At 48.2% G+C, this 139,346-nt stretch overlaps 7 protein-coding genes and 1 long non-coding RNA gene across 10 annotated transcripts in view; 5 read left to right on the forward strand and 3 right to left on the reverse strand.

The window, feature by feature from the left end:
* The first annotated feature begins 32 nt into the window (after positions 1–32).
* On the forward strand, positions 33–5,889 carry LOC309394817 (C-type lectin lectoxin-Lei1-like). Its single transcript, XM_081958438.1, has 5 exons — positions 33–164; positions 1,623–1,720; positions 3,247–3,384; positions 4,552–4,666; positions 5,712–5,889. Exons 1-5 carry the CDS (start codon positions 107–109, stop codon positions 5,771–5,773), a joined length of 471 nt encoding a protein of 156 aa, XP_081814564.1. The 5' UTR covers positions 33–106; the 3' UTR covers positions 5,774–5,889.
* Positions 5,890–57,580: 51,691 nt separating this feature from the next.
* Positions 57,581–61,904, reverse strand: LOC309394038 (lithostathine-2-like). The gene is made up of 6 exons (XM_081956719.1): positions 61,885–61,904; positions 61,309–61,416; positions 60,793–60,893; positions 59,757–59,900; positions 58,868–58,997; positions 57,581–58,052 (listed from the first exon to the last, which is right to left on the reverse strand). The coding sequence occupies exons 2-6, from the start codon at positions 61,373–61,375 to the stop codon at positions 57,979–57,981; spliced, it is 516 nt and encodes a 171-aa protein (XP_081812845.1). The 5' UTR covers positions 61,376–61,416; positions 61,885–61,904; the 3' UTR covers positions 57,581–57,978.
* Positions 61,905–66,723: 4,819 nt separating this feature from the next.
* Positions 66,724–72,091, forward strand: CIMAP1B (ciliary microtubule associated protein 1B). The gene is made up of 7 exons (XM_081957725.1): positions 66,724–66,817; positions 68,099–68,239; positions 69,440–69,643; positions 70,177–70,278; positions 70,526–70,647; positions 71,121–71,261; positions 71,953–72,091. Exons 2-7 carry the CDS (start codon positions 68,131–68,133, stop codon positions 72,031–72,033), a joined length of 759 nt encoding a protein of 252 aa, XP_081813851.1. The 5' UTR covers positions 66,724–66,817; positions 68,099–68,130; the 3' UTR covers positions 72,034–72,091.
* Positions 72,092–77,817: 5,726 nt separating this feature from the next.
* TYMP (thymidine phosphorylase) lies at positions 77,818–92,296 on the forward strand. Its single transcript, XM_081956778.1, has 12 exons — positions 77,818–78,024; positions 80,518–80,584; positions 81,897–81,930; positions 82,257–82,406; positions 83,400–83,602; positions 85,769–85,867; positions 86,716–86,845; positions 88,591–88,709; positions 89,740–89,902; positions 90,266–90,496; positions 90,975–91,115; positions 91,756–92,296. The coding sequence occupies exons 3-12, from the start codon at positions 81,900–81,902 to the stop codon at positions 91,950–91,952; spliced, it is 1,464 nt and encodes a 487-aa protein (XP_081812904.1). The 5' UTR covers positions 77,818–78,024; positions 80,518–80,584; positions 81,897–81,899; the 3' UTR covers positions 91,953–92,296.
* A 119-nt stretch (positions 92,297–92,415) lies between these two features.
* Positions 92,416–97,381, reverse strand: LOC309394069 (C-type lectin domain family 1 member A-like). Of its 2 annotated transcripts, XM_081956781.1 has the most exons (5): positions 97,309–97,381; positions 96,185–96,283; positions 94,961–95,115; positions 94,048–94,190; positions 92,416–92,695 (listed from the first exon to the last, which is right to left on the reverse strand). In XM_081956781.1, the coding sequence occupies exons 1-5, from the start codon at positions 97,325–97,327 to the stop codon at positions 92,569–92,571; spliced, it is 543 nt and encodes a 180-aa protein (XP_081812907.1). In that variant the 5' UTR covers positions 97,328–97,381; the 3' UTR covers positions 92,416–92,568. The 2 variants fall into 2 exon arrangements, with proteins under 2 accessions (XP_081812907.1, XP_081812908.1); XM_081956782.1 differs by lacking the exons at positions 96,185–96,283; positions 97,309–97,381 and adding an exon at positions 95,589–95,849.
* Positions 97,382–99,552: 2,171 nt separating this feature from the next.
* LOC309394070 (oxidized low-density lipoprotein receptor 1-like) lies at positions 99,553–111,535 on the forward strand. Its single transcript, XM_081956783.1, has 6 exons — positions 99,553–99,614; positions 102,929–103,024; positions 104,501–104,599; positions 105,623–105,774; positions 109,469–109,611; positions 111,218–111,535. The coding sequence occupies exons 2-6, from the start codon at positions 103,012–103,014 to the stop codon at positions 111,339–111,341; spliced, it is 531 nt and encodes a 176-aa protein (XP_081812909.1). The 5' UTR covers positions 99,553–99,614; positions 102,929–103,011; the 3' UTR covers positions 111,342–111,535.
* Positions 111,536–122,373: 10,838 nt separating this feature from the next.
* The window catches only part of LOC309394072, a 23,781-nt gene continuing 6,808 nt past the window's right edge, over positions 122,374–139,346 (forward strand). Inside the window, exons 1-2 of the long non-coding RNA XR_014175692.1 lie at positions 122,374–122,483; positions 129,896–130,595. This is a non-coding gene — a long non-coding RNA (uncharacterized lncRNA). The remainder of the gene's footprint in view (positions 122,484–129,895; positions 130,596–139,346) is intronic.
* On the reverse strand, positions 124,638–129,907 carry LOC309394068 (dromaiocalcin-2-like). 2 transcript variants are annotated; one of them, XM_081956779.1, is made up of 6 exons: positions 129,532–129,907; positions 128,145–128,197; positions 127,008–127,105; positions 126,452–126,592; positions 125,666–125,777; positions 124,638–124,853 (listed from the first exon to the last, which is right to left on the reverse strand). In XM_081956779.1, the coding sequence occupies exons 1-6, from the start codon at positions 129,837–129,839 to the stop codon at positions 124,786–124,788; spliced, it is 780 nt and encodes a 259-aa protein (XP_081812905.1). In that variant the 5' UTR covers positions 129,840–129,907; the 3' UTR covers positions 124,638–124,785. The 2 variants fall into 2 exon arrangements, with proteins under 2 accessions (XP_081812905.1, XP_081812906.1); XM_081956780.1 differs by lacking the exon at positions 125,666–125,777.

The following is a 139,346-nucleotide window of genomic DNA, read 5'->3' on the forward strand; positions in this document are numbered from 1 at the left end:
AATGTGGGGGTCCCTCTTCCTTGGGGGGGAGGGGCTTCCCAATGGTCCATCTCCCCCTTTAATTTCTCCCCTTTTTTATTGCCTCTGCAGGGAAGGAAGGGAGACAATGGGGCGATTCATTTTTCTGAGCCTGGGCTTGCTGGTGGTGGCCCTCTTCTTAAGTGGTGAGTTTGAACAGGGTCTCACCTGTCCTAAGAAGGCAACTTCCTTGCCTTTGAACCCCTTCCTGATTTGACCCCCTAGAAGTTTTGTTTTCTTCCTGTTTGGCTTATTCTATCATTTAATCACACCTTGTATGTCAGCTGAAATCCGTTTGCAAGGCCAAGCTATATTAATGCAATTGAAATGTAGAATTAATTGAAAGTTAAAACCTTGGCATAAATGCATGCATTTATTATGAAGAGTGGCCCCCAGTTCTTGCCATGGATTGCACTCCATTGGACCCACACAAGAGTTTACACCTAAGAGGTCTTCTTGGCCACTTTAAGACTTGTGGACTTCAACTCCCAGAATTCTCCAGCCAGTTTGGGGACCCCTGGTTTACACCTAAGATGCGGCAGGGCTCTCCTGCGTAGTAGGCAGAAGGGGGACGATCCCCCAACAAATGACCCCGGAAGCCCCTCGAGTAGATGTGGGCCATCTATAGAAGGAGGCCAGCACAAATCATTCAGGACTGACCCACCTACTGTGGGTTGCATTGGACAACAGCCTTGGCGCTGCCTTTCTCAGCAGTTGAAATTTCGAGAGCGTTTCAAGGGTAGCCCCCCATGAAGCCCGTTGCTGAAGTCTAGATGGCTTGTGAGACTTTCGCAGGGAGGTTTGCATTTTGCCTTCTAAAGCCACGTGTCCAAAGATTAAAGAGGCTTAATGTCAGGCGTGCCTCATCTTGAACCTGGGTCCTTGTTTTACTGACCTTGGAAGGGTGGAAGGCAATAAGTCAACCTTGAGCCAGTCAGGATTGAACTGCTGGCAGTTGAGCCCGCAATACTGCATTCTAACCGCTGGAATGGTTAAGCAGTCGCATGTGGAGTTATATACCGCTTGTGCTTTACAGCCCTCTCTAAGCAGTTTACAGAGTCAGCCTCTTGCCCCCCAACCATCTGGGCCCTCATTTGACTCACTTTGGAAGGAGGGAAGGCTGAGTCAACCTTGAGCCAGTCAGGATCGAACTTCCAAACTGCAGGCAGCAGAAGCAGCCTGCAGTACTGCACTCTAACCACTGTGCCACCAGGGCTCAAACAATCCTTAACTCCGTGTGTTGAGAAGGGCATAGTTTACTAGAAGTCAAGCGAATTGCAATAATGCAAAGCCTGAACTGAAAGTCGCGCACCGAAATCCCCAAGTCGAGGTGCTCCTTCCCTTCGGTGCCTCCCCTTCCTGGCCCTGAATGGCCAAGCAACTGAAGTGGACAAAGTCACACCAGGCATGGAAATTAACCAGGGCTGACCCTAACCAAGGTATGGACAATGGAGCTGCAAGTCAGTTGATGTTTACTGTCATCAAAGATGTTTGCAACTCAGAGGGTCAAGAATGTTCTACAGACCCTCCTCTCTCTTCCTCCTCCTCCTCCTCCTCCTCCTGGCCACCTTCTCATTGCTCTCTCTCTCCCCCCCCCCCCACAGGAGCTGGAGCTGATCACCACTGCCCCCCCGATTGGTCCTCCTTTAATGAGTTTTGCTACAAGGTCTTCAAACAACTGAAGACTTGGAACGATGCAGAGGTCAGATGTGCTTGTGTGTCAGGGAATCTCTCAGCCCAGGCAGAGGAGAAGTCTCGGCAGAGCGTGGAAGAGCCCTCTGGCTGGGCTGAAGTGGAGGGACATTCAGCTGGGGGGATGGAAAAGGAGCAAAAATGCAATTATTCTACTCCACTCTTCTTCCTCTTCTCCACTCTTTCAGCCCCTCCCTTGCCACTGGGCACAAGCCTTACGGGTAGCTTTCTTTCTTTCTTTCTTTCTTTCTTTCTTTCTTTCTTTCTTTCTTTCTTTCTTTCTTTCTTTCTTTCTTTCTTTCTTTCTTTCTCCCTCCCATCTTTATTTATTTATTTATTTATTATGAATAACTCAAGTTGGTGAACATGGCCATCACTCCTTTTCCTCCTACGTTCCTCACAACAACAACCCTGTGAGGTAGCTTGGCTCGAGACAGAGTGGCTGCATTGGAAAGAAGTTCCTCTCGTAACCCCCTAAGTCAGGGAACTTTAAGACTTGTGGACTTCAACTCCCAGAATTCCCCTGGCCCAGAATTCCACAAGTCATAAAGTTCCCAAGTTTGGACACCCCTGCCCTAAGTAGCCCCCTTACCACCCCTCCCCCCCAGCGTTTATGACAAACTGTCACTGCTTGGCAGTGAAAGGCAACCGAGCGTTTGAAAAAGCCGGTCAGGAAGCTGGCATGGAGGCCTCCCCAAAATGCTGAAGACTGAGATGCGTTTGGTCACCTCCAAAATTTTGCACTCTTCCTTCTGCTCCCCCCGGAAACTTTGCGCAGGAGGCACCTTGGTTGGGCCAGAGGGGGCTTCACTGGCAGGACCCATATGGTGAGTGGGGCACGTAGAGCCCACTACCCTGCTCCTGGGTTCAATCTAGGGCCTCTCTGTGTGTGTGAGAGAGAAAGAGAGACAGGCAGGCATTCTAACTTCTGAATTGGGAATTGTTCAACAGTTGTGTACCCCAGTGAGGTTCCACAAAATCAAAATGGCAGCTTCAATCCTGCAATCAGATCTTTGCACTTTTCTCACATGCCCAACAGCACTAGCAATAGTACTTACACTTATGTACCGCTTCACAGTGCTTTTATAGTGCTTTTACTCTAAGCGGTTTTACAGAGTCAGCCTCTTGGCCCCAACCATCTGGGTCCTCATTTTACCCACCTTGGAAGGACGGAAGGCTGAGTCAACCTTCAGCCGGTCAGGGTCGAACTCCTGGCAGTGGGTTGAGTTAGCAGTAGCCCTTAGACTTATATACCACTTCACAGTGCTTTTATAGCCCTCTCTAAGCGGTTGACAGAGTCAGCCTCTTGGTCCCCAACCATCTGGGTCCTCATTTGACTCACCTTGGAAGGACGGAAGGCTGAGTCAACCTTGAGCCTGGTGGGATTCGATCTGCCGAATTGCAGGCAGCAGAAGGAGCCGGCAGTACTGCACTCTAACCACTGCGCCACCATTGCTCTTTACAAATGCACAAGCAGAGACAACAGGGTCCTCCTGTGTTGAACGAGGGTCTTTCTCTGTTGTCGTTCTCTCCCAGATGTCCTGCCAGCAACAGCAGAATGGCAGCCACCTGGCCTCCATCCACAGCGCAGCAGAGTCAAATAACGTGGCCAATCTGATCTCCAATGATGTGCTTTTCTTAGGTGTCTGGATCGGACTGAGTGATCCACAGAAAGTAAGTTCTTTCCCATTTTCATCTTCGTGGATTTTTCTTTACTGTTTCTGATGGGTTTTTTAAAGGATCCTCCGTTGGGAGGCAGAGATTCTCTCTAAATGAATGTTCTTGCCTTGGGCAACACAATAGAAAATAGGAGATCTTTACTCCCATCCTGTCTCTTCTCCCCCTCACCAAACCTTTCCTGCCCCACTGGAGAACTGATGCTGTCTGCAAAGCCCCAAAGGGAGGGATCCTGCCCTGGCCCCCATCTCAGCACCAGGGCCTCCCTTCCTCTTCACGGCCTCTTGGGTGGCCTCTAGACCGGGTTGAACCTCTGGTGGGCCAGGAGCGGAGGGACTCTTTTGCCTGGCCTGCTCTTTCCTTCCCACCCCACTTTTTTTAAAAAAATTATTTTATACAGAAATTGTCTATTTTTGTTACCGGGAGGTTTTCCTCTTCTGCTCTGTAGCATTTTCCGTTCTTGAAAAAATCTGGATCCTACACACGAAGAAGGGGAGTTTCCCTGGAGTTGAGCTCAGCTCCTGCTGACTCTGAGAATAGAAATATTCATTTCTGGCCACAACAGAGTCATAAGTGCCATCAAAATAAAGAAAGAAACCCAGGACCCTTTTCTATTCCAAATTCTCCCCTATAGAGGTGGGCGTGTCAGGGGTCCAAGTACCAAACTGAAAGCCAGGGGATTCTGCTTCTGCCCCCCCCATCCCCCCCAGTCAAGGAGTTGTTCCCTTTGACCCCATTTCTCTTCCTGAAATCAACTTGCACGGTTGAGAGCTGTCACCACATTGGGCATCAAGCCAAGTGGCTCTCAGGCTCGGCTGCTGACTTCATGGAGACCTCCAGGAAGTTTTCTTCTGTTTCTTTCCCTGGATCTCCTGATTGCCCCCTATCCAAGCCTCCATGGACTCAGCTTAGATGTTCCATGTCAACAGACATTAATTAGATGAGAGAGGGAGGAAGGGGGGGAGGAAGAGGGAGAGAGGGGGAGAGAGGGAAGGAGGGGGAGGGAGAGAGAGAGAGAAAGGGAGGAAGAGAAGGAGGGAGAGGGAAGGAGGGAGAGAAAGAGAGAGAGAGAGAGAGACTCTTAGTCTATCTGGTCTGCCCCAGGCCCACGCGTAGCCAGAGCCCCCTCCTCAGTTGGCTAACGTGGCTTCTCTGCCATTCCAGAATCTCAACTGGGAGTGGAGTGATGGCTCTATGCTCAATTATACCCTCTGGAAACAAGGAGAACCTGACAACTTTGGCAATAAGAAGTACTGTGTTAAGCTCTTCAGGTGGTCAGGTAAGCCGAGGTGGAGGGGAGGGAGCCGAAGGTGTGATTCTCACAATGGAGACCCAAGGGACCCTTCTGGACCCCCTGACCCCTTGGCCACCGATGACCCTTGTTGACCTCCTGGAGCTCAGAGCCACCACAGTCCTACGCTCCGTGCAGACGAGGGAAGAGAAAACGTCCATGGGATGCGCCATTAAACATGGAGGCCAGGGTTTCTTCAAACGCTCAGACTGCAGATCCAAATTATGACAGGGCCGTCAGCTCATAATTAAACCATCTCCGTCTTCCCCGGCTTCCTCGGGTCACCGTTGTCCCAGGGCACCTGGCTTGGCGTGGGCTCTTTCCTAGCTTTAATACATTACCAAATGCCTCTTCCCATTTAATTTAATATTTAATATTTAATGCATTACCAAATGCCTCTTCCCATTGCAGTGAGTTGAATTGTGTATAGATGAGAAATATTAACACATGTCCAGTCAGTTATAAACCAATCACACAAACAGCCTCAAAACCAGTTTGGTCTAATGGTTAAGGCACCAGAGTAGAAAGGCAGAGGCCATGAATTCAAGTCCTGCCTTAGCTGTGAAAGGCAGCTGGGTGAATTTGGGCCAATCCCCAGGAGGCTGGGAGTTCCAGTCCCAGCTTAACCATAAAAGCAAGTTAGATGACTTTGAGCCAATCACCAGGAAACAGCGAGTTCTACTCCCGCCTTAGTCCTGAAAGCCGGTTGGGTGACCTTGGGCCAATCACTTTCTCTCAGCCCAACCCACCTCATAGGTTTGTTGTTGTAGGGGGGGGGAAAGAGGAGGAGGGGGAAGGTGTGTTTGCTGCCTTGAGTGATGCAAACAAGTAAATAAAAATAAAATTAAAAAAGACAAAATAAAGCAAACCTGATGGCTAGGTAAGTTATCTTAGTTACAACACCCTGTTGAATCCTCTTCCCATTTTTTGGTACCCTCATGTCCTTCTGGCCCAGTGGGGGGGTGGGGGGAGGCATTGTGGGGGGGGGGTCTTCTGGGTCAATCACTGCAAAACTTTCTCTTTTGCTGCCCAGGGTATAGTCAGTGGAAAGCTGCAAACTGTGAATTCAGGCGTTTTTTCATCTGCAAGTTATAGCCAGAGTCTGTATGAGGCGCCTGATGAAACCTGCAGAATTAAGGAAGCCCCCCACCCACCTGCCGAAATCTCCTCTCTGCACCCCTCCGCTTCGTGGATGCTTTCTGTAGCTTGGGTCTGGGTTTGCTCCTCCTGATGGGCCAGAAGGTCCAATAAACTCTCTCTAAGCACAACTGGCCTGGTTTATTCTGCGGAAGCCTGTTGGGGTCCCAAAGTCAAGATTTCTACATGCCCAAGCTTGGCCTTGGGGGTGGGGGCTTATCTCAACAGAAGGACCATCCGCTGATGCCTTGAGGCTTTCTTGCATGCCAAACTTCATTTCAATTGGAGGCTCGGGCATCTTGCATAGCTTACGAAATAACAGAGTTGGAAGGGGCCTTGTAGGTCATCTAGTCCAACCCCCCCCGCCCAAGCAGGAGACCCTACACCATCTCTGACAGATGGCTGTCCGGTCTTTTCTTGAAGTTTACAGTGATGAAGCTCCCACAACTTCCGAAGGCAACTTCTGTTCTGTTGGTGGATTGCTCTCCCTTTCAGAAAATTTCACCTTATTTCCAGGTTGAATCTCTCCTTGTTTGGTTTCCTTCCATTATTCCTTGTCTGGCCTTCAGGGGCTTTGGAAAATAGCTTGACCCCCTCCTCTCTGTGGCAGCCCCTCAAATATTGGAAGATTCTACCCTGTCTCCCCTGGTCCTTCTCTTCACTAGACTAGCCAGGCCCAGTTCCTGCAATCGTCCATCGTATGTTTTAGCCTCCAGTCCCCTCATTATCCTGGTTGCTCTTCTCTGCACTTTTTCCAGAGCCTCAGCATCTTTTTTATAGTGTGGCGACCAAAACTGGATGCAGGACTCTAGGTGTGGCCTTACTAAGGCTTTAGAGAGTGCGACTAGTCCCTCCCTTAATCTTAATTGTATCCCTCTGTTGATGCAATTTAGGATTGCATTGGCTTTTTTTGGCTGCTGCTGCACACGGCTGGCTCCTATTTAATTGGTTGTCCACTAAGACTCCAAGATCCCCCTCACAGTCACTGCTGACAGGCCAAGATGCACAGAAAAGAGAGCACAACATAACATGACTGTAGGGTCCTTGGTTGCTCTCTGAGCTTGGTGGTTTTCTTGCAGACGTTTCATGATCCAACTAGGGAACACCATCAGTGCTAGAAGAGAGTGGGGTTTACCGAGGAGGAGGAGGAGGAGGAGGAGGAGGAGGAGGAGGAGGAGGAGGAGGAGGAGGAAGGGAGGGAGGGAGGGAGGAAGGAAGGAAGGAAAGGAGGAGGAGGAGAAGAAGAAGAAGAAGAAGAAGAAGAAGAAGAAGAAGAAGAAGAAGAAGAAGAAGAAGAAGAAGAAGAAGAAGAAGAAGAAGAGGAGGACTGTGGGGGTCTCTGAGCTTGGTGGTTTCTTTGCAATGTTTCATAACCCAACTAGGGAACATCATGCAGTGCTTACAAAGGAATGGGTTTGCATTCTGTTCATATACAAGCCCCTTCTATCACTGATAATGTTAAATAGTTGGGTCATGAAACATCTGCAAAGAAACCCCCAAGCTCAGAGAGCACCTAGGACCCCACAATTCAACCTGAACCTAAAAAGGTTCTCCTCTATTGTCACAATATGGGTTGAGGGACAAGCACCCCAAAATGATGTTATACCGTTCCCTAATTATTGCAAGCTAATGAAAACAGGTATGTCCCCAAAAAACAGGACCCAGGGGCTATGTGGATCCCTCAGGATTCCCCAGCCAGAGAGTGGACCAGGGTCTCCATGAAAATGCCTGGGGGAGCCAATCCCACACCAGTCCCATTCATGACAAAAGACAAATGCTCAGATGTGTTCAAAAGGAATCGTATCCCCTTTATTGTCATTGTACATCATGTATAGAACGAAACTGGTTTTAGCCTCACTGACAAAACAATACAAACAATATAAATAGTCTAAAGAATAATTCCTATGCAAGTCATATGTTTTCCATTAAAAAGTTTATTGTCACCCAGAAAGCGACTGAGACTGTCTGAGAGACCTTTGAGGGCATCAGCAGAAGGGAAGACTCTTCGATCAATGTTTTCAGTCACTGGAAGCTTCTTTGATTAATGTTCCTAGTAGATTACAATGTCTTCCAAGCTCTCCGGGAGGAACGCAGAGTCGGATAAGAACTGGTTCAAAGGGCAAATATTCTCCTGTATCGTACATTGACCCGAACTTTTATAACACGTTAGCAAACTCATTAGAATGTGGGAAACACAACTCCTGAATAGGAGCACGAAGAAGAGTACACTAAGAACATGATGGGATGCTTTGAAATGGTACATGCTACATGCTAAAGTTCAGGGGTGGGTTGCTGTCAGTTTTACTACCCGTTTGCAACCTTGCGCACATGCAGCCACTAAAATCCAAAATGGCGGCTGCCTAGCGTCACCAAGGCATCCACTTTAAGGACACACCCAGCCTGGGTTACTGCCGGTTCTGCGACCCAGGCCTGAATTCTACTACGGGTTCAGTCGAACCAGGCCGAACCAGGAGTAACCCACCTCTGCTAAAGTTATTGACCATGCATGCCACCCCACAGAGGCCTAAAATGATATTAGCCAATGAAAAGAACTGATTTCAAACCCAAGATGTTTGAACTGTATATAAAGCAACTTTTCACCTTTTTAAAGGGGTCTCTCTTCTCCTCTTTGTGTGCGGAGCCCGTCCTTCCTCAATGTACATAGACAAAGATATTTTAATCTGCTTTTGCACCTGGGGTTCTGTTGGAGGAAAGGCACACAGGCATGCTTTAGGACTAAGAGCTGCAGTTGAACAAAAGTCAGAGGTCCACAGTGGTTTCCTTTGCCAAACGTTTTAAGAATAAGCAATTTTTCCCCATTTTCAGGACTGGGTCCGGTCAGCCACTATGACCCCACCACCACCACCGCTACTGAACCCTTTCAACCGTCGTGCCAGGACAAAGTTGGACAAATCAACTTTGAGCCGATTGCTTTGGAACGCTTTGCAAACCAAGTTCTGGGTTTCACACTCACCCACAAAAACAATTGTGTAGGTGTGTTGGCATCCGCTCTCTTGGTGGTGGAATAAGGGCCAAACAAATCTACCCTGGCCAAAAGTAAAAGGTCATTTTTTATGTTAACATTCACAAGGAAAAAATCAAAAGGAGACTTAACCCTCTGACCGCTCCTACTGTTGTGGCTTGCCAGCAGCTAGGGGAGCTGGTGGAGATTTGGACAGTGAGGAGGTTGGGGAGGAACCTGGGCCAGTCCTGGAATCTGGAGAAAGGCTCTGGTGAGGGCTCTGTGTCGGAGGCAGAGAGGGGGCCAAGGCCGTATGCCAGTTATCATCTGCCTTCGGAGTCTGACATCAGTGAGGCAGAAGAACAGCTGGAACCTGTTCCCAGTGTGCACATATGCAGAGTTGCCAGACGAAGGGAACGGCTAAAGAACAGGGGTCCACTTGGGAGTAAGGCCACAGGGGAACGGTGAATGGCCCCTTCCAGGGGAAATAAAAGAGGAGCGAAAGGGGAGTGGAGCTTGCAGGAGACAATTAATTTGCTTCATTGGCTCATGACTCTCCGAGACTCCTGGCCACGGTTTGCAGAGATCGGCCTGGCAGCTCTCCAAGCCAGAGAAGGTCTGTGACCGTAAATCCTCCTTTGAAAGACTTTGCTGGATGTGAATGAGCAGAATTCACAGCCAATTAATAAAAGGGATTTTTGTCAAGAGAAAGAGTTTGCTTCAGGCTCTCGGGAAGCCTCGGTCAGAACACCTACTGAAAATTTGCAACTTTTAAAATTCCTCTTCCCATGTAGATCTGTGAACATCTTAGGGTCATTTTGGTTCATTTCTGGTTGCTCCTATTTGAATCTGAGGAGCGAGCCACCAAAGAGCCAGCTTTGGCAGCAAAATTAGCCATTTGTCGGCAGGAGAGAAAAATTCCCCTGCTGCTCATTGAAACATCCTTGGAAGTCTCCAGGACCTTTTCTCTTTTAGTTTAATAAAGCCAAGAACCAGTTTGCAACTTGTTTATTTGTTAAATGTATATGCCTCCCATCCCGCTGTCCTAAGTGCCTCCAATTTCCCCAGCCTGGTGCCCTCCGGATGTCTGGAAGCATCAAATGCCAAGAGATTTTTTTGGGAGGGTACCAGGAGAAGAAATGAGTTTTGCCAGTCAAAGCCAATTGGTCAAGAGAATATTGTGTAGGCACTGTTTTCCCTTCCCCATGGTTTCATACACATTTCAATTGTGTGGGCTTCATACAACAAGTGAGAGAAGACCATCTCTTCAAGGGAGGTGAACTATCTTTGAGAGCAAGTTTGGTCCAATGGTTAAGGTATGAGGGTAGAAAGCAGGAGCTGGGGAGTTCCAGTCCTGCCTCAGGTATGTAAGCCAACTGGGTGACTGGGCCAATCCCCAGGAGACTGGGAGTTCTAGTTCTGCCTTAGGCATGAAAGCCAACTGGCTGACTTTGGGCCAATCCAAAGGTGGTATTCAGCAGTTCTGACCGGTTCTCGAGAACTGGTAGCAGAAATTTTGAGTAGTTGGGAGAACCGGTAAATACCACCTCTGGATGGCCCCGCCCCATCTATTCTCTGCCTCCCAAGTCCCAGCTGATTGGGAGGAAATGGGGATTTTGCAGTATCCTTCCCCTGCCACGCCCACCAAGCCACACCCACCAAGCCACGCCCATAGAACCGGTACTAAAAAGTTTTGAATCCCACCACTGGGCCAATTCCCAGGAGACTGGGGGTTCTAGGCCCACATTAGATATGAAAGCCAACTGGAGGCTTTGGGCCAGTCCCTCTTTCTCAGCCCAACCACCTCACACGGCTGTTGTTGTTGTAGGGAAAAGAGGTGGAGGAGGAAGGTGTGTCAAATATGTTCTGCACCTTGAGTTTATTTGTAAAAATAAGAAATGAATGCCAACTGTGTGACCTTGGGACAATCACAAGGACTCTATGAGTTCTAATCCCACATTGGGATAGGAGCGTGTGTGTGTGTGTGTGTGTGTGTACATGCATAGTTGTGTGCATAAATATAATGTGGGTTTAAATAAAACATTTTGCAATAATGCTTTATGAGCAGACTTTCGACATTTTCCCGCAAATGCCACTTGATGACCCAACCAGTCCGGCCTGGGATTGCTTAAAGATTGCGCTTCCTTCTTCCTCCTCCTCCTCCTCCTCCTTTTCTCCTTCTTTGTTTTCAAAGGGAAGAAGTCAACGTTCGTCTCGTGGCATTGTGTCATCATGCTTTGTGGGGCTCCCTTGTTCAATCCTTAACACTCAGCTTGCTGACCATTCGCTGAAAACAAAACCCCTTGATGCTCTGGGAGTCTGGGGCAGAGATGAGTTGCTACCGGTCCTGTCCAGTTCGGGCTGAATAGGTAGTAACTCCGGGGGACACCTGATCCTACCGGTTGTATCCTCAGCGGCGCCATCTTGATTTTCTGTTCTGCACACGGGGAGAACAATCCTCATGGAAAAAATGTAATTTCCCCCCCTTTTTTTAATATTGTGCACATGCGCAAAAATGTTTGGGCACTGAACCGGTAGTAATGGTGGCAGGAACACACCCCTGGTCTGGGGGGTGCTTGTTAGGTAGCCCCAAAGTTTGAAGAAAGAAAACTGTGTCTCTATCCATGCCCTGGAGTTTAGTTGGGCCCCAGGAGAGCCACGTCAGGAAGGTTTTCCGAGTGCTATTTTATCAATGGTTAGAGAATAAATATGAAAGTAATGTATTATAAAGTTAAGAAGAGAAATGTTAGAACAATAGATATGTTAAATTTTAAGTACCAGTGTTAAAATAAGAATAAATATAAGCTTTAAATCTTATGACTCAAAAAATTTGTACCCAGAGGACACACTGTTTGATGAAGGATGAAATGTTTCTATTAAAAGAAAATTCAAAACAATTCAAAAAAAAAAAAAGGAAGGTTTTCCTAGGCATTTTTTTCTTCTTGCAACTAAGTCCAGAAATCATGGGTGCAGCTATGAAGGTGTAATTATTGGGAAATATAGATTTTAACATATGGGGAAACTCCCTGGGGGCCAGATCTGTCCCAGAGTAGAAGAATCTCCCTCTGAAGGTGGTGGAATTTCCACCTTGGAGGTTTGACGGAAAGGCTTTCAAGGGTGGCCGGATTGATTTGTCTCACCCTGCAGAGGACGGACCAGCTTCAAACATGGGAGACTAGCTGGATCCCCGTGCTTCCCGACGAAACTATGTGATGGGGCAATGCAGGAGAAATCCGGTTCAATCCGTTGGTAGACAGTGATTGAAACACAAAAGGGAATATTGCTCCCACCACCTTGAGTCCAGAACAGTGATGGGTTCCGGATCCTGGTGCAACCGGTACCATGCAACGGGGCCGGGCGTCCACCACATACACGTGTGCAGCGCAATCATGCATACTTACCACCCGCGATGCTCCAGCTGCTCGGCAGAGCATTGCTCAGGCGCCATACGCTCTGTGGGCATACATGGAAGCCCCGGTCGGCTCAAATACAGTTAAGGAGGGCAGGCGGACGGGCCCTCCAGAGCACTGTACCAGAACGGTACCTGGTGCTCTCAGCAGGCACCGGCACACCCGTACCAGGGCAAACCAGTCGTATCCCACCACTGGTCCAGAAGCAGTTCCATAGGTGGAAAGCGTAGACATTTGGTTATGTTTAGTACTGTAAGGAGCCCCAGACCGCTCCTGAATGAAAGAGTGGAACGTCTGCCAGTTTGAATTGAGGTAACGGAATGTTAGGCAACTGGCAGTTGGAGCAGAATTCTTTTCAGGTGGGGAGGGGGAGTAGAATATCTAACCCCTTAGATCAGAGCATGTTAATATAAGCCAACTGGAAGTTGGAACGGAGTTCTTTTCAGGTGGGAAGGGGGAGTAGAACTCCTTTGCATCACAGCGTGTTAATTACTGTATAAGAATTATTAATAATTTGATGGTCATTTCAAAAAATCCTTTCTTAGCGAGCACCTAGAAGCCAAGGGGAACATATGTGCCATATTTCAAGTTTGTAGGCTTTATAGTTCTGGAGACTTTGTGATGATGCGTGAGTGGTATTTCACTTTTATATATATATATATATATATATGTATGTATGTATGTATGTATGTATGTATGTATGTATGTATGTATGTCTTTGGTTGTTCGGGTTTTCTCCCGCGTAGAATTGGAAGTATCTTCACGACGTTTCGATGAAGTCTCATTCATCATCTTCAGGCTGGTACTTCCGGCTTGGTGCTTCCGGCTTGGTGCTTCCAGGAGCAATGTGAGATCTTTCTTCTTTCTTCTTAGATTTTTAGACCGCCCCTCTCCCAAAAAGGGAATCTCAGCCGGTTCCTCCTTTTAACTGCCAGTGGGGGTTTGCGCTGATTGGGTGGGAGCTTGGCTGCATTCTGATTGGGTGGAGGTGTATTCTGATTGGTAGGGGGTTTGGCTGTGATCTGATTGGATGGGAGTTTGGCTGTGCTCTGATTGGATGGGGGCGTGTTCTGTTTGGGTGGGGGCCTGGTTGTGCTTGTGTTAGTCTGAGTTGCAGAGGGATTTGAGCTGGTGAGCTGCTTTACTGTTGTTTGGCTTCGCGTTTGTGGTCGTACCACATCTCCGTGGTGGGCATCAGTTTGCTTAATGTATGGATCGGAGGGGTTTAAAGTGGCTAATAATGCAGCTGTGGTCTGGCTTCTGGTTTTTGGTCCGGCTTCTAGTTTGTGGTCATTATCGGTGTGGGTTTGGGCTTGCTTTTTGCGTGGATGTGTGATAGTGACATCCTGTGTGGTTTTCATGAGTGTGGGTCTGGTATCATTCTTTGTGTTAGGGACTCGTTTGTCAGTGAGGGCGGGTTTCCAAATGGTTGGTAGACGGGAGGTATCATCTCGTTTATTCATGCTGTGTGGTCGTTTTTCTATCTCAATAGCTTCTCTGATTATTCTGTTGTTGAAGTGTTTAATTTTGGCAATAGTTCTGGTATTTTTAAAGTCTATATCATGTCCTGTGGCTTTGAGGTGTTGGACCAGGGAAGAAGTTGGTTCCTCCTTTCTGACTGAGTTTTTGTGTTCTTCAATGCGTGCCTTTATTCTTCTGTTGGTTTGTCCGATGTATGTGGTGGGGCAGGTGGGGCATGGGATTTCATATACTCCTTGATTTTCTAACTCTATTTTGTCTTTGGGGTTTCTTAGGATGGTGGATATTTTTCGGTTTGTGTAGAATGCTGTCTTGATGTTGTGTTTGTGGAGGATCTTGCTGATTCTGTCTGTGGTGCCTTTTATGTATGGGAGGAGGGCTTTGCCGTTTTCTTGTTCACTGTCTTGGATTTTAGTGGGGTTTTCTTTTTGGATTAGGTTAGTGATATTGTTTCTTTGGAATCCGTTGGATGTTAGTACGTTGGTGAGAGTGTGTAGTTCGGTTTTGAGGTGTTGTTCATCAGCTAAGCGTTTTGTTCTGGAGATGAGTGTCTTGGCTACAGAGTTGATCTGTGCTGGGTGGTGGTGTGAGAGTGCGTGCAAATAGCGGTTTGTGTGTGTTTTCTTCTGGTAGATGGTGTGTCCTAGGTATCCATTGGATTTCTTATAGACTAAGACATCCAGGAAGGGGAGTTGGTTATTGGCTTCTGTTTCCATGGTGAACTGTATTTTGGGGTGTAGGCTGTTGAGGTGTGTGAGGAAGTTGTCCAGTTTATCTTTCCCGTGTGGCCAGATTATGAAGGTGTCGTCTACGTATCTGAGCCAGAGTTTGGGTTTGTGATCGGATTTTTCTAGAGCTTGGGTTTCAAAGTGTTCCATGTAGAGGTTAGCAATGACAGGTGAGAGGGGTGATCCCATGGGTGCTCCTTCTATTTGTTTGTATTTTTGTCCGTTATAGATGAAGTATGTGTTGGATAGGCAGTGGTAGGTCAGATCTAGGATATGTTTGGGGGGGGGGGGTGTATTTGTTTTGGATAGCTGTCAAGGCTTCTTTGATTGGTACTTGGGTGAAGAGGGATATGACATCGAAGCTCACGAGTAGGTCGCTGGACTGTAAGTTTTGTTTCTTTATGATCTCTATGAACTGGAATGAGTTTTTTACGTGTGAGGTGATGGATTCTGCATAGGGCTGTAGTTGTTTGGTGAGAAATTTGGCTAGGTTTTGTAGAGGTGAGCCTATGGAGCTGACTATGGGTCTGAGTGGGGTTCCTTCTATGTGTATCTTGGGGAGACCATAGAGCTTAGGGCATCTGGATGATTTTTCTCTGGGAATGATTCTTTGCTGGATCTCTTCGCTGATGGGGGAGGCTTTTATTTTGGATCTGGTGGTTTTTTCTAAGTAGGTGGTGGGATCCGTGCTTAGGGGTTTGTAAGTGGAGTCTTGGAGTAGGTTGGTTAATTTGGTTTGGTAGTCAGATGTGTTCATGACCACCGTGGCGTTCCCCTTGTCTGCTGGAAGGATTATTATGCTAGTGTCTTCTTTTAGGTTAAGTAGTGCTGTCTGTTCTTCTTTGGGTAAGTTGCTTTTGGGGGGCTTGCTGGTGCAGAGGATGTTGGTGATTTCGAGTCTGATTCTGTTAACGTCATCGGGGTTGATTTTGGTCAGGCTGGTTTCAACTCCGCATATAATGGTTTCAGTGGGGATGTGTTTGGGAGCGACTGCAAAGTTGAATCCTCTGGCAAGGACATTGGTTTCAGCTTTGGTGAGGATCTTATCTGAGATGTTATGCACTGTTTGTTTCATGTGTGGCTGTGAGGGGGGAGGGGTTTGTTTCTGGCGTTCTTTTAGTCTTCGGAGTTTATTGGTATGTGTGTCTATCTTGAGGGTGGTCTGTGTTTCGGCTCTCCAGGTGGCGAGTTGTTTGGATTTGTCCCAAAGTGTGGGGTGGATCTTGTTGCTGAGTTTGAGGTGAAGTGTAAGGAGATTTTTGTTGATTCGGTCTAGGTGGAATCTTTTTGTGTGAAGTTCATTTCTGATTAGGGCCATTTCTGTTCTTTTCAGGATGCGTTTGGTGGCTGCAGAGTTGAAGTGGAATTTTAATTGAAAGCATGTGGGGGTTAAATTTTGATCTCGGCAGTTGCGTAGGAATGTGAGGTCACATAAAATGGAAGCTCTTTGGACTTCGAGTTTTTCGTAGGTCCTGGTCAGATGGTGGGTTTCCTCCCCGTAGAGGTACGATATTTGTTTTCTGAGGTTTTCGCGGGTGTTTGTATGTATGTCTTTGGTTGTTCGGGTTTTCTCCCGCGTAGAATTGGAAGTATCTTCACGACGTTTCGATGAAGTCTCATTCATCATCTTCAGGCTGGTACTTCCGGCTTGGTGCTTCCGGCTTGGTGCTTCCAGGAGCAATGTGAGATCTCAGCCGGTTCCTCCTTTTAACTGCCAGTGGGGGTTTGTGCTGATTGGGTGGGAGCTTGGCTGCATTCTGATTGGGTGGAGGTGTATTCTGATTGGTAGGGGGCTTGGCTGTGCTCTGATTGGATGGGAGTTTGGCTGTGCTCTGATTGGATGGGGGCGTGTTCTGTTTGGGTGGGGGCCTGGTTGTGCTTGTGTTACTACCAGATGTGTCACATGCTGGCCACGCCCACTCCTGGTTTAGCAAAGGGGGAGTCCCAATACATCAGGTGATGCCGCTGTGACAACATGAGATTGACACCCCCGATCTCCAATGAAGCTGAACCTCCTGTTCATATCACAGTCCTTGCAGAAGTTCGAAAGAGTTCCCACAGCCACTTGCGTTATTCAGGGCCCCAGGTAAACCTCCAGGTGACCGGAATGACTCTCAGAAAGGTCTTCAAGGATAAACAAAGAAAGTCCTTTTGGAAAAAGTCTTTTTTTGGGGGAAAAAGAACTTTGGGACAACCATGAATGACCTGGATGGCTGACAATGACAAGGAGTCTTGATTGATTCACCCTTGGGCTATGTCAAAGTGCCAAGTTCCAGAAACAAATTATTACTAAAATTTGATAAAATAGGATTTAAAATGGAATTGGAATAAAATGCAATCATTTAAGATAAAATTATATTTCAGTGTCACCCCTGCAATCTACCCCAATCCGTCCCACATATACCTGGATGACGGAGAATCTCCATAGACACGGGAGGCTGCTGGGAGCTGTTCACTCCCGCAGGTCCTGAAGGAAAGTTAGGGGGGGAAAACCCTCGCTCACAAGGAGAGCAAATCAGCCTCTCCACAGAAGACCTCAGACCCAGAGGAGCTGGGTGGGCTCCCCTGCCCTGGATGCCTTCAAGGGCAAGGGGGCTTAGCAGCCGTGGGTCTGGGTGCCTTCCTTTTGGATTGCAGCCCTGAGCAAGGGCTGGGCTGGATCACGTCATGAACCATTTCGAATTGCAGGATTTTTTCCCATGATGTCTGTCCTGCCGGAAGGCAAATCCTGTTGGATTAAATTTCTTTTGTGATTATGAGCTGCTTCCTGATGCTTAGGCCAAAAAAAAATCCCTTCTCAAGCCATTTCCCTCTCCCTCTCTCCCCCACCCACCCCCAAAAATAATTCCACCCCTTTCTTTACCCATAAATGCCCCCCATTCCCTTTGCTGGAGGGAAGCCTGGAGTTGCCACTGAGTAGACTTGCTACCCAAAGACACAAAAGGACAGGTGAGTTTATCTCTCCCACCTTTGGACACCTGACAGGTGAGGCCCCTGCAGGAGATTGCGCCCCCTCTCCATCTGAAGGGACCCCTTGCAGGGTCTGCAGGGGCTCTGCAGGAGGGTCCCCCAGGCAGGGAGGAAGGGATCTATAGGGGGATCTCTGCATTAGATAAAGAGAAGGACCCAGTAGATCACAACCTATTTCTTGGTAAGTTAGAAAAATGTGGGATAGATAGCATTATCATCAGGTGGATTTTTAACTGGTTGACAAACTGCACTCAACATGTAGTCCTTAATGGGACTACATCTACATGGACGGAGGGAAGGAACCAATTGTAGCCAATTTCGTTGCATTTATTTTCTACAATGACAATAAAGGCAATACTATAATAAGCAGTGGGGTCCCACAGCCTTCCCTCTTAGGCCCAGGACTCTTCAATATCTTCATAAATGACTTAGATGAGAGAATAGAAGGGGAACTCATCAAGTCTGCAGATGACACTAAGATGGTAAGAATAACCAACACCCCAGAAGACACACTCAGGATCCAAAAAGATCTTGACAGACTTGAACAATGGACCCTACCCAATACAAGGCAATTTAATGTGGAGAAAAGCAAGCTTCTACATTTAGGTAAGAAAAACCAAATGCACAGGTATAGTATAGGTGGTACATGGCTCAATTATAGTAACTGTGAGAGGGATCTTGGAGTCCTAGTGGAGAACCATTTAAATAGGAGCCAGCCGTGTGCAGCAGCTGCCAAAAAAGCCAACACAGTCCTAGGCTGCATCAACAGAGGGAGAGAATCAAGATCAAGTGAAGTATTGGTTCCACATTATAAGGCCTTGGGAAGGCCACACTTGGAATATTTGCATCCAGTTTTGGTCTCCACGATGTAAAAAAGATGTGGAGACTCTGGAAAGAGTGCAGAGAACAAAGATGATTAAGGGACTGGAGGCTAAAATATATGGCGAATGAGTATGTCTAGATTAATGAAAAGAAGGACTAGGGGTGACAAGATAGCAGTCTTCCAATATTGAGTAGCTAGTACAAAGAAGAAAGGGGCAACCTATTCTCCAGAGCACCTGAAGGGCAGGACAAGAAGCAACGGATGGAAACTCATCAAGGAGAGGAGCAACCTGGAACTAAGGAGGAATCCCTCTTCCTTGGTGGGGTGGGGGCTTCCAAATGGCATCACTGCCACCTTCAGCTTCTCCCCTCTTTGCTTCTCTCTGCAGCGAAGGAAGGAAGACCATGGGGCGATACATCTTTGCGAGTCTCAGCTTGCTGGTTCTGGCTTTTTCCCTGAGTGGTAAGTTGACTGGGTCTCTCATGTCCGAAGAAGCCATTTCTCTTGCCTCTGAACCCCTCCCTGATTTGACCCTGCCTCCTCCCACCCCCAAAACCTCTCGCTGAAGTTGCTGTTTGGCTTATTGTGCAATTTCGACCCCCCACCTTGTCTCTCTGCCCCGAGGCTCAGGGCTCCTTGAAGCCATGCGATAACAAAGCAAACTCAACGCGATTGGAATGCAGAATGAATTAAAAGTTAAAAGGTTGGCAAATATGCATGCACCGATCATTGAAGAAAGGTGTGCCCTCCACCTCTTGCTAGAGATTCCTCTGCGTGGGACCCCCACAAGAGCTTAGATCCTTCCCCAGGAAACTAAGAACTCACAGGGCATCTTCAGAAGGGGCTGCCCTGGGCAGCAAGTAGAAGGGGGTCAGACCCACAAATGATCACCCCTGAATGCCCTATGAGCAGCTATGGGGCATCCTGGGGGACAGTGCAGTTCCTAAAGCAAAGACCTACCATATTTTTTGGAGTATAAGATGCACCTTCCCCCCGCCCCCTAAAAGAGTGTGGATATGTTGGCGCATCATATACCAAATACAGCCATTTTTGGCCTCCCAAAGACCCACCGCACCCCACTTTTGCAAAAAGTGGGTTAAAAACAGCCCGTTTTTCACAAAACCCGAGGCGTTTTTGCCTTCCCCCAGCCCCCAGGAGCACTCTGCAGGCTTCAGCAGGGCTGAGGGAAGACAAAAATGGTCCGGTTTTTCCGAAAAACGGGCTGTTTTTTGCACACATGGAGGCGTTTTTGCTTTCCCTCCGCCCTGCTGAAGCCTGCAGAGTGCTCCTGGGGAGGACAAAAACTTTTTTTTCTTACTTAACGCTTCGAAATCTTGGTGCGTCTCATAGTCTGAAAAATACAGTATGCGGTTCCTGTCGTTTGGACTGGTCAGCAGCCAGGCTGCCACCCTCTTCAGCAGTCCCAGTTTCAGGAGAGTGTTGAAGGGAGGCCCACACGAAGCCCATCGGAGGAGCTGCTGTGGAAGGTTCACGCCTCACACCCCCAAGCCAAGAGTGCCAAGGTTAAACAGGCTTCATCTGACCCTTGAAGGAACCCGTTTCCTGGCTTGGCACAGTTCACTGAATGGCTTCACACACCACACGCAGCTTCAAGTAAATGAACTCCGGTTAACCCAAACCAGGGGTGAAACGCTACCGTTTCGGGCCGGCTCAACCACACCGGTAGTAAAAAATGCTACCGTCCACCTGAACCAGTAGCTAAAAAACGCTTAACGAAGTAAAAAAAATTCCGACAATCAGCTGTGCTGTGTGACGGTAGGAACTTTTTAAATCTTTTTGTTTTTAGCATTTGGGGTCTGTTTTTGTTCCCAGGAGGCTTCCCTGAGACCTACTAGGCCCAAAATGAGGGGTGGGGGTGCTGCAAAAGGAAGGAAGGAAGGGAAAGAGAGAAAGAAAAAGAGAAAGAGGAAGGAAGGAAGGAAGGAAGGAAGGAAGGAAGGAAGGAAGGAAGGAAGGAAGGGAAAGAAAGAAAGAAAGAAAGAAAGAAAGAAAGAAAGAAAGAAAGAAAGAAAGAAAGAAAGAAAGAAAGAAAGAAGAGGGAGGGAGGGAGGGAGGGGAAAAGGAGAGGGAGGGAGGACCACAAACCTGGCACTAGACTCGGGATGGCAAACCTATGGCAAGTATTCCACAGGTGGCACGCAGAGCCATTTGTCAGGGCACCCGAGATGTTGCCCTGTCAGCTGGCCAGCGCGTATGTGTGCGCTGGCCAGCTGAGTTCAGCCTTTTTTTAAAGCCATTTTTCGCCCTCCCCAGACTCCAGAGGTTTTATAGGAGCCTGGGGAGCCTCCCCCGTCGTCCCCCCGGAGGCCCTCTGGAGGCTTCAGGAGTCTTCCCTGAAGCCTCCGGAGCACAAAAAACTGGCCCTATGGGCAAACAGGAAGTTTGGGAATGGACTTCCGGTTTGCTCGTAGGGTCGTTTTTAGTCCTCCGGAGCCTTCGGGGAAGCCTCCTGAAGGTCCCTGAAGGCTCCGGAGGGCCTCCGGAGGAAGCTGTTTTCAGCCTCCCAAGGCTCCTATAAAGCTTCAGAAGCCTGCGGTGGGCGAAAAAAACATGCAAAAAAGGGGGGGAGTGCCTCTCATGCGCACATGCGCACTGGGGGGGTCGCACATTGCATAATGGCAGCTTCAGAGGATCCTTTGAAATAGCACAGCAATCCAGGGCTGGAAGGGACCTGGGGGCATCTAGTCCAACCCCTGACTCCAGTAGGTCATCGTTAAAGTGTTTTTCTGTCTTTTGACTCCCCCATCACATGACTATATAGCCACGCCCAGTCACATGCCATCCCCACCACCATCACCAAGCCACGCCCACAGAACCGGTAGGGAAAAAAATTAGATCTTTTGGACATTCTCCAAATGCAACTTCGGTGTCTGTAACCAAAGTCAAATGCAATTTATTGCCATCAAAGATATTTGTTACTCAGCAGGTCAAGAATGTTCTGCAGATCCAGCTGTCTTCTCCTGCTCCTCCTTCTCTCCTGGCCATCTTCTCATTGGGTTTCCTCTCTTCCCACCCAGGAACTGGAGCGGATCTCCATTGTCCCTTTGATTGGTTCTCCCACAATGAGGCTTGCTACAAACTCTTCAAATTTCCAAAGTCCTGGGACACTGCGAAGGTTAGATATGCCCCATGCTTTTGAATATGCCAGAGGGATTTCTCGAGATGGGCGGCTATAGAAATTGAAACTCAAATAGGCAATAATTAAATCTCCTAGCCCAGGCCGAGGAGAAGTCTAGGCATAGCCCCCAAGTCCTTTCTGGCTGGGCCAAAGACCCATAAAGGGGGACCTGGAGGTCAACCAGTCTGTGCACATGAAAAGGCAGCACAGATCACCATTTTAGGACAAGTATTCTGTGGACTTTATACTGCTGTAGACCTTCATGGCCAGTATCTTGTGTTGATCTTCAGGGTTGAATGACCATTGGATAGAGAACAGATTTCCTGGTGTGGCCCACCAGCGGCCAGCGGATCTGGAAGCAGATTCGGACAGTGAGGAGGTTGGGGAGGAACCTGGGCCAGTCCTGGAGTCTGGGGAATGCTCGGATGAGGGCTCTGTGTCGGAGGGAGAGAGGGGGCCAGAGCTGTCTGACAGTTATCAGCTGCCTTCAGAGTCAGACATCAGTGAGGCAGAAGAACAGCTGGAGCCTGTTCCCAGTGTGCGCATGCGCAGAGTTGCCAGACGAAGGGAACGGCTAAAGAACAGGGGTCCACTTGGGAGTGAGGCCACAGGTGGACGATGAAATAAAAGAGGAGTGAAAGGGGAGGGGGGGTTGCAGGAGACAATTAGTTCGCTTAATTAGTGTGAAGATCTGTTCCTGAAGACCCTCCCAAGTATTATCTGCTACAGAGGGCCATTTGGAAGATATCGGCCTGGCAACTCTCCAAGCCTGATAAAACCCTGCAGTTGTGAAATCTCGTGAAAGTCTGTTGGACGGGACTTTTCTGGAGAGGAATACACTTTAAACTAAATAAAAGGGGTTTTATCGGCATGAGGAGCCGGCTTTGTTCTTTTGGGAAGCCTCCATCAGAACGTTCCCTGATGTTTCGCTGGCAACTCTGGCCGGCATCTTGAAGGCCTCTTGACCACCTGGCTTCTGAAGGGATGGGGGGATCTGAGATCCTAATGCCTGGATTTAAGTGGGGGCTGGTCAAGACTTTGGCACAAATGCCCACTGATGGAGAAGACGTTCCTCCTCTGCTGAGCGAGTGATTTTCTCTGTTGTCGCTTTCTCTCAGAGGACCTGCGAAGAGGAGCAGGAAAATGGCCAACTGGCCTCCATCAAAGACGTGGAAGAGTCAGTGAAGATGTCCAACTACCTCAGTGAAATATGGCCACGCGTGGATGTCTGGATCGGATTGAGGCTTTCAAAGAGAGTAGGCCCTTCCTCTTGTTTTAGCTTTAGCAGTGCTTTTAAAAAAAAACATTTCTAGGGGGCTGTTTGAAGGGTGGTAGGGAATCTCTCTGCTAAAAGCTTGTTGAGGGATCGCGCGGCAGAATAACCTAAAGCCCTGGGGGTTTGTTAGCGGTCTCCCACCCAAGAGACAGAGACAGAGAGAGACAGAGAGAGAGAGACAGAGAGAGACAGAAACAGAGACAGAGAGAAACAGTAAGAGAGACAGACAGAGAGAGAGAGCAACAGAGAGAAACAGACAGACAGATAGACAAACAGAGAGAGACAGAGAGAAACACACACACACACACACAGAGAGAGAGAGAGAGAGAGAGAAACACACACAGAGAGACAGAGACAGAGAGAAACAGAGAGAGACAGACAGAGAGAGACAGAAACAGAGACAGAGAGAAACAGAGAGACAGAGAGAGAGACAGAGAGAAACAGAGAGACAGACAGCCAGACAGATAGACACACAGAGACAGAGACAGAGAGAGAGAGAGAGACAGAAAGAGAGAGAGAGACAGACACACACAGACACAGAGAGAAAAACAGAGAGACAGAGATATAGAGAAACAGAGAGACACAGAGAGAGACAGAGAAAAAGAGAGAGACAGAGAGACTGAGAGGTGGTCTATTTGGTTTGTAAAGAATAAGAGAGTTGTAAGGGACCTCGGAGCCCTTCTAGTCTGCCCCTTGAAACGGGCCAACTTTTCTCTCTCTGTCCCTGGGCCCTGCACAGCCAGAGCCCCTTCCTCAGTTGGCTAACATGGTTTCCCTTTCATTCCAGAAGGGCAAATGGGAGTGGAGTGATGGCTCCAACATCACCCACGTATCCTGGGAAAAAGGACAACCCGACAACTTTTTCAACAAGGAGTTCTGTGCTGTGCTGTCAGCCGGATCATGTAAGTCAACCGCTTGGGGGCAACTGAGGGCGCACTGCCAATAATAAAAACCCATCTGATCCCATCCTGGGATTGACCCCTTGACCACTGATGACCTCTGTTGACCTCTTGGATCTCTGGGCTTTCACAGTCCCTACACTCTGTACAGACAAGAGAACACAAAACATCTGTAGGAGAAACAACACTGACAGCGTTGTTCCTTCAAAAACTGGGACTGGAAGTAGACATTGTTGCAGGAATATCATCCCATAATTGAACAAGCCAGGACTGTCCTAGCCTCCTTCTGAAATGCTGTCACTGTCACAAGCCATATTATTTTGGGTAGTTTCTTTTCTTGCTTACAGGTGTATTCATGTAGTCCTCTATTTGCCACCATAAGACTACTGATGATAGTTGCCGGTTGCAACAGTCGTAAAATGGGTTGGCCACATTACTGACCCAATTTCATGATGTTGGGGTGTTTTTTTTTTGTTTTTTTTTGTGGTGGCTGTTAAACAAACAACATGGTTGTTAAGCAAATGCATAGTGTCAGATTCGGGTTAATGTCAGCATTCCAAGTAGCATCCAAAAGTAAATCAGAGTCCGAGGCAAAGGATTCCTCAAAGTTCCAATTGATGAAGAGAGCCATGTTGGCACATCTGGGGAAACTCGAATCTGAAAGCTTCCCTGTTTTCCCCACCCAGTTGAAAGTTCATGGTCTTGCCCCCACACCCACAAGCCCATCCCATGGTCCAACCTGCCACTGCCATGCTGGCATTTCCACCCATCTAGTTCCGGTCAGGTGCAGAGATGTAGAGAACAAAAGATGACCTTGGCTTTCTAGAAGGAATTTTTTGTTTTGACAACAGCACATTCTACTTCCCTTCCCAATTCCCCACTAATGAAACAGCACAGCACAATACTAGAGAGTGTGGCAGGCCAAAGATCCTAAAAGGAAGTGGCTGCAGGCCTGAGACATAGATTGCTTCGGTGCAGTTTTGCCAAAAACTGGAACTTCTGGTTTTCGGCAAAAGGGACATAAAACACGATCACATGACCGTGGGAAGCTGCAGACAGCCATCAAGGCATCCATGTTTCTGAGCTTTCAAAGTATGGTCACGGGACCATTGGGTGGGTGGGTGGGAAGAAGGCCACTGTCAGAACTTCTGTTCTGGGCCATGAGTCCTTTTTGTGCAGGTAGGTCATAATTTTGAACTAAGTCTCTAAGAAACTGTCGTGCACCAACAACCAGACAGACAATGTAGAGTTTCAACTGGCTACTTTATTGCTTTCTGCCTATAATCCAGGAATCTCCCCAGACGGTCAAAGGCCAGATAAGGCTGGAAGGCAGTCAGTGGAATCACACCTTGGCCTCTTGTGTTCCCATAGGGAGCCCAGCCTGATTCTCTGTGCGAGTCCTTCTCCCGAGGGAGACAGTTGCTCTCCAACAGCAGTCAGTTCTAAGTTGCCGACTACAACTTCTACCAAACACAGTCAGAAGAACCTCAGCCTCTTACAACGGATGTAGAAGAGAAACATTGGCCCGCCCCTGATCCAAATATAACGCTATCATGAGAACAGCGTAAATCAAAACAAAAAAGTAAACAAAAGATTATTATAAAAAGAAAGGTCAGAAATAAAACTACAGAGAAGGGCACCATAGATACATGCGCTGATCACTTTTACTTTACTTTACTTTACTTTTATTTAGACTTTTATACCGCCCCCTCTCCCCAAAGGGACTCGGGGATCAGTTGTGAGGACCTGACTTTTCTCAGCACTGTTTAAGTTTGAATAGAATAGAATAGAATAGCAGAGCTGGAAGGGACCTTGGAGGTCTTCTATTCCACCCCCTGCTTAGGCAGGAAACCCTAGACCACATCAGACAAATGGTTCTCCAACATCTTCTTAAAGACTTCCAGTGTTGGGGCATTTACAACTTCTGGAGGCAACTTCTGTTCCACTGATTGATTGTTCTCACTGTCAGGAAAGTTCTCCTTAGTTGCTTCTCTCCTTGATTAGTTTCCACCCATTGCTTCTTGTTCTACCCTCAGGTGCCTTGGAGAATAGTTTGACTCCCTCTTCTTTGTGGCAACCCCTGAGATATTGGAAGACTGCTATCCTGTCTCCCCTGGTCCTTCTTTTCATTAAACTAGACATACCCAGTTCCTGCAACCGTTCTTCGTATGTTTTAGCCTCCAGTCCCCTAATCATCTTTGTTTGAGTGGACGCTAAACCAATAGTCATAAGTGGAGGACTCCCTGTAGAATAGTCATAGGACAAAAAGGAAACTTTGCTGCCCTCCTGTGGCTGAAAGCTTGATAGGCAAGTTCTGATAGCCATGACCTCACTTGGTAGCTAAGTCTCTGTCTCTGTCTCTCTGCTAGCCTGCCTGCCTATCTAGCTATCTATCTCTATTATTAAATCATCTCACTATCCAGCTGAGTTACAATAACCTGCTGAACCCAAAGCCGGTTATAGCAGGTGAGGTTCTCCTCTTGCGATTGAGGGAGGCGCCACTGAAATGCTCCTCTGGGACTCCGAGGGAGTCACTGCAAAACGTTCTCTTTGGCTGCCCAGGGTATCTGCAATGGAACGATAAGGCATGCTGGATCCCGCATCGTTTTCTCTGCAAGTTCCAGCCCCGGAGTGAGGCAAGCAGCGGATGAAGGTCGGAGAAGCAGTGAGCCCCTCCCCTTCCCAGCCTGCCGAAATCTCTGCTCCGCACCCTTGCTTCACATGCCTGGCAGAGCTTGGATCTGATTTTGCTCATTCCGATGGGCCAGAAGTTTGAATAAATTCTGTCTAGCATAACTGGTGTTCTTTATTTTCAAACTCAGACACTCACGACCCCTGAGTCTTCTTGTATAGCAAGGGTGGGTATTAAGGGGAGGGGAGGGGGTGTTTCTCTAAGATGACCATCCATTGATGCTACATTGCTTTCGTGCATGTCCATCTCGTTTTAACTGGAGGGCTGAGAATCTGCTGGGCTTTGGTACCATCTTGCTGTCCCCCAAAGATGATCCCCACTCAGAGCATTAATGCAGCTTCCTGCTAGAAAGAGCATAGGGGTGAGAAGGTGAGGTGGGTCCCTGCGCTAAGCTGCACCATCAGAGCTGCAAAGATCTAAACCTCCTCTGGGGGGCACCAAAGAGCCTGTGACGCCTCTAGCCCTGTGCGCCTTCCAGCAGTCCAAGGCCATAGTGGGAACTCCTTCTGCCACATCTGGGGAGAAGGACCCCATTGCTGGGGGATTCTTTTCATCCAGGCTTTGAAAGAGTTGGGGGCCTTCAGTCAAGACCCGGAGGAGATAACAGAGGGGATGTCATGGAGGGCAGGGTCACTTCTTCTTCTGAAGTGGAGGCTCTATTTTGGAAATGGCAGGAAGAAGCCAAGGTAATGCTGGGGAATGATATGGTAGGCAAGAAGACGACCAAGATGCTTTCTCAAGGAATTGCACAGTTGGTCTCCAATGAAGTCACAGATGCTAACATGAACTTGCAGTTGTATACAAATCAATATATTCCACATCTGCGTTTGCAGCAGACAAGATAGTCAGGCAAACAGGAGAATCCTAAAGTAAATCATCACAACAACATCCTGATGAGGTAAATCAGGGGTGTCAAATTCTCAGCCTATGGCCAGATGCATCATGCGCTGGCCATGCCCACCTCCATTTTAGCGAAGGGGAAAAAAGTGATGACAACATGTCATCACGGGTTTGATACCCTGAGGTAAATCATCACAGGAACATCATCATGAGGTAAATCATCACAAGAACATCATCATGAGGTAAATCATCACAGGAGCATCATCATGAGGTAAATCGCAGGGCACACAGAAGGAAAAAAAAGGGAAACTCCCTTTCCACACCCACAAAACCAATCACAGTGCAGATCGCCTCACGCAGGAGCTGACACTTTCCAACCAATCAACCTCAAAATGCAAATGTTTCTTTCAACTAAGACGGCTCTTCATGGATAACAGAAGGATAGGAAGTAATCTGAGATGTATTAGATTATTACTTATAAATATGCGCGTATCCATCATTCTCCTCTCCTTTTTGAAATGTACAAATATTTCAAGAGGGTCATCTCTTTGCCTCGGGGATGTGTCTCCCACTATTCTTTCAGTTTCTAAACTGTCACAGAATTTGGGCAGCAGGCGTCCAAATCAAGTCAGAGATGCTGACACGAACTTGTAGTTTTATATAAACAATTATATTTTACATCTATATTTGTGGCAGACAAGATAGTCAGGCACATCTCTACATCATGAGGTAAATCACAGAGCATACAGGGCACACGGGGGGGGGGAGAGGCGGGAAAACAGGGAAACGCCCCCTGCACATCAACCACAGCGTAGATCGCCTCACGCAGGAGCTGGCACTCTCCAACCAATCAACCTCAAGATGCAAATGTGTCTTTTAACTGAGATGGTTATTCTCTATGGTTAACAGAAGGATAGGAAGTACCCTGAGATCTATTACTTATAAAGATATGTGTGTATCCACCATTTTCCTCTTGCCTCATGCAGGAGCCAGCATTCTCCAATCCATCTTATTTATTTATTTATTTATTATTCACACTTATAGACCGCCCCCTCTCCCGGAGAGGACTCGGGGCGGTGTACAGTCACTAAAATACATATAAAATACATACATAAACAATTAAATTAATACTGGTGAAGGAGGTTATGAGACTGTACTCGAATAATAAATATAATACGTTAAAAAACCTATAAAACCCTTAAAACCCAATTAAAATAATAAATCCCGGGAGATAAAACTAAGGAAGTGCCAGGCCAGCTGATCGAAATAGGTGGGTCTTTAACTTTTGCCGGAAGGAACGGAGGTCGGTGGTAGTTCGAATGTCTGGGGGGAGGTCATTCCAGAGGGTTGGGCCCATCACAGAGAAGGATCTACTCCTAGGTGTCGCCCGCTGGCATTGCCTAGCAGACGGCACCAGGAGGAGCCCCTCCCTGTGTGAGCGGATAGGTCGCAGGGACGTGTGTGGTAGGATGCGATCCTGCAGATAACTAGGTCCATCAACCACAACTGTGTGCTTTGGCTCACTGCACAACCCCTCACTGCTCCAGCTGCTAAATTTAAATATGTTAAGATGCTTGTGCTTTGTCTGCAGCCCTTCTACTCAGTCCTGCTTAATGATGGGACAGGTAGCATTCACCTTTCCACAAGGTGGTCACACTCAAACAGGCCAAGAGGCAGAAATCCCAAGAACGAGTAGCGTTCCATCCTATTGTTCTCTTGAACACACACACACACACACACACACACACACACACACACACACACACACAAAAGCACAATAAATGAGATGGATCTAGCCGATCTCCACAGTCCCACCAGCCCAAGGCCAAAAGAGAGGTGGAAAAGAGATGGAGCATAGGTGCTCCTTCCGCTGCAACTGGATATGGAGACCAGGCTAGGAACTGGGAGTCAAGGAGTTCTAGTCCCGCCTTAGCCATGAAAGCCAGCTAGGTGATTTTGGGCCAGCCACCAGATGACAGGGAGTTCTAGTCTCACTTTATGTGTGAAAAGCCAGCTGGGTGACTTTGCTCCAATCACCAGGAGATGGGGAGTTCTAGTCTCGCCTTATGCAGGAAAAGCCAGCTGGGTGACTTTCAGCTAGTCATTCTCTCTCAGCCCATCCCACCTCACAGGGCTGTTGTTGTGGGGAAAATAAGAGGAGGAAGGTGTATTAGATATAAGAGAATAACAAAATTGGAAGGGACCTTGGAGGTCTTCTAATCCAGCCCCCTGCTCAAGCAGGAAACTCTTTTTCATTTCAGCCAAATAGTTGTCCAGTCTCTTCTTTAAAACCTCCAGTGATGGAGCACCCACAACTTCTGGAGACACTTTGTCCCACTGATTGATTGTTCTCACTGTCAGCAAAGTTCTGCTTAGTTCCAAGTTCACCGCCTTGAGTTATTTGCAAAAATTATAATAAAAGTTTGGATAGAATGAATGAATGAATAAATACTCTGAAACTTCCTGAGCCACTCAGATCCTGGAATTCTCAGCTGTCCTTTGCCATCACAGGTGGGAGAGGTCAACAGTGGTGAAATTCAACTGGTTCTCACAGGTTCTGGAGAACCGGTAGCGGAAATTTTGAGTAGTTCGGAGAACCCGCAAATGCCACCTCTGGCTGGCCCCAGAGTGGGGAGGGAACGGGGATTTTGCAGTATCCTTCCCCAGCCATGCCCACCAAGCCACGCCCACAGAACCAGTAGTTAAAAAAATTGAATTTCACCACTGGGCCAACCCCAGTGGGGTGAGGCGGTCCTTCAAGTAGACTGTCAATCACTGCCTGGGCCCACCTCATGGTCTTATGACTTATGACTTCGGGACTGTAACGTCGTTGCTTGTATCCTTACGATTTATACTGATGTTGATTGTCCTTCTTAAAACACACACACACACACACCGCCTTTAATGCCAAGGCTGTCAGGTCTGCAAGCCATCTTTTCTTTTGGACTTCAGGCCTGCCACACTTTCTACTATGCATTTTCCATTGTGGGAAAAGGGGAGGGGGGTTATATGGAGTTGGGTGATGGATTTCCTTCTAGAGAGCCAAGGTCATCCTTTGTCTCTCTGCCCCTCTGCACCTGACCGGAACTGGATGGGTGCAACTGCCAGCATGACAGTGGGAGACTGGGATGGACTTGTGGGTGTGGGGGGCAAGATCTTGAACTTTCAACTGGGTGGGGAAAACCGGGAAGCTTTCAGATTCAGATGTGCCAATGTGGCTCTCTTAGTAAACTGGAACTTTGAGGAATCTTTTGCCTCGGACTCTGATTTACTTTTGGATGCTATTTGGAACCGTAAAAAAAGCTTTCCATGCAGAAGACTTGGGGTGGGGTGGGGGGTGAGCTTTGGTTCTCAACAGTTTCCTGGGTACCCAAAATAATCGAGGCCAGTCATGCTAGAGAGAATTTATTTGACCTTCTGGCCCATCAGGAGGAGCAAAGTCAGATCCAAGCTGGAGAAAGCATCCATGAAGCCACAGGGTGCTGCAGAGCAGAGGCTTCAACCGGAAGTAGGACTCCATTACTTCCTCGTTTGAAGATCAGAGACGATCCCCCTCAGTGCTTGGCTGGTACTTGCAAACAAAATTATGCCTGGACCTGCAGTCCTGATCGTTCCATCTGAAGTAACCTGGGCAGCAAAAGAGAAATGTGGATCACCTTTTGCTGAGACCCCCGGAGAGTCCCAGAGACCTTTTCAGTGGCTCCTCCTCCCCCAGTTGAAGGAGGACCCGAAGAGACCCCAGGTGGAGAACCACCTCTGCTAAAAGGGGCTTTCATTAAGTGGTTGTGACCCGGGTGACTTCCTAGCCATCAAGCTTCTTTTGTCTATTTTTAAATTAAATTAAGTTATATTTATTTGTATCTCAAGTTTATTAACTTAACAAAGAACTCAATGCGATGAACATATCCAACACACCTTCCTCCTCCTCTTTTCGCCACAACATTGAACCCTGCGAGGTGGGTTGGGCACAGAGAGAGGGCTGGCCTGAGGTCGCCCAGTCAGCTTGACTGCCTAAGGTGGGACTAGAACTCCCCGCCTCCTGGTTTCTAGCCTGGTGTCTTAGCCAGCAGACCAAACTAGCTTTCAGGCTGTTCAGGCCTGTTCTAATGTTTCTCTTCTACAGACACACAATGGGGCTGAGATCCACCTCAACTGCAAGGGGGCAGAAGAGTGATAGACTATATATCTGAGCAAGCAAACAATGGAGAAAATGCCCAACGTCCTGTGACCACGGTGGCCTTTCGGAAGAAGGTTAAGAGGAGGACTGTCGGTTTAATTAAGAGCTGATGGTCCTGTGATCGTTTTCTTATACAGCCCCACTTCCATTCTTTAATGGTGTGCCTTGTTATGTATATAGTTTTCCCTCTGGTCCGCTACACTAGGGGGCGCTGTGCTAAGCGCTGATTGGCTGACTGCTCTGACAGCGGCATATATAAAGGCTGTCAGAGCAGAGCTCAGCTGTTGCCTGTTAGCGAAGCGCGCGTATTGTGAATTGCCGCGTTGGCAACCTGTTAGCAATAAATTGTTAGCATTCTGTTAAGTCCTGGCTCGCCTCCATTTGTCCACCTGTGTTCTCCGCAAGCTAGAACATGCCTCATAGACGTTTTTGTGTTCCCTTGTCTGTACGGAGTGTAGGACTGAGGCAGCTCAGAGCACCAGGAGGTCAACAAAGGTCCTTGGTGGCCAAGGGGTCAGGGTGGCCATAAGGGTCCTCTTTGGGCCCTCATTGAGGGAAGTGTGCCCTCCTCAACATAACACAATGTGCACACCATGTTGACTTACGTGGCCACACTGACAGCACGACACAATACTGCATGTTTCCATGGTTGTTGGGCTCTCCTTGCATCCAGGCTCTGTAGATGATGGTGGAGCCATCGCTCCATTTCCAGTTGCCTTTCTGTATTGGAAAGGAAGCTGTGTTAGCCAACTGAGGAGGGGGCTCTCACCCTGCAGGGCCCAAGGACAGAGAGAGAGAAGAGCTGGCAGGTTTCAAAGGGCAGACTAGAAGATCTCCAAGGTCTCTTCCAACTCTGTTATAAATCAAATAGTCCATCTCACTCTCTCTCCTCTCCTCCCCCTCTCTTTCTCCAGCTCTCCGTCAATCTCAATTGATTTGGAACAGCTAAAAGGTAAAGGTACCCCTCGTGCAGGCATGCTAGTCATTCCTAACTCCAGGGGGCGGTGCTCATCTCTGTTTCAAAGCCAAAGAGCCAGCGCTGTCCAAAGACGTCTCTGTGGTCATGTGGCTGGCTTGACTAAACACTGAAGGCGCATGGAAAACTGTTCCCTTCCCATCAAAGGTGGTTCCTATTTTTTCTACTTGCATTTTCAACGTGCTTTCGAACTGCTAGGTTGGCAGAAGCTGGGACAAGTCACGGGAGCTCACTCCGTTACGCGGCACTTGGGATTCGAACCGCTGAATTGCTGACCTTTCTGATCGACAAGCTCAGCAGTCTCAGCCACTGAGCCACTGCCATTCCTTTTGAAATCACCAGGAGCTGAGCTCAACTCCTGGGAAACGTCCTTTCTCCGTATATGCTCCAGCTTTGTCATGAATGGAAAATGCAACAGAGCAGAAGAGGAAAACCTGCCAGTAAGAGAAATGAGGAATTTCTGCTGAAATAAAAAGAGGGGAGGGAAGAAGAGTCCTCCCAGGCCAGGCAAAAGAGATCCTCCATTCCTGGCCCACCAGGATTTCAACCAGGTTTAGAGCCCATCCAAGGAGCCATAAGGAGGAAGGGAGGCCTTGATGCTGAGATGGGGGCCAGGGGAGGATCTGGTCCTTTTTTGGGGGAGACCTTTAAAAGCAGCAGTCAGTTCTTCAATGGGGCAGGAAGGATTTGGTAAGGAGAGAGAGAGAGAGAGAGAGAGAGAGAGAGAGAGAGAGAGAGAGAGAGAGAGAGAGAGAGAGAGAGAGAGAGAGAGAGAGAGAGAGAGAGAGAGAGGGAGAGAGAGAGAGAGAGAGGGACTCAATGTTTTCTATTTTTATTTTCTATGGTGTCGTCCAAGAGAGAATCTCTGACTCCCATTGGAGGATTCATCCATAAAACTCATTAGAAACAGTCAAGGTGAATCCATGAGGATGAACATTGGAAAGGACTTACTTTCTCTGGATCACTCAGTCCGATCCAGACACTGGACCGGGGGCTGGCCCCATGGATGGCCAGCTCTTGCAAGAATTTCGTCTCTATCTCGCCATGGATGGAGACGAGATGGCTGTTTTCCTGTTGTTTCATGCAGAAGCTCTGGGAGGGAGCGGTGAGAGAGAGAGAGAGACTCGGTTAGCTGAGAAGCAGGTGAGTTTGCTTCTTTCTCTGAGAGAATAGCAAGGATTGGATTGCAAGGCCACCATCTTGAGTTTGTTGACACCCACAGTTGCCCTTGTTGGAATACACAGTTTTTGAACCGTTCCTGATTCAGCTTCACAGGTTCCTGACCCTTCACTCCCACCACTGCTTTAGCAAGGCCCTAGACTGAACGCAGCTCTACACGCCCCGCTCGCCCCCTGCTTCCTGTCTGCTCACCAAAGGTCCTCTTTGTGCAGAGTTTCCAAGAGGAGCAGAAGAAAAACTTGGCAAAATTGTGGAGGTGGCCAAACGCATGCCAGCTTTAAGCATTTTGAGAGATGTCCAAGCCAGCGACTGCCTGGCTTTTCAGTGGATCCTAGAATTCATGTACATTCATGCTTCTACCAGCTATTTAGAATAACAGTATCATGGAGTTATACTGTCAATCGTCTGTCAATCTTGAAACGAATGTTGGCAGATGTCTAATCCCTCTCTCTGACTTCTGTGAAAACTTGCTTCCTCCTCCCTCAACCCTAAACCAAACTGAGAGCCAGCTAAGAGCCAGAAGCCAGGAGGCTGGGAGTTCTAGTGGGCAAGACAGGAGGATGGACTGTTATGTAGGTTGGTCGTCTTGAATTATTCATAAAAAATAATAAAGGAGGGATAAAAATAAATTTAAAAAGGAAACCACATTAGAGGAGGGGCATCGGTGGAGATGGATGGCAGGAGTGAACAAACCAGGAAAGCTGCAAATCCCTGTCCTTCATCGGCCCCACATGCTACCCATAAGGCTGCTGCCACCTGCCCGCCTTGTGCCCAGAGGAAGGGGAGGAAGGGGCAGCCAGGGCCAGCAAAGGGGATCCTGGCACCGTCTCCTCCTGGCTCAAAGAGTGCAGAAGGGAAGTTCAAATGGGCTCAGAGGAAAAAGAGTCCTCAGAATATCTGGCTGTCCTAAAATGATGATCTTTGCCAGGCATGCAGGCACCCCTGCCTAGTGGCCCTCCACCCGCCCAGCCAGAGGGGTCTTTGAGGGCTCTGCCTGGGCTGAGAGATTCACAGACACACAAGCACATCTAACCTCTGCATTGTTCCAGGCCATTGATGTATTGAAGACCTTGTAGCAAAACTCATTAAAGGAGGACCAATCGGGGGGGCAGTGGTGATCAGCTCCAGCTCCTGTGGGGGGGGGGGGGAGAGAGAGAGAGCAATGAGAAGATGGCCAGGAGGAGGAGGAGGAGGAGGAGGAGGAGGAAGAGAGAGGAGGGTCTGCAGAACATTCTTGACCCGCTGAGTTGCAAACATCTTTGATGACAATAAACATCAACTGACTTGCAGCTGCATTGGCCGATTGTCCAAACCTCGGTTAGAGTTAGTCCTGGTTAATTCCCTGGAAGCTTCATATCTGGTGTGACTTTCTCCACCTGGGTTGGTCTATTATTCAGTAAATGGTGCAAAGCCAGAAAGGAGCCTTCAAGAGTCAAGTTGACCTCTGCAGGCCTCAAGTCCCAACTGACCCAAATTGGTCGAGTGGTTAGCGCACCTGGCTAGAAAGAAGGGAGACCAGGAGTTCTAGTCCCAGGCATGAAAGCCAGATGGGGTGGTTTTGGGCCATCCCACCCAAAGGAAGGAAGGAAGGAAGGAAGGAAGGAAGGAAGGAAGGAAGGAAGGAAGGAAGGAGAGGAAAGAGGGAGAGAGGGGGTAGAAGAAGGGAGGGGGAGGGGGGAAGGAAGGAAGGAGGTTATTGCTGTGGGGAAAACAGGAAGAGGGAGGTGTGTTGGATACGTTCACCACCTTGAGTTCTTTGTAAAAATAATAAAGGTGGGATACAAATAAATAAGCAGAAAGTATGAAGCTTCCCAAGCCAGCCAGATGTTGCAACAATTATGCCCGCTTTGGTTGCAACCTAACCAGACTACTGCAATGAACATTTTGTGGGGCTGCCCTTGAAAGCCTCCTGAAATTGCAATTCCTGCAGAAGGCAGCAGCCAGGCTACGGACTGGTGCAAAGCAGGGGGATCAGGTGTGTTAAAGGAAGTCCACTGGCTTCCTGGACACCCCCAAACTGCTCAAGCCCTTAACGCCTGAATGGCTGATTATTTGTGGACCACCCCCCACTGCTACCCCCTGCCCAGGAGACGCCCTTCTGAAGCTCTCCCTGGCAGATGCTCAGCTCTGTGGCCTCTGGGAATGTGCCTTCTCTTGTGTGGGCCCCATAGAGAGCAAGTCCTAGCATTCTACGTCTAAGGATAAAGGCATGCATTTTTTGCCAAGGATTTATCTCATCATTAATTCTCCCTTTCAATCCTGTTAATTTTGCTTCGTTTTTTGTATCGTTGCCCAGAGTCCTGGTCTTGGGGCAAAGAGAGAAGGCAGAATAAGGCTAGCAGGAATAAAAGCAACGTCAGGGACAGGATGCTGGAAGGGGGGGGGGGGGCAAATCAGCAAGGGATTTGAGATGCAAGAACGTTGGGCTCTCCCAAGCCCAGAGACCCTCTGGAACTCACCACTCAAGGAGAGGGCCACGACCAGCAAGCCCAGGCTCACAAAGATGAATCGCCCCATGGTCTTCTTTCCTTTCCTGCAGAGAAGAGCAAAAAGAGGGGAAAAGAGGAAAGGAGGGTGAGGCCCAGGGGAGATGAGACATCACATCCAACCAAGGACCAAGCTGGGAAACCCAAATTTTTGTTTGCCCATCTGGATCCCATTTCTCCCTCCTTGGTCATTCAGCAGCCTTGGTGGGTCAGAGAGATCCTGCACTGCTCTGTAAAGGGCAGGAGGGCCTTGTCTCTCTGTGCATCTCTTCCTCTTTCCCAGAGGTCCCCCCCCCCAGACGCCTTGCTCCCTGCTTCCCACAGATCCCCTGCTGCTCCCTGGACATGAAGCCGCTAGGTGAAATCATCTGTGGTTTTGGGGTCGGATACCATCTGTACGCTGATGGTACGCAGCTGTACATCTCCACCCCAAACCACCCCAACGAGGCTGTCGAAGTGATGTCCCGGTGCTTGGAAGCAGTTCGGGTCTGGATGGGGGGCAACAGACTCAGGCTCAACCCTTCCAAGACGGAGTGGCTGTGGCTACCGGCGCCCCGGTTCAACCAGTGGACTCCATCGCTGGCCATAGGGGGCGAGCAACTGCCCCCCCGTGGAGCGGGCGAACAATTTGGGCGTCCTCCTTGATGCCCGGCTGTCGATGGATGACCATGTGGCAGCCGTGGCGAGGGGGGCGTTCCACCAGGTTCGCCTGGTGCGCCAATTGCGCCCCCTATTGGACCGGGACGCCCTACGCACAGTCACTCATGCGCTGGTGACGTCCCGTCTGGACTACTGCAATGCTCTCTACATGGGGCTCCCCTTGAGATGCACCCAAAGACTACAGCTGGTCCAGAATGCGGCCGCGCGGGCTATCATGGGAGGGACAAGATACTCCCATATAGCACCACTCCTGCGCGAGCTGCACTGGCTGCCTGTGGTTTTTCGGGTGCGTTTCAAGGTGTTGGTTACTATCTTCAAAGCGCTTCATGGCACGGGACCTAGTTACCTGCGGGATCGCATCTCACCTCATACATCCCTGTGACCAATTCGCTCCCACAGGGAGGGACTCCTCCGGGTGCCGTCCACTAAGCAGTATCAACGGGCGGCGCCCAGGAGTTGGGCCTTCTCTGTGATGGGCCCAACCCTCTGGAATGACCTCCCCCCCGATATCAGAACCACTACCGACCTCCGCTCCTTCGGACAGAAACTTAAGACCCACCTGTTCCAATTAGCTGGCCTAGCTGATTTATAGTCCCACTTTCAACCTCCTGGCAAACATCTTATTCTGGGGTAGTTTTTAAGGGTAATTTTTAATTTTATTAGAATTTTAACTATTATTGTACAGTGTATATCTTACCTCCTCCGTCTATCTATGTATATCTATATTTTTGTATCCACATTGTTGTTTTAATATGACTGTACACCGCCCCCAGTCCTTTCTAGGAGAGGGCGCGGTGTAGAAATTAAAGTATTATTATTATTATTATTATTATTATTATTATTATTATTATTATTATTATTATTATTATTATTATTATTATTATTATTATTATTATTATTATTATTATCACCTGCAGCCCCCCTGCAAGAGGTCCCTTCAGATGGAGAGAGAGAGAGAGAGAAAAGGAGACATCTGCTGCAGAAACCTCCCCTGTCAAGTGCCCACAGGTGGAAGGGCCCCACTCACCTGTCTCTTTGCCTCCACAGGTAGCAAGTCTGCTCAGTGGCAACTCCAGGCTTCCCTCCAGCAAAGGGGATGGAGGCATTTAAAGGAAAGGAAAGGCAGGGGTGGGGGTGGATTTCTTGGGGAGGGGGAGCGGAGGGAAAAGGAAATGGCTTCAGAGGGGAATTTTTGATTGAACCACAAGGAAGTAGCACAAAAGAACTTTAATCTGACAGGGTTTACATTCTGCCAGGTTAGATCTCACCAGTGACATGCAGTCAGGGGAGGCAGGGGAGGCGGAGCCTCACCGCTCTCATCATGAAAATAAAAAAAAAAATACTCCAGGAAGCCGTGAAAGTGGCTGGGAGAGGCGCGCGGCTTGGTTTAGCCTCCCTGGACATCTCAGCAGCAGCCCCAAGTGTGCCGATCTCGCCATTTTTTGCATCGGGCGAGCCCGGGATCCTTGCAAGGGGAATGGGACCACATGTGCAGGAGGCTCCTCAGCTCCAGCCTCAATCAGCACAGCCGCGGTCCCCTTCATGTTGGCTCAGGAAGGAGAGGAATGGGACCACGTGTGCAGGGGAAGAGGATCGCGGCTGTGCTAATCTGAGGCTGTGCGCTGAAGAGCCGCCTGCACATGTGGTCCCATTCCCCTTGCAAGGATCCCGGGCTCGCCCGATGCAAAAAATGCCTAGGTAACATCATCAGTGCTAGAAGGGGGGTGGGGGGAAGGAGGAGAAAGGAGAAGTTTCTCTTCTCAGAAATGTCTTTTTAGTGGAGCTGCGGCAGCCTGCCTGCCCCTTTCTGACATTTCTGAGAAGATAAACTTCTCCGTTTGGGCTGCGCCCGCGCGATCAGAGCAACCACGTGGTTTGATGACATCACCAGCCTCACCAGTCATAAACCTCACCGCACGTCACTGGATCTCACACAGAAATCCGGCAATTCGTAATAGTCCCTGAGGCCATCCAGTCCAGCCACTGCTCAGCACCCAGCTAACACATGGCTAACACCTCACCCCACTCACCCTCTGGGTCTCAGGGCTGTTGTTGTCAGGTTGATTTTCTCTTTTTGTGAGCGAGATTTCTCTAGCTTTTCTTCAGGGCCTGCAGGGATGAACAGCTCCCATCCTCCTCCCCAGGGAGGGCTCCCCTGCATTCCCACAATAGGCCAAGACCTCAACCCGGGTTAAGAAAAGGGAAGGGCTGCTTCGTTCACACAATCTGCTGAATGACTGGCTGGGTTTTCAAAGCACACAACTGAGTCTCACCTGCACACTCCCTATACACACTTTAACACAGAAGCATAGAAAACCGACAGCCGAAAAAGACCTTGTGGTCCATCACAATTTATGTTATGTTATTTCTTTTCTTTTTTTCAGATGAATGGCATGTCTTTATCCCAGCCATGTTGAAACCCAGTTACCGAGGATTGGCCCATGATCCCCTGTGCTGGATGCCGGTTGCAACTCTTGGCTGCTCTTTCTGTGAAGTCCCACTTCCTAACTTGGCTTCCCAGCATCCCTCCTGCCCCTTTGACTTCATGCCTCCACGTTCTTCTTGTGCTTAGCTGAAGCCCAGGACTTTTCCACCCCCCCCCTCTTGAATTTGGGACAGAATGAAACCCCCTTTCTGGATTTCTACAGCTGCCCCTAGATGAAGCCCACCATCTCAGCTTCCTCTGCATGACACACCAGCCAAGCGTTGTGGGTTGTGTTAAACAGAGGAAGGGGAATTTCTCAGATCAACCCGTTGTCTGAATCTAGTGGAGGTTTTGCTGGTGTGAGAGGCTCAGCACGGTCATTTCTCGGGTTTTAACTCTTTTCACAGGGAGCAGCTCATCTTATTCATTTATGTCTTTCATTTTTAAAATGTCTGATGTTTGAAGCCGGTCCCTGGAGCCCCCAAAAGAGAGACCACCACAAAACACTGACGCAAAGCCCCAAATCACCTTCTTCCCTTTGGAAAGGAAACCCGGAAGAAGAAGATGAGGGGGAAGAAGGAAGCGAATTCTTTAAGCCATCCGAGGCTGGATTGGTTCGGTCATCAAATGCCATTCCCTGCTCAATCCATATTGCAAAATGTTTTACATAAACCTCCATTATCTTTATACAACACACACGTTTATAATCCTGCACCTGTCAGCATAAGGCCATTCATGTCATTTCTGCTTTGCAGTCTCACAGTCTCAAAGTGATGGAATAGAGCAAGATATGAACCATTTCCACTGAAGACTTAATAGAATAGAATAGAATAGAATAGAATAGAATAAGAGTGTTGGGAGGTACCTTGGAGGTCTTCTAGTCCAACCCCCTGCTTAGGATCCTGAAACTGATGCAAATACCCTTTGCTTGGTGACTGTCTTCTGCCTTCAGAGGTCTTGAGTCAGGAGCTCTTAGCCAACTTCCATTCAGGCTCCAAGGAAGCAACACTCACATCTTCCTCCCCTCCCCTCCAATTACTCTCTGCTGCAAAGAGAGTCTTAGCTCTGCTTGGAAGCCCTCCAAGGGAGGAACTGGGGGCTCACAATGTTCAGATCTCCATCTGGACACATAGAATAGAATGGAATGGAACGGAACGGAACGGAACGGAACAGAATGGGATAGAATGGGATAGAATAGAATAACAGAGTTGGAAGGGACTTTGGAGGTCTTCTAGTCCATCCCCCTGCCCAGGCAGGAAACCCTACACCACTTCAGACAAATGGATATCCAACCTTTCTTAAAAACTTCCAGTGCTGGAGCATTCACAACTTCTGGAGGCAAGCTGTTCCACTGATTCATTGTTCTCACTGTCAGGAAATTTTTCCTTAGTTCTAAGTTCACATTTTCATGACAGCCAAGTTGGGAGAAGAACCAAAAGGATTCCGTCTACTCTAATGGGCAAATTGAGACAAAATTGTTGAGATTCCTCTATTTCTACCTCCCCCTTCTGGTTCCTTGCGGTAGTTTTGAGCATATCTGAACCCAGATATTTGCTCCGTTGTGCAGCCACAGAGTCAATGGGTGGACAGATAGATTTGACTGATTGATTCAGGAATCGGAGGTTACAAGTGGTGCTTGCGATTTCTGTGTCCTTTCTTTTTTTATATTTTTTTATTTTATTTTTGATTAAACAGACAAACACAACACACACAAAAATCATATTTCGTTACATATTGTAGATGTTTCTCGATTGGTTACAAATAACTTTCGTGTCCCTGAGATCAGCAAGACGTATTTTTCCTGTTCACCATTTCTACGAGATGGTTTAGGTCCGATTGGACCATCCAGTGGCAAAAGTATCGGCAGCAGTCTCGGGGGATCAAGACCGCACGTCCATATCGTGGTGATGTTGGTTCCTCCTTCTCGTCCTTTCCTCTTTTTTTTTAAATGAAAGAAACTGTTATTCCAGCTAAGCCTTTAATAGCCATAAAACCACAAAGACCTTCAGGCTAAATGGCAACCTGTAAAGAGAGAACAAGAATTCAGTCATTGTTGGCTTAAGGGATTGTCTTCATTTCTTAGAATAGAATAAAGACTAAAATATTTTTTTATGATGAGAAAAGCCAAGGAGACAGACCAAACCAAAGCTGTTGAGCATTTGGGAACACTAAAAAAGGGTAGGCTGTCTGTCTGTCTGTCTTTCTTTCTTTCTCTTTCCTTCCTTTCTTTTTCTTTCTTTCTTTTCCTTTTTTCTTTCCTTCCTTCCTTCCTCTTTTCTTTCTTTTCTTTTCTCCTTTTTTCCTTTCTTTTCTTTCTTACTTTCTTTTCTTTATATCTATCTTTCCTTCCTTTCTTCCTTTCCTTCCTTTTTTCTTTTTTCTTTCTTTTCTTTTTTCTTTTCTTTCTTTTTATTTTTCCTTCCTTCCTTTATTTCTTTTTTTCTTTCTTTTCATTCGTTCTTTCCTTCTTGTTCATTTATTTATTTTATATGCTGCCCATTTTGCTATCACACAGCTCTGCCCAGAGCTCACAACTTGCTAAAAACAATATAAAAAATTAAAACTACGAACACTAGTAGTTTTCAACGTGTGACTGCGTTGGAGGCCAGAATTTCTGTGGCTAAGCAAGGCAGTTGTTAAGTGAGTGTTGATTTTACTACTTTTTTTGTCATGGTGGTTAAGCAATTTGCTGCAGTTGCTAAGTGAATCAAGCAACTGCAAATCCCTAATTGACTAGCCCAATTTGTACCGTATTTTCCAGCATATAAGATGATTTTTAACCCCCCAAAATTATTTCAAAAATAATTGAAAGGAAAGAAGCAAAGAAGCAAAGGAGGAAGGAAGGAACCACAGAAGGAAGCAGGGAAGGAAGCAGGGAAGGAAGCAGGGAGGGAGGGAGGGAGAGATAGAGATTCCTTCCTTTAGTATGCAGAATAACTGTGGTATCCATAATACAAGGGAAAAACAAAACAAGAAAGAGAGACAAAGAGAGAAAGAGAAAAGAGGGAAGAGAAAGAAAGAAAGAGAGAGAGTGAGATAAGAAAGAAAGAAGGAAAAAACAAAAAGGAAAGAGAGACAAAGAGAAAGAAGGAAAGAGAAAGAAAGAGGGAGAGAGAGGCACAAGAAAGAAAGAAGGAAAAAGCAAAGAAAGGAAAGAAAGAAAGAAAGAAAGAAAGAGAAAGAGAACTTATGATCACAATTGAGCCCAAAATTTTGGTTGCTAAGCTCCATTTCTTTTAGCATTTGGAGAAGGCAGAAGCACAAAGAAAAATACAACTTAATCTGTGACGCACGGTCATCCAAGGAGAAATCCACATCCCACACACAGAGCATCTCTAGAGGAGGAGCTTCCGGCAATGGCGGTCGCCTCTTGAGCTCCGGGAGATGCTATAGAGCTCCAACGGGGCAATGGGTGCTGTTCCCGGCCCTCGTTCCCCCGGAGGGCCGAGACTCGGACTCATAGACCACCCAGGCTGGTTTCGGACGTATTTTGGTCCGCCAGGGTGGTCGCGGTGATCGAGGGGAGGTCACAGAAGATCGACGTAAGGCAGGAAGAGGCTGGGGAGTGCGAGCAGGAGAGGAATGGCGGCGACGCAACAGCGTTCAGCGTTTGGCGTGCGCGCCGGTAGAGGAGACAAGCGGAGCGACAGAGCGGCTGGCAGAGAGGCGAGACAGCCGATTAGGAAAGGCTGAAAGAAGATCTGCTTGTAAAATGCCTCTGCCAAGGACCTTGCCGAGGCTTTTCGCTGAGGCTTCTTATCATCCTCTGGCGGCTCCCGGTGACTCCTGGAGGCCGGCGCTGTTGGGAAGACGCCGGAAGACCAACGCCTGGAACATAGGAACGCTGGGTGAGCACTGGGTGAGAGCCTGGACTACTGGACCCTTCAGGTGGGAGCCAGGACAGAGTGGGAGAGGATGGTGGTTATGGTGGTTGAGGGGGCCTGGATCATCTGAGGCCTCTGGAAGATCTGGCCTAGGGCCATGGACTGGGCCTATGACCATGGAGAGGCTGGAAGGCTGCCTGGGAGTATGGTTATCTGGAGCCAAGACTGCCCACCCACCCACCCACCAAGGACCCTGAATCTCTGCTCCTGAGCTTATCCCCACCTAGGACCACCTAAGATCATGGAGGGTTATCACCAACTTTACAGCTGGGGCTATCACCCATTTTTCTACCGTTTTTACCATCATCGCCACATCCATCTAATCTTATCATCTAGACATCTGCTTCCCCCCCCCACTCATTACTGAAGAATTATCCAGGACAATGCCTCTTACCCCCCACATTGACATTGACTTATGGGACTAATGCCTTTTACCTCCCCCCCATACTGACTTATTTTTACCATCTACAGCACCTTAACCCCTACTGGAATTTTGTTAATAATAACTTATTCGAGGTTAGACTTGCTCCGCCTGCGGGAGGCCCCTCTCTCGCAGGTTTGGCCCTTGGCTCTTTCAAGGGCCCGCCTCGAGGACGGGTTCGTGGACCCCGAGAGGTGCAGGAACCGGAAGCTAAGGGGATTTTTAGTAAAATGTTTTTTATCTTTTTTAGGGGGTTCCAGGGTGGGGGGGAGGGCTAATCAGACCGGGAGGAGAGCCAGTGCCGGACAGACAGGTGAGTCCAGGAAGGACGGGGATGCGGTGGAGGGGGGGAATATAAAGGTCACTAGAGCAGAGGGTTGTCCTATCACAACGGTCGTGGGGAGGAGGGGATGCGAGGACAGGATAAGATCCCAAGGTTGGTTGGGAGACCGTGGCTGCTGGCTACGCCCGGTCGCTTGTACCAACCCCTGCAGTCTAGGTGGACAGGTGCTACAGAGCCAGGGCCTGCGGCTGATGCTTTGCAACGCAAGGTCTGTTACCAACAAGGCCCCCCTCATTAATGAGTTGATCTCAGAGGGGGAGCTAGACCTTGCAGGGATAACGGAGACCTGGTTGGGCCACGAAGGTGGTTTACCCCTCGTGGAAATTTGCCCACCAGGCTTCCGGGCATTCCATCAGCCCCGGGCCCTGGGTAAGGGTGGTGGGGTGGCGGTGGTTATGCGGGAATGTTTAGAGCCGAGGGAGTTCACTGTCCCTCAGATACCCGGGTGTGAGTCCCTTGGTGTGAACTGGGGCCCAGGGAGGCAGTGGGGCTTGCTGATTGTATACTTGGCTCCTCGCTATGCATCAGCAGCCCTGCCCGAGCTCCTCGAGCTAATCTCAGCGACGGCAGTTGAGACTCCCAGACTTTTGGTCATGGGGGACTTCAACTTGCCGTCAACGGGAGCGGCTTCTGAGGTGGCTTGGGAGTTCATGGCTTCCATGACGGCCATGGACCTGACCCAATTAGTGCAGGGCCCCACTCACGAAGGGGGCCACACACTGGACCTCATTTTTGTATCTGAACAGTGGATGAGTGATCTAGGAATAGGGGACTTAGTCATCACGCCCCTGTCATGGTCAGACCACTCATCCCTCCGGCTGGACTTCCTTGGCGCTATCCCCCACCACGAGGAGGCGGAACCAGACTCTACAAGCTGGTACCGCCCCAGGCACCTGATGGAATCGGATAGATTCCAGACGGAGCTTGGCCCAATACCTGTAGCCTTGTCCCGCTCCCGCTCCGAGGACCTAGTGACTGCCTGGAATAGGGCGACTACTGGGGCCTTGGACCGGGTTGCGCCTTTGCGACCTCTCCTGCGGCATCGATCCACCCGGGCTCCTTGGTTCACTGAGGAGCTAAGGGTGATGAAGCGCCACAGGAGACGTCTAGAGAGCAAGTGGAGGTCCTCACGCTCCGAATCTGACCGAACACAGGTAAGAGCCTATTTGCGGACTTACCTTGTGGCAATAAGAGCGGCCAAGCGCAGACATTGTGCTGCCCTTATTGCGTCCGCGGATAACCGCCCTGTTTCGGGTGACCCGCTCCCTTTTATCGCAGGGGACGCGAGAGACACCCTTACAGGGAAGAGCAGAGGAGTTTGGGGAATATCTTCAGGACAAAATCGATCAGATCCGGAGCGGATGGACCTCCGTCAGTGGACCAGACGAGCCGTCAACAGTGAGTCTTGAGAGACCATTCTGGGAGGAGTTTGACTCTGTTGCCCCCGAGGATTTGGACAGGTTGCGTGGACGGCTACGACCCACCACATATTCAATGGACCCGTGCCCCTCCTGGCTGGTACTGGCAGCCTGGGAGGTGACACGAGGCTGGCTCCTGGGCCTGGTGAGCGCATCACTGGGTGAGGGCTACTTACCAACTGCCTTGAAAGAGGCGGTGGTGAGACCCTTGCTCAAGAGACCTTCGCTCGACCCAATGGAGCTAGCTAATTATCGCCCAGACTCCAACCTCCCCTTCTTGGCGAAGGTTGTTGAGAATGTGGTGGCACAGCAGTTTCCACGACACCTAGACGAATCCGACTATCTAGACCCATGCCAGTCCGGCTTCCGACCCGGGCACAGCACTGAGACAGCCTTGGTCGCGTTGGTTGATGATCTCTGGAGGGCCAGAGATAGGGGTTGTTCCTCTATCCTGGTCCTATTAGACCTCTCGGCGGCTTTTGATACCATTGACCATGGTATCCTATTGCGCCGGTTGGAGGGGATGGGAGTCGGAGGCACTGTTCTGCGGTGGTTCGGCTCCTACCTCTCCGACCGGAAGCAATGTGTGTTGACAGGGGGGCAGAGGTCGTCCCTGAGGCCACTCACTTGTGGGGTGCCGCAGGGGTCGGTCCTCTCACCTCTCCTGTTCAACGCATATGTGAAGCCACTGGGTGAGATCATCCGTGGCTTTGGGGTTGAGTACCACTTGTACGCTGATGACACTCAGCTGTACATTTCAACCCCAAACCACCCCAACAAGGCTGTCGAAGTGATGTCCCGGTGTTTGGAAGCCGTCGGGGTCTGGATGGGGGACAACAGACTCAAACTCAACCCCTCCAAGACCGAGTGGCTATGGGTACCGGCACCTCGGTTCAGCCAGCTGACACCATCACTGGCCATAGGGGGCGAACAACTGTCCCCTGTGGAGCGGGCGCGCAATTTGGGCATCCTCCTTGATGCCCGGCTGTCACTGGAGGACCATGCGGCAGCCGTGGCAAGGGGGGCGTTCCACCAGGTTTGCCTGGTGCGCCAATTGCGCCCCCTACTGGACCGGAGTGCCCTGCGCACGGTCACTCATGCGCTGGTGACGTCTCACCTGGACTACTGCAATGCCCTCTACATGGGGCTTCCCTTGGGACGCATCCGGAGACTGCAGCTAGTTCAGAACGCAGCCGCGCGGGTTATCATGGGGAGTACACGTTACTCCCATGTAACACTGCTCCTGCGCGAGCTGCACTGGCTACCTGTGGCCTTTCGGGTGCGTTTCAAGGTATTGATCACTATCTTTAAAGCACTCCATGGCATAGGACCTAGATATCTGCAGGATCGCATCCTACCACACACGTCCCTGCGACCTATTCGCTCACACAGGGAGGGACTCCTCCTGGTGCCGTCCGCTAGGCAGTGTCAGCGGGCGACACCTAGGAGTAGGTCCTTCTCTGTGATGGGCCTAACCCTCTGGAATGACCTCCCCCCCGACATTCGAACCACCACCGACCTCCGTTCCTTCCGTCAAAAGTTAAAGACTCACCTATTTCAATCAGCTGGCCTGGCACTTTCTTAGTTTTACCTCCCGGGGATTTATTTTAATTGGGTTTGGGTTTTTAATTGGGGATGTTTTTAGGGTTTTAGAATATATTTATTTCTTGTACAGCCTATCTCCTCCATCCAAATGCATTTAATTGTTTTATGATTGTATTTTTATCTGCATTGACTGTACACCGCCCCGAGTCCCTTTTTGGGAGAGGGGGCGGTCTAGAAATCCAAGAAATAAAATAATAAATAATAATAAATAAGCAAGAGCGTTGTTAAATGAGTTTCACCGCATTTTACAAGTTGGCCCTACAGTCGTGTTCTGTCCCCGGTTGCCTCCTAGCAAATGGGCCTTTCGGGGTCGTCATTTATCTGCGGTGTTTTCCAGCTCAACCTAATACAGTATCCTAGCCTTTAGGAGAGCCCAGCTCCAGGTGAGCAGTGAATAGTGTGGTTTTTGGGGTGGGCCTGAGCTGGGATGCTATGAAGATGGCAAAGCATGGGACTTCTCTGACATTTTAACTCTAGGGCTTTAAAGAAAATCTGATTGCGAATAGATTTGGAAGGGATGTTGTGAGAAATGGCCCCCTCCACACAAACAGTCTCTCTCTGAAAACAAGGCAGTAGGAAGAGTCCTAATGGTTCTTTAATGGGGTTTTAGAAACATTTGCCCACAGGATTCTGAACCAAATGATCTTTTGAGCTTATCTAGTGGGGTTCTTGTTTGGATAGCTTAAAGAAATTATTCTGTCAGGGGAAGAAATAAACTGAACGACATACATATGACACATGTGTTTTTCTTTCTTACTCTCTGACACCAGCCTGTGATGTGAAGGGACCTTCTAAACAAAAGGAAGTTCAGTTCAATAATACAATAGCAGAGTTGGAAGGGTCCTTGGAGGTCTTCTAGTCCAACCCCCTGCCTAGGCAGGAAACCCTATACTGTTTCAGACAAATAGCTATCCAACATCTTCTTAAAGACTTCCAGTGTTGGGGCATTCACAACTTCTGGAGGCAACTTCTGTTCCACTGATTAATTGTTCTAACTGTCAGGAAGTTTCTCCTCAGTTCTAAGTTGCTTGTCTCCTGGATTAGTTTCCACCCATTGCTTCTTGTTCTGTCCTCAGGTGCCTTGGAGAATAGCTTGACTCCCTCTTCTTTGTTGCAACCTCTATGATATTGGAACAATGCTATCATGTCTTCCCTGGTCCTTCTTTCTCTTAAGCTAAACATACCCAGTTCCTGCAACCGTTCTTCATATGTTTTAGTCTCCAGTCCCCCAATCATTCCTATGTGATTGAATTTTAAGGAAAGTGTCCACAAGTCTTAAAGTTCCCAATTTTGGACACCCCTGGTCTAGGGTCTCCTGATTGAACAGAGGGTTGGACCAAAAGACCTCCAAGGTCCCTTCCAGCTCTATTCTGAATAATTGATTGGTTTCAAGGAATCCATTTTCAACAACGGACTTCCCTTCATTAGATGCATAGAGATGGTTGACTCCCAAGAAAGAACAATTGAAATATCTAGAATCAGAAGGCTGGGAGCTTTGTTGATGAGAAACAACTTCTATTCAGCAGCTCATTTTAATAGAAGTGAATGTTTGTAACTCGGAGAAGCAGGCTAGAACTAAGGAGGAATTTCCTAACATTGACAAGAATTCATCAGTGGAACAACTTGCCACCAGAAATTGTGGGTGCTCCATCACTGGAGGTTTTGAAGAGGAGATTGGACAACCATTTGAATGAAATGATGTAGGGTCCCTTGCTTGAGCAAGGGGTTGGACTAGAAGACCTCCAAGGTCCCTTCAAGGATATTCTGTTATTCTATCAGATGCAAATGAGGATCCAGAACAGGTCAACTTGTATTAAATTCTCACGAACCTCGGGATAGCTGAGATTCATGAGATTGGGGGGCTGGACTGAAGCATGGGAGGTAATGCCCACCCACCCATCAGTTTTTGAGGTGAGAATCCTTGCCACCCTGATAGACACAGGAATCGGTTGGATTTTGCAGAAGAGCTGCTTCATCCACGCTGATGCAATCACCCCCATAGACTCCTGGACTCCCCAGTTTTGGTCCCCCCCCCAGATCTCATGACCCTCCTTCTGCCTGGCCTTTGGACTGATGGCTGCGAAATGCTTGGCAAACCAAGTTCTGGGGGTCCCACTGACCTACCGAGAAGGTTGTGTGTAGCTGTGCTAACATCTGTTCTCTCGGCAGCCCAATAAGGGCCAAACCAATCTACCCTGGCCAAAAGAGAAAGGACCTTTTCGACTTTAGTTCGGGAAACCCAAGATTGCTATATATTTATTTCTTCCATTTACATGCAGCCCAGTGTCCCAGGGGACTCTCTGGGCAGCCGACAATAGAATAGAAGCACAGCTATCAACATCTTGGAAGCATTGAGTTTGGCAACCCTCAACAATTAGCAAGACCCACAGGAGGGGGTCCAACTTTGCCCCAGGACACAGCAGGAAGTGAGGTTGGTTGTCCTACTGGGAGGAAGACGGTCAAGGAGGGCCAGGAGGTTGATCTCGCGTGGAATTGGGGTGTTGCAGAAGCTACCTTAGATTCGTTTATTTGTTTGCTTGTTTTATTCTTTTTTTCTCATCAAGAATGAATTAGATAAGAGATATAAGTATATAACATGATTATGAATACATGAAATGAAATGATGCTCCCCAATGGGGAAGAAGCCGTCTGCTCGTCTCCTCCACAGGCGGTTAGACCTAGAAGGAAGCTCTGTACTTGCAGATGAAGGGCAAGGCAGTGGCACAGGTACGCTGGATCCACCTGGCTGAATCTGGAGGGGAGAAGAACCAGAAAGCTGTTAGACTCGGGATGAAGAAAGTCATCATTTTAGTTGATTGAAGGATGCCACTAAGGGAGGGAGGGAGATGAAGAAAAGAAGGGAAGGAAGGAGGGTGGAAGAAAAGGAGGGGGAGGAAGGAAGGAAGAAGGGAAGGGAAGAGGGTATAGAAGAAAGGAGGAGGAGGGAGGGGGAAAGGAAGGAGGGAGGGGGAGGGGAGAGGGGGAGGGGAAAGGAAGGAGGGAGGGCAGAAGAAAAGGAGGGAAGGAAGGAAGGTGTCAGAAAAAAGAAAGGGGCCTGGAGGAAAGGAAGGAAGGGGTGAGGGGAGGGGAGGAAGAAAAGAAGGGAGAATAGGAGGGAGGGACTTTTTCAGAAGAGGGACTGAGACGCACTTCCTGGACTCTGGATGTTGGTGACGGAGATGCAATGAGTGTTGCAATCTGTGGTGCTGGGGGCTCTGTTGTCCCAGAGGACGCTTTCTGGGGTGTAGGTGGTTGCATCGCTCCATTGCCAGTTCAGTCTCTATTGAGGAGGAAAAAGAACATTCAATGAGTCAAGTATTAGTTTTATTCTATTTTACTTTTTATTTCCCTAGCCTGGTGCCCTCCAGTTGTCTGAAATCACCAACTACCCGATAGGCTTCTTTGTTTGGTGGCAGGTGAGGAAATAATTTTGAGAATCAAAGAATATTTGTTAAGGGAACATTGTGGAGGTCTCCTGCTTAAGTGGGGGTTGGACTAGAAGACCTCCAAGGTCCCTTCCTACTCTGTTCTTCTATTACCTAAGGTGAAATGGGTGGCTAAAAACTGATTAACAAATAAACCAATAAAAAGTGGAATCTGACTGTGGAAAGGTCTCTTCTTCCCACCTGGAGATCTTAAGCTCCTAAGAAGGATCTCTTAACTAGATTGTGGATTCTCTTCCCATCAAGGAATGTCCTCCTCCCCAGTCAGGGCTGTCCCCAGATATTGGTCTTGGGGGCTGCCCACACTCTCCACTGGCACAGAGCTGATCCCAAAGCCATAAAACCCCTTTCTGTGGCTTTCCACAGAGGACTGGGAGGAAAGAGGAACCTGTGGCTGGAGTACCTGGTGGTCTGTGAGATGAAGCCATCTCAGAGGGATCAGAGACCAAAGGCAGGCCTACCTTGCCCTCTTGCACAGCATGCATCCCAATCCAGGCATTTGTGACGGAGCTGGCGCGCCTGATCTGGGTGGAGACAATTCTTTCCTCAGCGGCATTCAGAAAAGTAGCCAGGTGGCTTCCAGCCCTCAGCTGTTGGCACTCAATCTGCAGACAGGAAGAGAAAGAATGGCAGGATAACCCTAGCAGAATAAGAGAGTAACCAAATTGCAGAGTAACAGAATTAGAGAGTAGCAGAATAACAGAACTGCAGAGTAAAAATACGAGAGTAACAGAAGAACAGGAGAAGACTAGCAGAATAAGAGAGTAACAGAATTCCAGAGTAACAGAAAAAGAGAGTAACAGAATAACAGAATATGACTAGCAGAGTAAGAGAGTAACAGAGTAAGAGAATAGCAGAATGATAAAACAGCAAAAGAGCAGAGTAACAGAGTAAGAGAGTAAGAGAGTAACAGAGTAAGAGAATAGCAGAATGATAAAACAGCAAAAGAGCAGAGTAACAGAACAAGAGAGTAACAGAGTAACAGAGTAAGAGAATAGCAGAATGATAAAACAGCAGAATAGATTAACGTAATAACAGATGAGTTCAAAGGAGTCCAACCAACTCTGTGCAACTTACAATATTAGAAAGATAAAACTGTATAAATAAAATACTGCAAAACTACAAAATACAATACACAGCCCAATACATGCCAGCCAATCCTTGAGAAACCAAGCTGGGTGGGTTCATGGCCGCTGGGCAGTAGCTGAAGAGTCCCAGCCCTATGCCAGCTGTCTCATGTTTGGAGAGACCTTTTAGATTAAAATCTTTCCCTGCTCAACTCTGCTCTTTTTATATGTAGGGAGATTCTCCATCATCCAGGCCCTGGTGCTCTCAAAAGGCACCTGGAAGAGGAGGAGGAGGAGAGGGAGGGAGGGAGGAGGAGGAGAGAGGGAGGAAAAGGTAAAAGGAGAAAGAAAGGATGGAAGAAAGAAGGAGAGAAGAAGGAAAGAGAAAAAGGCTGTCAGAAGTGAAGTGTCTTCCTCAAGGAAAAAAACAAAGTCCAGGTGCCTTTTGGAAAAGGCCCTTTGAGATGTTTGCTGTTTTTACAACACGGATTTTAGCTAAAGCAGAGGATGAGTTGTGGAGATGGTCACTCCAAAACCTGCAGAGTAAGGAAAAGGACCTTGATGGAAACATGAAAAACGCCGAGCACAAAAAAAGGAATGGGACACTGGGGGGGGGGGGGGGGAAACCCTGAGAAATACGATGATGATCGGAAACGGTTCAGACGGGAGACCTCTTCCTAATTCACTGAAGTATGGGGGTGGGGGTGGGGGGGTGGGATGAGCCTAAGGATCCTTGCAAGATTCTGCTATGAGAGCCAATCTCAGTTAAGGGCCATTCTGGTCTCCCTGACGGGGAGATACACAAAACGTTTCTTTGTGTGACACACCAACCTCTGCCTCGTCCCAGGAGAGGAAGGTATAAATTGGCTGGTAGCATTGCAGACGGTAATAAATGGCCTGATTGGGACATTTGGCCCGAGCCTGGATTTTGGGTGATCCTGAAAGAGACACAGAGACTGCATTAGAGCAACTGTTCGGGAAGGGGGGGGTCTTCTTCCAGCCCCTCCAGATGAAATGGAACCCCATTCCAGTCCATTCACACCACCTCTGCCACCCTTCAGGACAGCTTTTTTCCAGCTGCCAAAGCTGCATGCATCCTCCCTGGTGCCCAAGCTAAAGGGGGAAGCTTTGCCCCCAGATGGCATTGGCTGGGCCTCCTTCAGAGGACAAGAGGGGGCAACCAAGCTTTGCAGGAAGAGGGCAGGTAGATGGGGCCCCGTCTCCCAGCTTCTTCCAACTGTGCCCCAACTCCTGATCTTGCCCCCCTGTGGGTCCACTGGGCTGGCTCAACGGTGGGACTGGCTCAACCGGCTCTTCTGGCAGGTGGCACTCACCTTCCGCCCAGGAGGTCAGAGTCAGGCAGGCCAAGAGGCAGAATGCCCAGGAGGTTTGGTGTCCCATCCTTTTCTTCTCTGAAAAGAAGTGAGATGGTCCCAGAAGATTTGATTTGATTTTTGATTTTATTAAATTTATAAACCGCTCCCTTTCCCCGAAGGGACTCGGGGCGGTGTACAATCAAAAGTTCAAACACCATATACATAGACATAGACATTTACATAGAGGAGGCATTAAAACCCATAAAACCAATTACATAAAATCTATACAGTAATGATGAAATTAAAAACAACATTAAAATCTACCCCAGAATTTAAAATAACTGCCAGGAGGATTAAAACTATAATTGGGCCAGGCCAGCTAATTGGAACAGGTGGGTCTTGAGTTTCTTGCAGAAGGAGCGGAGATCAGTGGTGGTTCTGATATCGGGGGGGAGGTCATTCCAGAGGGCTGGGCCCATCACAGAGAAGGCTCTACTCCTGGGCGCCGCCCGCTGGCATTGCTTAGTGGACGGCACCCGGAGGAGTCCCTCTCTGTGAGAGCGAATTGGTCGCAGGGATGTATGGGGCAGGATGCGATCCCGCAGGTAACTAGGTCCTGTGCCATGGAGCGCTTTAAAGATGGTAATCAACACCTTGAAATGCACTCGAAAAACCACAGGTAGCCAGTGCAGCTTGCGCAGGAGAGGTGTTATATGGGAGTACCTAGTACTCCCCATAATTGCCCACGCGGCCACATTCTGGACCAGCTGTAGTCTTCGGGTGCATCTCAAGGGGAGCCCCATGTAGAGAGCGTTGCGGTAGTCCAGACGGGACGTCACCAGCGCATGAGTGACTGTGCGAAGGGCGTCCCGGTCCAATAGGGGACGCAATTGGCGCACCAGGCGAACCTGGTGGAACGCCCCCCTCGCCACGGCTGCCACATGGTCATCCATTGACAGACGGGCATCTAGGAGGACACCCAAATTGCGCGCCCGCTCCACGGGGGCCAGTTGCTCGCCCCCAATGGCCAGCAATGGGGTCCACTGGTTGAACCGGGGCGCCGGTAGCCACAGCCACTCCGTCTTGGAGGGGTTGAGCCTGAGTCTGTTGCCTCCCATCCAGACCCGTACGGCTGGGGGCCACCAGCACAAGGCCCAACAGAAGGTGGATGAGAGGGAGCATAAGGACCCCCTCAGGTGGGGCTGGACATGGAGAACCAAGGATGGGCAGCAGAAGGTCTGAGTTGCCCTTCAGCCCCCTCGCCCCACCACAACCTTAGAGCGAAACTCCATGTTGGGCAGTTGTGGATGATCCTAAAATGGTTGTGAGGGAACTCCTAATGTGGGGATTTAATAACTATAGCAACACTATTCCTTCCTTCCTTCCTTCCTTCCTTCTTTTCCTCTCCTTTGCTTTTGTCTTCTCTTTCTTCTCTTTCCTTCCTCTATCCTTTTTCTTCCTTCCTTCCTTCCATCTCTCCTTTGCTTTTGCCTCCTTCTTCTTCTCTTTCCTTCCTCTATCCTTTTTCTTCCTTCCTTCCTTCCATCTCGCCTTTGCTTTTGCCTCCTCCTTCTCTTTTCTTCCTCTATCCTTCTCTTTCCTTCCATACTTCCGCTCTCCTTTGCTTCTGTCTTCTCCTTCCTCCCTCTCTGCTTCTCCTCTTTCTCCCCTTCCTTCTCCTCTTTCCTCCATCTCCTTCTCTTCCTGCTTCTCCTTCCATCTTTCCTTCAACTTCAAGAAAGACAGAAGACCCAACCGCAAGATGATGGAGAGGCATAAAAGGATGCCCACATTCTCACCTCCGCTTTCTCTTGGTAGAAGACCGTCTATGTTCTGTCTTTCCTCAAGACTGTCCGACCTGCCTGGCACCTGAGCAATTTATAGGCAGGGGGGGGGCAGCACTTCTGCTGATCCAAGCAAGCGATCGCACTCAGGGCAAGGAGAAGTTTGAGACTTTGTCCCAGTCACTTGAGGAAAGCATCCAGGAAATAATTCTCAGGGAGAAACCAGAGAAATCCCATTTATAAAAAGCTGCCAGATTGGTGATAAGGCTGGCCTTGAACTCTCGTCCTGTTTTCTTTATGCTTTCCCTTCATCAGCTCTTTTGAGACGACCTCTCTTTTGGGGAGAAGAGGTTTTTATGGCTGGGTGAGAAATATTCTCTCTTGGGATAAATCTGGTTTAAAAAAAAAAATCTGCAGAGATTGTCCAGGCAGACTCCCAGAAATAATAGGGCTGGGCAGGAAGAAGACAAAATTGCTGCCTAGGATCTTGTCCAAAATTTAACCCATTATGGAATATAATAAAATTACCTTCATAATCCAGAAAAATTGACAAACACACATACACACACATAATCCTTGATTTAACAGCAATTCATTTAGTGACCGTTCAAAGTTGCAACAAAAAAGTAACCATTTTTCACATGACTGTTGCAGAATCCCCCTAGTCATGTGATCAAAATTCAGCCACTTGGCAACTGACTCATATTTATGACGATTGCAGTGTCCCAGGTCCCTTTTGCAACCTTCTGACCAGGAAAGTCCACAGGAGAAGCCGGATTCATTTCACAACTGTGTGACTAACAACTGCAATGATGCACTTAGGAAGAGAAAGGTCATAAAATGGAGTAAAAACCCCTTAACAGCTGTCTTGCTTAGCAACCAAAATTTTAGACTCAGTTGTCACACACTCAGAATTACCTGTATCTACATACACACATACATATACACACAGTAAACACACACAGTGTTTATCTATTTAAAAATATTGGACACGAAAAGAACAAATGTCAACTTGATAAATGAAAGTTGATAAGAAGGAAACTCCAACGTGGTCATGTCCTTAGAATACTTGAAGATTATTTTTTTAAAAAAAACCTACCATAAACTGGATTAATGTGAAACTGAAATGAAGAAATAATAGGAGGAGGAAACATTTTACAGATTCATACAGGCACATAAGTCATAGGTCAAGAAACAACTCTGTGAATCAATATTCATAGTTCAAAGAAGCTCAAAGAAAACATGGATAAAAATAAAGTCATAAACATTGCAAGAAGATTGCAGAATGATAAGAGAGCTCATTAGACCAGTATTTGTCAAAACGTGACAACAAATTTGCCACTATTGCAAACTTGAAAACATTAAGACCAGGGGTGAAATCCAGCAGATTCTGACAGGTTCTGGAGAACCGGTAGCGGAAATTTTGAGTAGTTCTGAGAACCAGCAAATGCCACCTCTGGCTGGCCCCGTCCCCATCTATTCTTTTGTTGCCCTGCACAGGAGAATGGAGCTGGAAAGCAGGTTAGTGGGGTGGGGAGGGAATGGGGATTTTGCAGTAGCCTTCCCCTTATATTATATTATATTATTTATATATAATCGACGCGATATCATGACATTTGGAAAAGCAACATTGCCACAGTTCTTGCAAACAGTTGTCGCCGGAAATCTTCAAGAAAAGATTGAACAGCCATTTGTCTGGGGGTGGTATACAAGGAGCACTGCTTTGGGCAGGGGGTTAGACTAGATGACCTCCACGGTCCCCTTCCAATCTCCTGATTCTATGGTTTTTTAAAAAAAATGTATCTGATCATAGTGCAAATACCTTCAGAATTCTGAAGTCAACCTTCTGCTTGCCTTCAGAGACAAAGATTTTATCCCCATCATTGTGACTTTTCTAGCTGGGAGTTTCTGCCATCAGAAGATTGAAGATTTTTCTTTTTGTTTCCTTTTAACCGAAGGGGGAAGAAAGGTCTTCACATAATGTGCTTAAATGCTGGACAGATGCATATTTTGTTCCTCTTTCCCCACGGTTATGCTAATACAAGGCCAAACCCGAATCCGAATGCAGGTTGTAAGAGATCCAAGGTTGCTCAGTGCTGTTTTTGGAACAAAGGCGGCTCCCTTCCTTGATCCCGAGTCAATTATTGCTCCTTTGTGAGTTTTGCAAAAAACCCTTCAAAGGTTCGTCACACCCCCTCCCCCTTTAAACTCTTGGCCCCAAGCAGATGCCAAAGGCCCTTCGGGAAGAAAACCCCTAAATCTTCCTTGGTTGGATCGAAGATGCCAGGTTTCTTGAGAAAAAGAAAAGGGAAAGCGCACCACCAGGAGAGCCAAAGCTTTCAGAAGGTGCTGAAGGGACAGCCATCTCTTATGAAGGGGCTTATTTCTCTACTTAGACAACTTTAAGACTGGGGAATTCTGGGAGTTGAAGTCCAGAACACTTGAAAGGGCCATGGCTCAGAAACAAACTTTGCACCAATGACCTTGGTTCCGAGATGCCCAGCTTGTTCTGGTCAAACCCCAAATGCCCAGACGGTCAACTTCTGCCTGGGTTTCACTAGATCAGCCATTTCACCCACCCCTAGATAGCAAAGACGAGGGGCTTCCTGGCCAAGGAACATGGGAACTGAAATGGAGCTTCCCAAGAAGGGCAACTGCTGGTGAACGGCTGAATCTACAGAGATACGAAAGCATGCAAGCCATTGCAAGCTGAGGGTAGCAAATATCCACAATACACAGACATACACATGCACACATACACATCTGAGTGCGCACACACACAGGCTCTGGGTCTTTGTTGTGGGGGAGGGGTGCCGTTTTGGCTATTTCAGTGTCGTCCTCGTCCCCCCAGCCCAAATGGGCTTCCTTTGCTCACTTGGGGATACAAACCAGTTCAGGCTGTGCTATCCAGAGGCAACAGGCAGAAAATGAATTTGGGGTGGGGATTGGACTGAAGCATGGGAGGTAACGCCCACCCACCCATCAGTTTTCGAGGTGAGAATCCTTGCCACCCTGATAGACACGGGAATTGGTTGGATTTCGCAGAAGAGCTGCTTCATCCATGCTGATGCAATCACCCCCATAGACTCCTGGACTCCCCAGTTTTGGTCCCCCCCCCAGATCTCATGACCCTCCTTCTGCCTGGCCTTTGGACTGATGGCTGCGAAATGCTTGGCAAACCAAGTTCTGGGGGTCCCACTGACCTACCGAGAAGGTTGTGTGTAGCTGTGCTAACATCTGTTCTCTCGGCAGCCCAATAAGGGCCAAACCAATCTACCCTGGCCAAAAGAGAAAGGACCTTTTCGACTTTAGTTCGGGAAACCCAAGATTGCTATATATTTATTTCTTCCATTTACATGCAGCCCAGTGTCCCAGGGGACTCTCTGGGCAGCCGACAATAGAATAGAAGCACAGCTATCAACATCTTGGAAGCATTGAGTTTGGCAACCCTCAACAATTAGCAAGACCCACAGGAGGGGGTCCAACTTTGCCCCAGGACACAGCAGGAAGTGAGGTTGGTTGTCCTACTGGGAGGAAGACGGTCAAGGAGGGCCAGGAGGTTGATCTCGCGTGGAATTGGGGTGTTGCAGAAGCTACCTTAGATTCGTTTATTTGTTTGCTTGTTTTATTCTTTTTTTCTCATCAAGAATGAATTAGATAAGAGATATAAGTATATAACATGATTATGAATACATGAAATGAAATGATGCTCCCCAATGGGGAAGAAGCCGTCTGCTCGTCTCCTCCACAGGCGGTTAGACCTAGAAGGAAGCTCTGTACTTGCAGATGAAGGGCAAGGCAGTGGCACAGGTACGCTGGATCCACCTGGCTGAATCTGGAGGGGAGAAGAACCAGAAAGCTTTTAGACTCGGGATGAAGAAAGTCATCATTTTAGTTGATTGAAGGATGCCACTAAGGGAGGAAGTGAGGGAGGGATAGGAAGAAAAGGAGGGCGAGGGAAACAGCAAGGAAAGAAGGCAGGCAGGCAGAGAAGGAAAGAAGAGGGAGGGAAGGGTAGGAGGAAAAGAAGGGGAAGGGATGGAGAAAGAAATGGGGAGAGGGGGAGGAGGGTGGGAGGGAAGGAGAAAGGAAGAGAGGGAAGATGATGGAGGGAGGGGGAGGAGGGAAGGAGGGAAGATGGGAGAGGGCAGAAGAGGGAGAGGGGCTGGGAGGGAGAATGGAAGGAAGGGACAGAGGGGAAGAAAGAAAAGACAAGGGGGAGGGAGGGCAAGAGGAAGGAAGGAAGGAAGGAAGGAAGGAAGGAAGGAAGGGGGAGAAAGGAGAAAGGAAGGAAGGCAGGGAAGGAAAGAAGGAAAGAGGGATGGGTAGAAAGAAAAGATGGGGAGGGATGGCAAAAAAAATGGTGGGAGAGGGAGAAGGGAAGGAGGGAACGAGAAATGAAGAAAGAGGAAGAAGAAAAGGGAGTGAGGGGAAGAAGGAAGGAAGACGGGAGAGGGCAGAGTCTGGAGAGGGGCTGGAAGGAGGGAGGGAGGAATGGGAGAGAGGGGAAGGAAGAAAAGACAAGAGGGAGGGAGGGCAAGAGGAAGGAGGCAGGAAGACCTCCGAGGGGGACCTCTTGAGGTCCTTGTAAGGAAAGGGCATCTCCCCCCCTCCCTCCACCCCTTTTGTGGAAGAGGGACTGAGACTCACTTCCTGGAATATGGATGTTGGTGACGGAGATGCATTCAGCGGTGGAGAGGCTGGTGCTGGGGGCTCTGCTGTCCCAGAGGAGGCTTCCTGGAGGGTAGGTGGTTCCATCCGTCCATTCCCAGATGAGCTTCTATTGAGGTGGGAAAAGAACATTCAGGAAGTAAAGTATTTATTTAGCCCTATTTGCCCTTCAGGTGTCTGGAATCACCAACTGTCCCATAGGCTTCTTTGTTTGGTGGCAGGTGAGGAAATAAGTTTTGAGAATCAGACAATTTGTTAAGGGAACATTGTGGAGCCTTTTTTTTCCTCTTCTCTACAATGTCTCACACACATTGAGGTCGTGAGGACTTCGTGCAATAAGGTGGCAGAAAGGAGCCTCCTGAAGTTGTGTGAGCTCCATCCCTGGAAGTTTTCAAGAAGAGGTTGGGCAAATATTTGTTCAGAATGCTATAGGGTCTCCTCCTTGAGCTCGGGGTTGGACTAGAAGACCTCCAAGGTCCCTTCCTACTCTGTTCTTCTATTACCTAAGGTGAAATGGGTGGCTAAAAACTGATTAACAAATAAACCAATAAAAAGTGGAATCTGACTGTGGAAAGGTCTCTTCTTCCCACCTGGAGATCTTAAGCTCCTAAGAAGGATCTCTTAACTAGATTGTGGATTCTCTTCCCATCAAGGAATGTCCTCCTCCCCAGTCAGGGCTGTCCCCAGATATTGGTCTTGGGGGCTGCCCACACTCTCCACTGGCACAGAGCTGATCCCAAAGCCATAAAACCCCTTTCTGTGGCTTTCCACAGAGGACTGGGAGGAAAGAGGAACCTGTGGCTGGAGTACCTGGTGGTCTGTGAGATGAAGCCATCTCAGAGGGGTCAGAGACCAAAGGCAGGCCTACCCTGGGTGTTCGCACAGCATGCATCCCAATCCAGGCATCTGTGGTGGTGCTGGAGCGCCTGATGTGGGAGGAGGCAATTTTTTCCTCGGCAGCAGTCCGAAAAGTGGCCAGGTGGCCTCCATTCCTCAGGTGTTGGCACTCAATCTGCAGACGTGAAGGGGAAGAATGGCAGAATAAGAGAGTAATGGAATAAGAGAATAGTAGAATGACAGAATAGCAGAATAACAGAGAAGCAGAATAAGAGAAGAGTTGGAAGGGACCTTGGAGTCCAAAGAGATAAAACTGTGCAAATAAAATATGTACTACAAAAATACAAAATACAATACACAGTCCAATATATGCCAGCCAGTCTTTGAAAAGCAAGCTGGGTGGGTTAATGCCCACTGGGCAGTAGCTGAAGACTCCCAAGTCTATGCCAGCCCTCTTATGTCTGGGGAGATCTTTTAGATTAAACTCTTGTTCAACTCTGCTCTCTTTACAACACGGGTTTTAGTGAACTCAGGGGGTGAGTTGGAGATTCTCCAAAACCTGTAGAGTAAGGAAGGGGTGAAATCCAGCAGGTTCTGACCGGTTCTGGAGAAACCACTAGTGGAAATTTTGAGTAGTTTGGAGAACCGGCAAATGCCACCTCTGGCTGACCCCGCCCCCATCTATCCTCTGCCTCCCGAGTCCCAGCTGATCAGGAGGGAATGGGGATTTTGCAGTACCCTTCCCCTGCCACGCCCACCAAACCACACTCACCAAGCCACACCATGCCCACCAAACCACGACTGACCACGACCTTGACTGAAACATGCAAGAGCACCGAGCCCAAAACCCCTGAGAAATACGATGATGATTGGAAACAGTTCAGACGGATACCTCTTCCTAATTCACTGAAGTATAACCGGGGGGGGGGGGGGGGGGGGGGGGGGGGGGGGGGGGGAATGAGCCTAAGGATCCTTGCAAGATTCTGCTAAGAGAGCCAATCTCAGTTAAGGGCCATTCTGGTCTCCCTGACAGGGCTGACAAACCCTTGTCTATCGATCACACTGACCTCTGCCGCATCCCAGGTGAGGGGCAACTCAACTGGTTGATAGCATTGCTGTCGATAATAAACGGCCTCTTCAGGACACCTGGCTCGACCCCTTGGGGAACCTGAAAGAGACATAGAGCCATCTTTAGAACAACTGTCTTGGAAACAAGGAGGGCATCCCCCCCAATCCCTCCCACTTTAGACCTCATGGAGCCCAGTTCCACTCCATCCACACCTGTGCCACACAGCCAGAGAGGTATTTTTGCAGCTGCCAGAGCTGCATGCATCTCCCCTGGTGCCCAAGCTAAAGGGGTAAGGGCACTTGAAGCTTTGCCCCCAGATGGCATTGCCTGGGCCTCCTTCAGAGGACACGGAGGGGGCAACCAAGCTTTGCAGGAAGAGGGCAGGTAGATGGGGCCCCGTCTCCCAGCTTCTTCCAACTGTGCCCCAACTCCTGATCTTGCCCCCCTGTGGGTCCACTGGGCTGGCTCAACGGTGGGACTGGCTCAACCGGCTCTTCTGGCAGGTGGCACTCACCTTCCGCCCAGGAGGTCAAAGTCAGGCAGGCCAAGAGGCAGAATGCCCAGGAGGTTTGGTGTCCCATCCTCTTCGTCTCTGAAAAGAAGTGAGATGGTCCCAGAAGATCTCCCAACAGAGGGTGGAAGAGGGGGAGCATAAGGACCCCCTCAGGTGGGGCTGGACATGGAGAACCAAGGATGGGCAGCAGAAGGTCTCAGTTGCCCTTCAGCCCCCTCGCCCCACCACAACCTTAGAGCAAAACTCCATGTTGGGCGGTTGTGGTTGATCCTAAAATGGTTGTGAGGGAGCTCCTAATGTGGGGATTTAATGACTTTCCCCTCCTTGCCTCTTCCTCCGTCTCTCCCTTCTTTTCTCTTTTCTCTTCTTCGTTTTTCTTTCTTTCTTTCCCCCCACTCTCTCCCCTTCCTTCCTCTCCTTTCCTTTTGCCTTCTCCTTTTCCCCCTCCCTCCCTCTTCCCTTCTCCTTTCTTCCTTCCCCTCTTTCTCCTCCTTCTCCTTCCATCTTTCCTTCAACTTCAAGAAAGGCAGAAGACGCAACCGCAGGACGATGGAGAGGCAAGACAGACATTCTCACCTCCGCTTTCTCCTGCTAGATGACCGCCTGTCTTCTGTCCTTTCTGAAGACTGTGCGACCTGCCTGGCCCCTAGGCTATTTATAGCAATTCTGCTGATCCCACGAGCGATCACACCCAGGGCAAAGAGAAATTTGAGATTTTGTCCCAGCCACCCGAGAAAAGCATCCAGGAAATAATTCTCAGGGGGAAACAAAAGAAATCCCATTCTGGGTGGGATTTAGAAAACCACAGCTGCCAGATTTCTGACAAGGCCGAACTTAAACAATCATTCCATTTTCTTTACACTTTTGGCCCTTTTGAGACAACCTTTCTTTTGGGGAGAAGACGTTTTTATGGCTGGGTTAGAAATATTCTCTTCCGTGTCTCCGTATCGGTCACCTTGTCCAGGGGGGGGAAAACCCCATTTTTCCTCTCAAGGAAAAAGAGAAGAAATCAGAGGACCTGACCTGGAGGGATATGGTCTAGCCTAGACTCTGGCCTAAAACTTTAAACTAAAGCAGGGGTGTCCAAACTTGGGAACTTTAAGACTTGTGGACTTCAACTCCTTCAGCTCTGCTGGCTGGGGAATTCTGGGAGTTGAAGTCCACAAGTCTTAAAGTTCCCAAGTTTGGACACCCCTGAACTAAAGCTTCTGTTCCCAGTGACCGACCCTGATTGATCCTGCAGAATTATCTTGGGACGTGTAGATTCGCCTTCATTGGTGAGATATAGTTGCATTTATTGAGCCCAAACCTGGTCCCTCATCTGATCCATGATGGTCTTTCTCCATCCGAGATTCAGAGGAGGTCATCAGCCAGTTCCCAGGGAAAACCCCTGGACTCACAAGGGTGTCTTCAGGAGCAGTCAAAAAAGTCAAAATGGTGGCTGTGGCAGCATCGAAAGAGGCAGAACAGTAATGGGGCAGCTCTGGTCACCATCTTGGTCCCTTTTTTTAACACCATCCCTGCCCCAAAGGATATTCCTCATTCAGGGCGTCACAGGTCCACCTCCTGAAACACCTTGGGGGTTGGTCTAGATGACCTATAAGGTCCCTTCCAACTCCGTTAATCTGTTATAAAGGATTTACTATGCGCACCTTTGCTGGCCTCCACTGGAGAAACCTGCAGAACTCATCTTCTCGTCGGTTGGGTGGACATTGTACAACTCTTGGTCTCCAAAAGGCCAAGTGAAGATAGACCTGGCCAGTCTTAAGTCACCAGATAGTGGCCAAAACAGGTAGTCCTTGAATTACGACCACCATTGAGCCCAAAACTACTGCTGCTAAGCGAGACGTTGGTTTCGTGAGTTTTGCCACATTTTTATGGCCTGTCTTTCTTGCCACAGCTGTTGTTCAGCTAGGATGTTGACTTTCCTTGACCGAAGGTTGCCAATGGGGGTCACGTGACCCCAGGACATTGAAGCAGTCATAAATAGGAGTCAGTGGCCAAACGTCCGAATTCTGGTCACGTGATCCCGGAGATGCTGCAATGGTCATAAGTGTGAGAAATGGTCATAAGTCACTTTTTCCAGTGCCGTTGTTAACTTCAAACAGTCACTGAATGAATGGTTGTAAATTGAAGATTACTTATATTTTTGTGCCTTCCAGTTTCTTATGCCTTAAGAGTTTTAAAGATTTTTTTAAATATAAATTTTATTAATTTTCTGTTAATTACATTTCTTAGTGCTTAATAAATATCGTGTTATCTGAGTATTTAATTTGCTTAGCAATACAATTTCCATTCTTAATCTCCACCACTCCAACCGATAAAATAAGTTCCATGTTTGATAATATACAATACAATACAACAGCAGAGTTGGAAGGGACCTTGGAGGTCTTCTAGTCCAACCCCCTGCCTAGGCAGGAAACCCTATACTGTTTCAGACAAATAGCTATCCAACATCTTCTTAAAGACTTCCAGTGTTGGGGCATTCACAACATCTGGAGGCAACTTCTGTTCCTCTGATTAATTGTTCTCACTGTCAGGAAATTGCTTCTCTCCTTGATTAGTTTCCACACATTGCTTCTTGTCCTGCCCTCAGGTGCTTTGGAGAATAGTTTGACTCCCTCTTCTTTGTGGCAACCGCTGAGATATTGGGAGACTGCTCTCCTGTCTCCCCTAGTCCTTCTTTTCATTCAACCAGACCCAGTTCCTGCAACCGTTCTTCATATGTTTTAGCCTCCAGTCCCCTAATCCTCTTTGTTGCTCTTCTCTGCCCTCTTTCTAGAGTCTCCACATCTTTTTTACATCATGGCGACCAAAACTGGATGCAAATATTCCCAGTGTGGCCTTACCAAGGCTTTGTAAAGTGGTATTAACCCTTCTTAATTCTATGTAAATGCAGCCTAGGATTGCCTTGGTCTAGAAGACCTCAAAGATCCTTTCCCACGCTATTATTCTCTTATTCTGTATCTTAATTCTGTATTTTGGCTTTGTTCTTTCTTATCTGCATCAAACGGGGTTTCCGTGTTTCTGTGTGTGAGAATGTTTGTGTGTAAATGTGTGTGTAAATGTTTTGTTGAGGACTAATGTTTGCTTTTAGCTACAAGTTTGCTCCTGAGTGTTTTATTCATCTCTAAGGAGTTGTATGGTTAGGTATTGGTAACTGAGGAAACATCTTGGCTAGAAATTCAGAGGGATTCTTGTGCCAAATATTTGCTCTTGAAATCCACTTCAGAATAACCTGAATGGGGCTTTTGATGATAACTCAAACATTTGAGTCCAGGGAGATGAGTTGTTAATCCGAGTGACTGGCAAGTGAAGTGGCCAAATATTTTAACAAAACCTTCGCCCCTCCTTTGGATCTTTCACAGCACTTGAGTTGTTTGTCCTCCTTCTGTTTCCCCACCCTGGGCTTTGTAATTGGGCCGCAAACCAAGATCCTTCCTATCAGCTGAGAGGCAAAATATTGGATTTCAAGTGTACATAAATCGGAACACAAATAGAACCACCACATGGAATGGAGTTTCCTTAGGTTGGGCTGGCACTGAGCACAGAAAGGGACAAAAGACTGGATTCTGAAAATGGAAATAATCAACAAGAACTTGTCCTTCTTGCAAGCCAGAAGTGGGGAACTGTGGCCCTTGTATGACTCCCGGACTTCAGCTCTCAGAATTCCGCAGCCATCAGGGGTTCAGCCCCAGGCTCAGGTGTGGCTCAGCAGGTGATCTGGGGCAGGCCCTGGGAAAGGGGAAACCTCCTAGCCAAAGGAACTGACTGTCAGGTGCACAGCTCACCTCCATCAGAGCAGAGAGAGGAGAAACCAGGCTTAAACTCTTCAAAACTGGACTGCAAGGTGGCAGGGAAGGATGGAAGGAAGGAAGGAGGGAGGGAGGGAAGGAGGGAGGGAAGGAAGGAAGGAGGGAGGGGAAAGGGGAGAAAGAAAGAAAGAGTAATAAAGAGAGAGAAGCAGACAGGGAGGAAGGGAGGAGTGATAGACAAAAAAGAAAGAAAGAGAGAGAGAGAGAGAGAAGGCAGGCAGGCAGGCAGGGAGGGAGGAGGAATAGACAGAGAAAGAAAGAAAGAAGAAAGAGAGGGGGGGCAGGCAAGCAGAAAGGAAGGAGAGATAGACAGAAAAAGAAAGAAAGAAAGAAAGAAAGAAAGAAAGAAAGAAAGAAAGAAAGAAAGAGGGCAGGAAGGAAGGAGGGAGGGATAGACAAAAAAAGAAAGAGGGGAGAGAGAAAGAAGGAAGAAGAGTGAAGGCAGGCAGGATGGGAAGAAGGAAGGAGGGAAGGAAGGAGGGAGAGATAGAAAAAGAAAGAAAGAAAAAGAGGGAGGGAGGAGGGAGGGAGGGAGAAAGCAGGCAGGCAGGCAGATGAGAATGAGAAGAAGGAAGGAAGGAAGAGATGGGTGGACTCAAACTCCCAGAATTCCCCAGCCAGCATGCTGCTTTACAATCCAGGACCTGTCCGTGCAAACGGCCTTTCCAAAAGGAGGTCCGTTTTGTGGCCTTCCTGGAGAGGCCTCTGGGTGGTCACTAACAAGCGACCCAAACTTCAGGGTACCCAACCAACCAACCCACCAACCCATCCAGTCTCCTTTGCATGGCGCTCCACTCCCAATGGCTTGGGGGACTGGGCAATTCGGGGTCTCCCATTGGAGTCCCAACTAGCCCTCCCCCCCTTCGCCTCCTTCAGATCCTCCAGCTAGGATCGCAACTAAGCGGGCGGGGAAAGTCGCCCTGAAGCCCAGCTCAGCTTTTCGGGAGAGGTCCCACCCAGCAGGGAGGGTTTGGTGTTGTTCTGCTCTTAGGTGCCATCTTGACTTCTTTGACCGCTCTGCGGGCAGCCCCGCTCCAGCCAAAGCTCGGAGGGGCCGCAGACGGATTTTCCCCCAAGCCTTGTCCGAGAGGCGCCCATCCTTCGCCCCCCCCCCCCAGGATGCAGACGGGGCTCGGCGGAGGGTCTCCGGGGCGCCCCAACCTTGCGGGAGGGGGGAGCAGGGAGGGCGGGGGGAGCAGGGAGGGCGGGGACCCCCCAGAGCCGGTTGGGCACCGCAGCGGGTCCCCGGCTGCCCTGAGCGACCCTCCGGCGCTCTCCGCCCGTTGGTCCTGAAAGCCCCTTGGCCGCTTGAAGGCCGCTGCTGGACGTCCTCAAGGCTTCACGTTGCATTGTTGGAGCGCCCCGCTGTAAAGGAGAGGGAGAGAGGGCGCCCTCTGGGCGTGTGCAGAGTGCCTTTCCGCCCAGCCTCCCGGGGAGGGGGGCTCTGCAGGCTGCCCGGGAGGGGCCGCGCAAGGGAAGGGGCTAAGGAGGGGGGAGGGGAGGAGGCATCCGCCAGGGAACGGAGGGGAGGGGCCGAGAGGAGGCGGCGGGTGGGGCCAGTTGCCGGGCAACCCTGTACACAATGGGGGCCGGAGCGGAGGGGGGGGCAGGAGGCGGCCGTCTCGCTGCCCGGCTCAGTGCTGTGCTGTTCCCGCGGGCGCCTTCCGCCTGGTCTCTCTGCGGTCCGCCTCCAGGTGGGTGCCCCCCCCCCATTCGGCGAGGGATCGAGGGGGGATCCCCGGCTCCTCTTCACCCCCCCCCGACCTCCTTCGCACAGCCCGCTCTGCCCCTGCCTGGCTCTCACGACCCCCGCCCCATTTCGGGGGAAGCTTGGTCTGCGCTCGGGGGCCGGGGAGTCCAAAGATGGGGGGGGGAGGTTCCCCTGCACCCCACAACTGATTATCTTGCCGAGCCCCCTGTCAGTCGCTGCCGGAGCTGGACCTTCCAGCCGGGGAAGGGCGGCTGGACTCCCCCCCCCCCCAGGGAACCTGCTCCGACTACCAGATCCCAATTAAGATCTCTTCCCCCATCTGGGCTGGGCTGCGGACTCCCCCGCTCCCTTCCCCATCCAGCAGACACCCCCCCCTCTCCTTCCCCACGGGGATCCCCTCAATAGGGGTTTCCCCCATGCCACATCACGAGGGGGGGCTGGCAGACAGCGACTGCCCAGGGTCTCCCCGCTTTTCCTTCCACCCCGCAAAGCGGACCCCATCCAGGTGGGGAGAGGGCTGAATTTCGGGGTGTTTCTGTCCTAACCCCCAAATGACCAGCACATGAAAATAATAAATGCCCTGTGGAAGGATTTATGACTTTCACTGGTCCCTTTCAGTTGGGGATAGGATTCCTTAGTTGATCCCTTCCCTCGCTGCTCATCTCAACAGCCCTGTGAGGTAGGCTGGGCTAGCAGAGGGCAACTGAGCTGAAATCTCCTCCATGCGCAGGGGGGGGTGGACATTTGATGCTGTCTCGGCCACCCAATTCTGGGAGTTGAAGTCCAGACATCTTAAAGGGGCCCAGGTGGAGAAAGACTAGTCTGGACCAAGCCTTTGTAGACTTTGCCTTCTGCTACTCCAACTGTCTGTCAAAGGATTAACGGTTCCCTTCCCACCAAAGGTGGTTCCTATTTTTCTACTTGCATTCTTTACGTGCTTTCGAACTGCTCGGTTGGCAAAAGCTGGGGCAAGTCACGGGAGCTCACTCCGTTACGCGGCGCCAGGGATTTAAACCACTGAACTGCCAACCTTTCTGATCGACAAGCTCAGGATTGTAGACACTGAGCCACCGTGTCCCAATAGGCTCTTTTAATTAATTGATTAATTCCTCCCTCCTGCTCCTCCCTCCCTCCCTGGCCAAGGGAAAGAGGAATCCTTAACAGTAACCCTCTCCCTGGTGAGGCCCGGCTGGGGATGATGGATCGGACACAGCCTTGCAGGAGAGCATTGGATCAACATCCTCCCCTCTTCCTCCTCCTGCAGGTCTACTGAAGAGTTAGCGCCACCCAGCGGAGATGTCCACAGACCTCTGGGTAGGAACATGGAGACCCCACCGGCCGCGGGGACCAATCGCTGCCCTCTACAGCAGCCCCGGGCCCAAGTATGGACTCCCGACTAATGTGGGTGAGCATCAGCCTTCTGCAGGCAAAAGACACTCGGGGCTCTCCTTTTAATCCTGATTTCTAAAAAAATAATTAAGGTGGGATGAGAAAGAAAAAGAAAGACAGAAAGAAAGAAAGAAAGAAAGAAAGAAAGAAAGAAAGAAAGAAAGAAAGAAAGAAAGAAAGAGAAAGAAAGAGAGAGAGAGAGAATGGGGAGGGTGGGAAGAAGGGAGAGGGAAGAAATAAAGAAAGAAAAAGAACAAAAGAAAGAAAGAGGGAAGGGGGAAGGGGGAAGGAAGGAAGGGAGAGGGAAGAAATAAAGAAAAAAGAAAGAAAGAAAAAGAAAGAACAAGGAAAGGGGGAGGGATGAAGGAAGGAAGGAGAGGGAAGAAAGAAAAAGAAAGAAAGAAAGAAAGAGAAAGAAAGAAAGAAGAAAGAAAGAAAGAAAGAAAGAAAGAAAGAAAGAAAGAAAGAAAGAAAGAAGAAAGAGGGGATTGGATAGAAGACTTCCAAGATCCCTTCCAATTCCTTTATTCTGTATTCAGAATGAGTGAATGAATGAATGAGTGAATGAATGAGTGAATCTGACCATAAGCTTTAGATGGGAGTATGCTTTTTTTAAATCCAGCTTCCTGCCAGGGAACATTTTGATGCTCAGTGGCGCAAAAGAATACCCAATTAATATGCAGATTGGACATTTCTCCCCCCCCCCCCCCCACCAAGCCGAGACGGCTTTTATCTTCTTCTGTGGATGGTGCACTGATGGTGTTCCCTAGTTGGGTCATGAAACATCTGCAAGAAAACACTCCAACTCAGAGAGCACCAAGGACACCCTTCCTCCTCCTCCTCCTCCTCCTCCTCCACCACCTCCTCCTCCTCCTCCTCCTCCTCCTCCTCCTCCTCCTCCTCCTCCTCCTCCTCCTCCTCCTCCTCTCCACAAACCTCCTTCCCTTCTAGCACTGATGACGTTCCCTAGTTGGGTCATGTCACGTCTCTTCTTCCGCCCACTTGGGACAAGCCACCCCTTGAGCCATCCTATGGACCCTGGTGAGACCCAACGGGTGTTGAGCAGGCCAGGAGACCCCACGCCCTTCCTTAGCATGGAGGCAGGGGTGGGTGGGTGAGGGGGTGGGCTGGAGGGCTGCAGGAGCCCAGCCAGGGGGCGCTTCTTCCCTGCCGTAGGTCCTGTTCACCGGCGCTCTCCTCCTCTTCCTCCGTACAGGTTACCATCAGCATGACCCCTCTCGATGCCGCGCCCCGGCCTACAGCATGGGCAGCCGGCGTTTCCAGATGCTGGAGAGCTGCTCTCCCGGCCCGGGCTACATGGTCCCCACCAACATGACCATGAGAGGCAAGGACGGCAGCCCCGCCTACTCCATCTACGGGCGCCCCAAGGACGGGGTGACCTTTCGGACACCGGGGCCAGGTCAGTGTCGGGACCGGGGTGCCCAAAACATCCTACATCACCTTACCCCCATTCGCTTAGTGTCCGTTCAAAGTTACAACAGCAGTAAAAACAGTTATGACCGTGGTTCACACTTATGACCATTGCAGCATCCCCAAGGTCACGTGATTGACATTCGGATGACTTGATGACTGATTCACATTTACGACGGTGGTAGTGTCCCGGGGGTCACGTGATCCCCTTTTGCGAACTTCCGGTGAGCCAAGTCCCTGGGGAAAGTGGATTCACTTAATGACCGGATTACTAACTGAACAACCGCAGTGATTCACTTCGCCAACGTGGCAAGAAAAGTCGTAAAATGGGACAAACTAATGAATGTTTCCCTTAGCAGCCTAAATGTTGGGCTCGATCATGGTCGTAACTTGAGGACTACCTGTGTTCTGCTCTATTTGGGGAGGGGCTGTGGGTTTTTCAGCCCCCTGTCCCCCGATGACCCCCTGAGCTGAGCCCGCTTCTTAGACCAAAGGGGATTCCACCTTTCCTTTCGTCCGCAGGTCGCTATTCTCCGGAGAAAGCCGGGAAGTTGGCTTATCCGTGTCCCCCAAATTACTCAATGGCTTCACGGACAAAGGACTTCCAGAACGAACAGACGCCGGGTGAGATGTGTTGCTTTGTTGCGTTGCTTTGTTGCATTGCTTTGTCTGCTCTGCATTGGCTGGGAGGTTTTGCTTGCACTGAATGGTGTTTCTTTGCTTCCTGTTGCTTGGCTGTCTTGCATTTCTTCTGCCCCGCGTTACTTTGGGTTGTTGTGTCACTTTATATTGCTTTCTCCCGCCAAGCAAAGCCCCTCCGCCCCCCCCACCCCCTCCCCAAACCCTGACTGCCCCCTTCCTCGCCCTCCAGGGCCAGCCGCCTACGGCCTCCCTCCAATGCTGGGCCCCCGGGTGATCGGCAAGAGCTCAGCCCCCAATTACTCCATGTTTGGACGCAGCGCCGTCGGCAGCTTCTACGAGGACCTCAGCCGGGTAGGGGGACCCCTCACCTCTCTTCTCTTCTCCTCTCCTCTTCTCTTCTTCCATTCCTCCCGTCTCTCCTTCCTTCTCTTCTCTTCTACATGGCATAAGCTCTATTCTAAATTCTATATATACACTATCTTCTCTTTTCTTCTTAATTCTATTCTAACCTTACTTCCTTATTCTATTCTGCTCTACTCTTATTTCCATTTCTATTCCTGTCCCAGTTTCCTACTTGAGCAGGGGGTTGGACTAGAAGACCTCCAAGGTCCCTTTCAGCTCTATCCTATTGAATGGTATCCAGGAAGAAACTGGGAGCCCCCAGCAGCTCATGGAATAAATGGGTTCCATGGGCAAAGCTACCCCCCCTCCTTCCTTACTGTGCAGGCTGCCCCAATTCTGGATGGGGAGGGTGGGTGGGGGCCCTTGTGGGGGGGCAGGTGGTTTGTGATGCTTGACCGTCCCCCTCCGCCCCCCCCCCGCAGACTCCGGGGCCTTGCAATTATCGCGTGGTGGAGACCAGCGTCTACAAGAACCGCCCCCCGCATTACAGCATCATCGCGCGGAATATGCTTCCAGGGGACACGACCGTCATCCCGGGGCCCGGGGCCTACAGCCCGGAGAAGGTGAGGGTCTGCGAGGAGGAGGAGGGAGGGGCTTCTGCAACTGAGGCCTCAAGGGACGCAGGGGGAGGGGGAGCCGCTGCCCGACTCAGTCCTTCCTTTGGGCCGTTGGCTTCCTTGGCCTGGGCCCAAAGTCCTCGAGTTACGATCATGATGGAGCCTGCCCCTCAAGGGCATAACTCATGACCGTCACAAAGTGGGTCATCTACCTGCTTAATTTTGAACACCTCCTTCCTTCCCCTCTGCCAATGCAGAGTGTCCTCGTATTACAACCCCAGTACAGTCTTCCCCTCATAGTCGTAACTCACGACAGTCGTAAATCAGGTCGACCATCTCATTTCCTTATAATACAGGGAGTCCTCGAGTTACGACCATAACAGAGTCTTCCTCTTGTGGTTGTAACTCAGGACGGTCGCAAAGCAGGTCAACCACCTGCTTAATCATCTCCTTCCTTAGAAATGCAGGGAGTCCTCAAGTTACCACCACAATGGAGACCTCATGGTCATAACTCCTGACGGTCCCCCAACCCCCCTCCCCTAATTTTGCCAACTTCAAGCCGACCTCTTCTGCGAGGCTGGGGGGGGAAGGGCTGCTTCCTGCCCCCCCTCACCTTCTCTTCCCCCTCCCCCAAGAATAACGCTGCCTTCCTTTCTCCCCTCTCCTCTTTCCCCCCTCCCCTCCCCAAATCCCACAGCACAATCCGTTCCGTGGCTTGACCTTCGGGATCCGCCACTCCGACTACGTGGCTCCTCTCATTGTGGATGTGGCAGATTAGGCCACGGCTGGGCAGGCCGGACAAGAAGCCGTTCTTTGCCAAGTTTGGGTCTCTGGTCGATGCTTGGGGGGGGGTTTCCCATGTGGGGCAAAAGGGGGGATTGCTGGGCAGACACATGAGAGGCTTGGGAGGGTCCTCAGCGGGGCAGCTCAGGGACCCCCTCCAGTTCTCCTAGGAAGGTGGGGGGAGGCTGCAGCGTCCAGGGGTGTCCCACTGCTCCGACCATTTGGCCAGATTGCTGTGCCAGGCGGACATTTGGCATTTGGAAACCCACCATTTTCTTTTGACCCCTGGCATGAGCCAGGGTTCGAACGTTCAATCAACCGATCAGCCTCCTTTAGGGGTCTGCCCAAATAGGGTCAAAAAAGTCAAGGTGGCGCCCACCTTGGCGGACTCAACGCTGCCCATAGCTTCAATGGCATCACCTTGATTTCTTTTGCACCCATTTTATGGAGTCTTCAAGCGGTCCGTGCCCCATTCAGCGACTGAAGGAAGAGTTCACCTACCTTGCTTTTCTGACCACTGGCGCTCTTAACCGGCTCAGCTCTTAGCTGAGTTCTCTGCGGTTCTTCCATCGCAGCAAGTAGCCGTTGTGCATTGTCCTTGACCCTTTGGTTGTGGAAACACAAACACAATCTGGAGCCATTCTGCCCCAGCGTCCTGACGCACCCCGCAAACCATGAGCCAAGGGTTAGTCTACAGAAGGGGGGGGGGTGTCTCCAAACCTGGCCACTTTAAGACTTGTGGAATTCAATTCCCAGAATCCCTCAGACAGCTTAGAAGTCTTTAAAGTGGCCCTGTTTGGAGACACCCCTCCCCTCTGTAGACTGAATGCTTTGGCCCCCCAATCAGAAGGAGGAAGGACCCCCTGGAGACGAGCCCAGCGCTGGGAAAGATTGCGGACAAAAGAAGAAGAAAAGGACGGCAGAGGGTGAGGTGGCTGGATGGGGTCACTGAAGCAGCCAGCGGGAGCTTCAATGGACTCCAGAGGATGGAAGAGGACAGGAAGGCCTGGAGGAACGTGGTCCATGGGGTCGCAGTGGGTCAGACAGGACTTCGCAGCTAACAACAAGCCTTAAAAGTTGCCATGTTTGGAGACCCCCGGCTGAGGAATTCTGGGATCTGAAGTCCCCAAGTCAAAGTGGTTGTGTTGGGGGACCCCTGGTCTAGGGGGCGTAGAATGATCAGGTATAGGATTGCGCTGCACTGGGCAGACTTGGGGTGTGAATTGAAGGGTGGTGGGGCAGAGGGACAATGTCTGGCATGCCAAGGGAAGAGAATATTTGTAGCTCCGGGTTGAATTGTGGGGTCCTTGTTGCTCTCTGAGCTTGGTTCCTTGCTTGCAGATGTTCCATGACCCAACTAGGTAACATCATCAGTGCTAGAGGGGGGGGAGGAGGAGGAGGAGAAGGAGGACTGTGGGGTCCTTGGTGCTCTCTCATCTGTTACTGTACTTTCTTGCAGTACGTACTTTCATGACCCAACCAGGTAACATCATCGGGGCTAGAAGAATTAGATTAGAAGGCTTTTAAGCACTGATGATGTTCCCTAGTTGGGTCACAAAATGTCTACAAGAAAACAACTAAGCTCAGAGAACATGGCTGACTGGGGAATTCTGGGAGTTGAAGTCCGCAAATCTTAAAGTGGCCAAATATGGAGACCCCGCTGGCTGAGGAATTCTGGGAGTTGAAGTCTGCCCGTCTTCAAGTGGCCACGTTTGGAGGCCCCCTGCTCTCGGATAACATCTGCCCCCCACCCTCCTTCCGTAAGAGCCTGAAGACCTGACTCTGCTGGTTGGCCTCGGGTGCCGATGGAGCCGTTCCATAGGGGAGGGGGCTGTTGAATTGATGTCCCCCTCCCGTTCTCTGCTCTCTCCACCCGTCCATCTTTTCTGGTTGTCATTTTGATGTATTATTATTATCATCATGTTCTCTTCCGTTGCTTATTTTGTGGCTCTTATTATTTTACTTCTCTTCTGATTACATTCTTTTCATGTCGTCCTTTTCGTTGTCGTGAGCCGCCTGGGGTGGCCCCGTGGTGATATAGGCGACAAATCAATCAATCGATCAATCAAATAAATAAATAAAAGAAATGTCTCGTTGTGTATCTTCATCTTGGGCCAAAAAGACCCTGGAAAGAGACTCCAGTAAGAGGGGCGAGGGGGGGCAGATGCTTGCTGTTAGTTTGCGAAAACGGCTCCACGTCGCACCATTTCTCCTGCTACAATTGTGCACAATGGCTGCCACAGCATAGACTGCCAACCCTTCAAGGTAGGCCAGGTGAGGAAACTAAAGCCACGCAGGCTCAACCTGCTTTTAGTATAAGATTATAATCCAGGTAATCCTCGGTTTGTAACCACAATCGAGCCGAGAATTTACATTACTCAATGAGACCGTTATTAAGGGTGAGCTTTGCCTCATTTTACGACCTTCCTTGCCACAGTTGTTAAGTGAATCACCACAGTTGATAAGTTAGCAACACGGTTGGTAAATGAATCGCTGCAGTTGTTAGTTTAGTCACACGGTCGTTAAGTGAATCTGGTTTCCCCATTGACTTTGGTTTTTCAGAAGGTCACAACAGGATCACCTGGACACTGCGACCGTCATAAATATGAGTCTGTTGCCAAACACCTGGATTTTGATCACCTGACCACAGGGATCCTGCAACGGTTGTGTGGGAAACGGTCGTAAGTCATTTTTCCCAATGCTGTGGTAACTTTGAACGGTCGCTAAACGGATAGTTGTAGGTCAAGAATTCCCTGTACCACCAGTATTTTCATTACAAGGTTATAATACTTGAAAGTGGCACGTCTGAATGTGCTTCCCTCCTCCATGCCTTTATTTTCCTGAGAATTAGGCAGAGTCTGCCGTGAGATGCTTTTCCCGGTTACAGTTCCAGCCCAGACTCAGGTCTCTCTTATCCAACTGTTGTCTCGGTTGCACTTCTTCCCTCTGTTCCTCAAGGCCGTTCCTTCTTCCCGTCACGCACACCGAACCCCTCTGAGCTCCAAACCCCAGCTGGGTGGCCAGAAATGCTTCCTTCGAGAGCCCAGTATCTTTCCTTTCCTTTCCTTTCCTGAAAGCACGATGTTTCCCACGATACCTCTTGGTGAGAGGGGCAGCATACACACGCAATTAATGCACATTTACCCACCTCAGTTAGGTGAGACCAGTGGAGAGGCGGCAGCAGTTCCTGGCACACCATAACTGCACCCTGAAGCTCAGATTCTCTCTGGACAGGACCCTGGGCGGGTCAAGAGCTGGGTTTGACCGAGAGGAAACCTCTCTTGATCTTGGGCTCCTTCCTGCAGAGAGGAAGGTGCTGGGTTGAGGGTGTGGTGGCAGGAAAGGATAAGATAAAAACGCAAATGTTGAAATGATAAAGGAAGAAAAGAAATAAGTAAATGAGAAAGAAAAAGAAAAAAAGGAAAGAATTAAAGAAAGGAAAGAAAGAGAAAAAGAAAGAAAGACAAAGACAAGGAAAAAGAAAAAGAAGGAAAAGAAAAAAAAGAAAAAGAATGAAAAGAAAGAGAAAGAAAAGAAAGAAAAAGAAAGGAGGAAGTGGGGGAAAGAAAGGGGAAAGGAAAGGAGGGGGGGTGGAGGGAGGGAGGGAAGGAAGGAGGGAGGGTGGAGAAATGAGGAAAGAAAGGAAATCTTATAAAGAAGTAACAAGAGCAGCTACAAGTACATTTACAGTTCACCCCTTCTAAGGCACTTCATTCTTTCTCTTTCTAACCTATCCTTCCGAATCTTCAAACCCATCAATCCACACCTTCATTTCTTCCTTTTTTTTCTTTCGGCAAAAAGAAGAAGAAGAAAAAAGTTTCCAATCACCCATGCAGGAATTCTTGTCCTTTTTCTAATAAAACAAGTCAGTTTCTCCATCTCTGCCAGGGTCGTCATCTTCAGCAGCCTCCGGTCCATGGAGGGTCCTTCCTTCAGAGTCTTTCTGTTTTGGGGGGCATCTCGTCATCTTGAGAAAGGCGGATTTAGAGGCTGCACACCAAAAACAAATGGGGTGGTTTGTGGTTTTGTCTGAGGCCAGAAGACAATCTTTGTCCCAACTTGCATCACAAAACACTCAAACCTCAAACAATCCAGGTTTCTTGGTCTGGGCAAGTCAGGGGAAGGATGAATGCTTTTGGAGGGAGGGATTCATTTGTTTGTTCAATTTCTTTATTCTCCAAGGCTCCTGAGGGCAGAAGAAGAAGCAATGGGTGGAAACTAATCAAGGAGAGAAGCAACTTAGAACTGAGGAGAAATTTCCTGACAGTGACAATTAGTCATTGGAACTCCTTGCCTCCAGAAGCTGTGAATGCTCCAACACTAGAAGTTTTAAAGAAGTTGCTGGGTATCCATTTGTCTGAAACGGTATAGGGTTTCCTGCCTAGGCAGGGGGTTGGACTAGAAGACCTCCAAGTTCCCTTCCAACTCTGCTATTCTATTCTAACTGCCATCTCAGTGGACGATCCCACGGAGGGGGGAGGGTTCCAATTCAGAACATACATTGCAATTAAAAAATAAAATAAAAAGAAATGTGTGTTTTTCCAAGACACTTTTTAAAGTCTTGTTTGTTGGGGGTTTTTTTTTTTAAAAAAAAAATTTTTTGCCTTTTAACTTTCCTTGAATAAACTAAATATGATTACAGGCCGTCCTCAACGAACGTCCACAATGGAGCCCAACATTTTTGTTGTTAAGTGAGGCATTTCTTCAGGCAGCTTTGCCCCGTTTTGTGACTTTTCTTGCCCTAGTTGTTAAATGAATCACTGTATTTCTGACACAGTTAGTTGAATCTGGCTTCCTTGTTGACTTGGATTGTCCAAAGGCCGTAAAAGGGAGTCACGTGACCCCGGGACACAGCGACCGTCATAAATACGAGTCAGTTGCCAAGGGTCTGAATTTTGATCACGTGATTGGGGCGGTGCTACAAAAGTCGTAAGTGTGAAAAAGTTGTCATAAGTCCCTTTTTTCAGTGACCGTTCAGTGAAACTTTGAACGGTCACTAAATGAACTGTTGTAAATCGAGGATTACCTGTATTATAAAAAAATATTTTAAAAACATCTTAAAACAAGGACAGATTTTAAAAATAAAATAAAATGGAAATAATGGGTGAGTATCTCGGAATCACTGATGATTGAGGCTTGGCAGCCACACAGACAGAGGTCACTTCAGGACACAGAAAAACTCAGTGGGGCTTAAGGTCAGTGTCCAGTCGGTGGCCTCGCTGGCCCACTGTCCTTTTCCGCTTTTTAAAGGCTTGTGGGGGGGGGCAAAGGGCAAGGCAGGGCAGCTCCATGGCATTGAAAGACCCAGTGTCTCCACCCCTCTAACCCAGTTGGGGGACTGAGAGGGGGCTGCCCCATTTGAGAATCAAGCTGAATCACTCGGGGGCTTAAAAAAAAACTTTTCTCTTTCTTAAACAAAATAAAAGTTTATTAGCCCAATCCAGAAATCCTGATGCACACCTGCTTGTGCAGCTTCCATGCTCCGTAAACCTCTGAAATCGTAGCAGGACAGCAATGGGTAAACACTAATTTTTAAAAAGAACCCCCCCCCCACTGCATGTTTGCATCCCCAACAGGTCAAAGATTAACAGATGCAACTGGGACAGCAGCCCCGTTGCAACATTTCCAGTTCTTGCCAAAGGCCCTGGGGCAATCTTTGTTTCCAGGCAGCAGGGAGGGGAGGCTTGCAAGGAAGCAGCTGGGACCAAAAAACCACAAACTCCTAAAAAGCACTTCTGAATTTTGTCCTGCTTGGCTTGGAGAAGCACAGACGCTTTGCTCCAAGCAGAGTTGGTGTTGCTGGTCTCTGCCGCCAGCTCTTCTCCTTCTCCTGTGCCCGGATCCTCCTTCCTCAGCCCCTGCCAAAGCCAGCCTCACAGCCTCCTCTTCCTCTGCCCCTTGAAGAGCACCGGGACGTGTCTGGTGGGACTTCTGGACGGGCGTTTTGCTAGCCCATCCACTCCAGGGAGGACCTCAGAGCTGGCAGGTGAGTTCTCCAGGTGTGGCCAATCTAACCTCAGGGTCTGGGCAGGTGCTTCAGGGAAGCTACCTGGAGATGGTGACAACCCAGCCATCTCTTTTCTGGGTCTCCTCCCCTCAGCTTCCTTTCACCCACCTGCTTATCTCTCTCTCTCTCTCTCTCTCTCTCTCTCTCTCTCTCTCTCTCTCTCTCTCTCTCTCTCTCTCTCTCTCTCTCTCTCTCCTATCTATGTATATCATCATCTATATATTTATTCTATCTATCCAGCCTATTTATCATGTGTGTGGGTGTCTGTCTGTCTTATCTTCTATCTAAGTATATCATTGTCATCATCATCTCCCTCCCTCCCTCCCTCCCCCCCTCTCTCCGGATTGGAAGAGTTCGCAGCCCCTTCCTCATTCCTGTAGCTTCCCAGCAGTCCCTTGCTTTTCCCATCTTGGAGGGGCACCACAAAGGGACACAAAATACAGAATAACAGAGTTGGAGGGACCTTGGAGGTCTTCTAGTCCACCCCTTTGCTTGAGCAGGAGACTCTCTACCATTTCAGACATGTGGCTGTCCAGTCTCTTCTTTAAAAAACCCCAATGATGGAGCCCCCAGAGCTTCTGGAGGGAAGCTGCTCTACTGGGTGATTCTTCTCACTATTAGGAAATTCCTCCTTAGTTCCAGGTTGCTTCTCTCCTTGGTTAGCTTCCATCACTTGCTCCTTGTCCTGCCCTCGGGGGCTTTGGAGAAGAGGTCAGAGAGACTAGTCCCACCCACCGCTCAAGCAAGAGATCTTATACCATTCTGGACAAATGGCTATCCAACATCTTCTTTAACACTTCCCATGTTGGAGCACCCACAACTTCTGGAGGCAAGCAATTCCACGGGTTAATTGTTTTCGCAAATAGAAGGAGGAGACTAGCTGCTCCAGAACAAAAAAAAATTGAATCTGGGTTAAACTTGCAAGCAGGAAACTTTGAAGCCCGTGAAAAAAAGATCTTCCCTCCCTCCCTCTCTCCCCTTTTTGCACGTGCCTCTAAGCTTAGGCAGGGTCTGTGCAAGAGAGGCCCAGGGGAGCCCCCGGTCCCTTTCTCCTGCATCCCAGAGCTGGGGGTCAAGCGGAGAAATTCAGCCAAAGAAGAGGCAGAGTCTCAGGAGGGCCGATGGCCAACCACTTCCTTCCTTGTCATTGCCAGAAAATGCAATCACAAATCTTTCTCTTAGCCATCGGCTTCAAGGTCCACGTTGCATAGATAGAAAGAAAGCAGGAAAGAGATGATTAATTTCTCATCCAGCCCAGCCGTCTCCCTACAGCCCTTCCGAACGGGGAAAAAGAGAGGGCTCCACTTGCAAGCAGGGAAATCGGAAGGCTGTGAAAAAGGATTTTTTTTCTCTTTCGTTTTCTCTCTCTCTCTTTGTTCTTTTGCTGCTTTCTTTTTTCTTTCTTTCTTTTTCTTTCTTTCCTTCCTTCCTCTCTCCTCCCTCTCTTCCTCTTTCTTTCTTTTTCTTTCTTTTGTTCCTTTCATTGCTTCCTTCCTTTCTTCTTTCTATTTTCTCCATCCTTCCGCCCTCCTCCCTCTCTGCCTCCCTCTTTCTCTTTCTTTCTTTTGTTCCTTTCCTTCCTTCCTTTCTTCTTTCCATTTTCTCTTTCCTTCCTTCCTTCCTCCTACCTCTCTGCCTCTCTCTCTCTCTCTTTCCTTCCTTCCTTCCTTCCTCCTCCCTCTGCCTCCCTCTTTCTTTCTTTCTTTCTTTCTTTCTTTCTTTCTTTCTTTCTTTCTTTCTTTTCATTTCTATAGCAGCCCATCTCAGCAAACGACTGCGTGGCTCACAATTCAAAATCTTGAATTGCCTGGATTGGACAAATGTCATTAGGTTTGTGCAATCTGCCAACAAAAGTGCATATAGTCAAGGCTATGGTTTTCCCAGTTGCAATGTATGGCTGTGAAAGTTGGACCATAAGAAAGGGTGAGCACCAAAGAATTGAGGCCTTTGAACTCTGGTGCTGGAGAAGACTCCTGCATTGAGTCCCTGCAAGGCGATCCAGCCGGTCAATCCGAGAGTAGATCAATCCTGATTGCTCTTTAGAAGGTCAGATCCTGAAGATGAAACTCAAGTACTTTGGCCACCTGATGAGAAGGAAAGACTCACTGGAGAAAAGCCGATGGTGGGAATGGTTGTGGGCAAAAGAAGAAGAGGATGACAAAGAATGAAGTGGCTGGATGGAGTCACCAAAGCAGTCAGTGTGAGCTTGAATGGACTAGAGAGGATGGTCGAGGACAGGAAGGCCTGGAGGAACATTGTCCAAGGGGTTGTGATGGGTTGGACACGACTTTGCAACTAATAACAGCATCATTAATGTCACAGAAAGGTTCTGCAATTTGTAATTAAATGTTTGATTCAAATATGTGCAGTGAACCAATCTCAGGTGAATTCCATTCTTCTGTTTAGTCAAACATAACACTTTATTAAAACCTCTTTTTCTAAAAATCCAAAACTTTCTTATATTCCCAACAGGAGCTCCAAAACCTTCCCTTCGATTTGCAACCTCGCCAGCTACTCGCTGAATATTGAAAATAGCAAGGTGAGATTGTTACCAGAATTTGATGAGTTTGATTTGCCAGTGATTTTTATAACATTTTTTTTACCACGGTCATTAATCAAATCACTGCAATTGTTAAATGAATTCTGCGGTCCTTAAGCAAATCTGGTCGTCCCCCCCCCCCCCCCAATTAGCTTTGGTTATCACAAGCCGGGCAGAAAGTTTGAAAATGGGGATCATGTGATCCCGGGAGGTGGAGACTGTCAGAACCATGCCGATTTTGATTGTGTAACCGTGGGAAAGTTTTGATGGTCGTAAGTGCGAGGCGGGGATGCAAGTCATTTTTCTCAGCCCCATCAGACCTTCAAACTGTTGCAAAACTAATCATCCTAAACAAGGGGTGAAATCAACTTACCTTTGCTACCAGTTCACAAATGGGAGCGTGTGCCTTCTGTGCATGCACAGAGGACCTTCCGCGAATGTGCATAGCATCAAAAACGGGATGTGATGACGTCCAGGTGGGTGGGCGGAGCCTGCTACCAAGCACACCTGCACAGGTAAGTAGAACAGCGAGGAGGGGGGAATCCGCTGTGCCACGGGGTTTAGATTAGCTAGAAAGCAGGAAATCCAACTATTCTAGCTAATATAAATTGTGTGTCACAGCTGATTGTTGGAAATATATAGAATTTTTACTACCACTTCGGGCGAACCGGTCCAAACCGGTAGCATTTCACCCCCGTCCTAAACCGAGGACTACCTCTAACACATTAAGAGAGGTTCTCAATGTGTAGATGCTGAGAAGAGACCAGAGTAGACCAGAGTTCCTTAAACAGTCAAAGAGCCCGTTGGATCCGTTTCCCACAGAAAAGAAAAACACCAGGAGCCACGAAACTCTTCCTGGGCCTGGCTATTTTCTGAGCAGCCACAAAACTGGCATATGTAGCTGAATTAAACATTCTGTTTTCTTCTGAAACCGTTCTTTGCTTGTATTTAACCGTGGTTGGCCTGGCGGGGTTTGAAAAACTCAATAAATACACCTGCCAGCGGGTGTCGCGCATCGGTGGCTCTGACGCATATTTTGAGCAACAGGGATCCGCAGCAGAGGGATGAAAGAGCCACATGTGGCCCCAGAGCCGCCGGTTGCTGACCCCTGCACTAGACAAATCCAAATCCTGCAGCCGTTCTTGGTTAGTCTCCATGCTTCTTGTGAGTAGCCTGTGGAACTCACTGGGACTGAGATGGTCCCAGCACCAAGGAAAACTAATTCAGGTTTGGAAGCCTTAGTAAAGACTCCTAACACCCATGTGAGAGTCCGAGTAGAACGTCACCGACTGCATTATTGTTCCTTCCACAGGTGATGTTTTCCCCAAGAGATCCGAGGCGTCCAGGTAATTTTCAAGGAGGGGGATGCATAATTAGGAAAGTGATGACCTCCAGGGGACGTAGTGGGGGCCACGTGGACATTCATATATTTGGGGGCAGGAGGGGTGTTGGGCAATTCAAGCCACGGCCTAAAGGAGGAAACGGAATAAGATCCTTTAGGATGGCTTGGGCGCAGCTGCTCTGACCATGTGCAGAATGCAGTTTCCCCTCTGCTAAGTGTGGGGGATCGTGACACTTCCTAGAGGGGGGGGCAAGGAGGGGAAGAGCCCTTTTCCTGCCAAATTGTTGCTCCCTCCCCATCTTCCCCGTGGCCCCTGCTTTGCCTTGGCAGGGCCCAGCTCCACGGCCCCCCAGGCAGGCGGCCAAATCAGCATCCCGGGAATTATTCGGAAGAAACGGGATGGTGAGACGCTGCAACGGGAGGAAATCCGCTACTTCGTGCAAATGCTCAGCAACAGCAAGTCACGGGAAGGGCAAATCGGTGAGCCTGGCAGAGGCGGATGGGACGGAGTTGGGGAGGGGCCGGCATGGGGACCGGGAGGGGCTGGGGGCTGCCCTGCAGCTGAGGCTCTTTGGCCATCATTCCCTTTGGACTCCCCAGAGCCATGGTTTGCAAATGACGGCTTCTCTTTTGTTTTTGTTTTTTTTCAAAATGCAATATCTTTAAAATTAAACATTTTTTAAAAAATCAATTGAAAGAGTTAAATATTTTTAAATGAAATAATTGAATATTTTAAAAATTAAAAGAATTAAAATCAAATAATTAATTTTTTGTAATAGAATGTTACACATTTTGAAAGGAATCACAAAAATGCTTTCAATGAAAGAATGAATTTTTAAAGGAAATTGTTGAATATTTTTAAAGGACACACTTAAAAACTTTCAAATTAAGGAAATTAAGGAAATAATTAAATGCTTTTGAATCAAATAATTAAATATTTAAATGAAAGAATTACATATTTTAAATTAAACATTTAAACAAACGAATGAAATATTTTTAACTGAAATATTTTGATTAAAGAATGAAATGTGCATGAAATAACTGCTAGAATTAATTAAATTAAATGCACAAAAGGAAAAAGCAAACGCGAAACTATTAAGAGGGGGAAGGAAGCTGAGAAAACCAAAAACAAAACAAAAAACTAAGACTTGATTTACAGGCATGCCCTTATCAATCAACTGGTGCCATGATTTATTACAGTCATCCAAAGCTCATCAAGGTTTAACCAATTCTGTGAACATTTGTCCTTCGAAGGCTGGCCAGTAAATCTTTTAACTCAAGTCCATTTCTTTTAACCGGAAGTCAAAAAACTTTCATTTTTACAAACAACGCTTTTCCATTTAGCGGGCTTAGCCACAGTTAAACCATGACTTAGCCATCTTGGTTTGCAGCCACGAAGCCTCTCCTACCTTACCTCGGCCCCCTTTTTCCAGCCGGGACCCCCCCACACACCCCTCTTCTCTCTTCTTCTAGGGGCCATGCTGATGGCCATCCGTTTGAAAGGCATGGAGCTGTCTGAGACGCTGGTGCTGACCCAGGAAATCGCAGCTTCGGGGACCACCCTGGAGTGGCCGGCACAGTGGCGAGGGCTGCTGGTGGACAAGCATTCCACGGGGGGCGTGGGAGACAAAGTCAGCCTGCCCCTGGCTCCTGCGTTGGCAGCCTGTGCCTGCAAGGTGCGTCAGAATGGCCAGATGCCATCTTGATGGCTCACATCTGGCTTTGCTGCCAGCTGGCTGTGAATCCTGGTTCTCTTTAATGTCTGAATGTGGGCCGGCTATTTTGCAAATCTAGGTTCCCTGGAGTTCTTCTCATCTTTCCTATTACCTATCTCCTTTTCTACTTACAATATAAATCGGAAAGATGCAAGCAACAAAGTTATAGTCAATTTATAGTCACAACTTTGTTGCTGGTATCTTTACGATTTATATTGTTTTATTTAGTTTCCTAGTACGATTTTGATTGCTTATTTAGTACCTTGTGACTATCACTAAGTGTTGTATCTTAAGATTAAGGATGAATGTATTTTTATGTTGACGATGATCATGGTTTATCACTTGTAGCTTTTATGTACACTGAGAGCTTAAGCACCGAAGACAAATTCCTCGTGTGTCCAATCACACTTGGCCAATAAAGAATTCTAGTTCTAAAACTGGCCAAAACTGGGATTAACAGCTACAAAATAAAGTGTGGTAGAGATGTTGATCCCAGCAGGCGCCGAGTTCAGGAGAAGCCACTGGAGTGGACAGAGAAGCCAAGAATCTGGCATCGCGTGTCAGCCTCCAAACTTGTGTTTATCAACCTTCGGCGCTTTAAGATGGGTGGACTTCAACTCCCAGAATTCCCTTGTGAACCTCTTAAAGTGGCTACGGCTGAGAAAGGTTGGCTGGCTGGGAGTTGAAATCCGCCCATCTTCACACCTGCCGTCTGGGGAATTCTGGAAGTTGAAGTCCACCCATCTTCAAACTACCAAGGTTATTGAACACTGCTCTAAAGCTTGGGGTGTCCTCTCTGTGAGGTTTCCAAAAGATGCCCTTATTAATTTATGAACCTTGAGACAAAGTTCAAAAGAAATCCAGTCATTTATTAGGAGCAACATTTTGGCATTGCCTGCCATGGAGCAAGATCTGATTTCCCTTTAATGGTGGCTGAACTTTACCCCTGTGTCTCCCCTCCCCTCAGTCTGTGTCACAAATCATATCCACCAGCGAAGTGCTGCAGCAGGTTGTAAAATTTTGTGCCTCATACGCCTGCTGTAGAAATCTGAGATCCGACCCTGGTCGAAGGTATGAGTGGATTTCTCTCCCCCCTCTCCTCCAATGTCAACTTGATAATAGGCATGGAAATGCTTTACAACCTGGGTAGAATCTGAAATGAGGAAACCCCAAGAAGGAGCATCAATGCTGCAGAATTTGGGGTGGGTGGAGTTTTCTTAAACCTGATGTTTAGGATTCTGATCAAACCCTGGAACTCAAACCTCCGTCTTTGGGCTTCTCCAATGCACAAAATGAACGTCAGCAATGAGGCGCAATGTTCCTTCTTCTTACAAGCTGGTCCCAGAGGCCTTTTTGTCTCCTCCAACAGTTTGTTGGAATGCATTTTTATGCAACTTCTGCAGTAGTATTCAGGCAATAGATGGCAGCATTTGCAAGTTTGGATCTATGGTATATACCAGTGATGGTGAACCTTTTAGAGACCGAGTGCCAAACTGCAATCCCAAACCCACTTATTTATTGCAAAGTACCAACATGGCAATTTGACCTGAATAATGAGGTTTCACTACCTAAAATAATGATAAGCAAGGCAGAGTCCAGATAATTGTTCTAAGAAAAACATGATAAATGCACTTCTATGCACTTTCATTTTTTTTCTGCTTTTGAAATATTATGTTTAGCAACAATAAAAAAGAAAAACTTTTGTAATATCATTTCTCTCTTTCCCTCCCTCCCTCTCTTTCTCTCTCTCTCTCTCTTTCGCTCTTTCCCTCCCTCCCTCCCTCTCTCTTTCCCTCCACCCTCTCTCTCGTTCCCTCCCTCCCCCTCTCCCCCCTTCCTTCTGTCTGTCCCTCCGTGGGAGAAATGCGATGCAGATGGACTGGGGCGACAGCACCTGTGGCCACAGAGAGAGCTCTGAGTGCCACTTCTGGCACACATGCCATAGGTTTGCCACCACTGGTATATACTCTATGCTCTTCTGTTCTAAGTAGAGTTTCCTGTTTCTTGCTACAGTTAAAAGTATTTCAGCAGTAAAGCACATGGTGACTGTTCTCTTTGTTCTGTGGTGTTATATATAAACAGGATATCTAACATGGTTAATCCTTGGTGCCTCTTTCTCCTGAGCAGGTGCCCATGATCAGTGGCCGGGGACTAGGCCATACCGGGGGCACACTGGACAAGCTGGAATCTGTGCCAGGCTTCTGCGTTTCCCAGAGCCCAGAGCAGGTGAGAAGACTGCTGTGTTTCATGACCCAACTAGATAAAAGCATCAGTGTTAGAAGAGAGTGGAGCTTGTCCTGTCAGTGTGGTTGGGAGTGTTACTTTTTTCTTGGCAGTTCCTTAAGAAAGCATAAAACAAATCCCTAGTTTTCCCTAGTTGGAGCATGAAATTTCTGCAAGAAAATAACCAAGGAACTCAGGGTCTCAGTCCTTCTCCTCCTCTTCCTCCTCCTCCTCCTCCTCCTCCTCCTCCTCCTCCTCCTCCTCCTCCTCCTCAACCCTCCCTACCCACTAGCACTGAAAATGTTCTTCTCCTTCTTCTTCCTCCTTCTCCATCGTCTTCCTTTTTCCTCCTCCTTTTTTCCCTCCTCCTTCTCCTCCTCTTCCTCCTCTTCCTTCCTTCTCCTCTTCCTTCTCACCTCCTACCTCTTTCTAGCACTGTTGATGTTCCCTAATTTGGTCATGAAACGTCTTGCAAGCAAACAGCCAAACTCAGAGAGCACCAAGGACCTTTCACAGTTGGTGTCCTCTTCCTCCTCCTCTTCTTCTCACAACAACCCCTCCTCTCTTGCACTGATTGTGTTCCCTACTTGGGTCACAAAACACCTGCAAGGAAACCACCAAGCTCAGAGAGCACCGAGGACCCCACAGTTCAGCCCTGGGCTCCAAATATTTTCTTCTACGAGTTCCCTTCAATTGGATCCAAAGGGAAGCGGCATGTTTGTGGTTTAAGGCGTTGTGATATCTTGGGCTGAGGGTCTGTCCCACTCAAGGCTTGCCTGGGCAATGAAGGAAGAACCAGGCCCAGAATCCTGCTCCTTGGACCCTGAACAATGGGCTTTGTTCTCCTGCAGATGAAGGAGATCCTGGAACGAGTCGGTTGCTGCATTGTGGAGCAAAGCCAACACCTGGTCCCAGCGGACAAGGTCCTCTATGCCCTGAGAGACGTCACAGCCACGGTGGACAGCCTGCCCCTCATCATCAGTAAGTCTTCTGGCCCTGGACGGTTTCACAGCTGGTGCTGAAATCCTGCAGGATTTCTCAGCCCGGATGCATTAAAATGTTGGGTTTTCCAGTCTGTGGTCAGAATATTTTAAAGATACAACCACAATTGAGCCCAGCATTTCTATTGCTAAGCGAGACATGTTGTCAGGTAATGAGGATTCAATAGCTGCCAGCTGATGTAAGGTTGTAAGCTGATGCAATGAAGATGATTCAGCAATACAGCTTCTTTAAGACTCTGGTGGGGTGGAGATTCTGGTAAGGTGTCTCTCTCTATATATATGTGGCCATTAGAGGGCGTGTCTCTCTCTCGTTGTGTATTTCATTTCTCTCCTTGTGTCCACAGCTGAGTGGTGAGGGATTTATCTCCCGCATGTCTGTATGTATTTGTATATGAACCACCATGAATTGTCTAGAGGCTCTGTCTGCTGAGTGCTGTGTTTTGCTCCTGGGGTTTGTCTCATAATAATAGTCACGCTGCCAAAACTCTGACATATTTCTTAAGTGAGCTTTGCCCCATCTTATGACCTGCCTTGCCACCGTCATTAAGCGGATCATAGCAGTTGTTCAGTTGGGAACAGGGTCGTTGAGTGACTCTGGCTTGCCCCATTGACTTTGCTGGTTAGAAGATCAGCAAAGGGGATCACATGACACCCCCCCGGGACACTGCCACCGTCATAAATAGGAGCCAGTTTGGGCTCAACTGTGGACGTAAGTCGAGGACTACCTGTACAGATAGTCCTCGACTTACAGCAGTTTGCTTAGTGACCGTTCAAAGTTACAACGGCACTGAAAAAATTGACTTATGACCGTTTTTTACACTTACAACCACTGCAGTATCCCCAGCGTCATGTGATTTACATTCGGACACTTGACAACTGACTCACATTTATGACGGGTTGCAGTGTCCCGTGTGTGTGTGTGTGTGTGTGTGTGTGTGTGTGTGTGTGTCACACGATGCCCTTTTGTAACCTTCTGACAAGCCAAGTCCATGGGGAAGCCAGGCTGACTTACAATCAGATGACTAACTGAACAACGGCCACTGATTCACTTAACAGGCATGGCAAGAAACGTCGTAAAGCGGGGCAAAACTCACTTAATACATGTCTCACTTAGTAACAGAAATGTTGGGCTCAATTGTGGTCATAAGTTGAGGACAGCCTGTACTTCACAGAAAGAGTAGTGGGAGCTTGGAACCAACTTCCAGCGGAGATTTTGGGCCAATCACCAGGAAATGAGTTTTAGCACAATTGGGGTAAACACAAGCCTGCCTTCTTTTCCTTCTAACGACCCCATAATCCCTTGAGGGGCGGAGTCTGGGCAACTGAATGGAGCTGGGTGCTTACTGGCCAGATGCCCTTCCTGTTGCCAGTGAGGAGTTTTGTTCTGCAGACGTATTCTCAGTGTGCTCAGAGGGAGAAATAGCTGCCTCTACCTAGGATCGAACTCGCAGCCTCCTGATGGTGAGGCGAGAGCTCTACCTCTAGGCCACGGCACCACTCTCATTCCTATCACCTGCCAAGAATAAAAATATAATATAATTAATTAGTATAAAATTAATATGAAGTGTTAATTAAAAATAAGTAATAAATTAAAAACATAACTAAAAACATTAAGAAAGGGCAGACTCAATGGGCCACTGGGTCTTTTCCTGTCTTCAGCTTTCTACGAGCTTTTGGGGAAGAGCTGTGCACCATGGGCTCAGCGGCTCCTTTCTTGACTTTTAGGTTCCATCCTGAGCAAGAAGGTAGCGGAGAAGCTTTCCGCTCTGGTGCTGGATGTCAAATTTGGCAGTGCCGCCTTGTACCACACTCTGGAGAGCGCTGAGCAGCTTGCCCAAACTCTGGTGAGACTGGGGGCCCCATCCAGCTTCTCTGGGGAGTTGGGGGTTGGGTGACAGTGGTGGTTAGCATCACAGAGGGATGGGTTTCCTTCTCCCCGACGTTGTCCTTGGAGATGAAGACCATCTCTTCCATCTGAGGAGCCACCTTTGCAAGGAGGAAGCTCAACCCCTTGGGACAGAAGGGTCGTGGCCTGTCAGCCACCGGTCCCTCCAGCAGCCGAATCAGAGGAGGAGGAGGAGACGTGGGAATCAGGGTTAGCATCAAGGCAACTGGGGAGCTCCGAGGGGGAAGAGGGAATGGAGATGGCAGTGAGAGAGAGAGAGAGAGACAGAGGCGGAGCCTGGGCCAAGTCTGGAGGTGGCTGATGAGGAAGAGGAGGAGCAGCTGGATTCCGTGCCTGACACACGGATTAACAGAATGCAGAGGAGAGGAGAGCAGTGGAAATCTATCAGCCGGTCCTTGGGACGGAAGAGCAACCCCTGCTAGCAAAGCTCTGGGGATGAAAGGCAGGGGGTGGAGATGAATAGATGGGGCAGACAACTGTTCCTCTCCCGGCCGGAGGGACTTGTCGGCCTGCGGTGAGAGAGAAACTTTTTTGCCGGCATTCCTAATAAAGGAATCTTTGAGTTCACTTCTGAGGGTTTGTCGCGGTTGGGGAGCTGGGTCAGAACAAGAAGTCTGGAGAAGCAGCTGGGGATGTCGCCCCCCCCTCTGATGTTTTTGTGGGTGCTCCATCACTAGAGACTTTCCAAAGGAGGCCAGACAAAACTATGGAGATTCTCAGTCCATCCAGTCAGAACTGAAGAAGCTTCTTGGATGAGAAGTGAAACGTCTTCAAAGAAAAAGCAGAAAATCCAGACTGGACAACCGTTTGCCTGAAATGGCATAGGGCCTCCTGTTCGAGCAGGAGGTGTAGAACATATAGACCACCTTCCAATAATAGAATTGGAAGGGACCTCAGAGGTCTTCTAGTCCAACCCCCCGTTTGAGCAGGAGATCCTATACCCCTTTTGTTCTCTCCCCCTTCCCCAGGTGTCCGTCGGAAACCAGCTGGGGACGAAAACAGCGGCCGTTCTGAGCAGGATGGATGAGCCCGTGGGGGGCCGGGTGGGCAATTCCTTGGAAGTCCTTGAAGCCTTGCAGTGTCTGGAAGGAGGGGGCCCCGGGGACCTCCGTGAGCTGGTCACCACACTAGGTGGGTCTCAGGGGTGGCATCTGGATGGTGCCCCTCAAGCAGGTAGGGAAGACGGGTGAGGAAGGTTTTGGGGGGAGTCAGCCAAACTGATGGGCAGCATGTGTCCAAGCAGGTCTTGACCGACAACTGTGAGGGATACTTGAATAGGAATTCCTACCTGGAAAAGGGGGTTGGGCTAAATGACCTCAAGGGACCCTCTTAACCCTTGGAGTCTACTATTTACACTCCCTCAGTCCCTGCATTGGCAGACACCTCTGAGCCCCCTGCCCGTATCTAAATGCTCCCTCTGGGCTCGGTCTTCCATGCCCCCCTGGCTGACTTCTCTCTCTCTCTCTCTCTCTCTCTCTCCCTCCCTCCCTCCAGGAGGCATCTTGCTGTGGCAGAGCGGGCGAGTAGGCTCGGTGCCCATGGGGGCCACCCGGATCGGCCAGGTCCTGGACAGCGGCGCTGCCCTGCGCACTTTCCAGGCCATGCTTCAGGCTCAAGGGGTGGAGGCCGAGGTGTCCCGCCTGCTGTGCGAAGGGACGGAGGAGCAGCGTTTGCAAGTGCTGAAAGTGGCTGCCACCCAGGAGGAGCTGCAGGCCCTGGAAGAGGGTAGGGAGGGAGCACTGCAAACATGATGGAAGGAAGGAAGGAAGGAGGGATGGAAGGAGGGAGAGAGGGAAGGCAAGAGGGAGGGAGGGAAGGAGGAAAGGAAGGAAGGAGGGAAGGAAAAGAGGGAAGGAAGAAAAGAGAAAATGGAAAGAAAGAAAGAAGGAAAGAGGAAGGAAGAGAAAGGGAGGAAAGAAAGCAAAGAAAGAAGGAAGGAAGGAAGGAAGGAAGGAAGGGAAGAAAGGAAGGGAGGGAAAGAAGTAAGGAAGGAAGGAAAAAGGAAAGAAAGAATAAAGGAAGAAGGAAAGAAGGAGATTGAGAAGGAAGGAAGGAAGGAAGGAACAGGAGCTGCACCAAAGACTGAGACTCTTTTAGGAGCTGGAGGGGGGGAGTTGTCCCTTCTTCCTGAGTGGCGCTTGAGAGTCCCTCCCCCTCCCAGAGTGGAGGGGGCGCCCATGCTGCCCGTCTTCTCTCCCTGCAGGGACCGTGCAGCAGATCCAGGCTCTGCCCATTGCACAGGTGCTGCATGACTTGGGAGCTGGACGCACCCAGGAGGGGCAGAGGATCAACCCCCGGGTGGGCGCGGAGCTGCTGGTCTCCACAGGGAAGCGAGTGGCCAAAGGTAACGGTTGTGGACCCCAGAAGGGGCCAAGAGGGTGGTGGGACAATGCCAGGGAGGGCTTCAACCAATCAGAAAGGCAGAGCCCGCCCTAGAAAGGGGGCCCAGGTAGCTGCAAAATGCAGGACCCTCCCTCAAGCCGGAGGAGGAGGAGGAGGAAAACTAGAGAATACTTGGTGGTCTATGGGAAGGTTTGCTGTTTTGCAGATGTTTCATGACCCAGCTAGATAACATCATTACTTCCAGAAGAGGGTGGGAGGAGGAGGAAGACTGTGGGCTCCTTGGTGCCCTCTGAATTTCCTTGTGGATGTTTCATGACCCAACTAGGTAACACCATCAGTGCTAGAGTTGGGAGCAGAGGTGGCATTCAGCCGGTTCTGACCGGTTCTGGAAAACCGGTAGTGGAAATTTTAAGTAGTTCGGAGAACCGGTAAATACTACCTCTGGCTGGCCTCACCCCCATCTATTCTCTGCCTTCCGAGTCGCAGCTGATTGGGAGGAAATGGGGATTTTGCAGTATCCTTCCCCTGCCACGCCCACCAAGACATGCCACGCCCACCAAACCACGCCCATAGAACAGGTAGTAAAAAAAAATGGATCCCCCCACTGGTTGGGATTCATTCTGTCTCCCTTTTCCTTCCAGGAGCTCCCTGGATCCGAATCCATTACGATACCCCCAGGCTGAGCCAGACCCACCGAGAAACTTTACAGAAGGCCCTGATTCTGGGGGACCAGGAGCCCTTCACCCCTGCCTCCAAGGTGGTGAAAATACTCCTTCCTACCGAAGAGCCAGTCTCAGGAACGACGGGATCCCAGGGGGAGAGGAAGGGGGTCCCGTAGAAAGAGCAGGCCCTGGGGCAGCCAGCAGAAGGACAAGGGGAGCAGCCCCCTCCAAGTCCATCCAAGGCTCCGGCCTTCTATTAAGGCCCTTTTCACAGAAGGACGAGAAAAGAGACGCAACTTGCCAAAGGCTTCCATGGGATACACCCGGTGGCACAGACTGGGGGGAATCTCTCATCCTGGAGAAGGTCGAATTAGGTCAGGGATGTCAAACCCAATTTCATTGACAGCTGTAGCAGGCCGTGATTGACGAACAAAATTGGGAGCGACAATACTAAAAAACAAACAAAAACAAATCTAGAAGTCCCTGAAAAGGTCAAATAAACATCAACGGTCACCGTGAATTGTTTAAAATTTCTTAGACACTGCAAGAGTGAAGAAAAAAACAACAACCCAGCATTTGGGAGATGTAAAAGAAGAGGGTGAAAGAATGGGAATCAAAGAAAGGGAAGTGTTTGATAAAGGCATTTAATTTTGTTGAAAAAGAAGATGTACCTTTGGGGCGTTTCCATTCAGGGAGGTGCTTCCCCAGGTCAAAATGGGCTACCTGATGGGTGAGGGGAACCTTTATTGCAAAAGTGGCGGGGGGGGAAGTTTGGGGCGCCCGTGGACGGCTTCAAGGCACCATTTTCTTGCACAGACACCTGAGCTCCTCGGGGCAGGGGCTGGGGGCTGCCTCTCCGTTGCTAATCGCCATGCAACATTCGCGGTGGAAACAAGGCCGGCTGACATGGAAAGAGCCGCTAAGGGATTTAAAAAAAGAAATCAATCAAGAGTTACGGATCAAAAACAACGGGCAGGCAGTCCTCGACTTACAACCGTTCGTTTAGTGACCGTTCAAAGTTATAAGGGCACTAAAAAGTAATCACTACACACGATGTTAGTAACCTGGTTTAGAGGAAGGTTCCAGTGGAGGGTTGCAGGCGGTACGCCCTGGTAAAGGTCTACCGGTGCCCGCCCGGAGCACCGAGTACCATTCCAGTACGGTGCACTGGAGGGCCCACCCGCCCGAGCTCCTTACCTGTATTTGAGCTCTTCAGTGCTTCTGCACGTGTGCACGGAGCATACAGCGCCTGCGCGACTCTCCGCCAAGCAGTTGGAGCATCACGGAGGCAAGGACGCATTCGCACACTGCGCGTGTGTGCATGCATGTACACGCATGCATGTGGGGGATGCCGGGCCCTGTTGCATTGTATCGGTTGCAACGGGATCCGGAACTCACCACTGGTGGGTTCCTACCAGTTCGGACCGGTTCGGACCGCTTCAGCCGAGTAGGTAGTAACTAGGCCTGCCACGGCCCCCCAAACCAGTTCTCATGTCGTCGGCGCCATCGTGATGTTTGGTTGTGCGCAGAACAATCTTCATGGCAAAAGGATTTGCTAATGTTGTGCGTATGTCCAGACTTTTAAGTGCAAATGCGCAGGCGCGCGCAGAGCAAACTTTTGTGAGTGTGAAACCAACAGTAATGCCGGCCGCAACCCACCCCTGACCTGGTTGTTAAGTGAACCCCATTGACTTCGCTGGTTAGAAGGTCACAAAATGGGAATCCCATGACTGGGACGGTGCAACTGTTGTAAATGTGAGTCGGTTGCCCATCATCCGAATTTCGATCATGGGACGCTGCGTCGGTCATAAGCATGGGAAACGGTCCTAAGTCATTGTTTTTCAGTCCCGTTGTAACTCCGAACGGTCACTAAACGAAGTGCTATAAGTCGAGGCCTCCCTTCCAGGTGTGTTCCCATCCCCTGTCATTGGCTGTTGTTTAAAGCGGGACCTTGGTGTCCATTCTGGAGTTCTCCGACTTTTAAAAAGATTCGAAAACATTTAAGAAGATGTTTTAAAGCAGGGCCACTTTAAGACTTGTGGATTTCAACTCCCAGAGAGCTGGCTGAGGAATTCTGGGAGTTGAAGTCCACAAGTCTTAAAGTGGCCTTGGTTGGAGACCCCCTTTCTAAAGTGTTGGGTATCTCTGCAAACTTCCCCAGTGAGAGACCCCTGTTTTAAAGTTTAAAGAAAGGACCCCTCCCCACACCTCCACCTTTTGTCCCCTGTGCCCCCACCCCAGCCCTGGGGGGGGGGGAGAGGTGAACCTCACATCTGGATGTGCATGAGTTCTCCATCTGTCCAATGCCAGGTCCTCTGAGACAGGTTGAAGGACAAACCGATCCAGATCTTCTGCGAGACATGATGGTGATCAACCACAGTGACCCATTTGCGGGACTCTTGGAGCAGGAATTCCTACGAGGAAAATGGTGGGTTTCATTCTGGCTGCAGATCAGGAAATGGGGGAGGGGGACTCAGGGATGTCAGGAGGAAGCACCCCCAACATCTGGACACTCAAGAGCAGAGGCCACCAAACACCCCTTCAAGCGAAGGAATATTGGAGTAGGATTCACATCTTGGTAACAGAAGATTCTTAAAGTTTCTACGGAGAGAAAACCAGAGACTTCACTTCTATAAAAGAATCACAGAGTTGGATGGGACCTGGGAGGTCTTTAGATAGATAGATTGGATGGATGGACAGACAAACAGATGAGAGATAGATATAGAAAGAGAGATATAGACATAGATAGAGGAGGGGATAGAATGGATAGATACAAAGAGTGTCTCTTTGTAGGTAGGTAGGTAGGTAGGTAGGTAGGTAGGTAGGTAGGTAGGTAGGTAATGATGATGATGATGATGATAGATAGATAGATAGATAGATAGATAGATAGATAGATAGATAGATAGATAGATAGATAGACAGATAGACAGATAGATAGACACAGAGAGAGAGACAGATAGATATGGATGGATAGATGGATAGGTATGGGTGGGTGGGTGGGTTGGTGGATGGATGGATGGATGGATAGATAGATGATAGATGGATAGATAGATGGATAGATAGACAGACAGACAGACAGATAGACAGATAGAGATGGATAGATGGATATGAGAGAAGCAGCCCTTCCCCATCCACCCCCCCACCTACTCCCCCCCCCAATTGCTGTAATGGCAAGAAGGCTCACCATTTCCCCTTCTGTCTCAACCTTGAGCAGGCTGCTTCTCCGTTTCTCGCATCTCTCCATGCACAATGCCCAGGGCAGCAAGAAATCCGTCCGTCGGTAGCAGCTCTCTCCCCGTTGCAGCCAGGTCTGGTAGCGACAGATTTTACAATGCTGACCTAGAGAGAGTCAGAGATGGCATTCAGTGACGTGCAGTGAGGTGAGGCAAATGAGGCACAGCCTCACCACTCTCATCATGAAAAGAAAAGAAAACGTAAAAGGAAAAAGCTGAGCTAGTTGCTCCCTCGCCGTGGATGACTCTGCTTAACTGTTAAAAAAAGCCTCTAAAAAGCGCCCTCTGAGGCAGGAGAACTGCATGCCTCATCTAGTCTGACTTTAGGCGTTTTATGATCACTCGAGCAGAGTTAAGCAAGGGTTAAAAGCCTAAAAATTCCTGACATAGGTGAGGCACGCAGTTCTCCTGCCTCACAGTAGAGGGCGCTGTTTTAGAGGCTTTTTTTAACAGTTAAGCAGAGTCATCCACGGATGCCAGGCAAAGAGCCATGCTGTAGCACACACACTTTCCCCCAGCCTCTTTCTTTTGGAAGGCTCGGATCGGCTCCCCTCCGGCTTCTCTGCCTCTCCTCTCAACCCAGCCTGCCAGCAGGAGGTGAGTGGGTGGGCTTTATTGCGTTCCAGGCATTTCCCACCCAGACAGCAGGCTGCATTTGCAATGGGGGAGGTGTTTGGGGAAGGCAGCAGGGGAATGGGGGGGGGGATGGCAGAGGAGCTGCTTTCAAGCCATTGGAAAAGATATCCAATCCAACTTTTGTGTGTGTGTTTGTTTGAGAGTGAATGAGAGAGGGAAAGGGGTAGGAGAGATAGTCCAATCCAATGTGTGTGTGTGTGTGTGTGTGTGTGTGTGTGTGCGCGCGTATGTGTGTGTTTGAGAGAGGGGTGGGAAGGGAGAGAGGGAGGAAAGAGGGGAAGGGAGAAGAAAAAGAAAATGAAAAAAGGAAACTTATTTCACAAAGGAGAAAAACAAATGCTGTCGTTTTTAAATCGGAACTGAGCATGCCTGGCTGTAGAATTCTGGGAGTTGAAGTCCACAAGTCTAAAAATATTTGAAACCAACCACTGTGATCGTCATCAGTGCTAGAAGGCAGTGGGGTTGCAGGAGGAGGAGGAGGACTTTAATTCTATTCTATTTTTGGAGCCAGGAGAAGGAAGCACAGAGGAGACGCTTACCCCGGTCTCCTGCCAACAGTTTGATAACGTCGTTCAACCTTTTCTCCCTGGTCCTCATCTGGAGAGTTTGCTCATTTAATGTATCGGCCTTCTGGATGTCTGAAACGAAGGAGAAACAAAGCAGAGGAGCTTCTCCTCCAACCTTTCCCAGGACGGTGTGGACAGAGGTCACCCCCACCAACCTTGGAAGCTCAGGCCAGAAGGCCAGAAGGCCAGATCTGGAGGGACACCACCCCCCTCTGTCCAGCAGGAATCTCAGCCTCCTATTTAGATGCTGGTCCGAATGTGACGGCAGCAGAGAGGAGAAAGAGAAGCAGAGCAGGTGAGGCAGTGGGACCTCCTCGCCCCCATCAACACCACGGCCCTCTAACGCAGTGGGTGGGTGGGCTCCAACTCTGACACCACCATGAATCTTGGCAGCTTTCATATGGGTGGACTCCAACTCCCAGAATTCCCATCTGAAGCCTCTACATTGACATCTATTGTTCGAAAGCAACGACCTCTGGTTTAGCTACTACTTCATCCTTCCAGACGAGACGACTACTACTACTACTACTACTACTACTACTACTACTACTACTACTCTTCTGCTTCTGCTTTTGCTTCTGCTCCTCCTCCTCCTTCTCCTTCTCCTCCTCCTTCTTCTGCTTCTCCTTCTCCTCCTCCTCCTTCTTCCTAACAGCCTTCCAAATCCTTCCCATTGGTCTGGGGGCCCAGCTCTTTCTTTGGTTGACCTCCCTTGCCTTCCTGGTCCTGGATGTCCCCATCCGGTGTCCAAGAGTGTGTAGGGGAGTCATCCTTACACCACCATATGGTACTGTGTATTGTCACGGAAAGTATTCCAAGCCAGCTTGTCTAATACAATTACAACTGTAGACGGAGGGACACACCTTTCTTGATCAAGTTTAGCTTTGATGCTCTCCAGAGATGTTGGACAACAGTCGCCATCCCCCCCACGCACCCCCCACCCCTCCGGTCCCAGCAGTCAAGGATTATGGGAGGGATTTCTCAATCCTTCTGCATGTTTTCGGGCCATTCTACCTTCTGAGAAATCACTTCAAAGAAGGTGAGAAGAAGGTCCAGGAAGGTAAGATTGGAAGACTGGGAGAAGCAGAGATACTTACAGGTGTTAAAGTAACCCATCAGCACGGAGAACAAACACAGGGCGACCACTGCTAAGAGAATGGCAAGTAATTGTGCCCAGCTGGTTATGCCAAGGAAATCTGGTGGGGGGAAAAAGGACAAATGGCAGAAGAAAATATTTGTAGCTCAGGTGAGGCTTTTGGTGCTCTCTGAGCTTGGTGGTTTTCTTGCAGACGTTTCATGACCCAACTAGGGAACATCATCAGGGCTAGAAGGGAGTGTGGTTGGAGGAGGAGGAGGAAGAGGAAGAGGAGGATAACAATTGTGAGGTCCTTGATGCTCTCTGAGCTTGGTGGTTTTCTTGCAGATGTTTCATGACCCAACTAGGGAACATCATTAGTGCTAGAGGGGAGTAAGGTTTGTAGGGAGGAGGAGGAGGAGGAGGAGGAGGAGGAGGAGGAGGAGGAGGAGGAAAATAACAAGTGTGAGCTCCTTGGTGCTCTCTGAGCTTGGTTGTCTATCGAGATTCTTAGTCATCCAGTTCATAGCTATTTGTCTGAAATGGTATAGGGTTTCCTGCCTAGGCAGGGGGTTGGACTAGAAGACCTCCAAGGTCCCTTCCACACTCTGCTATTGTATTGTATTGTATGGCTTTCCCAAAGGTTGTGGGGGTTTTTCCCAAGACACAACTGGACTTTTGGGTCTGAGCTCCGTTGTTTTCTTGCAAACATTTCATGACCCGAGTAGGTATCATCATCAGTGCTGGAGGGAGTGGGGTTTATTTACTCTAACTATATACAGGCATCCTTGGCTTAGGAGCGCAGTGGAGTCAAAATGTCTGTTGCTAAGCAAGGCAGCTGTGAAGTGAGTTTTGCCCCATTTTACGACCTTTCTTGCCACAGTTGGTAAGTGAATCACTGCAGTTATTCAGTTAGCAACATGGTTGTTAAATGAATCCAGCTTCCCCCTGGACTTTGTCAGAAGGTCACAAAAGGGGATCACGTGATTATGGAACGCTGGGACCATCATAAATATGAGTCAGTTGCCAGTTTGAATTTTGGCCATGGGAATGCAGCAATGGTCATAAGTGTGAATAACAGGCATAAGCCATTTCTTTCACTGCTACTGCAATTCTGAATGCTCAGTAAGGGAAGTGTGGTAAATCAAGGACTATCTGTATTCTGCAGCAGCAATAAATTTTAAATTTAACACCCTGAACTAAGTTAAATTAAATAAAAAAAGATTAAGATGGGTTACCATTTGAACTTAATTAAAAACAGATGAATATTAGAATTTAAAGTAAAACAGTTTACAATTTGAGTTGAAATTAAAATAGATTAAGTTTTCACTATAAATTAAAGTGGATTAATATTTAAATGTCAATTAAATGGGGTAATATTTGAATTTAAGTAAAAATGGATTGAAATTTGAATTTAAAGTCAATGAAAGACTGAATTTAAATTGAATTAAAATGGATCACCTTTTGAGTTCAGATTGCATTAAAAATGGATATTTTGAAAGCATAATTAAACTACTTAAGGCCTTAAGAAGAACCAAAGAGGGAACAGCCCAGCTGCTAGCCAACTTGGTTTGTTGTTGCTATAATTACAAATATAATTATGGTGATCATTTCAAGAAGGATTTATGGGCCAGAAACTCATCCTTAACTACTGATTTTATATGCAATTGAAAGCGGCGATGCACAAATGTTTGTGACCAAATGACATGCTAAATAAATATGTAATTGATGATATATTTTTAAATGTATGTTTTTGTTTGTTTTAAAATAAATTTATTTATTTTTTTAAAAAAGAAGGATTTGTGGGCCAGAAATTCATCCTAATTTTGCTGCTTAGCTGCAGCGAGGACCTTGCATAAAACCCACCTGCAGCCTCCTCTCCCTCCCAACTTCCCCTCCTTATAGGCTGAAGCGTCCGATTTAAAGAGAGGCAAGGTTTCTAGTCCTCATGGCCACCTGGGAAAAAGAGCCAGGAAGGCAGGGAAGGTTTGCAAGGACTTCTAAGGGAGGCAACTGCTTTGTAAGGCCCGTAGGCCTCTTCTCCTCCCAGTGAAGGGGGCCTGCTCCCAAGGCCTGGGCTGGGGCATCCTTGCCCCCCACTCACTGGGGGAGGGCAGGCGTACTGTGTACTTCTTCTTCTTCTTGGCCGTCGAGACCACCTTCTTCTGAGGCAAGACCACCACCGAGCTGCTCCAGAAAGCTGGTCCTCTCTGGTGGGATTTTGCCAGCTGCGGGTTGTGGTTGAAGAACCGGAGTGAGGAGTGGGACCACATCCGGAGCTGGGACCCCGAGGCCCTCATCCTTGCCTGGCTGGCCCTGGCACCACCGGTGGGTGTGGGCATGTCCCTGTTCTCGGATTCACAGTTGGGGCTGGGATGCCAACTGCCACCAGGGCCCCGTTGGCACTTTTCAGCTGGAGGGGGCCCTGCCCCCCCCCGAAGGTTCCGGCACAGCTTGGAGTCATCCCTCCCCCCCGCCCCCACCCCCTCGGCAGAGTCAGATCCTGGATTGCTCATCTCCCCCTCCTCTTGCAAACGAGAGCAAAGTAAAACTCAAATCCCCCTATTGTCTTGGATTCAGCTCACAGGACGGATGCGGGGGGGGGGGGGGGGGGGGGCTGGCTGGTCTTAGACCGAGGAATAAATAGATGGCGTTTTATGATGGATGGATGGATGGATGGATGGATGGATGGATGGATGGATGGACGGACGGACGGACAGACAGAGAGAGACACACACAGACAGACAGACAGATAGATGATAGATAGATAGATAGAGATAGATAGATGATAGATAGATAGAGATAGATAGAGATAGATGATAGATAGATAGATAGATAGATAGATAGATAGATGATAGATAGATAGATAGATAGATAGATAGATAGATAGATAGATAAATAGAGATAGATGATAGATAGACAGACAGACAGACAGAGAGAGCTAAATGACAGAGGATATAGATAGATAGATTATAAGATTATAAATAGAGAGAGAGAGAGAGAGAGAGAGACAGACAGACAGACAAACAGACAGTGTTAAATGATAGAGAGGGCTATATAGATAGATTATAGACAGACAGACAGACTGATAGATGATTAAAGATATAGATGGATGGATGGATGAATAGATGGATAGTTGGATGGACGGACAGACAGAGGTAAAGGACAGAGAAGGACAGACTGAGTGGATAAATGGACCATGGGAGATGTATTAAAATGCCACAGGGCCCTTTTGAGGCCTCCCCAGCTTTGGGCCAGAGTTCCTGACACTGAAAGGCAGGAAGGGAGGAAAGGAGAAGAGAGGCTTGAAGATGGCGGCCGGTGCCTGAGCCCCAAGGAGGTATATATTGGGGGAGAGAAAGGCTGCTGCCTGGGGAGGCCCTCGCAAGGCAGCCGGCTTTGAAACCCGGACTGCCGGGGTGGGAAAAGCCCCCAGGCCCAAGAAGGGCCGAAGGCGAAGGGAGGGCCGTGTGAATGTCTACAAGGCGTTTCCTAGCCCAGAGCCCTTCACACGTGTCCACTTTAAGAGTTGCAGTCCACCCGTCTTAAAGTGGACACGCTTGGGGACCCCCGTCCCAACTCCTCCAGCCCCAAACGCTGTTGCAAAGAGCTGCAAAAGCCATTTTTAATTTTGTTTTTATTTGCATTGCTGGAAGACACCCCCCCCTCTCTCTTTGCAACCCCCTCCCTCAACGGCAGGGCCAAGATGGCCCCCAATGCAGCCGTGGGGAGGAAAAGCTGCTTTGGGGTGGGGTGGGAAAACCCACACCCCAAAGAGAGGGGCATTCTGGGAAATGGACTCCCTTTGCTGCAGCCCTGCCCAGAAGGGAGGGGCCTCCGAACCTCCCTCTGGACCCCCCAAATAAAACGGCCTCTCTTGGTCCCCAGGGGAGCCCTAACAAAGCCCCCAGGCCCCCCTGAACGGGAAAACTCCCCCCTCCGGTGGAGTTGTAAACCCCCCCCACCCCAAAGATATTTGGGGGGCTTCCCCAGGTCTCGCCTGGTGCGTGTGAGAAGCAGGAGATCCAAGGGAGGCCCGGCTGCCATGTTTAAGACCCCCAAAGTCGGCCCTGCCAAGGAGGACCCTGAGGATCCCCAGGTGTCCCAGGAGTTGACCGTCTCGCTGGGCAGTGACCTCTCCGGGCAGGGCAGCCATAGCAGCACCTTGCAACGGTCATCCTCCAGTGAGGTGCAAGATGAGGGGGGGCCTTCTCAGCTCCCCCCTGTTCCCCAGAGTAAGCCTGAAAAAGGGGACCCCCGTCTTCTGGAAGAAGAGGAGGAGGAGAGGGGCCACACCTGGGAGCCTTGGGCACAAGACGTCCAGCCAAGGCTCGGCCATAGAAGATGGCTGCAAAGGCTTCCCAGAGGCCCCGCTTGGCCTATCTGGGGGTGACACCACGGGCCTGTCAGGAAGGGGTCTGAGTCTGGGGGCTGCAGTGCTCAGGAGCCCGGATTGAGTCCCGGGGCCCTTTGGCTTTGTAGGATCTCGGACTCCCTTGCTGGTCTGGAAAGACCCCGATGGACGGATGATGCCTGCAGAGGATCTGGGCCTGGAGGGGAAGACCAGAGTGACCAATGGCCCCAAAGGACATATTACCCCAGTGCAGAGGGAGGAACGTTTCATTTCATTTCATTATTTCATTTCATTTCATTATTTCATTTCATTTCATTATTTCACTTTATTCTTTTATTTCATTTTATTTTATTTCATTTTATTTTCATTTCATTTCTTATTTCATTTCATTTTTTCATTTCATTTCATTTATTATTTCATTTCATTTCATTCACTTTATTCTTTTATTTCATTTCATTATTTTCATTTCATTTCTTATTTCATTTCATTTTATTATTTCATTTTATTATTTCATTTCATTATTTCACTTTATTTTATTTATTATTTCATTTCATTTCATTATTTCACTTTATTCTTTCATTTCATTTCATTATTTTCATTTCATTTATTATTTCATTTCATTTCATTTTATTTCACTTTATTCTTTTAATTTATTTTTATTTCATTTCTTATTTTTTATTCATTCTTTTATTTCATTTTATTATTCTATTTTATAAACTTTTATTTTATTAAATTTTATTTATTTTATTTTAAACTTTTAATCTCATTTTGCTTTTCTCACTGTACTTTATTTATTATTGCACTTTATTTCATTATTGCACTTTATTTTGTGGGGGTCCTTGGTGCTCTCTGAGCTTGGCTGTTTTCTTCCAAATATTCCATAAGCCAAATAGGGAACACCATCAGTGTTAGAAGGAAGTAGAGGTTTTCTCTCTCCTGATATATACAAATAGTTTGCCCTGTGAGAGATTTATTTTATCCCTTCCCCTTCCCCTCCCTTTCCTTCCCTTCTCTCCTACTTCCCTTCACCTTCTCTTCTACCATTTTTCCCTTTAAACTTTTACATTTTTTTAAGCATTTACCTTTTATTTTAGCCATCTGAAGTTACTCCAGACAGCTTACAAAAGAAAACCCCACCCAAATCATTGAGTATAAAGCAACCTTCAATTATTCTACCTGGCAGTTTAGTCATTCCTGTGCAGAGAATCTCTTCCAACACCAATTTTGGCAGCTGGGGCTGCATTCCTGCGTTCTCATTTCTCCTTTGTCCCTTCCTTCCCTTTCGCAGATGCCCGGAATACGACCAACTGGTTTTGCTCCGCCATTGGCCTTCTCTGCATCTGTGCAATCCTCTTCCTTTTGGTGACCCTCATGAAAATGAAAGGTAGACTGACTCGGTTGGGCTCAATTCTGGTTGCAAGTCAAGGATTATTTGAAATAAGATTGGAAGAGACCTTGGAGGTCATCTAGTCCAACCCTTGCTCAAGCAGGAGACCATACACCCTTTCAGACCAAGGGGTGTCCAATCTTTTCTTGAAAACCTCCAGTGTTGGAGCGTTCACAACTTCTGGAAGGAAGGATTTCCACTAGTTGATTGTTCTCACTATTAGGAAATTCCTCCTTAATTCTCGGTTTGATCACTCAAAAAAGATCTTAGAGATCCTTACAAAAACATGTGTAATTCTTTCAATCTTACAAAGAAAATTTCTGGTTGTGGGAATGGGAAGACTGGTAAGCCAGGATCTCTTGCCCTATTCATTATTGGAATGCGCACAAGAGCTTTGGCCACTTTAAAACATTAAGTAAGGAAACAAATAAGCAAAAATAACGAACAGAAACACACGTCTTTTTCTTCAACTTCCCACTGTTTTGAAACAGTATCATGTGTCCCCACCCCTCCACCCCAAGTTATCAACAGGAAAGCAGAAGTAAAATTTAATTTTATATATATATATATATATATATATATATATATATATATATATATATATATATATATATATATATATATATATATATATATATATATATATATATATATATATATATATATATATATATGTAAAATAAAGTTTAGGAAACATTTTGCACTTTGCTTCAAACAAAATCGATTAGCAATAGAAGAGAAAATTTGTAATTCATGGTTGAATTGTAGGGTCCTTGGTGATCTCTGAACTTGGTGGTTTTCTTGAAGACATTTCGTGACCCAACTACGCAACATCATTAGTGCTAGAAGAGAGGGGTGTTCACAGAGAGGAGGAGGAGGAGAAGGAAGGAGAAGATGGAAGAAGCAGCAAGGAAGGGGGGGAGGAGGGATGGAGGAGGAGAAGAAAAAGAGGAGGAGCAGAATATGGAAAAAATGGAGAAGTTGGAGACAGGGAAGAGAGAAGGAAGAGAAGAAATGAAGGGGAGAAAAAAGGGAGGAGAAGAGAGAAGGGGAGGAGGAGGAGGAGGAGGAGAAGAAGAAAAATAAGAGTAGTAGTAGTAGTAGTAGTAGTAGTAGTAGTATGGAGTCCTTGTTGCTTTCTGAGCTGGGTTGTTTTTTTGCAGATGTTTCATGACCCAACTCAGGAATATTATCTGTGCTAGAAACCCCCCTCCCTTCTAGCATTGATGATGTTACCTAGATTGGTCATGAAACGTCTGCAAGAAAACCACCCAGTTCAGAGATCACCAAGAGTCCACAATTCAACCCTGAGCTACAAAAGTTCTCTTCTATTGGTAGAAGGAAACGTCTTTGAAGACGTCATTGATAATTCATTCAACCTCTTCTTGGAAGAAGCCCCATCTTTCTTAGAAAAGCGCAGGAGGCATTGTCTCTTGTCCTCCACTGATTATCTGTCTTTACCTTTCCTGCAAGTGGCCATGGTGGAGAAGAGGACACAGGAAGAGGCAGAGCTGTGGCACTGGAAGATACTCACCTTGACAGAAATGTTCAACGACCTACAGATTGGCAAAGGTACTGGGCACATGGAAGAACCCAGCATGCAAGGGGTCCTTGGTGCTCTTTGAACGTGGTGCAGATGAAGGAATGGGGGGGGGGGTTGCCTCTCACACTGATGGTGTTACCCAGATGGGTCATGGAACATCTGCAAGAAAACAGCCAAGTTCAGAGAGCACCAAGGATACCGCAATCCCCCTCCTCCTCTTCCTCCTTTTCTATCTTCTCCTTCCTTTTTTCTCCCATTTGTTCCTTCTCCTCCTTCTCTATCTTCCCTTTCCCCATCTTCTCTATTTTTCCATATTCTCCTCCTCCTCCTCCTTTTCTTCTTTTCCTCTTCCTTTTTTCTCCCCTTTGTTCCTTCTCCTCCTTCTCTATCTTCCCCCCTCTTTCCTTCCATCTCCTTTCTCCTTCCTCTTCCTCCTCCTTCCTTCTTCCTTCTTCTACTTCCTCCTCTTCCTTCCTCCTCCTCCTTTTCTCCTCCTGCTCCTCCTCTCTGCAAACCCTTCTAGCACTGATGATGTTCCCTGCAGAAGAGGGTATCACATAATGTAATAACCAGTTCACCCAGAACCGACAATGTGGGTGTGCGTGCGCACTTACGAGCATCGTAGCATCCCCGTGGTCATGTGATCTAAATTCAGACACTTGGCAACTGCCGTGTACTTGTCATGGTGGCAAGCATCCTGTGTGGAGGGGTGGGGGTGGGGGTGTCACGCAATCACAACTGGCAACCTTCTGACCAACAAAACCAGTGGGGGGGGGGAAGAGCCAGATTTGTTTAACGACCATGTGATTCACTTAACAACCCCAGCAGTTGGCTTAACAACCAGGGCAAAAAAATTAAAAAGAGAGAGTAAACACAGGCGAGACTCACTAAGCAAAGGAAATTCTGATTCCTGATTGTGGCCATAAAGTTGAGGATTACCCAGGTTGTTTCAGCTTAGCCCGCGGGTGTTTTTGAGGCCTTGGAGGCATTGGTACTGATTGTACCAATGTGAGACCCGGGCGCTGGGTTGCTTCTCCTCTCTCTCTCTCTAGTTTTGAATTGCAGCAGCTGCAAACTCCAGTGGATGCAACAAAGCGAGAAATGCTACCTCTTCCGGAAGAGAGAAATGAACTGGCATTCCAGCCAAAACCTCTGCCAGAATGAGAACGCAAAACTGATGGTGGTCCAAAACAAGGATCAGATGGTACTGAGGCTGGGGGGAGATGGGAGCAGACCAAAGAGGGCCCAGGGGGGCTGAGTGATGCCCCTGTGAAACTGTACAGGGTGCCTCTAAAGCACTGTTTCTCAAACTTAGTGATTTAAAATGAGTGGACTTCAAATCCCAAAATTCCCCCTGCTAGCATGTTTTAAGATGGGTGGATTTCAACTCCCAGAATTCCTCCTGCTAGCATGCTTTAAGATGGGTGGATTTCAACTCCCAGAATTCCTCCTGCTAGCATGCTTTAAGATGGGTGGATTTCAACTCCCAGAATTCCTCCTGCTAGCATGCTTTAAGATGGGTGGATTTCAACTCCCAGAATTTCCCCTGCTAGCATGCTTTAAGATGGGTGGATTTCAACTCCCAGAATTCCCCCTGCTAGCATGCTTTAAGATGGGTGGATTTCAACTCCCAGAATTCCCCCTGCTAGCATGCTTTAAGATGGGTGGATTTCAACTCCCAGAATTCCCCCTGCTAGCATGCTTTAAGATGGGTGGATTTCAACTCCCAGAATTCCCCCTGCTAGCATGCTTTAAGATGGGTGGATTTCAACTCCCAGAATTCCCCCTGCTAGCATGCTTTAAGATGGGTGGATTTCAACTCCCAAAATTCCCCCTGCTAGCATGCTTTAAGATGGGTGGATTTCAACTCCCAGAATTCCCCCTGCTAGCATGCTTTAAGATGGGTGGATTTCAACTCCCAAAATTCCCCCTGCTAGCATGCTTTAAGATGGGTGGATTTCAACTCCCAGAATTCCCCCTGCTAGCATGCTTGAAGATGGGTGGACTTGCTTAGTTTCCATCCGTTGCTTCTTGCAGGTGCACAGGAAGTTTTTCAGAAGAGATAGGGCATCCATTTGTTTGAAATGGTCTGGGTCTCGTGCCTGAGTAGGCGGTTGGACTAGAAGACCTCCAAGGTCCCTTCCAACCAGTGGTGGGTTTCTGCCGGTTTGCACTGGATCGGGTGAACCGGTTGGTCAATGGACCCGGAAGTAAGTTGCTGCCCTGGCCCTGTCGCTCACTCGCTCGCTCGCCCCTGCCTGTCCAGAAGCCGCTCCATTGCTCGCTCCCCCTGCCCACCTGCACTATCCTAGCCCCGCCCACCGCTTACTGATTGGTTACCTCACCAATCGCCCTGCCCGCCTCTAAGAACCCTATCTAAACCCACTTACCTTTTTTCCTTTTTTCCCTGCACTATAAGCGAGTCCGGTGACCTTTTACGGCCTTGCAAGGATCCCGGGCTCGCTTATAGTGCCGGCCCGCAGGGCCGCCAGAAAGTGCGGGGGTGGAGACGGCGGCGGGAGCTTATGCAGCGTGGCCGGCCCATGTTTGGGCACCTTGCAAGGCCTCAGCGTTTTTTGCATCGGGGCGTGCTGCAAGAGAAAGGGAGTAAAGACCTTTTCCGGATTGTTTGGTGGTGGAGGTGCGGGCCCGTGCTCACTAAAGCAAGTCTGGGGAAGTCCTTTGCGCCAGCTGGGAAAGGTCTTCACTCCCCCCCTCTTGCAGCATGCCCCGATGCAAAAAATGGCGAGATCGGCGCACTTAGGGCTGCTGCTGCGATGTCCAGGGAGGCTAAACCAAGCCGCGCGCCTCTCCCAGCCATTTTCGTGGCTTCCCAGAGCGCCAATACCTTTGTGTTCTTCTCCGCGCTCTCCTCGGCTCCTCGCGACAGCAATAGATGTCCAGAAGCGGCAGGGGCTGAATGGAGGGAGAGGAAAAAAGTTGGGATTCTCCCTGCTGCAGCTTTTAAATGGCAGAGAGAAGCTGAACTCTCTCCCCACCACCCCCTTCACAGAGGAGTTGCTGCTCACTTTAAGTGGATGTGTGATATTTTGCAAGGACTGGGAAATCTCTCATGCAGTCTCTGAACAAGAAAAATGTATTTACATGTTAATGGGGGAAACAGGTGGGCTAATTATAATCTTAAACTATTTTTGGCTTACTATACAGATAATTTAGCGCAAAGCTATGCACAACAGTATTAGATTTCTGTGGTTTTATCTTCCTTGGTTGGTTTTGGGGAGAGCTATGGAAAGCTAAAATAAGTGCTGTGTAACAAGGAAGCGTGAAACATTCCTTTTGATTCATTGGAGAATTAAAACCAAACCTTATTTCAAAGGAAGAAGTTTCATATCATGCAACTTTCATCAAAACTGTTTCACATGCCCTTAAATCTTCGGGGGGTGGGTGGGGGGGAACAATAGTGAACATCTTGGAAGTAGGGTAGTAGTGGCAAATATCTTAGAATAATACTTTGATACAACTATTATAAATTGTTCAGCAATAATTTAACTAAAAGAATTGTGCATACTATATATAAATTGTTACTTCTTAGCAGGAAGTCCAATATTTTTTTCTTTGGATTTTCCCATTTGGCTGACTTTTTCAGTACTCCAACATACTATTCTTTTTTATTGGGGATATATTTATGAATTTATTTTTTTAAGCAACAGGCCAGAACCTGTTCATATTAATAAGTAGGAAATCTGTTGGACATCAAACTTATTTTAAAAGTATCATTATGTAGAACTCTTTTTAGTAGTCTGGATTATGGAAGAATTGCAGGAAAATATTAGATAAGACAGAAAGAAGCTAAAATAGGGGTGGTGATGGTGAATCAACTTCTTGTTTATTGCCCATGTTTTATTACAAACTACTCTAACTGCTGCCTGTTTTTTAGCAATAATGATTACATTGAATATGATATTAATATATAAAGCATATGATATGGTTCCAGGATCAGAACTAGTCTATATTTGAATGGCCTGAAGGTGTGCTAACATTCAAGGAAGCTAAAGCTGCAATCTAGGAAAGGCAGTTCTTGGCCTTCTAAGTACTTGGAAAATAGACCACCTATGAACCATCTGTAAAACCACCCTGATCGCCATATAGAAGAAAGTATGAAATAGCCTGTATAAATCATTTGGTGGGATTTCAAAGCATTGGAATGTTGTGGGAGGACTTTGGAACATCTGCTTCATTGACCAGGTCTGGAGGAGTTCTCAGAGCCCTGTAAAATAACTTGCCTAGCTTTAGTACAAATGCTAGGACTGCAATGTACTTTGCATTCTGTTCCAAACAAAGTACTGAAGAGAATACAAGACTGTAAATATCCCCACCCACAACTCTTTAAAGTAGATATTTCATGAATCCCAGAAAAAGGTGCCGCTGCTTTACAAAATACCAAGTAGATGCTGTGGGCTTTACATTTCTATATATTCAAAAACAGTGCATAGCCCTAACAAACATTATTATTTAATGAATTTAAGTTGTTGCCACTGCTTTGAAGTTAAATTCAGGTGTATGGATGCCTCTTTCTTTTCTGTGTAATTTATACCTGTATCTTGATTGGGAATGCTGACATCATCTTGGCCACTCCCACCCGGTGACATGGCGGGCAAGCCACTCCCACCTGGTCACATGGCTGGCAAGCCACTCCCACCCAGTCACATGGCTGGCAAACCACTCCCACAAAGCAGGCCACACCCACAAAGTAGGTCCCAAATTTTTTTGAAACCCACCACTGCTTCCAACTCTGTTATTCTGTTATCATATTTATATGGCTAATGCAGCCAAGTTATGACAGAGGTGAGTGAATCAACTTTCATCCATAACTGGAACTGCGCAGCTTTCATCTTTCCTCTGAAGCCTGGCCTGACTCTGGTGACTTTATATTTTAGCTGTTCCTAAGGTTTCATACCTCTATGCATTATTACCTGGATCCGAAGATGAATGAATATGCCAAATTCTGGATCGGTTTGGCCTACGATATCGTGGAAGGAAGATGGCTGTGGTTAGATGGAACTGCTTACAAGCCCCAACGGTAAGTCCTGTCCGGAATGGGTGATTTCTCAGGGAACACTCCCCCCCCCCTTATATTATGAACCGGAATAAAAGATGGGAATTACTGTGTGGTTGAAATTGGTCTCACACCCTTGGTCATTACATTTCAAATTATTTTCAGAGGACACCAGTAGCTCAGGATTGAATGGGGGGTGGGGGGGCTTGGTGCTTTCTGAGCTGGGTGGTTTTCTTGCAGACATTTCATGACCCAACTAGGGAACATCTTCAGTTCTAGGAGGGAGGGGATTTGCAAGGAGGAGGAGAGTAAATCAGCACTCCTCTTGACTGACGAGGGTCCCGTTTCCCAGGCTTCAATTGCTTCCCTGGCTGTTTTCGTGCCTGCTCGTCCAACAATCTTAGTAGATGCAAAATTGAACGGATGTCCTTGTTTATTGCCATGTGAGGCTACCAAGTGGCCATTTTATTTGTTCCTACATTTCCCTATTGAATGGGAAGAAGGTGTGTTGACAGCATTGGAGTAGCCTCATATGGTTTGTGTCCTAGTTACGTTGTTCCAATGTGTGTTGTATTCTTCTTCTACTACTTCATATGCCGTGTGTGGAGGGAAAATCTGCCTCAGCTCCCAGCAATTTGCCTCTGTGCAGCAAACAGCAAGCTTCACTTTCACTTTCACTTTCAGCAGGGGCCTCCCGATCATCAGCTGTTTCAGGCTGCAGGGATTGCTAGTATAGCCTATTGCAGCCTCCGCAACCCCATTTTCCCGTTTGCTGCAAGGAGGTAAATTGCTGGGAGGCAGAGGCCAAAGGGTGGGGGACGGTGCGTGGGTGTGGCTACATTCAATGTATAAGAGGCACCCAAATTTTCACCCTCTTTTAGGGGGGGAAAAGGAGCATCCTATAGTCCGAAAAATATGGTATATTATATGACCTGGAGAAACAACACAGTCTCGTTCCGCTGTATGCATGTACATGGCGAGAGAAACGAATCTTGCGCGTTTATCAGCCAGATGGCCGAGGGAAACAAAGTTGTTGCAGAATCTGGTAGATCTGCTATTTAAGCCTTGTAGTTTTGTCAAAAATTGTGTGGCTGATGTGACCCTGGTGTTCGAGGGTTGTGTCACAAAACGTAAGCATTGTGGCAGCCATTTAGCCAGGTTATATGTAGGGTTATCTTTTAACGCTTTGAGGGGGGCTCCTTTTGTGTTTCTTGGGGAGTTCATTGGACAGGGATGGCTAACCTTTTTCTAAAGGCGCGCCCTGACCCACCTGCGTGTGCACAAGCGACCCTCCCCCCCCATGCATGCGCGTGTGACTCCCGTATATGTGGGGAAGTTTTCACCCTCCCCAGCTCTGGAGACTTTCCTGAAGCCTGGGGAGGCTGAAAACGGTCTCCCCTGGCCCTCCATGCCAGCAAATATGGCTCCACGCGCCACCTGTCGCATGCATACCATAGGTTTGCCGTAGGATCTTGCAGGGCGTCTGTTCCTCTCGTGTTCCGCCATTCCTTCTCCATTCTAGTGTCGTCGTTGCTTGAGTTGTCTTGAGTGGAGCGTTCAGTTGTTCTCCGTGTCTTGAAACGGAGAGAACGAACGAGGAGGATGACCAAGCCAACCTTCTCTATTTCAGATTCGGGAAACTGAGCGACCATGGCTGTGCCTACATCCAGAATGGCAGCTTTCACTCCCAGCCTTGCAGTGAAGCAGCCAAAAGCATTTGCGAGACAACCGTCCAGTTTGGATGGAACCTATAGTCCCGTTTATGGGCCAGGCCACCTCTGCGGCCCAGAGACCGTTGCCCGACCTGTTGGGGTGCTGCAGTGGGGCGAAGCTATCGGCCTTCCCTCCCTCTCTGAAAGGGTGCAGGGTTTCCTGCCTGATCAGAAGCCCTCTGACTCTTTGATGCTCTTGTTCTGCTATTCTTTCTGTTATGGTAAATAAATCTGAATTTCTCCAGACGCAGCACAGGGCTCTCCTTCTCTTCAGACCCTGCTCAGGCGTAACTCCGTTCCAGGGCAATGGAGAGGCGAATGGGGAGTCGTGCTCCTAGCCTGCCTTGCTCCGACTCCAAATGGCTCTGCCTAGCAGGGGCCACACAGACGTTGCAGAGCACAAGGGGACAGAGGGGTGGGTGGGCTGCAGCCTCCTGCTCTTGTTGTTTCCTGCCAGCCAGTCTCTCAGACCCCAACTTCCCCTGACCAGTCCTTCTTCAGCTGGCTGGCAGAGGCTCCCCAGGGCTAACAGGAAACAAGCAAAGGGCCCCTAGTCTTTGCTGTTCTCTGCAAGGTGGGCACTTCTAACAAGGGGTGGAGAGAGGAGGAGAGGGAGGAGAGGAGGAGAGCAGAGAGGAGGGGGCAAGAAGAGGAGAGGGGGGAGGGGGAGGGGGGAGGGAGGAGGGGAGAAAGGAGAGGAGAGGGGAGAAGAGTAGAAGAGGAGAGAAAAGAAGAGAAAATAGAATAGTGAAGAGAAGTAGAAGAGAATAGAATAGAGAAGAGAAGAGAAGAGAAGAGAAGAGAAGAGAAGAGAAGAGGGAGAGAAGTGAGAAAAATCTCCCCACCCTGATCAGAGCCCATGTCCTCCCAATGGCCAACCTTGTGAAAGACAAGTTCTCTGAAGAACTAAACGCCCTACTAACAGCTGTGAGGAGACCAACATGGCAATTGTGCAGGGCAATTTCAGTGCATGATGGCCAGAGACTGACGTTCTTTCTAAACCAAGTCAGCAGTGGTGGGCTGCAAGTGGTAAGCCCCGGTGTCGCGGAGGCTCATGGTTGCTGTAAGGCGCATGCACGTGGTGCGCGCTTTCATGTGGACGCCGCTGGGTCCGTAGCGGTTGGAGCGGGATCCGGAACCACCACTGCAAGTTGCCCATCACTTCATACATTGCTGGCGAGAGCAGACACCGCCGGGAGTCCCCTCAATGGATGAAAACACGGAAGAGAAACATTCAGAGCATCATCTGCCCTTGGGTTAGAGTTTATTGATCAGTGACACCAAATGGAAAATAGAGCCTGATGTTGTAGTAACCAGGGAGATTCTGGCTTACAACCTTCAAGGTGCTTCCAGATGTTTTCATTTGTAAACCGTCTTGCACAGGTAGGGCTGCTCGATTTCACAAAACTGGTCATTCCAACGTTTATACTCTAGAAGAAATCAAACCATTGGTTAGACTTTTGTTTTGGGATCGCTCATCATTTGTACCTAAGAAAACTGGGGTGGGTGGGAGGGGGGTTTCTTCTTTGGTCACAAAGGGTTAAATTTCTTGGATAGGAACATTTAAATGCACAGTTTTGTCGTGGTAGTTTACAGGCAGTCTTCAACTTACAACTGAGAACACAGGCTTGAGAAGTCTGATACACTAGAACAGAAAATCTTCTCCTTACCGTCGGCATATAGTTCGACACAATTCTGCTTCTTTTTGCACTTGGAAGGTTGTTTTGGTGTCCAAGGAATGTACTCCGTCACGGATCCATCTATCCATCTGAATCGTGCCTGTAGAGAGAGAAAGAAACAGCGATGTCATCTCTCCAAGTGCTTTTCTGAATCGTGCAGAATCAGGATATTACATCTCAAGTGTACTTCTCAACAGCCGAAGGGTCAAATGTAAGAGGGATCAAAGTGTCCTAGAGGACAACCGCTTCAGCCGGCAGTGTGTTTCACCCGCCCAAAAAACCCAAGATAGGCTCAAGATCAGAAAAGATGATAGGATTGCTTAATACTGCACTAATCAGGCCCCACTTAGAATAGTTATAATCCAGTCCTGGCCACCACGATACAAAAACCATGCTGAGACTCTGGAAAGAGTACAGAGAAGAAGAACAAGGATTAGAGGGCTGGAGGCTGAAACAGGATGAACAGTTGCAGGAACTGAATATGTCTAGTCCAATGAAGAGGAGGATTAGGGGTGATGTGATAGCACTCCTCCACTATTTGAGGGGCTGCCACAGAGCAGAAGGGAATATATTCTTCAAAGCAGGTAGGACAAGAAGTCATGGGTGGAAGATTATCGAAAAATGATCCCACCCAATGTGAAATTTTCTGACCCACAAAGGAGAGAAGATGGCAAGAAAGTAACCGGCAGTAGAGAGAAAGCAGAGCTACTATTTATTTATTTAGCATATGAGAAATACATGGACTTTTCAGCCCTTCCCCGACCATCCTCCGTGGCCCATGGGCCCCTGGCCCTCAGCCCCTTGTCCTTTGTCCCTGCCTATTCATCCAGATCAGTGGTGGGTTCTAGATCCCGTCACAACTAGAGCCAGGCGTCCACCTTGGGCACGCGTGCTGTGCACGCTTGCGCACACCACCGCCCTGCGATACCCCAGCTACTTGGCAGAGGTCGCACAAGCACCTTACACTATGCGCACAAGGGCAACTGGCTCGTTTCCCTCAAAAAGCATGTGGGCGGGTGGGCCTAACAAGCCAGTACAGTGGCCACTGCTCCCAGCTGCCAGTGGTATGCCCATACTGGGTGGTACCACCCGGAACCCACCACTGGTCCAGACACCATTTGACCTGGGCCTTTAACTACACTGCACAAGAAGCCGCCAGCCAGTTGGGGAGCAGTTCATAACTGGCTGTGGAAGGTGGCAGCACACCACTGCATAGGCCGTCAGGGAGGGTGCACCAGGCAACTGGCGGCAGTGGCAGTAGCATGGAAAAGTGATTGCAGAGAAGGGGGGGTGAGCTGGGCAACTTGCGGCAGCATGGTGGCAGCATGCAGAAGCGATCGCAGGGGGTGGGGGGGCAGGCAAGTAGCAGAGGCTTTTGAGCAATAACTACAGGTTGCCACTGCTGCTGGTTGTCTGGCGCACCTGACAGTCCCTGCAATGGTGCGCTACCCCCTTCCACAGACAGCCACCGATCTCTCCCCCATTGCTTGGCAGCTTCTTGTCCCATCCAGCCAAAGGCCCAGGTCAAAGGGTGTCCGGGTGAATGGGCAGGGGCAAAGGGCGAGGGGCAGAGCGTTAGGAGCCCATTGGCCATGGAGAATGGCCAGGGGAGGGCCAACGGAGGAGAAAAGCTTGCTGTAAATGGGCTGAGGTGGGGGCAAAGGTGGCACGGCCAATGGTGGATGCCTAAGCGTCCTAAACCCGTAGAAGCATAGTCCAGCCATCGCTAGAAAGTTGCATGTTTCCAACGTCCAACTGGATTCCACTCAAAATGCCTTAAGCGGTCTCCCGGAAAGGAAGACGCATAGAAGATAAAGCCACAGAGGTCTGGAAATACCTCCAAAAGATCCCACTTCACTTAAGAGCGTTCTTTCCAGTCATAGCTGTTGATCAGCATCCAAACACAGGGGATGTTCGTGAAAGTTCCTCTGTTAAACTGTGTGAATTGGGACACAGGTGCCCTGGGCGTGTAAAGACTATGACAGAGTTTGGAACTGTGACAGAGTTTGTTTAAAATGCTTATACTCACTGATGAGAAGAAACAATACCGGTATTTTTGTAATTCCTCTGTTTATCTACTCTTGTGCAATCAGCTTCTGTTTCCTGACTTATTCTACGTGGTTCAGCCAGCCTTATGAGAGTACCAAAAGGACACTATTGCTGAGATCTGGATAAACGTGTCATTTAGAGAGAATTGGGATCTGTCCCTTTGACCATTCAATCTAGAGAGCGTGGGTAACACAACCAAGGTCAGCTTCTTAAGATCCAAAAGCTGCACTGAGATCCCAAACTGAATGTTTTCAAGGCTCTCCAAGGAACCCCCCGCCCCACACACACATACTAGGATTGCTATCATGTTGTTGTTAAGTGTCAGAGTTTTGGCAGTGTGACTAGTATTATGAGATGAATCCAGGAGCAAAACACAGCATGTAGCGCCTTTACACAATTAACAGTGTTTTATATATACAGAAATATGTACAGACATAAATATATACAGACATTCACCTTGGAGACAAGGAGAGAAATGAGATACAGAGAGAGGGGGAGAGGGAGGGAGGGACCCCCTCAAATATAGACTTGTGTGGACCTCCCATCAGAGTCTTAAAAGGGTTATAGCTCAACGAATCAGCCTCATTGCACTAGCCTTGCCTTACATTGCCTCAGATTACAGATTACAACCTTACATCAGCTGGCAGCTATTAAATCCTCATTACCTGACATGAAGTCCTGGTGGAACTGTGCCATGATGCAAATCCATTGACAGGTTGTCCTGTCCTTGTCACCTCCCCCCTCCAGACCTTTTCGTTGTCTTCAGATATACCACTCCCTCCCTTACCTCCCTGAGGGAGGATTCTTCTACTCACAACTTCTACTCACCTGCCTGCCCTTGATTCTGTACAATCCAATCCAGATTCTAAATATATCTTCATAGTTGGTTATTATAAAAGATGATATATACTCCATTTCCCGTTCACTGAGGATGGAGGCGAGGTGGCCCACTGTGCCGTAGGTATTGCATTCCGACTGGGGGACACCAAACAGACACAGGTGAGGACTTCCTGCTTTAGATTCTGATTTTGTCCTTTAGACCAAGGGTCTTCCACCCTGGCCACTTTAAGACTTGCAGACTTCAACTGCCGGAATTCTGGGGAATTCTGAGAGTTGAAGTCTGCAAGTCCTAAAGTGGCCAAGTTTGGAGACCCCTGCATTAGTGCCCTCCCTCAGTTCCACAAGTCTAACCTTGTCCTTCCTTCTGATTCCTCAACTCTATCATTCAGTGCCTGTCTTCACGACATCTCAACTCTATAGCGTGTAATCAAAATCAGGACCTAAAAAAATCCAGGCTCATGCAGTATTTATCATTAACAATGCAGACTGGAGGAATTCCTTCCAGAAAATAATGGGAGGGGCTCTTGCAGACTAAAACAAATGTGCTCATATTTATACACTTCAGGAAAAGAGGACAAAATGATAGAGTCATGCACATACCAGTGGTGGGTTCTTACCGGTTCAGACTGCTTCGGACCGGTTTGGCTGACTAGGTAGTAACCATCTTGGTTTTTGCTTCTACGCTTGCGCAGAAGCAATTTTTTTACCTACTGCACATGCGTGCATAGCACGTATCAAGTACAGATGCGCCCGAAGCACGTCCCTGAGCAAACCGGCAGTAAAAGAATCTGGAACCCACCCCTGGCACATACCTAGGTCATAGATGATGTAAGCATAAATATTCATAATTAGTAGATAGATGATGCAAGCAAAAAAAGGTATAGAGTGTCCTGCCTGAGCAGGGGGGTGGACTAGAAGACATTCAAGTTCCCTTCAACCTGTCATCTGGGTCAGGAGAGCAGTTGAACTCTGATAATGTTGCTTTTTTTTTCCTTTTGTGAGTTGGGTTGTTCTTTATCTGTGGGCAGCAGGGGTCCTACGTGGTAGATTTTCCCAGGTTTGTAAACCTTGCACGCCGCCCAAAGACACATGCGTGGGATGGGTGGCCATAGATATCAAATAAATAAATAGGTTTTGAAGGAGCCACACAACAATTCAGTCAGTTTGTGGAAGTGCAGGGTTAAAACTTAAACCTATGTTCTCCTAAGAGTAAACACCGGAGAGCAGGAAGCTATCTATCTCCCCACACGTTTTGAAGGGAGGGGAAAGGGTCAAGCCACCCCTTCCCTAAACCCCAACCCATCCTCTCCTCCCATGGTTCTACTCATTGGCAGATGGTTTTAAGGTCTTGGTGGAAGGGAGGCGGTAGGATAGGGACCCAAATGAGGAAATCAAATGCCGGGATGTGGGTAGCACAGACACAATCCCATGCCAAGGTCCCTCATTTCCTTGGCAAGTGGACCCATAGGGGATGGTCAAACAAGTCTGCTGCTGTCTATGATGGTGTGAATGTTCCGTTGTGGTTCTATTCATGCTCTAGTCACATTGTTGTGGCCATATTGACTTTCTTGACCATAATCTTTGGACATCTCTGCTCCTTCCTTCCCTCCCCTCCTTCCTTCCTTCCTTCCTTCCTTCCTTCCTTCCTTCCTTCCTTCCTATTTTCCCTTCCCACTCACAGGGAAGCATTACATTCAGACAGTAAGCTTATAAGTTGAGTTAGAGGGTAGTGGGAATCCCCTTACCTCTGCATGATTCCAGCTGAGTTTTTCCTTGAAAAATCCATAACAAAAATCCTCAAACATGAACCAGTTCCTGGGACAAGACATTGCTTCCAGACCTGTTGGTGGAAAGAGGAGACATTGTCAAAGAGGAGGAGATTGGGGCCACCCATCCTGTACTCCTGTAAAGAAGAAGAGGAGAGGGCACTTGAAAAAGAGGAAGAAAAGAGACGCCCTAGAAATATGGACAGCATGATGCCCAGCTGGAGGGAAGCCAGGATGGGGATAGGCTACAAAGTATGGTGAGAGGCTGGAAAGACAGGTAGGGGCATCCTCCCCTCAAGTAACAGGGCCAAAAGAAGAAGAACAAAAGAGGAACTCAACAAGGACCAATATCTGGACCAATGGACTGGGAAGGGTGTCAGGACACTCTTTGCTTAAATACCAATGGATGGTTGGGTGGATTTTCTGGTGGATTTCACAAATACCTTGACCCATTGTTTACTGTTTTATTGTTGGTCTGCTATTAATGTTGGTTAATCTTTGTTTATCTGTTGTTGATTGCTGGCAAGGGGGTGTTTTGGGTTTTTTATCTCCTTTTTGTCTTTCTGATCGTCACTCTTGAATGGTGTGTAAATGTTGTTCATGTCTGTATGTCTGTTGATGGCTAATTTGGCTGGATCTGAGGCTTCCAGTTGTGGTGGCAACTTTATATTTTCCTGCCATGAATGGGCATTTTATATCCAATTTTCATGGATGGTACCACATCCATATTTTCAGCTGGCCAACATAGAATCCCAGGGCTTGGAGGCGTTCTACAGTAGTTCAATCTCCTGCTCAAGGAAGGAGACCTTATACCAAATGGTTGTCCAGTTTATTTTTGAAAACCTCCAGTGATGAAGCACCCACAACACCGAGAGGTACACTATTCATTGATTAATTGTTCTCACTGTCAAGAAACCTCTCCTTATTTCCAGGTTGGATCTCCGTTTAATCAATTTGCACCCATTGGTTCTTTTTCCTGCCTCTTATGCTTTAGAGAATAAGTCAACTTCCTTTTCTCTGTGACTGCCCCTCAAGCCCTGGAAGGCTGCTATCATGTCACTCCTAGTCCTTCTCTTTCCTAGACTACAAATATATAGTTCCCTTAGCTGTTCATCATACAACTTAACTTCCAGACCTAATACTATCTTTGTGGCTTTTCTCTGCCCTTTCTAGAAATGCTTCAGCATTTTTTGCATCAATCAAGACCTACCTTGTATGAAGAAAGAGGCCACCAGGAAGCCAAAAAGGGGCACAAGAAAAGAGGCAAATCCCATCTAGAAGGGAAAAGAAAGCAAACTAACTCAAGGAGCTGCTGTTATCAGATTAAATAATGTCTTCCATCTGTGTTGATTTCAGAAGGAGATTGGATAAATTCTAGGATGAGGATGGGATCTCATCGACTTCTAGTATAGCTGGGTATTTATCACATCCTGAGTCAAGATTGGATGAGCAGTCACAAAAACAGCAAGGGGAGTGATTGAAACCTGGGAAATAGAACCCTTGCCAGTCAACAAGAGTGCTGATTTGAAATACCTGGGAGGAGAGGACTTGGCAGCACAAACAAACTTCAGCCAACAACATCATAGCCAGCCATCAATACCTAAACATCTAACATCTAAAAAGCTACATACCATATTAATACCACACACAGAACACCCAAACCCCACATTCTGCTAGAGAGAAGTTCCCTGAAGATGGGCTGGTCCCAGTGACCGACCTCTGGTCCCAGTGACAGACCCAGATTGGATCCTGCAACATTATCCTGGAACACATAGATTCACCTTCATTCATATAAATGAGAGTAGCATCCTTAACTGTCCAACGGCTTGCCGTCCTCTTTGTGCTACTGAATTGCATAAAGACTCCTGGGTTGACCTCTGTGAGACAGAATGGTGGCCACTCTGTCCTTCCATCTTTTTTTTTTTTTTTTTTGATAATGAAAAAGAAATCTAGATGTCCCTGAGGAATAGTTTTTCCTTTCGGTAGCCTTTTGGTAAATTGCAGAAACATAAAAGCCACACATGAGGAGAACTTCATGAGAAGCTGAACAAGTCCATCCCCCACCTGTAATGCCTTGACTGACACTGGTTTACCTGCTTTTAGAAAAAATAAACCTGTGGTTAGCAACTCAATACTAAATGCTATGGACCAGCCAGAAGTGTCCCCCCTGTCAATCGGTGGTTTCCCCCAAGTATCCTAGAGCTGGTCTTGGATGGACGCTACTTACAGCTCAGTCTTTGTATGCTGTCAGGAGAATTGGGAGTTTTTGTTCCTTCTAGGTACAATGCTGGTTCTTTCTGAACTATTTATTTATGAGTGGGTTCGGGAGTGGTGTGTATGTGTAGCAAACAGGCACTACAAGGACAAATATCTACTGAAGCCAGAAGCACATTGAGATCATTTTTAATGTGGAAATGCCACAGCTGAGCAATGATCCGGGCAATGGGAAATAAATGATGCTGGAAGGAGGAAAACACGCACCAGCAGATCCCAAAGAGTTAAGGAAAATATTCTTGAGAACAAGGTAGACATCGTAGGAAAAGAGTGAATCTATGGCAGGAAAAGGAGGTTGGTGTGAGGAAAGGAGAAACTTTGTGCAGACAAATTAATGGTCAGGAGGTTATCATAACATCATGGACAAAATCAGATGGGAGCATTTTAATCCCTCTCTATGACAGACCCAAAGTGACCATTTTGCAAAAAGGAGACTTTGAAATAAAGAATCCTGGAACTGGAAGGGACATTGGAGGTCTTCTAGTCCAACCTCACTCTCAAGTAGAGACCTTATGACATCCTGGTCAAATGGTTTCCGGTCTATTTTTGAAAACCTCCAGTGATGGAATGGCCACAATTCCAGAGGCAAGTATTCCATCACTGTCAGGAAATTTCTCCTCATTTATAAGTTGAATCTTTATCAAGCTTCTACACATTACTTCTTGTTCTGCTCTCTGTTGCCTTGGAGAATACGTCAATCTGCTCTCCTCTGTGACCACCCTGTGGTACTGGAAGACAATTGTCATGCCTTCTAAAATGTGCTGCCCTGCTCCCCGCACGGCAAGAGTTTTACAGGTGTTTATTCAAAACCCCAAAGAGGTCCTCAGAAAGCATCCCATGTGCAGGTCCACATTCCAAGTTCAGTACAGCAAGAGTCCTATGGGCACTCGCGAAGTCCAAGAAACATTCCAGGAGTCAAAGGGTTCAGGGTACATAGCACAAGCACAGAACTGGGCATGTTGCTACATCACCACTAAAATCCCCCAGGATGGGGTTAAGTAGGCAATGCCAGTGCAGCCCTTCTTGAGAGCCGAGGTTTCCTCTTCATGAGTAGTCGAGCTGACCGGCATTGTTCCTGTCTCCTCTCTGCTCTTTGTGTCCTTGGATCAGGAGGAGGGTGTGGATTCCACCTCCTCCTCATTGATAGTGGGAAAAGCTGCTCCCAGTCCTCACCTGGAGTCTCCTGGCCAACTTGCTGCAACTGTGGCTCACCTCCTTCAGCCTCACCCTGTAGTTGGTCTCATTGACCCAGGTGAGACTACTCCATTAGGCTAGCATTCTCTGAGCCCCAATCTTGATCAATACTCATCAGAGAATTGCTGGAAGTTTGGCACTCAATCAAATCAGCCATCAACAAGAAGATAGAAATAAGCAACATATACACACACCATACAAAAGAGACAGCCAAAAGGCCAAAAAGGGGAACCAAAACACCACCCCACCAGCAATACCCCAAACAAGGAACTACCAATACAAACAAGGAAACCATCAACAATAGCCTAATCAAAAAACTGCCAAGAATGTTCCCACCCACACTACCCGGCTACCCCTGGTCTATCAACCCCATTTCCACCAGACCTCTTTAGAAAGAGCTACAAAGAGAAAGGATCCGTTCCTTGCTAAATCTTGGGCATTTCTCAATCATCTTTATGATACCGCATCTGCCTTCCAACCTGTGTCGTCCCAAGGCTTTGGGATGGAGACTCTCAGCATTCCTAGCTGCAGGGAGAAAGGATGGGAATTATGGGGGCTGCAGTCCAAATGCACATCACGAGCATCTGGTTAGGACAGCCTGTCCCAAATCACAGCAATGTCTTCTGTTCAGCATGTTGCTGATCAATTGACCAAGAATATCAGTCATTCTATCTATGACTTGTCCTCCTTGTTCCGTAGTTTTATTTCAGGAAGAAATATCTCCATGATTCAGTAGACATAAGGAAGCCTCCCTTCTTTTGTACTATGATATGAATTTCCTGAAGAAATTGGTTTCATCTGAATCAACTCCATGTCTTCAGCATCTCTACTGCTCAAATGCTTTCGTCTCACTTTGGAAGGGCACTTTTGATCATTGCTTGTTGAGCTGTTTCTTTAATAGAATAACAGAGTTGAAAGGGACCTTGGAGGACTTCAATTCTAATTTTTATTTGATGAGAGAAAGGAGAGGGAAAGGAAGGAAAGAAAAAGAAATTCCTTGCCTCCCTGTCACGTTTTGATTTTATTATTTTGTGTATTCGAATTTGTAATTTTTGTTTGACAAAGCCCGCAAGGAGAGGGGAAAATTTCCCCCCTGAGGTAAAAAAAATACTCAGTCAGGGCTAAGAGTTGTGCCACCAAATGGAGGACACGGGGTCTTTGCAGGCTTTTTAGCTGTCCATTTCACTGCCAGCTAGAACTTGAAGGCTAGATACAGATTGCCCTCTACAGGCTGTGAAATGGACAGCTAAGAAGCCTGCAAAGACCCCGCGTCCTCCATTTTCTGGCACAACTCTTAGGCATGACTGGAAAATTTTTACCTCAGAAATTTTTTTCTCTTCTTGTTGGCTTCATTCCTCTCCTCTCTTCAGACGGGGCTGCAGGTAAGGGGTTTTAAAAGGGGTTAAAATAGAAGAGAGGATTGGTGGAGGGATGGATTTTTAAAAATTGTTTATACATTTCTTCTTTAAAATACATACATGCTTAATGAGCAGTGTACTGTGTGGATCCATTTGTTCATACAAAGTATTAATAAACCAGTACTGGGAGTAAGAATAACAACCATAATGAAAACTAATAATTGCTTATTTATGATAAAATCCTTGCATCATTTACTTAGATTATGCAATAATAATAATAATAATAATAATAATAATAATAATAATAATAATAATAATACTGGTAATAGTAATATGATAATAATAATAACTGTAATATTACAAATGTTTGCTTATATATAATACAATTTCTTGTATTTATATTTTATATATTTTCCTTATACTGTATATATTATTAATCTTTCACCTTCTAGTTTCCACCCCTTTTATCCAACCATTGATAGAACATGTCCTATGTTGAAAAGTATTCGGTTTCTTCCTTATCCTTTATACCTAATGTTAATCTATCCATCTCTGCACAGTCTAACATTTTTCCAGTTATACTTTTATCTGTAACTACATCTTCATTTTTCCTGTGTGCAAATACAATTCTTGCTGCTGTGAACACATGTATTATTCAGTATGTAAGTCCCTTTGTTATCATTTTCTGGTAATATGCCTAACAATATTTCTGGTTTTAAATCTATGTGTTATTTTATCATTTTCTCTAACCATGTATGTATTCTTGTCCAGATTTTTTTTTGCTTTTGGACAAGTCCACTACATGTGATAGGATGGATGGATCCAGTTCACAAGGAAGCAGCCGCCTGGCAACTCTCCCCTCTGGCAGGCAGAACGCCACTCCCCAACCTAGCGGTATCCCGAAGGCGGCAAGCAACGTGAGCGCTCTCCCTCCCCAGCTCCTGCGACTTGGCGCTTTCGGGATAACGCTAGGTCAGTGAACGGTGCTCTGCCTGGCCGGAGGGGGGGAGTTGTCCAGGGGGTTTATTTTCAGGGGTGGGGTTATATTTTTGCTCACGCGAAAAATGTGGCAAGGCTTTAGTTTCGGGACAGGTCATATTTTTGGGGAAACACGGTATAATGATAGACAGATAGAACTGGGTATGTTTAGCTTGAGAGAAAGAAGGACTAGGGGAGACATGATAGCATTGTTCCAATATCTCAGGGGTTGCCACAAAGAAGAGGGAGTCAAACTATTGTCCAAGGCACCTGAGGGTAGAACAAGAAGCAATGGGTGGAAACTAATCAAGGAGAGAAGCAACTTAGAACTGAGGAGAAATTTCCTGACAGTCAGAACAATTAATCAGTGGAACAGAAGTTGCCTCCAGAAGTTGTGAATGCCCCAACACTGGAAGTCTTTAAGAAGATGTTGGATAGCTATTTGTCTGAAACGGTATAGGGTTTCCTGCCTAGGCAGGGGGTTGGACTAGAAGACCTCCAAGGTCCCTTCCAACTCTACTATTGTATTGTATTAGATAGAGATATGATGACAGACAAATTGAGGAGCAGAGGGAGAGTTTAGTTCTAGTACCTAATTGGGCCCTCTTCCTTCTAGCACTGATGATGTTACCTAGTTGAGTCATGAAACATCCAACAGCCGTGCTCAGTGAGCACCAAGGACCCCACAGAGAACTTTTAACCTTGAGCCACAGGTGTCAACAGCATTCTCTAAATGTACCTTTCCTGGAGAAAGACAGTGACCAGCGTAGCAGCAAAAAGCGAAATGTTCTTAGCAAACCATGGCTGATTTGAGTGATGAGCAAATTATTTAGACAAAAATGAGTGAGTGAGTGATGAGATAGGGTCCTGGAACACACCCACCTTCCCAACCTGCTCCTCTCTAAATGTCTTGATATGTTGGCAGAAGGCAGAGGTAGACCATAAGACACTAAGTGATTCTTGCCATGTCAACTTGGGCTTGTTTGAGTTGGAGGTTAACATTTTAAGCAGTATATAAGCAGCCTTGTGGATTCCTTTAGTGCGGAGTGTCCCAGCCATGGCCACATTCAACTCCCAGAATTTCCCGGCTAGCTATGGGGAATTGACCACCATGGGCCTTAAGGTGGCCATGGTTGAGAAACACTAATGAAAAAGGAAAGCAACGACAGAAATAAAATTGAAAATAGTTTAATGGTTTTCACAGGAAAGTATCAGACCTTTCACTTGATGGGATTGACTCTGTAGGCTTAGAGCTGGTGGTCTTCAAGGATTGGGAAACAAGGAGTTTCTCTTGTAGTTGATACATTTCTCAACTTAATTCCAGGAGCCATGGCATCTGCTGCTCTCACTAAGTCCTCAACATGCAAAGGAACTGTGCTTTTTTTGAACAATTACGATTCTTCCATTTTTTAAATCCTAAAAGAGAAAAGTTGGGCACGTGTGTGTGTGTCTCTCTCTCTTGCCACATTTACCTTTGCACAGAAGAAGCATATCCCATTAATCCCTTCTCTCTCTCTCTCTCTCTCTCTCTCTCTCTCTCTCTCTCTCACACACACACACACACACACACACACACACTTTAAACATTCAGAGCAGGATGACCCAACCCATGAACTTTATCAGGGCTTCACAATTTCTCCCATTCTTGTAGTGCACAATTCCTTATCTGACATGCTATCTTTGGACTTCCATCAGTGATTCCAGACTTCAGTTTAAGGCCTTCCTTGTTGATTTCACTGTACTTACATCAGGTTTCCAGTCTTTGCAATCTGCACGTCATATTCTACCAACAATATTACCTGGATTGGGTTTTTGATACATCGGAACATAACAAATATTTTATATTATAAGGGATGCATGGCAATGGCATGGTATCTATCAGAGGAAGAGGGGGAGAAGGGGAAGCAATAGGAGGAAGAGAAGGATGGAGGAGAGGGAGAAGGAGGAGAAATGGTGATGGAGGAAGGAAATGGAAATAGCGAATGGTGGTGGTGGTGATGGAGGAGGAGGCGGAAACAGAGGCGGTAGAGAAAAGGACAATTTGAAGACCAGCCCATTTGAAGTTTGGTCTTTGAGGACATCTCTCATGCCTTCCCAACCTGCTGCATATTAGAAGGACCAACCATGTTTCTGGAGATTTGCGTAGACAGTCTGAGAATTTCTTTCCTAGAAGACCTCCACAATGTCTTCTAACCCCATCATTCTATGAATGGGTGTCCAGTTCTCACCTGACGTGGCAGAGAGCTGGATGCAACTCAGGTAATTCCTTGGTCTAGGAAAGGTTGCATCCCAGGATACATAGGGAATGGATGAGTAATCAGCCCATTTCCAGCATTTCTTCTATAAAAAGAGGATGAATTCTTTTTTACCTCAATACAGGGTGAAGTCTCCACATGGCTAGTTACCCTCAAATCATTGGCATCTCATGTTTGGCCACAGTGCATGTCGACCCTGCTGTGCTCGGAGAAGCCAAGATGGGGTAAACCTGGTCAGCCAGACCTACCACTTTACCCAGAGAATCACTAGGAATCCATTTCATGTCAAGGGACCCTCTGCAGAGAGCAAAACGGGGTGACATGAACTTCAACAGGCTCTTGCTGACAGACTTCCAAGCTTGGGAGAGAATTGAATTGAATTGAACCGAATGAATTCCTCCTGCTGCCTCTCCTTCCCTCTGCTTTCTGATGTCCTGCTCTGCTCAATCCAACCTTCCTAGATCTCTCTGTCTGTCCAAAGCTCCTTCTGATGCCCCCGTCTCATCTGGTCTTTCCTCCTTCCCTAAGCACCTCAATTCCCAATGGAAATGTTAGAGGAAGTGAAAGATAGGACCCACACCCTTCAAGGAAGGGAGTCTGTCAACTACCCTAAATCCATGGGTCATCATCTCACAGCAAGAGAGAGTTCAGGTGTGTAATTCTCCCAGGTATTTCCGAGCCCTCTTCTAGGGACCTCAAGGGGCAAGCCATGGAAACAGAGCATGAAAAAATAAAGAAACAACTGGACTGGTTAGTTACCATGCAAGAGTCATAGAGGCCAATCCAGACACCTTTACTGGTAATGTAGTTGGTGGAGATGTGACTGGCAATCATTTCCTGTTCCATCATGGAGGTGACGGAGGCCAGGTGAGCATGCTGGCCATACTGCTGGCAGTCGGTCTGAAAGGATCCAAGAGAAGACCTTTTTGAATTGGGGAGGTGCAGAAAAGCAAAGCCAATCTTCCACATGTTAGCGATAATGGCTGGAAGGGAGACTCTTGGATGGGCTGGAGGATGTCTATGGGCACAAAGACAAACTTCCACATTCACAACTTGACACATCATTTGCAAGATGACCTCATGAAATGCACTGCTTGAATCAAGCCGTAAACAATATCCCAATCAAGGAGAACAAGCAATCAAAGAATAAACAAAGCCTAATCAAGGAATGACCAAGAACATGCCAACCAACACTGGCAGGGCAACCCAGAGACTTAGGTTTTGGATGCTGAAAGGGACAGATCCAAGTGATCCAAAAGGCTCATTTCCAGTTAACATGGGCTCCCTTCAAGTTCAAAAGGTAGTTTCTTCTTACCTCAGCTTCTTTCCATGATTGGGGTGTAGAATGGAACCCATAACATTTGTTTTGGAACATGAACCAACCTGAGGGACAGCCTACTATAGCTTCTATGCCTGTTCAGGAGAGAGAGGAGAGCATGATCAGGGAGGTCAAAAGAATCAAAATGATTCAAATGATTTCCCTAGAAACTTTTGATGCTCCTGGAGAGGAAGCTCTGAGGATTGCAGAGCATAAGACATTTCCTGGCAAGCAAAGAAGTCGTCTTCTAGAGAAATTGAAGAAGATGAAGAGCCTGCTCTTTGTGGACTGTCTTATCAGTCAGAATAACAGAGTTGGAAGAGATCTTGGAAGGCTTCTAGTCCAACCCCTTTCTCCTTCCTAGTGCTGAGCCATGATCAGATTTTGCAGCAATGAGAATTCTCTTTCCAGACAACATGGAAAGAAGGAAGAGGACAGATATGGTCAAGATGATGGCCACAAGGGTGTGATGGAAGTCCCTGGCTGCAAAATGAGCTGAGTGAAATTGACCGATCCTTCCTCAATTTCATTTCTGATATCCTGGGGAAGCTGCAATGATCATAAGTGTGGAAGAGGGTCATAAGTCACTTTTTTCAATGCTGTTGTAACTTCAAACGGTCATTGAATGAATGATTGTAAGTCAAGACCTGCCTGTATCTCATGCAGAGATCAATGGGACCTTCTGATGTAAAGTTTGTCGGATGTTCCCACAGTCACAATTAGTAACAAGCTCCCAATTATACTTTCATTATGTGGAACTGGTGTTTAGTGCCTATCTATGTGCTGCTCTGATCAGTCTTTGCAGCCTTTTCCAGTGGGTTTAGGAGAATTCGTCATGGCCAACTTGCCACAGGACAATTCAACACTCTATTAATCATTTCATTCAGTTACTTTGATTATTGGCGACCATGTTTTCAGCAAAATGATTGTATTTCTGGATTGTCTTAATTTTATTATTATCTGCCATAGTTCCATTGAAATTAATTTAAACTGTTGCATTTGTTGGAATGTCCTGCAGAGAGTTCTACTGTGGTGAGTTGGCCATGACAAGTTGGCTGTGGCGAGTTGTCCCATTCTGCTTTCCAGCTACGTTTTGCTCAAGGAAATGAGGGCTGAATTCTCTGGAGGACTCACCTGATATAATGAAGTGGGCAACCAAGAAGATCAAAACCGAGTGGTTGAAGGGTCTTGAAGGAAGGAAAAAGAGAGAGGGAATGTAAGAGCATGCAGGTTTTGAAGGTTAAGCCATTAAGACCCTTATTGTGTCTCTTTTGGGCAACCTTGCTTCTGACTAATGCCTCAACCAGTCCCTGCTATTTCCTTGGCAAACATTATGAAGAACACTGTTGCTTTCTTTATTTTATTGATTCATTCAGTTTCTACAACCCAGTGACTCAAGGCAAATTACAGTTCTCAAACAAATAAAATGAGAACAATTAAAAATATGCAGGAATAAATATGCAGAGCGGTGGAGACAATCAACCCGCTAACTGTAAAGCCTTTAACACATTCAGTGCTCCAGGCTGTTCAAGAACAGTCAAGTTTTTAAAACCTTATTCTAGAAGGCCAACATCTTAATTTCTAAGGGAGGAATATTCCACAAAGGAGGGTCCATGGCAGAAACGGCTTGTCTCCAAGTTCCTGCCATCTCACAATCTTGGGCTGATATACCAATCTTATGGCATATCCAAACTGTTTCACCAAATTGGATGGATAGAGATTTTTTTGAAAACTGAATAACAGTTGGAAGGGACTTTGGAGGTGTTCTAATCTAACCTCCTGCTCAGGAAAGAGATCCTGTGCCATTCCGGACAAATGTCCAAGCTCTTCTTTAAAACCTCCAGTGCTGGAGCATTCACAACTTCTACAGGCAAGTCGTTCCACTGATTACTTGTTCTCACTGTTAGGAAATTTCTCCTTAGTTCTAGATTGCATCTCTCCTTGATTAGTTTCCATCTATTCCTTCTTGTTCTGCCTTCAGTTTTTTGAAAAATACGTTGCTCCACTTTTCTTTTTGGTATCCCCTCAAATATTTGAAGACTGTTATATCACCTCTAATCCTTCTCTTTGTTAGACTAGACACACTCAATCCCTGCAACCATTCTGCATATGTTTTAGCCTGTAGTCCCCTAATCATATTTGTTACTTTCCTCTGCCCTCTTTCCAGAGTCTCAAGATCTTTTTATATTGTGGCAACCAAAATTGGATGCAGAATTCGAAGGAACCCAGTATCCACCACGTAACCCAATATCCATCCTGTTATCCAGTAATCCAACACATAACCCAGTATTCCCAAGCCCTTTGGAGCAGCGTTGAAAGAGAGCTTCTTTGACCAATCGAGAAGGACAAAAGGGAATTGCTTTGCTTGTGTAACGCTATAGAAAATTAAATTTCAGCATCCACCTAATTCCAGTGTTTGGTGATGCTCTCTTTCACCTCTGTCTTGCTGGATCACACTGCTATTAGAAATTGGACTGCTATCCAGTGCAACACCAGAGAGCAAAATGCAAAATAGACCTACTTGAACATAGTTTCTGCTTGCCTGATCTTCGTCTGCTGCAGCCCACTTATTCTCCTGCCGGATTTATAGTTTTTCTGAAGCAGTGGGGCCGTTAATGGTGCTTGCAAGCAGGACACACAAGCAGCAAACTCAGGGCTGTTTTCAATAAAACAGCAGCAAGAACAGCAAGAACCACACCACAATCGGCTATATAAACAATGAGAGCATTTGGGATAGTTAAGAAGCTGTGATAAACTTTCTATGAGTTGATTACAGTGACAGTTTGTTAACACAGCATTTTTAAATTTTTTAATCTTTTGATTTTTCATTATGTTATTTATTATTTTTATTGTTGTTCTGTCTATTAACTATTTTCTCAATATAGTAGCCCTGGAGGAAACAGCAGCCAACTGGGTGGTCTCGCTGCACACCACTGACGCTGAGGAGCTGTATGATTTTGACCACTTCATGATCACTTTGAGATGCTGGTTCCGAGACCCAGTGGTAGATCAGAAAGCAAAAAGAAAGATCAGGACCATCTGACAAGGGAGAAGGTTGGTCACAGCCTACATCCAAGAATACCGAGGGTTGGCTAGCAACTTCCCGGACTGGCCACAAGACATGCTACTGGAATATTTCCAACAAGGCCTCAACCTGGACATTCTAACTACCTGCCTACCCAGAGGGGGGGGGGGTGTCACCCAGACTCCTGTTGAAATGGTACATCCTGCTGGAGAGGTGGAGATAGACCTTGCCCTTTTTTGTGAGGTTGCAGAGAGAAGCATCACAAAAGAAAGGATTCCTGAAGGTGAACAAAGAGGGATTCAACCTCAAAGCAAACCCAGGGGGGCTATTTCCGTTGCAGCAAAGAAGGTCACTGAACAGTCAACCGCTCGAACCCACATCCAAGTCCAGCGACCAAGACAGCCCCACCAAAAAGAGGAGAAGCAATGGCGAAATCCAAGACCACATCCAATGAAGGGGACAAAACCAAAGGATTCTCTTTGCCTTTCAGCGAGAAGGATGCCTCAGTGAAAACCCAGGAGCCAGTCAAAGGGTACGGCAGCAGCAATGATGATCCACTGGTGAGTGGTTACTCGAAACCAATGGTAATGAGGGTGAAGTTGAAAGTAGCTTCCTGGGGCAGAAACCAGAATTAGGAGACTCTGGGTATATCCATTGCTTTATAAGCCCATCCCTAGTCTTGGAATGCAATTCCGTAAGCTAAAAGCACTGATAACATTCTGTTCTGACCCCCCCTTCCTCCGTTGCCCACACAGTACACACACTCCAGAACAGTACAAGGGAACAAGGTTTATTACACCAACAGACAAGAGGCTTTGTGGCAGCAAGCCACCAAGACAGAACTCACAAAGACAGAACACACAAAAGCAGCAATCCAGCTTGCCAGGATCCCAGACTAGAGTTGCTGTCCAAAGTCCTTTGTTGATTGCTACGCAGAGCCTGTCCAGAGTCAACCCTTTTATAACCTAAAAAGGGCGTCTCCCAACAGCACCTGAGAGCTCTTTACTGCCTATAATTACGCCCACGCTCCTTGCGTTTGTGGGCGCGCCGGAAACGGGCATCTCGAAACGCCCTACTAAGTCCTGAGTCACTATCCTCTCCGCTGCTCCAAGGCAGGGCATCGGGAGTCCTCCTCCTCTCGCTCTCACCGCTGCTCCATGCCTCTGGCGCCACCTGGTGGCCGACCAGACTCTCGGATTCCTGCTCAGCCTCCGAATCCTGTCCAGGATCGCACATCTCTGGAGCTGACTCGTATGGAGTATCACTCTCGGAGTCTGGTGACAGCAGCACCGGCTGGGCCTCAACACTATCCCTCACCGCAGGGCCCTTCCCCCGGGCCTGACGCTCGGGATGCGGTCGAGAGGGAAATTGTCCATGATAGGCCCGCACCAAAGCTGGAGCATGCACAGCCGTCGCATCGGTCCAGGACCCCCCGTCCGAGTCCTCGTCCGCCCAGTCGACCAAATACTGGAACCGACCCTTGAGCCATCTCGAGTCACGGATCCGGGTCACTCTGTGCGATGGCCGTGCGTGCACCTCAGGCGACGACGGCAGGGGTGAAGAGGGACGTCGGAGAGGACAAGCCGACCGCTCAGGGATCAGGAGCGAGCGATGGAACACCGGGTGTACTCGCATCGAGCGCGGGAGGGTCAGGCGATAGGCCACCGGATTGATAACGGCCTCCACAGGGAACGGCCCCAGATACCGGTGGTCCAACTTCCTCGTAGGCCGGTGGGACGGAAGATGCCGTGTGGACAACCACACGCGATCACCCACGGCCAATTCCGGCACCGCACGGCGAGACCTGTCCGCCACCCGCTTGTAATCCTCCTTCGCCTGATTCAAGTAGTGGCGCACCATCTGGTGAACCGCCTGAAGCTCAGAGAGGAAATCCTGCGCTGCGGGGACCGGAGAGTCCACGGGGGTGAGAGGGAAAAAACGAGGGTGGTACCCGACGTTCGCCATGAAAGGCGTCCGTGTGGAGGAGTGCTGCGAGTTGTTGAACGCAAACTCCGCCACGGCGAGGTACTCCGCCCAATTGTTCTGCTGCTGGTTCACGAAGCAGCGCAGATATTGTTCCAGAATCCCAATCACCTTCTCCGTCCCTCCATCGGTTTCGGTATGGTGCGCCGAGGACAGACAAACTTGAACGTCAAGAGCGGCCATCAGCCCTTTCCAGAACTGGGCCGTGAATTGTGTACCACGATCGGAGACGACCCGGTCAGGTAGGCCGTGCAGCCGGAACACGTGCTGGATGAACATGCGGGCGGTGGCGCGGGCTGTCGGCAATCTCCGGCAGGGGATGAAATGCGCCATCTTGGTGAGCATGTCCACCACCACTAGGACCGTAGTGAAACCGGACAACGGAGGCAGTTCTGTCAAGAAGTCCATGGACACGGCTCCCCAGGGTCTGTCCGGGGTCGGCAATGGCTGTAGCAAGCCTGGAGGAGCTCCCGTCGCTGATTTGGCCTGTCGACACTGCACACATGACGTGACGTACGTCTGCACGTCGTGTCGCAGGCGAGGCCACCAAAACGTACGGGAAACCAGGTGCAAAGTTTTGAACAGGCCAAAGTGTCCCGCTGCCGGAGTGTCATGACATTGGGAGAGAACCAATCCACGGAGCGGTCCTGCAGGCACGTAGAGCCGATCCCGATACCTCAAAATGTCCGTATCGGGTGCCAAAAGCTGTCTTCCATTCGTCCCCCGCCCTGACTCGAACCAGATTGTAAGCTCCACGTAAGTCCAGTTTTGTAAACACCACGGCCTCCCGGAGCCGCTCCAACAACTCGGGAATCAGAGGCAACGGGTAGCGATTACGGATCGTGATGGCGTTCAAGCGCCGGTAATCGCAACAAAGTCTTAGATCCCCGGTCTTCTTTTTGACGAACAAAACCGGGGCAGACAAGGGCGAAGACGAAGGCCGGATAAAACCCCAGGCCAGGTTCTTGTCAAGGAAGTCCCGCAATGCGGCCAACTCCGGTTCAGACATGGAGTATAGGCGGCCCGTCGGGAGTTTCGCATCAGGTACCAGGTCAATGGGACAGTCGTAAGGCCGGTGCGGTGGCAGTTGATCCGCCTCCTGCTTGCTAAACATGTCCGCGAACTCCGCTAAATCCGGCGGCACTGTCACCTCGGCCGAACTGGGCACCTGAGCCGCGCAAACATGACGGGTATGGTCCACGCATTGCAAGGACGGGAACGAGATGCGGTTCTGCGACCAGTGGATCTGGGGATCGTGCGCCCGCAGCCAAGCCAAGCCCAACACCACGGGGAAATGCAGACCCGAAGCCACGTAAAATTGAATGGCCTCCTCATGCTCCCCGAGGATCAGGCACAAAGGCTGCGTGGCATTCTTGATGGGCCCAGACAGAAGCACCCGGCCGTCAATGGTCTCCACTCGCATCGGAGGGTCTACCGGGCACAGAGGGACGTGATATTTCGTGACAAACGCTGCATCCATAAAATTCGTGGTAGCCCCGGAATCGACCAAGGCATGGGCTGGTATTCCCTGCGGACTACCCGACAAGAGAATGTGCGCTGCAAGAATCAGATGTCGTGGAGGCCCCTCCGCCTCTGTTCTGGCCTGTGCCCAACCCGAAGTCTCCCTCAGATCGGGCTTTCCCCGTTTCCCGAGACGGAGGTCCGTCGTTGAGGGGGGGCCGTAGACCGTGCAGCCCCTCTACCTCCCTTCTTGGGGCAACCCGTAGCCAGATCCCCACAGTAAAAACACAACCCCCCTGCACGCCGTCTCTCCATCTCCATGCGTGACAAGCGGGGTCTGGCTGCACCCAACTCCATGGGCTCCTCTCGTGGGACAGGAGTCTCTCGTGGAAGTGGCACTCTCAGCACCTCCCGGGACGCTCGGCGAGGCCTCCGCCTCTGCAGCCGGCCGTCAATCCGGAGGCATAGATGAACCAACGCGTCAAACGTTGGAGGCCTGTCCACTCTCACCAGCTCATCCTGCAGGTCCTCTGACAGGCCATCCTGAAAAGCATCCATAAGGGCTGGCTCATTCCACTCAGAGTCCTGACTGAGCAGCCGGAACTCGGTAATGTAGTCCAGTAAAGAACCACGCCCTTGGTGCAACTCTTTCAGGAGTCTGGTGGCTGTTTCTCCTTTGATGGGGTCTTCGAACGTCAGCCGAAGATGAGTGCAAAAACCCTGGAAGTCATCCAGCAGGGGGCTCGGCTGAGTCAGCAAAGGCGTAGCCCACCGTGCTGCTGTGCCTGAGAGCAAGCTTATCACAAAGCCCACCTTCGTCTGGTCGGTGGGAAAGTCCTCCGCTCTCAAGGCAATGAACAACCGGCATTGGCCCAGGAACGCCGGGAAAAGTTTCGGACTGCCATCAATCTTATCCGGCATGGCCACTGGGCATTTCCGTCGTTGCTGCTGGGGGGGTGGGGGGTTGGCAGGAGCAGACAGCTGTGCAACTTGCGCTGTTAGCAAGGCAAGTTGCTGTGCGAAGAGAGCATTCTCCACCTGAAGTTGCTCCATCATAGCTGAATGGAGATACGTTTGGGGTAGCAATCAATCTGTTCTGACCCCCCCTTCCTCCGTTGCCCACACAGTACACACACTCCGGAACAGTACAAGGGAACAAGGTTTATTACACCAACAGACAAGAGGCTTTGTGGCAGCAAGCCACCAAGACAGAACTCACAAAGACAGAACACACAAAAGCAGCAATCCAGCTTGCCAGGATCCCAGACTAGAGTTGCTGTCCAAAGTCCTTTGTTGATTGCTACGCAGAGCCTGTCCAGAGTCAACCCTTTTATAACCTAAAAAGGGCGTCTCCCAACAGCACCTGAGAGCTCTTTACTGCCTATAATTACGCCCACGCTCCTTGCGTTTGTGGGCGCGCCAGAAACGGGCATCTCGAAACGCCCTACTAAGTCCTGAGTCACTATCCTCTCCGCTGCTCCAAGGCAGGGCATCGGGAGTCCTCCTCCTCTCGCTCTCACCGCTGCTCCATGCCTCTGGCGCCACCTGGTGGCCGACCAGACTCTCGGATTCCTGCTCAGCCTCCGAATCCTGTCCAGGATCGCACATCTCTGGAGCTGACTCGTATGGAGTATCACTCTCGGAGTCTGGTGACAGCGGCACCGGCTGGGCCACAACAACATTCCAACAATTAGACAGCTCAATAAAGTGTGTGTGTGTGGTGGTGGGGATGCCCTGCTAGATTTGTAGCAGAATCGTTTCAATGAAAATTGAAGCCCGTGTAGATAAGTTTCATCATAGTACCAAATAATGGACAAGGCTTTAAATTTGGGATTCACGTGACTAGAGAAAGGGAATCTGGCAATAGACTGAGATTCCCTCAACCACAGCCCATCCAGAAAATGGCTGTGGAAGTACAACTTTGCAAGCACAGGTAGTTCTCGAGTCATGAACCTAATGGGGCCTGCCCATTAGGTTCGTAAGTCAAAAATTTTGTCAAATGAATCGGACTCAATTTTACAAATTTTTAAAATCAAATTCATTAATTGAATCAAGTGGGTTGTTAAATGAAGATCTGATTTACTATTTCCTCCAATTCATTAATTGATTGCTGCCATCGTTAACTGAGCTGAGAGGCTTTCCCACCGGCTGCCTATCAGCTGTTTCTGGTGCAGCCTTCAGTTGAGGAACTAAATTGCCTCCAAGCAAGGTTGCAAAGCTCTCCGTTTGCAGTTGCTTTTAAAAAAAAACACTTGCCAGTAATTAACTTAATTTCCAGCCAGGAACCCAGAGGGAGGTGGAGGAGGGATTTACAGAACTCTCTGCTTGCTATAGTAATAGAGATGGAAGGGACCTTGAGGTCATCTGGTCTAACCCACTGCTCTCACAAGAGAATATTTCTGATAAATACCTATCCAGTCTCTTCTTAAAAGCTTCTAGTGACGGGGCATCCACAACTGCTAGAGGCAATTGAAATTTAAAATCTACAAACTACAGTAATATACACTAATCTCCAAAATAAAAGAAAGGAAATGCAGTATTACAGAATGCTTTGTGTAGATGCTGACTAGCAGTTCCCAAAATGTTTACAAACAAATAATACAATACTATAAAATAACAAAAAAGAATATTTTAAAATACTCACAGAAGCAATTCTAGCACTCAATTCTAGCACTAGTCCTCAAGCCCATGCAGCACCAAAAAAACCCAAAAACAAATTGGCACTGGCTGCAAAAATCACTGGATCTTGTTTGGCCATGTGACTCAGGGCAAAAAGACTGCCAGCTTGACGTAACCCTGATTGGCACAGGCAAGTCACAGAGTTAAAAATGGCAGCGACTGAATCTTGTAATTGGTAGGAGAATTCCCATTGAGACAGAAAAGGAGTGGATACTAGTGAATTATCCTGTCCAGCAGCAGATGGGTGAAGCCTCCTATCCCAAAAGAATATTGACTTTAAGGAAGTGTTCAGTGAGCATGAATAGATCAATTCCCTGCTCACCATCTGTGATGACTCCCCAGACACCTCTCTAGACATTAGTTCAGAAGAGGATAAACACAGCTGAGAGCGAAGAGCCAGGAGTAGAGGAGGGGCTGAGCACGGGGGAGCAACCAGACCAGCAGCCTCTGTGCTAGAGACAGGAATGGCTCAGCTGTAGCTGGGAAGCCCAGAGGCGGAGAGTGGAGAGGGCAATGGTGATGAAGAACTATCTCCTCCAGATCTGAGAGCACGTAAGACAGAGAGGAAGCGGGTACAAAGAAGGTCAGCCAGGCTACTTATGAGGAGGTAGCCTCGCCCCTCTTGATGTGATGCACCAGGAAGCAGTAGTTTAGCTCAGCAAGGGGAGTGAAATGATGCTGGGAACAATGTGTCCATTTCCTTGCTGTGTGTTCTTGCCTTGAACTTCAGATTGTGTCTCTCCAACTGTGGCCTTGCCTTACCTTGTAGCCTTGCCTTTGTCCTGTGCACTTGACTTGTCTTGGAACTTGCTTTTGCCTAGTAGACTGGACACACCTTTGCCTTGAGGATTAGTGTTGGCTTCATTTGAGTAGCCTGTGGAACTCATTGGGGTTGAGCTGGCACAGAGAATTGCTGGGGAATACCAATTCAGGCTCAGAAATCTTAATAAAGATTCCTTACACCCATGGTGTGTGTGTGTCTGTGTGTGTGCATTTGTGTCAGTGGGACTTCACATTGACTCTGGCAAAACGGTCCATCACATGTATTAGCTACATGGGGCTCCTTAAGGTTTATAACCGATCATGGAGTGCAAGTTCACTTCTTATTTTTGGCAGAAATTTTGTAATTATTAGGGACCACCCAGGGTCTAAGTTCCTTTTACCATCCTCTGACTAAGGGTGCCTGGAACAATGATTTTGATGTTTTGTCAATTACCAGCAAGACAAGTAGAGTTGTTCCCATTTGCAGAAGTAGCATATAACAACACAATACAAAGCAATGCTGGTTTTGCCCGCTTCCAGGTTGCAACTGGTAGGGACTTTGTAAACATGTCAGAAGTACCACAAGAGGCACCTAAATGCCTTTCCCTAACAGAATGGATAAAACAGTTGCAAACTACTTGGCCATTGTTCTGCCAGGCATTGAACGAGCCTAAAGAATCTTTTAAAAAATATACTGACAAAAACGGTCCCAAAAAGGAGTTTCTCGTGTGTGTGTGTGTGTGTGGTTTTGTGTGTGTGGTTTATTTCTCTACCAAACATCTGCAATCTAGGCAACCTTTGAAAAAGTTTGGTTCTAAACCTGTGGATCCTTTCCCCATTATAAGGATTATTAATCCAATAACTGTTGAACTTAGATTACCAAAGAACCTTAAGAGGATGCTGTGTAAAGAGCTGTTACACTCAATCCTCCTGAGCCTTCTATAACTTTGTAAATGCCAAACTTAAAGATTAATCTCATGGACCAGCCAGTATCTTGGGGCAATGAGGAAGTTGTGCGCAGCACCAACAAAGACCAGAAGAATCGTCCGCAAGATCCAGCAAGAGATGAAGCTTTGCTCTCGCTCTGGAATATGGAGTGAATCTCCATCCCCCGCCCTTCCCTTCTCAGGCCAGGCGAGGAGTGACGGGGAGGGGAGGGTGAGGGGCAGGGCTCAACTGACAGGAAGCCACAGCAGGAGGATGAAAGAGCCGTGGATTGCCGACAACTGTTGCTTCAGCCTGCCTGTGCCACAACACACACACACCCTCTAGCTGTAACAGCAACATTACCTCGTTACAGCAGGCAAGGGCTGCACTACTCTTTGCACATTACACTTCCTGCAAAGTTGCAAGTTGCACATACCTCTATGGAGATTTCCAACCCCACCACGAGCTGCCTGGCTGGTCCCATATTTCAGAGAGAGAGAAAGAGAGTCATGCTGGAGCAGCTCCCCCACCCGGGTGCACCGTGGACCACCAAAAAATGTTCACAGACCACCGGTTGGTGACTTCTGAACTAGGGGCATACAAAACCTTTGCCAGACTAATTCTCAGATAGAGCTCATCTGCCTGGAATCCACACTGTATATTGGACAATTACTACAATTCAGCGGGTCCAGAGGTTCTTCACTAGAAGAGTACTCCTCTCCTCTACTCTCAATAGAGTTCCATATGCCACCAGGCTAGAAATTTTAGGCTTGGACAGTCTGGAATTGCGCCACCTGCCTTATGATCTAAGCACAGTACACAAAATTGTATGTTACAACGTCTTGCCTGTCAACGACTTCTTCAGTTTCAACCTCAATAATACGCGGGTAAACTATCGATACAAAGTAAACAGTTCCAAACTTGATTGCAAAAAATATGACTTCAGCAACAGAGTGGCCAACGCCTGGAATGCTGTACCTGACTCTGTTGTTACATCCTCTAACTCTCACAGCTTCAAACTTAAACTCTCTACCATGAACCGCACCCCATTCCTAAGAGGTCCGTCAAGGGGGCATGCATAAGCGCACCAGCGTGCCTACCGTCCCTGTCCTACTGTCCCCATTTATTTGTATTCATTTCTTTCATTCATGTTCATGTTTATATCTATACCTGCTATCTTGTACATGTTTGACAAACTAATAAATACAAATAGAAATGTAGTAAAAAAATAATAATTGTAGCTCAGGGTTGAACTGTGGGAGTTTTGGTGCTCTCTGAGCTTGATTGTTTTCCTCAAGATACTTCATGACCCATCTAGAGAATATCATCAGTTCTAAAAGGGAGTGGACTTTGCTCCCTATTTATATACAAGCTTGCATCAATACAATATTGGTGTGCTTTTCTCCTTGTTGTTTTCCCACTTGATTCTCTGTCTTGTGATATTCCCTGCTTATCTAATTATTGGCTGCTGGAAGGATGTGTTCTGGTCTTTTTGTCTC

This window comes from Natrix helvetica, assembly GCF_964273705.1.
Source record: "Natrix helvetica genome assembly, chromosome: 6".
Taxonomy (NCBI): domain Eukaryota; kingdom Metazoa; phylum Chordata; class Lepidosauria; order Squamata; family Natricidae; genus Natrix; species Natrix helvetica.

Bases quoted from the DNA above. Each gene is read 5' to 3' on its own strand.
- LOC309394817 (XM_081958438.1), top strand. From the start codon at position 107: ATGGGGCGATTCATTTTTCTGAGCCTGGGCTTGCTGGTGGTGGCCCTC. The intron at 165-1,622 runs GTGAGTTTGAAC...CCCCCCCCACAG, and splicing joins GGTGGCCCTCTTCTTAAGTG to GAGCTGGAGCTGATCACCAC. The intron at 3,385-4,551 runs GTAAGTTCTTTC...CTGCCATTCCAG, and splicing joins GACTGAGTGATCCACAGAAA to AATCTCAACTGGGAGTGGAG.
- LOC309394038 (XM_081956719.1), bottom strand. From the start codon at position 61,375: ATGGGACACCAAACCTCCTGGGCATTCTGCCTCTTGGCCTGCCTGACT. The intron at 60,894-61,308 runs GTGAGTGCCACC...TGTCTCTTTCAG, and splicing joins TTTGACCTCCTGGGCGGAAG to GTTCCCCAAGGGGTCGAGCC. The intron at 58,998-59,756 runs GTAGGCCTGCCT...CCACCTCAATAG, and splicing joins ATGCTGTGCGAACACCCAGG to AAGCTCATCTGGGAATGGAC.
- CIMAP1B (XM_081957725.1), top strand. From the start codon at position 68,131: ATGTCCACAGACCTCTGGGTAGGAACATGGAGACCCCACCGGCCGCGG. The intron at 68,240-69,439 runs GTGAGCATCAGC...TCCTCCGTACAG, and splicing joins TGGACTCCCGACTAATGTGG to GTTACCATCAGCATGACCCC. The intron at 70,279-70,525 runs GTGAGATGTGTT...CTCGCCCTCCAG, and splicing joins CCAGAACGAACAGACGCCGG to GGCCAGCCGCCTACGGCCTC.
- TYMP (XM_081956778.1), top strand. From the start codon at position 81,900: ATGTTTTCCCCAAGAGATCCGAGGCGTCCAG. The intron at 83,603-85,768 runs GTGCGTCAGAAT...TCTCCTGAGCAG, and splicing joins TGGCAGCCTGTGCCTGCAAG to GTGCCCATGATCAGTGGCCG. The intron at 85,868-86,715 runs GTGAGAAGACTG...GTTCTCCTGCAG, and splicing joins TTTCCCAGAGCCCAGAGCAG to ATGAAGGAGATCCTGGAACG.
- LOC309394069 (XM_081956781.1), bottom strand. The intron at 95,116-96,184 runs GTAAGCGTCTCC...GACTCTCTCTAG, and splicing joins ACTGTTGGCAGGAGACCGGG to GTCAGCATTGTAAAATCTGT. The intron at 92,696-94,047 runs GTGAGGTTCACC...TAAATCCCTTAG, and splicing joins GAACTCATGCACATCCAGAT to CGGCTCTTTCCATGTCAGCC.
- LOC309394070 (XM_081956783.1), top strand. The intron at 104,600-105,622 runs GTACTGGGCACA...CTCTCTCTCTAG, and splicing joins CGACCTACAGATTGGCAAAG to TTTTGAATTGCAGCAGCTGC. The intron at 109,612-111,217 runs GTAAGTCCTGTC...TCTCTATTTCAG, and splicing joins ACTGCTTACAAGCCCCAACG to ATTCGGGAAACTGAGCGACC.
- LOC309394068 (XM_081956779.1), bottom strand. From the start codon at position 129,839: ATGAAAAATCAAAAGATTAAAAAATTTAAAAATGCTGTGTTAACAAAC. The intron at 128,198-129,531 runs GTAGGTCTATTT...CCTTCCTTCAAG, and splicing joins CAAGCAGAAACTATGTTCAA to ACCCTTCAACCACTCGGTTT. The intron at 124,854-125,665 runs GTGAGAACTGGA...TTTCTCTTTTAG, and splicing joins CCAGCTCTCTGCCACGTCAG to GATTTAAAAAATGGAAGAAT.